Consider the following 144,179-nt stretch of genomic DNA (forward strand, 5'->3'; position numbering starts at 1 on the left):
GCATAATAGTTTGTTTTATGCTTGTGATGGCAAACAAGCAGTTGTTGGCTATAAAATGCATAATCTGAAAATATAAATTAAACCTCTTTCTGAAATTTGCTGGTACTTTCTAGAAAAGATAATTACATATTGACTCAAGGAATTATTCCCTTCTTTTTTTTAAAGGTGTGAAAAGAATAGAATTGAGTGGCAAAACCATAGAATTAGGCACAAAAGTACATGGACTGTTTTTAATTATTTATGATATTAATAATTGCAAACATTCAAGGGGTTTGTCCCAGGGACAACACGAATAACCTTCTAGAAATTATCGTATTACTTTTAATTTTACAGATATTAGTGGAGCACCTAATATGTTCCAGGCACCTACCAAAGCATGTGTGTGTGAAGTGGCCCAAAAAGTTACGAACCTTCATATGAGGATATAGAAGACGCATGCCATCCGGATGGCAAAACTGCTAGAGAAGTAGAGGTGAGATGGGAACCTTCTGGCTGGGATGGTTGTGAAGGCTTGTGGTGTTGATCTAAAAAAAAAAACCCAATTCAATAGGTAAAGTGTTTAGTTGGGACCTAAGAATTGCAACTCAGGAGCATAGATTCACTCAGAAAACTGAATAATGCCCAGGGTGAAAGCAAGGGGGTTTATGAGGAAAGAAGGCATAATTACATGAAAAGGAGAAAAAAATGCTGTCGGTGCTGACACACCGAGCTACTCGTGGGTAAGCCTGATCGGTCATTGATTCTGTCTTCCGGTAGAAGAAAGCTTCTTGTGATCAGGGTGTTCACTTTCCTGCTGGCTTTACAAACCACTGAAAAATAATGGAGGTTTAGCCCAGACTGTAAAGGTTCGGCCCAAAGACTCAAGAAACAAGATGAGCAATGCAGTTCCTCTGGAATGGCTGTTCCGCCTCCATTTTAAAAAGACGCCACTTAATGCCAACTTTCACGGCGGCGAGGGTGATGTTCAAATTAGACCATGGATAGTAGAGAGAACATTAAAAGGGGAATTTGGGGACGATCATAAGTGCATAAGTAGACAAAAGAACTCTAAGAGGAAATGTGGAGAGATTAAACGTCCCTCATCTGTGACATCAGTGTTGAATGATTATGGGTGTATTGCCTGCCTGATGAGAAATTGAAAATCTGTTGGAAAAAATATCTGTGCCCCATCTTAAAGATATAATTGCCCTTATTTGGACATTTAAATCTTATCTTGGATGTTGTTGCTTCTTTTTATCCTGATTTATTTTTCACAGTTTTTTTTTTTTAAAGGACTCTTTTCATTTAGTAAACCGTCAGAGACATCCTCAGCCAGGTTACCACATTGCTTTATGTCTCTGAGTTTGTGGGCAGATTTTGTGACCTACCTTTATGTCTATGTTAATAATTGTGCTGTCCCTCTAGAAAGTGTGAACAATGCAGTTTGTCTCTGGAAGGGACACTGGCTAAACAGCAACCCTGCAGTGGCCAAAGGTGACAGCCCGGAAGAGGTGTGGCCAGTGGGAGGACGAAGCAGGCTCCTCAGAATGGCCAGTCTGTCCAGAGCACAGCTCTGCTCAGATCAGGTGGAGGCAACAGTCAAAAGCTGGGCAGGAAACAGAGGTGAAGTTTACTGTGCAAGCGTCACAGCGGAAGAACAGAGCTTGCTCTAAAATGTAGGGAGGGATAAAAGGACTTGGATGCTCTTGTAGGAAACCCTACTTTTACATGTACATAAAAGGTAGCATGTCTGTTTCTGCTGAGATCTGCTGAATGCTTTCTTAGTACCTTAGGTCAGTAATGTGCCTTTTCAGTTTTCAAACTGCTTCTCTTTTGAAGAATTTTGTCACGTTATTTCAGTTTTATTCTCACCATAGTCCTGAGAGGTACGAAGACAGATATCATTACTATCTATATGTCAAGGGAGATGAATGTGAGGAACTGCTGGTCCAGCAGTGTGGTTTGTGGGTCAGTTATTAGAAGAAGAGGGACTAAAGCCTAGGACCCAACATTGCACTGACACCTGGACTAGCTCAGGCATTGTTTGGGTCATGGTCTGGGGACAGACTTCATGTTTTGGCTGGAGCCTGCACTCCTGCCCATCAGGGACCACCATTTTATCAGAAACTTTTCACAGTTGGCATTTTGGGACATGAGATTATGGTCTAGTATGGGGTGGGCAAACCTTGGCCCATGGGACAAATTTGGTTTGCTACCTGTTTTTCTAAATAAAATTTTACTGGAACACATAACCTTTATTTGTTTATTATTATTATTAATTTTATTTTATTTTTATCATCATTTATCCCCCATACCCTCTTCCACTTCCACCCAGCCCCCGCCCCCCCTGCAGTCCCCACACTGTTATCCCTGTCCATGATTTCTTGTTTCTGTTTTTCACATATTGTCCATTGCTATTTTTGTGATGCAACAGCCAAGTTGAATATTTGTAAAACAGACTGTATGTCCTGCAAAGCCTAAAATATTTCCTATCTGGCCCTTTACAAGAAAACTTTTAGTCATCCTTTTATATCTGCCAATGCTGTTTTGACTTTTTTCCATATTTTGTATGCCTTTTGTAATCCAATTATTAAATCATTTAAGTGATTGTTCTACGTGCTAAGATGTAGCCTTGCCCTTGAGGGTGCACATACTGATGGGAATAGCTAGCTAGCTATACAAACAGAAAAACTGCAATTTAGAGTGATAAGTGCATAACAAGCTTAATCAAGACTTAAGCAAAGTACTATGAGGACAAAAATGGGTGGGGAGTCAAATAATCCTGGGGGAGGGAAGGGGTGCTTTTATCAGCAGAAGGCATGGATATTTGAGCTGGCATTTGTGCCAGGTTAGGAGTGTGCCAGGCCAGAGCTATTATGAGAATCAGGGCCGCATTAGTGAGTCTTAGTGCATTTCCCAAGCTGTGACCACTCATTCTTCCTTTTCAGGCTCCTCTGTCTCTATGCCATTTGGGGCCCAGTCTAACAGTCTTTAAATATTATGTTCAATTTCCTTTTTTTCCCTTTTCAGCATTGCATCTCTGGCTAGACTAAGGAATCTAAATCCCAAAAAGATAAAGTCCTTCCTTAAATCTTAAACATTTGCTCTCTCATATCTTTGCAGTAGAATTTCCCTAGCGCGGTTCTGACAGAGTTTCTCCTTGATGCTTATGTGGCTGCTTCCACACAAGATGGAAATGGGTGTTTCTGCCATTTTCTCTGGCATGTGGCCTGAATCAGTGTGGCTGTTGGGGTGAATTATGACAAGTCCGTTGTCATTTCCTATTGGTGCAACATTGTTACCCTAGGAAGTGTGAGGAGGTGTGACAGAGGGAACGACAGCACTGTTATCTATGACCGACTTGGTATGACATACGCATGGGAGGGGTTGTGTACCTAAATCAGCTCAGTGCTGCCTCGAAAACGTAACCTTACCAGCTTTCTCAGAGCTGCTCCCAAAGAAGAAAGTTAACTCTTACGAGACTTCTTAAAAAATCGTTTTACCCTCCAAAGACTCCTGCCCATCTCTTCTTCCCACTATGGATATTTAAACATTTTTTAAAAGTAAACATTAAAAAGTGCCCAAGTCATCACTGCACTGCGTTTTGGGTTTTCACAGATGAACACACCTGTGAAGCCAGCTGTCAGGTCAAGAAAAGAACATTCGCTCTCATCAGACCCCCTTGCAGTCAGTCACTTCCCTTCTCCAGGATTACCTCTGTTTCGATGTTCGATAGCTTAGGTTGGCTTCTCTTGGTTTTATATGTTTATGCAAATAAAAATCTAACTGTACTTCCTTTTTTATAATTGGATTTCTCTTCAGTATTAAGTTGTTTTTTGTTTTTACAAAATTTCTTCTATAGTGTACTTGTGAATTATTTGAATGACTTAATTTGAGATTAATATGAATAGTGATTCTATAAATATTCTCATATGTTGGTGAACATGTGGACACATCTCTGACATAGTTGTCTGCAGACAACTATGTTCAGCTTTAGTAGATACTGCCAAATACTTTTCCAAAGTAATTGTAGCAATTTATACTCCCATCCGCAGTGAATGGGAGTTTTGGTTACTATACACTGACACAGTGTGTATACATACACTGACGCTTGATATTTTCTATCTTTTTATCTATCCTTTAATTATGAAATATTATCAGTTGCTGATTTTAATAAGTATTTCCCTGATAACTACTAAAGTCAGTTTTTCATTTGGATATCCACTTTTGTGAATTTTTGTTCAATTCTTTTGGGTTTTATTGTATTATGTTACCTACCTTTCTTTTACTGAGTATTGGAAGTTTTTGGTTTTTGTTATATTTGCTATTTGTTATATATCTAATCTGGCTGCATCATTTGTCACACATACATATTTATTCCTACTATGTGACATGACTTTTCAATATCTTGGTGGTGTCTTCTTATTATAATCTATCCCTATATAGCTATTGCTGTTTAAAACTTTTGAGTCAGTGAGAGGGTAACACAGAGACCAAACCTCAGAGAAATCTACCTGCCTTCTTGAGAAGGACATTACTTTTGTGAAAAGTGATTGTAGACATCAGGAAAATTATGTGAGGTAGAGTAAAACACTTCATTACAGTAGAGTCAGGTTCATCCTGTTTATGAGCTCGATTTAATCAATTATTAAAGGCTAAGACGTTTAGAAAAAATTTTAACAGGATTCTACTAAGTCAACATGGCTAAAATCCAAGTTTAATTGGTTTTATGTGTTGTGTTGTTTTGTGTGGAAAGAACTCTTTCATTTGAGGAGGTAAACTGAGGTGCGAGGTGGTGAGGGCTGAACTGAGAGAGGAGACCAGCTTCATATGGCTCCTCTGCTCACTGTCCCTGTGACCTCAGATATGGAGCTTATTCCCTGTAGATAAGGAGATAAAAACACCATTTGCCCTGTTGGCTGTGAGGACTCAGTAAACGATGAGAGCAGGTGACACGGTGAGGGCCTGACTCACTGGAGGTGTCAGAGAACAGCTGGTTCAATGTCTGTGTTGATCTTCTCTGAGAGATTTATTCGGGAAGTTTCTGGAAGCAAGGAGAATATTGGTCCAGAATATGTTTTTAGGCTGAGGGAAGATCATTAGGCTTGGTCTAGAAGGTTAGGGTTTGAGTTCTGATTCGTTCTTCAGGAGTTGTGTGACTTTGGGGAAGTCACATAACCTTTCCTGAGCGCTTAACTTCCTTGTCGCAGCTGTGAGCATCATGCTGCAGTCCCGTGTTGCCCGGGCTCTGGGTGAGACTGCTTGCGTCTGCATCTCAGCCCTGCTGTGCACTGGACGGCAACCTTGGCAGCCTACCCAGACGTCTCCGTGTTTATGTCTCCTTATCTACAAAGCCAGCCTATGGATAACAGCCAGTCGGTAAGTTGTCCCAGAGGCCGACATGAATCACCACGTGGAAAACGTTCTAGCAGAGCGCCCGTGCGTGATATGCGCTCCATAAATGCTAATTGGAATGATTTTTACTTTACCCTGGCTGTCCCTGGAGTGAAATCACCAGTCATTGGAATGGTGAGCACATTTCATCCCGTGTTAACACCACGAGAGCTCTCTGAAGAGAGAGAAAACCTGCCTAATGCTCGCAGTTTTATTTTACCTGAATATTTTCTCTCTCTTCCTTTGCCCTGATTTCTGTTTGTGGCAGAGCAGCAGCAGCGATGACAGTCACAACAGCTGCAGAGTCTGAGGCCACAGGACCAGACACGGGCTGAGAAAGACGGGCCTCTGCCCAGTCCTCCAGGGCGCCCTGGGCTCCCTCGGGCATCGGTGCTCACGTCTCCTCAGGGGACACAGTTTTCCTGCGACCCTGTGGCAGGCTCCTGTTCTCACTCAGGAATCAGCACATCTTCATCCCAGCGGAGGAGGTGCGGGCCTTTTCCTTCCTGAGTCAGCAGCTCCCGCCTCCAGCCTCGCACCCGCTCACCACAAGGGGTGGCTGCTCCTACAGGAGGAGTCTCCCTGAGACCCCTGAGGAGCTCCAAGTGCCTGTCCGACAACACGGCTTTGGATGGGACTGTGGCCTCAGCTGTGACTCTTTCCCAGCAAATGGTGGTGTTGGACAAAACAGTCACAAAGGCCAAGGTGGAGGGGAAGTTGTTGTTTTTAGGGGTCGGACTCCCTGAGTCTCATGACATGCTTATTAGATCCTGGTGTCTGAGCGCACGTACAATGCTCACAGCATTGGGCTGGAGTCGGTGGTTCTGCCGCTGTCTTGCTCTGAGACTTTGGCTATTTAGTTCATTTCTCTGAGCAGAACATGTCTCGCTTATGTGATGGGAGAAGTTGTGTCCATACTGTCTGCTTGGTCAAATAAAGTCTCCACTCTGGAAATCTGAGACCTTGGGGTCCCAGAGCTGGGTAGGATGCAGCAGGCGACTATCCCCTCACCAGCATCCTGGACAAAGGATCCTCCAGCCTCAGCCTGAGCTTGGTCCAGCTGCAGAGCTGCCCCCCTCAGGAGCTCTGGTTGTTAGGGGGTCCTTCCTTGTGCTGGGCTGAAATCTGAACCCTCTAGTAACTTTTATCTCTGGTTTCTGTTTCAGTTCTGGATCCAACAATACATTTAATCCCAAAGGTATCCTGCATATTGAAGACTACTGTAAAAAATACCATCACAATTTTTTTTGTCTGGCTATCAAGTCATCTTCTCAGCAACTTTGCCTGCTCTGCCTTTGGGGTTCCGATGTGGACTGCCTGCATGGAACGGGGCATGCTGCCTGGTGTTCTAGAACATTCTCAGGGGTCCGTGTAGCATCAGTCATGAAACTATCCCTGATTATTCCTGGAGTCCTAACTCCAAAAGCATGTTTCCTAAAATGCTTTAAATTATTTTATTTAACTTGGAAGTAATTTCTGCACCCCTGTCACCTTGAATTATTTTTATTCTGAATGATAATAGAGAGGTATCAAATTTTAGTAAGAAAAAAAAAAAGGCCTGGAAAAAATCTTTAAAAATATAAGCCATCTAACTTATCCATTTGTAAAAAAATAAAATTATTTTTTCTACCTTATACCTTGGTCATATTTTCATATAAATGATTGTGTGTTTATGAGTAATTGTTGAAATGCAACGTGTGGTTCCACATTTTGCATCTTGCCCTCTCACCGAACACTTCCTTGTCTTTTTCATGCATTGCCAATTGTTTATAAGTGTTATCATAGCGGTTGCAATGCAATATTATATTGAGTAAATACAGTATAATTTATTAATAAATCCCCTATTGTAACCCTTGAATCATAGCCAGTTCTCAGGAGCTTCAGGGCTTTTCTCTTTGATAAATGAAAATATGGGAAAAGGCAACACCTCGAGGTTCTCCCAGCAGGATTCTCCTTTCCAAGTGTTGGGGTAATTCTTTCACCCCTTTTTTCTTTTCCTAAGTAGCAGAGTTCACACCTCATATAAATTGGGTCTTACAAGGTCAAAACTGAAAAAAACAGGTGTGTGTGTGTCTGTCTGTACTTCATAAATTCATATTTAAAGTGCTGTACTGGTGAGTTTGGTGATCAAAAAGAAGTTTGGGCTTTTTCATTTTCTTTTGAATACTGGGCTCTCCAAGACTTTGAGTTGCCTCTTTCCTCGCATATCAAAGATTTTCCTTTACCAGGAAATTTCAAGTATCAGGAAATTGTTGTCCTCCAATTGGAAGAAAATATTTAATGCCCTTGAACCCAGAGCAGCAAGTTAAAACTTCCCCATTTATGTCTTTCAGTAACAGAATTTGGGGCTCTCTAGTTCAGCAGAACATATCTCTGCCAACATGAAGACTCCACTCTTGACCAGATCAGCCACCTGGGGTAATTGTTAAGGGCCCAAAATCTTCACTCTCTGAGGAGTTACAAAACCAATAAAAAAAATTAGAGGAATACAAATCTGTATTTTTTATAAACTCTTCAAATGAATTTTATCATGTAAATTTAAGAAATGCATAATGACCCATACACAATAAAAGATTTCTAGTCCCTCAACTTCACCTAAAAGACAATTGTTTTACCTGGTCCCCACACCAGTATTTCCAAGAAGTTTTAGTGTCTTCAACAACTGTTTCATCTTTGGAGATCAGGAAAATCACACAGTCAGAAAGGAGTCGCTTCATAAACCTGCAGCAAAGCTAATGGAAGGGATTTTTCCAACTCAGACATGATCGTTTTTGAAAGAAGCATCCAACATCGCCCCAAAGACACTGTTGCAAGTAGAGAACCATCTGCATTCCTCCGTCATGGGCCAATACCACCCTTGTGGAATGGATAAAATCTTTGTTGTCACCTATGGGGACTGGCTGATTGGAGGCAGTAGCATATGGTTGACTGTTCAAACAAATCAAAATAAAACCAAACAGAAACTTCTGGTTGTTTAGCTCCAGTAGAATTCTCAAAAGCCAATACAAAAGGCTAAGCCTAGACGCAGCCTCACTCCATCTGTGCCTCATCTGCAGCCCAGAGAAACATTAGCCTTATTGGGCCCGAAGTGATGGCATGCTGCCAACACACTGTTTGCTCACACTTCCTTCGTGGCGCAGGTTTTTGTTTGTGCCATGAGAAACTGCTAACTGTGTATCTCATGTTCCTACTAGGAAGGAAAAAAGTCACCCTCAAGATGCCACCCTGGATCCAGTAGCGAGGGGGCCCGTATCTGATGGGCAGGTTCTCACAGCGGTGGCCTGCAGTGAAAAGGGGTCAAAGCTCTATGTTCTTCCCTCCCCCTGGTATAACCCGACATCCCACAACAGTGTGGTGTTTGTTACAATCCATGTACCAACATTTACACATTAGCAACCAAAGCCCATAGTTTACATTAGGGGGTCACTCCTCGTGTTGTGCATTTTCTGGGTTTTGATAAATGCACAATAACTTGTGCTCGCCATTATAGAATGATATGAAGTAGTTTGCACTAAAGGTCCTCTGTGTTCCATCTTTTTATCCCTTCTACCCCAGAACTCCTGGTGGCCACTGATCTTTTTACTGTCTTCATAGTTTTGCCTTTTTCACAACATCGTATAGCTGGATTCATACAGTATGTAGCCTTTCTAGATTGGCCTCTTTCACTTTGCAATATGTATTTAAGGATCCACTATGTGTTAATGTGGCTGATCAGCTCAGTTCTATTTAGTGTTGAATACTATTCCATTGTATGGATGTACCACAGTTTGATCATCCCTTCACCTGTTGAAGGACATCTGGGTTGCTTCCAAGTTTTGACAGTTATGAGTAAGACTGCTATAAATATTCATTTTGAAGGTTTTTCATGTAAAACTAAGTTTTCCACTCATGTGGGTAAATACCAAGGAATGTGATTGCTGAATCATACAATAAGAATATGTTTAGTTTCAAAAAAATAATTAAAATAAAAAATTGCCAAGCTGTCTTTCAAAGTCGGTCATGCCTTTCATGGATCATTCCTTTGATGTAGTACCTACATTATCTTCTAGGAACTTTATAATTTTCTGTTTTACATTTAGGTCTTGGCCCATTTTGTGTTTATTTTTATGGAAGGAGTGAGGTCTAGATTAATTCCTTTGCAGGTGGAGGTCCAGTGTTTCCTACTCCACTTGCTGAAAAGACTACCCTTTCTCCACTGAGGTGCTGAAATTTCTTCTTTGTCAAAGCTCAGTGGGCTATGTTTATGTGGGTCTATTGCTGGCCCCTCTATTCTCTCTTCCATTGATTCACCTGTCCATTGTTTTTCCAGCATCACATTGCCTTGATTACAGTAGCTTCATGGTAAATTTTGCAGTCAAGTAGGGTCAGTTCTCCAGCTTTGTTCCTCTCCTTTGATACTGTGTCGGTTATTCTGGGTCTCTTGTCTCTCCATATAAACTTTAGAAGGAATCTATTGATAGCCACAAAGTAACTTACTTGGATTTTGACTAGGATTGCATTGAATCTATGGATCAAATTGGGTAGAAATAACATCTTCACACTATTGAGTCTTCCTATCAATAAACACGGATACCTATACATTTATTTAGTTCTCCTTTGATCCATTTCTTCAGACTTTTGTGGTTTTCTTCTTATAGTTCTTAGCATATTTTGTGAGATTTATTTCAAAGTATTTCATCTTTTTGATGCTAATGTTACCTCATCCTTTTTAATGGCCACAAAATATTCCATTATATGGATGTGTTTTAAAACCCTCATTAATTCTTAAATGCATCTTTAATTTGGATGACTTCAAAAAGTGAACAAGAAAAAGCACAGCTTTGGCCATCCACCAAAGCAGCGATGGTGACATATTACTTAGTCTAGCCCAGAAAATGAAACAAACCAATCTGTATTTATCACCTAGGACCACAGTTGTCAAATATATCAGCATAAATAGCAGCAAACTAGATTGTACAAATAGGATAAGCCTACATAAAAATAGGTACCAAAAATAATTTTACCCAGATAGGTAGGTAGATTTTTTTTCTTTTGTGTTTCCAAGGACTGCTGATTTGGAATAGCAGAATGGGACCTCAGGACCCTGCTGGTTCTCAGGATGTATATATAACTAAGCCATGGAAGCTTAAGTGTTGTTTCACAGTAACAGCCTAAGCTTTGATTCATTAGATATCTTTTGGGGGATATCTTTAACTTATAGTTGTTGACATCTCTGACTTACCCCATAAGATTAGATTTTAAAAGAGGCCTCTTTTAATTTATTATTTGTTTGACCCCCCTTTAGAAGTCTGGAAACCTTCTTTTATGACATAGGCAATTGTCTGTGATATCGTGAAGTCTCTCCATCCAAGCTGCTCGGGAAATGTGAGCCCTGAATTATAGCTCATTTGAAGTTTAACCAGACTATAACTCAACTATGACAGCAAGTCCACTGTCATTTCCAAGGCAGCTCACAGAGCAAAGTTTTATTTAATTGGACAAGCACAAGAAGTAAAAATATGCAGGTGCCCTGTTTGTCTGAAGCCATTTGTCTGGACCTTGCCATCAGGTAGCATTTAAGTCAAAGAGAAACAAACTAGGTGAGATGGCCCCCTGAAGGATGAAGGTCACAATGAAATTGTAATACACAGGATCTCAAAGAATGATTTGAGGATAAAAAATGTGGCATAAAAGAATGGTTCTTCCTCACTTTTATATAAATATTCCAAAAAATTTTGGAGAAAATTGTCATGAGGCTAAAGTCACAAAGTAAATTCAGATGAACAGACCCTACCTCTTGGACTCACTATCTTATTCTTTTCTTAACATTTTATGTTCAAGGCTAGCATTTAGTACAAGTCTAATACTAACAGTACTAGCTTCCAACAGTATCAGTCATCCCTCACAAGATTGATTCAGAGAGGGAAATTTTGCCAGGTGATTTATAAGAAATGGAGATCGTAATCACCAGTCTTGAGCAAGATTTTGGCCCTAGTGTTCCTCACAAACTGATGAGTGTTTGGTTCCTTGGGAGAGATGTAATGGGATTTCCACAAAGAGCTGATGTGAGGCACTTTGATACATTTTCAGTGATAGTTCCAACACTTTCAGCTTTAAGGATGGGTAGGCTTTAAAGGAAGGTGTGTTTGGCTTCTTTCAAGGGTATACTGTAGTTTTTAATTACAATGATTGTTAAAGCTGTGTTATTAAGAATTAAATAACAAATAGTCTCTAAAGCCACAGATATCAGGCAAGTAAGGCTCATTCAGGAGCTACGCTGGCAGGATTGAGAGGTATCTGATTGAAAAGTCATCTTCCACCCCGACGGGGGCAGCAGGTGTCTTTTCCAGCTACATCTTACAATATGCCAAAGAGGGCTTAGAGGAAGAGTGAAAATCAAGTTTGTTTTCAAAGCTCACTCTCAACATAGGCACCTGACTTGTTTTGGCCAGTAGAATGTTAGATGGTATTCCTACTGAAGCTTGAGAAACTGCTTGTGTGAGTCCATCTCCTGTTTTGGAATTCTGCTACCATGAATACAAACCAAAGCTAACTTGTCAATGGTAAAAGACCACAGGAGGGAGGGAATGCCCAGACAACCAGCACAGAACCATCCAAACATTCAGCAAATCAACCAAGACCAGCAGGAAGTCTTATCCAGCTGTAGCTGACTGCAGACACATGGTGAGCGCAGTGGAGACTGGCCTCCATCAGCAGAATTGCTCAATCACCCCATAGCCACCTGAGAAACAATAAATACTGAGTGTTGCATAACACCGAGGTTTCATGGTTGTTGGCTAGACAGTAATGATATGGCAACAGTTAGCTGGCACACCAGCCCATGGAAAGTGGTCAACAAATGTGAGCTATATACTCTCATAATTCATGGACTCTAAGGTGTTTTGATGATTGAGTCTTCTTAACTTTTCCTGAAGCTGTCTATAGGAGATTTTACACAATAGCTCTATAACTGCCATCTGGTTGACATTGACTATTTTATCCATTGATTTTAAGATAAATCCTGAATTAAAAAAAAACATTAAAATGCAAAAATTCTGCTTATTGTGGAAAATTTCACCAAAACTCAGGACAGTAGGGATTTATGAGTGTAGCTGAAGCCCAGCTCCTGGGGACAAGAGCATGTTGCAGAAACGAAGGTTGACAGCCGGCTACAATATGGAATCAGAATTTGAGGTTAGAACAGGAGGACCTAGAGAGTGGGTGGTAACTGCACCCCTCCATTTAATCAGCTTAGTGCTGTCCTTTTTGACCTCCTAAGTGACCAGAGGAGGAGAGGTTTGCATGATTCATGAGGGTTCTTTAAATTGCCTAAACATTACAACAGTAAAGGCTTCAGAAATAAAGCTTTCTTTCACACTTAAGAGTTTGAAGACATAAAATATGTCCCATAGGGTCTCCTTATTTTAAATTAGGATAGTGTTTGATTAAGCTGCCCACAAATGGTATTGGGACAGCCAGGGAGAGTTTAAATACTATGTTTAAAAGTGCTCACTGTATGTTTGCTTTTTATGTATCCTAAGGGTTTGTATTCTACCCAGAGGCAAGTTAATATTTTATTATGTTATCTCAATCTTTTACAGGTTTTAATACAATGGGGCAAACAGGGTTAATATTGGACATTTATACTTTTAATGGATATGAACACCACAAGAAAATCAATACTTTCATTTCATTGTTATACATCATTATGGACAAAAAAAAAAATTCCCCATGTTGAGTTCCTCCATTGGCTCCAAATAATCTTCTCCTGCTGTAAAGAAAAACATATTCTTCAAAAAAACAAGATTCTCTAAACCTCTGCTGTGAACTCTGAGGGTCACTGTAATGATGGGTATCTCCGAACCATTGAAAAACACGATGGCAGTTCAGGGGTCTTGATTTTCCCTTCCATGGTGAAATCCCTGAAGGAGGCAGGTTGTAGTCAAGAGGAATTAGCGTACTGGAGTGGAATACTAAGCTAATTAAGAATCCTTTTTCTACCAAGGGATTCTTGTTACTCCCTTGTGTCCGTCCATGTCTAAGGAAGTACCGTTGGCATTGTTAATTACTGGACTTGGAAATCAGGACATTGAATTATTGTCTTTGCCCATGATAGAGCTTTGGTCTTCTGCCTAGATCCCTGTGATTTTCAGGGAGGGGCAAAGGTACTGACTAGGTAGGGTATAGAGAGCACAAATTTAGGGATTAAAAAGACCTTGCTCCAAATTCCAGGTCCACCATGTACTGTCTGTGTGACCTTGGCTACATGCTCTGTATCACGTTCAATGGCAGGGAGGGTACTAAATTCCCACAGTCAAGTCTGTGGACACCAGTGGATGAAATATCTTGTGGATGTAAGGGGAGAGACAGTTCCACATGTTCTCCCCTCTCTTGGACTCCACCCTCTGCCCTATGGCACATGGAATTAGAGGACAAGTGTATCTGATGCTAATTAGAAGAAATGTTCCCTCATTGCTATGTAAAACAGTGTTCATTAATTAAAAGGGAATTCTCACAGTGACTGTAAAAATTAAAATAAGGTCATCAGGAATAGTATATCCTGAAGCAGAAACACAGCATATTTATTTCTATTCTTGCACTTTAAAATCAAAACTATATTATATGAAACCACAGTCATGCTAGGGGATTTTTTTTTTAATTCTCACACAAAGATATGTTTTCTTTCTTTTATAAAAACATAAACAGAGACATTGAAATAAAGAACAGACTGGCAGTAACCAGAGGGGAGATGGGAGAGGAATAATGGGGAAAGTAGGTGAAGGGTCCTCAAGGAACATGTATAAAGGACACATGGACAAATCCAAAGGGAGCAGGATCAAGGGTAGGGGGCAGGGATAGGTGGGGTCGGGGGGTGGTGAGGGGAGGGAAATGGAGACAACTGTACTTGAAAAACAACAAAATTGTAAAATAAATAAATAAATAAATATTGACCTTAGAGACAGAGGAGTGGGGAAAGGGAGAAAGAAACATCAGTCAGTTGCCTCCCACATGTGCCCTGATCTGGATCAAACCTGCAACCTAGAAATGTACCCTGACCAAGAATAGAACCCACGGCATTTTGGCGCATGGGGCCAATGCTCCAACCAAATGAGCCACCTGGCCAGGGCCACTCTAGGAGATTTTAAGATGCTTCTCTTTGCCTCTTTTCTGGAAACATCATAGCTTGGAGTCCTTGGGCTGTGAGGCCATTGAACAGTTTTCTCTGCCTTTTGGCAATGTTAGGAAGTGAAAACTAATTGTTTTGTCAAACACATGCCTTATTCCATAGATACAAGGCCAATGTATAAAAGAAAATGTGTTCTTTCCCTTTGAAAATGTAAATGTATTAGGGTGGTCACCAACTCATGTCTCAGAAGCTGTTCTTATTTGAAAGCCAAATAGAAATAAACTCTACTTTGTCAAAAATGAAAAATAAACTGCATACATAAATAAATATTTTTTTAAAGGTGGGAGAGAGATTTGATAGAAAGGAATCATTATCCCTGGAAATATGGCAACAAGAACCACAATTAAGATTCTGCCAAAGAGACGATATGAGTAATGAGTCTCTGAGCTTCAAACATTTCCTTACTTTGATTAAGAGTCAAAATATCATTTGATCAAGAGTCAAAGTTCTAAAAAAGAGGATCCAATTGACCAGTATTCAGTCACAAACCCACATCTGGGCTTTTCCAAGAAGTAGAAGAGGAACAGTGTGGCCTCCTTGGCTCTTATCAAGGGGAGGTGACAGAGGGAAGTTGGAATTAACTTTTTGCCAGTATCTCACATTTTGGAATATTCACCCAAATAGTAGATGGCAATGCTACAGAACAGAGAATGAGAAGAGTTGAATGCTAACCAGCCAGAAACAAAATGTTTCTCCTAGAAACAAATGTAAAGAATACATATATTATGTATGTTATATGTGTTTGTGTGTGTGTATGTATCTTGCCTTACATAACATACGGGTTTCTGAAAAAGCTGTATTTATAATGCCTTTTATTTAAGTTGTAGAAGAGTAACCATTTATTTGCAATAATTTGGGTGTTACATCTTTTCACAACTAGTAATAAAAAAAACAAAGCCTTAAATTGACTTTATTTAAAAATAGAATTGTCCCTTTATGACTCTCTTTAAGGGAAAGAGGCTGAATATGTAATTGAGTTGCCTTGGGGAAGGGAATTATGAATTCTGCCAGCGGGAAGTTCCTCTCTTGCTCTCTTGAGTAGATCTTGATGAAAATTCCATCACAGATCTCATTATTTTAACCAGACAATTACCTCTTAGAAAATGAAATGTTCTGGGATCCTTTCTCTTTTCTTCTTTTTTTCTTTTGTTGAATGTGCACGCATGTATGTGATTTTCCTTTGCAACAATGCATGCTATTTCAACTCTGACTAGAATGATTGATTGTTTCCAATGCATCATTTTTGTTAGTTTAGTGCCTGTTAGGGGCCTCTCCATCTTCTTTAAAGTCTACTTCTGGTGATGAGGCTTTCCTTGAGGACCACCAGGGCACATTTTCCCTTTTTCAGAAATCTCCCGGTGGCCCAGAATTCTCACACTTGCTATCCCTGTTCTAGTGTCCTTTGCTACATGTGGATCTCACATCCCCTCCTGGCCCACACTTCCTGGCACTTCTAGAGGGCTCCTGGTAAGACCCAATCTGACCTGCTACTCAGGGAAAGTGATATTGTTAATTGCTGTTTATACCTGTGGATTACAAGCATGACAAAATATTTCCTTCCCTGTATCTCTTTCAAGAAATATTGATAACTGGTAACTGTCATTTTTGTGGGCATCTCTCAGAACTTGTCCACTTGGATTGGCCATCGTGGGTGGCTGTGACCAAAGCCCAGAGCCTCCAGCTGGCCTGTAAGTCACAGAGCCGAGCAACATAAGGGGTTTCTGTACCCTCAGAACCCGAGCCTGAGAATGTGAAGGCCCGGCCAATTTTTCTAAGTGATAAAATTTGTCACTGAACTTGCTAAGTTAGCCCATTAAAATAAAAGTAGAGCATAAAATAAACAAACTACCAACAAACTTCCAGCAGTTAACAATAGATTTCAAAAAAGAAAGAACATTTTTATCACCAAAATGATAGTAGCACAGAATCTCAAATGAAAGGGTAATCATTTATTTTGGATAAATTTAGCTTTATGGAAAATATACTTTACTTTCTTATTTTTTATATTTAAAACTTGCTTCATCGAACCCTTCGACACAATACTGTACAATAAGGATGAATCTCACAAACTTAATGGTTTGTGAAAAAAGCCAGTCATAACATAGTTCATACCGTATGGCTCCATGTGCAGAAACAATATAAACAGGGGCAGCTAATCTCTGCTGACAGCAGTCAGGGCACTGGGCTATCATCAAGGGGTGGACGGGGAGTGTCCAGAAGGGAGTGCAGGAGGGGGCATTTCCAGGATACCAGTAACCTTTTGTTTCTTGATCCAGGTGATGTTACACACGTCAGCTTATTTTGTGAAAATTCAGCATGATGTACGCTATTTTATGTGTGCTTTGTGGTATATTATGCTGAATTAAGATAAGTACAAAATAAAGGATGTATCATTAGAGATTTGTATAGACCTACAGACACGTGGAAAGCACGGATCTGGTTTGATTTTCCTTTTGACAGGCTCAGAAACCAGGTACTGAGATGGAAATGTTATTGTTCAAAGTCATGAAGCAAATAATGATCCAAGTGGGAACTGAGCCCAGGCTTCCTCAGCTTAGTCCAGGGCCCTTGCCATACATGCTGCTGACTCCAGCGTCCTGCGAAAATCACTGTGCTTTCGGCATCTCTACTCAGAGGGGCCCAGCTTCCTTTAGGGTGCTTGTTCAGGTGTCAGGCATTTGGAGTGAGACCTGGAATGGATATTATTAACATCTTCTTAAGACAGCACTTCTTAATAGATAGCTGTCACTTTTGTGTATACATGTATGTTTTTTGGACATTTTATGATCTCTTTAAAAAAAGAAATTTCTTCCCCCTTTCTCCAACGCAAACTCCGCTCCTTCAACATTTGAAGCTCTCTGACCCTTCTTATCTCTCTCACATTTGCATAATCTAGTTCACTTAGCTCTTTTTTTCCACAGGTTCTCCCCCTGTGCCTACAGATATGTTCAATATTCCTCTCTCTTAGAAATAAACAAGATGAACAAAAGCAAAACCAAACAAACAAAAGTAGCTCCTTTCTTTGTCCCCTGATAATGAGAAATCAGATGTTTATCAAATGCCCCTGATGTGTCCATATGCCACCCCCACCCACAAACTTCTAGTATAACTTGGGTTACCTATGTTTTGCTATTTTTTTCTTTGCTTGCTTTAAAGTTATTTTTTATTAGGATAAATTTCTAGCACCGGAACTACTGAATCAGTGTGCATATCATTTTTATGGCTCTTGTTACATGTTTCCATTGCTCTTTTGAAGGATGGAAAAATTTTATTTTGCTGTCAATACTGCAATATCCCACAATCTTGTCTAATTCTTTTAAATCATAATTGATTTTATTACTTGTTTGATGGGAGCTTATAATTATATTAATATAACTTGCATATGTTTAATTACTAAGTAGTCAATTTGTTCCCTTCAGGTAGTATTACAAAGACACTTTTTTTTTAATGTCATAGTTTTGATCTTTTCCTTCTATAGTTCCCTTTAATATTTCATATAATAATGGCTTGGTGATGATGAACTCCTTTAGTTTCACCTTCTCTGGGAAGCACTTTACCCTTCGATTCTAAATGATAGCTTTGCTGGATAGAGTAATCTTGGTTGTAGGTGCTTGCTTTTCATCACTTTGAATACTCCATGCCAGTCACTTATAAACTACAAAGCTTCTTTTGAGAAATCAGCCAACAGTCATATGGGAACTCCTTTGTAGGTAACTTTCCTTTTCTCTTGCTGCTTTTAAGATTCTCTCTTTATCTTCAACATTTGGCATTTTAATTATTATGTGCTGTGGTGTGGTCCTCTTTGGGTGTAACTCGTTTGGGATTCTCTGTGCTTCCTGGACTTGTATGTCTATTTCCTTCACCAAATTAAGGAAGTTTTCTTTCGTTATTTTTTCAAATAAGTTTTCAATTTCTTGCTCTTCCTCTTCTCCTTCTGGCACCCCTGTGATTCAGATATTGGTATGTTTGGAGATGTCCCAAGGTTCCATAGTCTATCCTCATTTTTTTTAATTCTTTTTTCTTGTTGCTGTTCTGATTGAATGCTTTTGTGTCTTCCTTATGTTCCAAACTGTTGATTTGATTCTCAGCTTCAACCCTCAACTGTTGTTTCCCTGTAGATTTTTCTTTGCTTCACTTAATATAAGCTTCCTTTCTGCCTGCATCTTTTTTTTATGATGTTGCAGTGCCCATAGTGTTCTTTGAGTATCCTGATAACCAGTGTTTTGAACTCTGCATCTGATAGGTTGCTTATCTCCATTTAGATTAATTCTTTTTCTGGAGTTTTGTTTTGTTCTTTTATTTAGGCCATATTTCTTTGTTGCCTCAATTTGACAGACTCTCTGTGTTTGTTTCTGTGTGTTAGGTAGAGCTGCTTTGACTCCCTGTCTTAGTAGCGTGGCCTATTGTAAAAATGTGAAACTATAAATTATACATGGCAAAGCCTCAGGTAATCACTAGGGCGGGGCAACCCATTTCACTGCTTTGTGGCTGTGTGTGAGGGAGGGCTCAGAGAGGGGGTAATGCTCTCTGGTCTCTAGGGATTTTCCCAGGAGGGAGCTGTCTCCCAGCACTTGCCTTTCTCCCTGTATGCCACTTGTACCTTTCTACCTGTTGCCCTGGTGCTGAATCCCAGAGGGGGTGGATCTGCATAAGTCCTAAAACTTTGCAGGCCCTGTAAGAGGACGGTCCTGAGAATCCTGCAGTTGCTTCTGCTGCCCCAACCCCCACTGTTTTTTACAGCAATAAGTTATGGGGACTTATCTTCCTGGCACTGAAACCCTGGGCTGGGTGGTCTTATCTGGGTCTGGGATCCCTTGCTCCTGAGGTATCTCTCCTGATTTTTATCCACCACATGTGAATGTGAAACACTCCTAATATATGTTTCAGGTATCTGTCCCTGGCTCCACTCTTTCCATGTCATTTTCTCATTGGCTAGGTTTGAAGGATTCTGTCCATGCCACAGTAATTAAAGTTATTTAGCTAAAAATAACTTTAATTACTGTGGCATGGACAGTGGTACAAAAGGAATCCTAGTGGGACAAGTATGGAGAAGGTCTCTAAGGCAGGGCCCATTCCTGGGCTATGAGAAAGGGACCCTTTCGGCCTAGGGAGATGCACATACTGCCTGCTTCCTGTACTCCTTTCTCATAACCCAACCAACTATAAGATATATTAAAATCAACTAAGGGTAGGTCAAAAAGGTAAGAAGCCCCTTAGAAGTCTCTTCAGTACAAGGCTGCCAGATAGGAATAGGAATAGGAGTAGGAGTAGGAATAGGAATAGGAGTAGGAATAGGAAACAGAACATGACTGGTGGTTCATAGGCTAACTGTATGTACATGAGAATTAAGTTTATTATATTAAAAATGTATTGAGTTTAACATTTTACAAAAACATTACACATATTTTGAAATAAATTGAAATACTATCTAAGGGTATAAAGTTTAAAATGATGATTATTTTCCATTTTTATTTCTGAGAGGCACCCTGTGCTGAGGTTTTATGTACTTATATATATATTTTTGGTACTTATGTAATTTATAAGCATTCAAGAAAGAGGGAATAATGTAATGAAATTTACCCAATTTTATCAAATTTATCAAATTCTCAGTGAGTCTATTTTCCTGGCTTCCTTTTCCTAAAGGGTCTTAAAAAAAGACAAAAAACAAACAAACAAAAAAAACCCCAAAACTGGAGAGGTAAATTCTAATTCCTAGGAAACCTGTGGCAGCTTTTACATTAATAACTAGGGAGATCTTTCTTCTCTTGGGAATTTGAAATCCTACTCTTGCCCTCTGCCTTCCACTTCTCTAAGGGGAAATATTATTGTCAAGCAAATTCTTAGAGCTGCTTAAAAAACCATACCCAGCAACATGTCCTAAAAGAAATAAAGGCAAAAATAAGGATAGCCTATATCTAGGCAAAAATACAAGAAACATATGCATAGAAGATAAATCAAGCTCATATGAACTTCCTGCTTTTCCTATTGTCCCAGGGGCCATCAAAATCAAGAGTTTTGTTTCCCTTTTGTTTGTTTCAATATTTTAATTATGGAATATTTTTAATTTATCCAGAAGATAAAAGTACAATGAACTCCTATGCATCCTAACTCATCCTCAAAAATTATTAATGTATTTACATTTTATATATACTCTTAAATCATACCCAACCCCAACATACACAGTGGATGCAGACCATGGACTATTTTTTCTGCATTGCCAACGCAATATATCAATAGCCTAAAAGTGTGTATGTATGTGTGTGTGTGTGTGTGTATTTACAAAGAAATACATACTTTCCAATGGCATTTCTTATTTTCTGGGCTGAATCCATAGGTACTGAGGTAATATGACTTTGCTAGGTCTTCTGTTTGTTAAGCACCATCTTACTGAATCATTACAACAGTGCCATTTTTTAAAAAGATTTTATTTATTTATTTATTTTTAGAAAGTGGGAAAGGGAGGGAGAAAAAGAAGGAGAGAAACACCAATATGTGTTTGCCTCTCAAGTGCCCTCCAACTGGGGACCTAGCCTGCAACACAGGCATGTGCCCTGACTGGGAATCGAACTGCAACCCTTTGGTTCACAGGCCAGCACTCAATCCGCTGAGCTACACCACCCAGGGTAATGATACCATTATTATTAATTCCATTTTATAGTTGTAGAAACTGGTCTGATGAAACAAAAGCACTTGCTGAAGGTCCCAGAGCTGGTAAGTGGCCAGACCATCATTTGAACGGACATCTATCAGAAAACTGATTAGTACCCTTTAACCAATACTTACAGTTTCCTCCAAAGAGTTAAATTTCCCTCTTTCCTAAAATAGGTTTGTTGTCTGTTTTCCATGCAAGAGGAGGCAAGATGAGCCCTCATTTTTTGCTCTTTGCTGAGGCAGAAAATAAAATACCCAAGGGGCTGGCAGTGATTGTGCTGAAAGGATTTCATGACCAACAGCCATAGGTCAGCTCAGGACATCCATCTGGGATGACGGGGCATAAAAAGAGGGAAGGAGAACAGTTTATGTCAGCTCCGCTCAGAATAGGAGCAAATAGATCAATGTTTACCAAATGAAACTTGTCTAGAATAGCACTTATCTCCTAAGTCCCATTGGTATTACAAACTGAAACAGGAAATGAAAAGCCATTAAAATAAATGATCCAAAAGTGCTCTTTAAACAAGTATCAGCACTTTGACCAAAAGGAACCCCTTACCCACCCCTTTCTTCTATATTCCCTAAGTTCAAACTCATATATCTTTTGTGGTAGGTCAGCACTAAATTTGGGTAATTACTGACAAGTGTTAGACACTACTACTTAAGTTTAAACAATAAAAGAAAGGATTTGCAATATATGTGATTGTTATTCTTGCAGGTATTCCATTGCTGGGCCTGGAGGAATTTGAAAACATGGCAAATATATAATGTATAAATGAGTTAAGTGTTACTTTTAACTTAATGTGCTGGATAGAAATGATTAAGTGAGATATCCAGAATTCTTTTCCATTTTCCCATGAACTGAAAAGATTTTGCTGCTCTTAATCTCTCTTCTTTCCTCATCCTCTCAGAAGATATCTGGAGAAAGGGCAAGAGTAGAAAACAACAGGGTTGTTGTAATGGGTTCCTTTCCCTCTCATTTGTCATTGGTACCTAGAGTTATGATTGCCATGTAGTTTTATAGGGCTGAGGGGTTTTTTGAAGTGTTTTAAGGAGAGCAGAGTAAAGGTTAATCTAGTGGGTGTTGAAAAGGTTTATGAATACATTCTATTGCATGTATGTATCACAGTTGCTTTACTCAACCATTTGTTGATGGATTTCTCAGTTGTTTTCATATCTTGGTAATTATGAATAATGCTGCAATGAATATAGGAGTGCTAATGTATTTTTCAAGATCTTGATTTCAATTCTTTTTGGATAAATACCCAGAACTTGGGTTGATGGATCGTATGGTTGCTCTATTTTTAATTACTGAGGACTCTCCATGCTGTTTTCCATAACAGCTGCACCATTTTGTATTCCCACCAATAGTGTGTATGGGTACCAGTTTTGCTGCATCCTCACCAGCACTTGCCATATATCTATATTAATAATAGCTGTCCTAACAGGTTTGAAGTAATCTCTCATCAGGGTTTTGAAATATGTTTTCTAGAAGTGAGGAGTTACTGGTCAGCAAGTATAAAGTTTTACTTACATAAATGAATAAATTCTAGAGATCTGCTGTACAACATCTTACCTATAGTCAGCAATACTGTATTAGGCTCATAAAAGTTTGTTAAGAGACTAGACCTCAAATTAAATGTTCTTACCACATTAAAAAAATATATGAAGAGATCCAAGTCATTTTGTAATCACTTTTGTGTACCTGGATTATACATCGTCAGTGGTTCCTTTACAGCATTGCAGGCCTGAACCATATGTCACAACTTTTAGAAGCAACATGTCCAGTCTACAGGAATAGATAAGCTATGTTTTCCCTCCACATTCTTTCCTCCTGTGTTGACTTTCGCTGGCAGTAGAAAGTGTTGATTTGAATGCCCAGTCAGTGAAGTGGAACAGTCCAAAGTAAAGTTTTGGTAAATTAAATGTGTACAGAAGGGCTCACAGTTTTGAAGGACTCAAGCTTCAGTTTTTGAAGTTGTGTGTGTATTGTCTCCAATAAGACCCAAACTTAAAGTCCCCTTCCATTCTTTCAAATTTTGTCTTCCCAAGGATGTTCCAGGCAGGCATTCCCTTCAACTGTCTTGTCTGGGAGCCTCATTCACAGGAATTGGGATTTACCAGAGGTGCCTGGTATATTTGCAGAATAGTTGACATGCAACCTTTTTGTGTTTGGCAGAGATGATAGTAACCTTGGAGAAGTTCAGCAGGTGTGACTGAGGAAGAAGGCAGGGAATTCTGCTGCATATTGGCCATATTGACTGGGAGCAAAGAGTCCTGCTTTCACAGGGTCTTGCAACGCATCTGCCAACACATCATCTTCACTGATGTATGTGCATTAGCACACACTTGTGCCCTCATACCGGACTGAATTTAATTCCCTTCATGAATCTTGCACTCCTATATATTCTTTTAAGAATGAGTTAGGCTTAAGAATTAATATGTTGACTTTTCAGTGCAAACCATTTACTCAAATATGGCCAAAATGTAGTGTAAAAATAGATATAACAATGTAGTGAAAAGGCATTGTTAGGTTAAAAGCATTTGTTAAGTTAAAAACAAAATTCTTTCCTAAATCTTTTACCTAGCTGACCTGAAAACTTCCATTTAGGGACTTCATTCTAAGTAATTATTGATCATTCTCTTATTCTTTTATTTTGTAAAATTTGCTATAAGTCTGAATGAGCTTATAGTAAAATTTTCCCACTTAAAAAATAATACCCAAGTAGGTTTCTTTGAACAAATATATTCAAAGTATATCTGTGTGGTAATTGCAAGTTGTTACTCAGCTTTTAAACAATTGCACTTCAAATTTTGAGCTTTTCATTTTTGTAAGGAGTTTCAACTTGCTGAAGCTCAATTCATAAAAAATCTTGTTAATAACATAGCTAGCTTGTAAAACAGAGTAGGCGCACAACAGCGCCTAAAGCAGAATCTTAGTTGCAGAGGTTATCTCTAACCGTGAAGCTGCCTTTGTGTATTAAAAGAAAAAAAATAGAGCTTATGTTTTTCTGAAGATAATTTACTTCTCTTTGACAGAATATTGTGTTGATAAAATGATTTTTCAGAAAAAAAATAGACATCTTACTGCTGGCTATGTGAATGCTTTTTGTTTTTGTTTTTAATAAATACACAAATACCTAATGCTGATGATTGGCTGGTAGTCTTATTGTGTTACTCTGCAATACAACTTGCACAAATACATTCAATGGGTCTGTGGTTGGGTTGTTTGGAGAGCTAATGAGAAGGCCTTTCTGTTTTTACTCTCTTTAAGTCTTGCCTGCTGAGAGTTGAGTGATCCTGGACATTTGAGGTACATTGGGTAATGCTCAGGTATCTTTATCTGGCAGAGGTAGAAAGCCTGGGAGTTACAGTAATTTCTACAGAATACCTTGAAATATTGATACAAAGACAACACACTTCCTGCTGTATCAGATGTCATCTTATATTACATTCTAGCAAGTTGAATCAAGCTTTGAGGATTAAATACTTACAAAAAATGCTTAATTAGACTTAAAATTTTTAACCCAATAATTTAGTTTCTTCATGACAGTTGGGTACAGTGCCCCTTTTAAGTCTTATCAGCAGAATTTCTCCAAGGTTGTTCATGTGTGAAGGTTGGTAACCTCTTCCCTTCTCTGACACAAGGTCAAAATGTTTGCAGTTGTCTTAACCAGGGTCTCCCTTTCCACCATGGGAAGAAACCAAAAAGCTGAAAGCAGTTGTGGTTCTCATTGGGATGTCCATACAGAGGGTGGGGCAAGGAATGCTTACAGTTGTTTGTATGGAAAATAACATAATACTTATTAAATAATAACATAAGAATAAACTGTTTCATTTCTCACAGCTGTAAATCTACTTTTGCCCCACCTCGTATATTCTTTTTCTTCTTCTGGGTATATTACAGGACTGCAGTTGAAATCATGTGTGGCCATTGACATCAGGCAAGGCCTCTCCACTTGTCTCATCCAGTGAAATGTAAATGGAAGTAGCGGGCATGCTGGGAAAGACAATGATTCTTGGGCCTTCCATTGAGGTTGACTTGGAGCAGAGCCTCCAGCTAAGGGGTATGCACTATGGGAAAGAAATGAGCCTTTCAGCCACTGAGATTTGAGTGGCTTCTCAAATGTGAGTGTTTATGAGAATCACCTAGAGGGCTTTTTAACAGGTTGCTGGGTCTCTCTCCAGAATTTCTCATTTGGTTTGCTGGTATGGGATCTGAGGGTCTCCCACAAGCAGCTAGGAGATGCCAATGCTTCCTGGTCCAGAGACCACACTTTGAAAACAACTGAGAAATAACAAATTGAGAAATAGAGACGGGTGAGAGTGGCGGCAGAAAGGAGGCCCACGTGTATTTAACTCAATAAATAAAAATAATAAAAAATATAGGTTAGTCATTTCTTATAGGGTAGGCATTGTATTTCTTCACAACAACCCTAAGAACTATGTTACACTAATATCTCCCATTTTACAGAGGGGAAACCCAGGAGTTATAGAACTTAAACTATTGTCCATGGTCATGCAGAGTGTAACTCTCATAGATGGAATCTAAATCTAAGGAAGCCTGATTGTAAAGATTGTGCCTTTATTATTCTTTTTTAAAAATGATTCAGACTGTTTAGGATTTTTTGATCACCTAGCTGATAATGGCTATCACAGTACTGAGTTGTGAACATATTCTCATTTCACAGAAACATACTGAATTACTTCCACTCCAATATAATTAGGCTCTTTATAGGTATGGTGCAGGCCACAAAGAAAAGTGCGTTCCAATATGTTTTCATGGAATTTACAGTCTGTTAGAGTAAGTATCTCTAAAGCAAAGCAGATTATAAATGCCATAGGACATAAAGCAATCAGGACTATGGGGGTCTAGAGAAGGAAGGGAGTCCTTCCAAGAGGGTAGAAGAGAACCTGTGAGCTGGACCCTAATATTTATAAACTTCATAAATTGTGCTAATAAACACTGACTCACAATCCCTACTTCTATCACTATCTCATTAGGTTTGGGGCGTTAGGGATGCTTTTTTATGTAATAGTTTTTTGGTAAAAAGTTTACAGGCCTAAAAGAGTTTTCTCATTATTGGTTTTCATTCTGTTGAAAAGAGAGGCCCCTAGTTAACTTATTCAGATCTACCAGGTTGTTTAAACCAGACCTGCCATTATTTACTCCTCAAATACTTACTGATAACTGACTGTGTGTCACGTAAACTTCCAGTTGCAGTAGTGGACAATGAGAATATTAGGGATTCCAACTTTTCTCTAGCCTCAAAAGTGGAAGTTGGCTCCCCACCTGTATCCATCACTGTAGGAGTCATATTCAAATTTTCAGGACCTGAGATGGCTCTCCATGGGGTGTGGTTGTGGGGTGGGGTGAGGGGGATACCTTTGGAAAGATTCCACACTCAACATATTCTCTCACTGCAAAGGCCTTTCCCATCAGTACTGCATAAGGGGTCTGTAACCTGAAGGATGGGACTTTTTTCTTCTTCTAGTTTTCACATGGCTACTTTATAGTCCATGGATGTCCCTCTCTCAGGGTTTAAGTATCTGAGATTTTATTTCTCTCCTTGTCTTTTCCTGGATTCTCCATCCATCTTAACTTTATTTCTCTACTCTGCACTACTCTTTGCATTTTCTCTTTTTTCTTATCCTCTCATGGAGGGAATATTGCAAATCATGAAGTTTTTTAAAAGGAAAATGCTTTGTTTATTACACTAATAAATTCCCTTTGGGTTTGCCGTATATTCAGAGTGAGTCTGAAGAATTTATACAGAAATTAAGGTAGTGCCACATGTGCCTAATTACACAGATATTCTCATAAAGGGAGACAAGTGTTTGCTAGGATGGGAGGAGGGATGGGGTGGGGGAGGAATTCCTCCTCAGCTGTTTCTCTGGGTTAATTTAGGGGCTGGTGTATCACTGGCTCCCATCTCTTGGGCCAATTCCTTTCTTCACAGAAAGGGGGAGGATAAATTCTTTTTTACACCCAATAAGATACTCAAATTAACCTCCCTCCTCATTGTGACATACTTAATGTCAAATTTAAGTAAAGCAGTTGTCAGGTTTTCAGAAGAGTGGCAGAGACTTAGCCACTTTACTGGTATAGAGGCTCTACTCCCTAGTTGCACATTAGAATGTCCTGGAGAGCTGTATAAGTTTTTATGCCTTGAGACCAATCACTGTTCATTCAGTGCCCTTTCAAAATCAACTGGAGGAATAGGGCATGGGTCTCAATGTATCAAAAATAAAAATTTAAAATCATTGACCTGTGTTTTTCATCATGACTTTGAACAATTTAGTAACATTGATAGGCCAAATTAAAGTTGCTCAACCTTGCTTTTACTACAAAAATACTCACACAAGATATGGGCACTCACATGCACACACAACTAGACCAGGCACAGAGAGACAAACACTAACATGTTTAGAAACCTATACTGCACAATACAGACACATTTCAGGCACACAGATTCATTCCCAGAACCTCACAAATAGGCTCATAGACACAGAAATCCCATGAAAAAGGGAGCCTCACGTATTGATTGGTACCCACAGACACAAACACAAACACACACACACATTTGGATGCCTTCAGAAGGGCGTGTGTGCACACTTAGCCCATACACACTGAGAGACCATCAGAGATAGTCATAAAGTGATAAAGAAAAATCACAGAATGTAACCCATTCATGATAAATTGTATTTCAATAAAACTGTTGAAAAATAAAGAGAATTGCCAAGATAAACTTAGATGACCAGCAAAAAAGGTGTAAGATGTAAGAGGAGACATATACACTCAGAAATTCTTCTGTCATTGTTTTTTGGGTCTTTTGTGTGTGTGCGTGTGTGTGTGTGTGTCTGCAGGTCTCTGGTGCCAGTATGGGTTATTTTCTGTCTCTTGGTGGACGTGCATTTCCAAACTCACTTGTAGGCTTCTCTGGTCTCTTTTCTAGCCCAGGTAGGTCATGTTAAAGGCAGGATTGGAATTAGAGTCTCCAAATTGTACACATTTTTTTGAAAAGGAGATTGTACTTAAAATATTGCTTTTATGAAAAGCTGAAAATTTGAGGAGCAAGTAAAGAACAGTTCACTGTACTTTTGATGCTGACAGAGATCCAGATAGCAGAAAAAATAATCCTGTAATAATAATTAAGAAGTCATATCTCTGTGGCATTTTGAAGTACAATAAGTTCTCTTGTACCTATTCACTCAGTTAATCATGTCAAGAACTATTCAATGTGATCTCATTTGACCTTCAAAAGCAACCAAGTGAATAGAATTATTATAAAAAAACATTTTACATTTGCTGAAATTACTACCAAGAGAAGCGATGTAACACTTCTGGGATCCCCAGCCACTAAATGGAATGTTTGGCAGTCAAATTCATGTCTGATGGACTTAGAGTCAGAGCTCTTGGTAGCTGTGTGGCATGGCCTTGGCAAACACTGAGCTTGGGGCCGATCTTATGGCTAGTTTTATGTGGCATATGAGAAAACTGAAGACCAAGGAAGCTAACTACTTTACCTCAAGCTCCCAGGGGTAGGCACAAGATGTGAATCTAATATTCTGACTTCTGTCCCAGAGCTTATTTCACCAGAAAAAGGAGGCTTAGGAGAATTTCATGGACTATCTTCAACATGGACTTGGTGAAGAGACTGAAGCTTAGGAACCGAAACTGATCTAAAATGTAAATGGCTATCCTTTGAACATTTTTAGGAGATGGGTTTTCCCCTAGGAGGCAATGATGGGTCCTCTCTGGTTCTTTGTTGCTTCTCTGAGGACTATGAACTACTCTCTCTAGCATTTGGTTCAGTAACGTGTCAAATAACTCTTGCAGAGGACTGCATTCTAGCTGCCATGGGGGTTTGGCCTTGACCCCAGGAAGAGGTCTGTGTGTTTGCCATGTTCTCAGGATGTGGGTCTGGCTCGAATTAAAAATGCTTAGTAAATGGAAATCTATCTTGATCACATTGTAAAATGTCTCTAAATTCTCTGCTCAGAATCTGAATGTGATTATAAAATTTCTTGTATGGATAATTAGAAACGTTTAGATTATTCTGAATAAAGCAAGAGTTGGAAAGAAACATAAAATTACTGGTGTTACAATGATTTGTGACCCTTATCTGATACCTTGTCTGATAAAATCATACCATTTAGTATTTAATTCCATGGATTAGTGATTAGGAGGAAAATATGTGTTGCCTTAGGGTGGTGATAATGATAGAAAGATTGAGAAACAATGCACTAGACTACACACCACAGATCCTCATATTATTATTTTAAACATGGCAAATTGTAGGCAATTTAAAAATTAGGAGACTTTATATAAAATGTTAAATTTTTGGTTTATTAAAAAAAAACCCAAAAAACAAAAAAACAAGAAGACCTGGCAACGGTGGGCCTGTGATTTCCATGGCAGTATCTGACTGGACCTTTCTAGCAGCTTACCTGTTGGGTAGAACATGTGCTCTTTTGTCCCTCAAAATCTTCAACATTAATTATGTTTATTCTGACCCATTTCACTTATTGAGGTGACCTGCCTGGGCACACTGAAATACTCATTTACATTTCCAGTATTGGATAAAAATAACTGCAAATTTGGAGACAGATGTGTTAGCAGTTCAGGAGGGAAGAAGTGAGCAAAGACTGGAGAGCTAAGAGATGGCTTCCTAAGCTTCCCTATAACAAATGACAATTTAGTGAAGGAATAAGGAAGGAACTTTAATGGAGGTCGATAAGATGGTGAACAAGAGATACTTCAAAATGAAATTCTGGTGGACAACTGTGCAAAGTAAAACTTTAAACATTTAAAATAAAATATGAAACATTATATTTACAACCTTAGGTATGCAAAGATTTTCCTTTTTTAAAAAATTGATTTGAGAGATCAATTTGTTCTACTTATTGATACATTCTTTGGCTGATTCTCGTATGTGCCCTGACCAGGGATCAAACCTACAACCCTGATGCTCTAACCAACTGAGCTACCCATCCAGGATCAAAAGATTTTTCTTTTTTAAAAATTATATTTTATTGATTATGTTATTATTGTCCCAATTTTCCCCCTTTGCCCCCACTACCTAGCACCCCCGTTGTCCACGGGTCATGTGTCGGTTCTTTGGCTACTGCATTTCTTATCCTGTACTTTATTTACATCCCCATGGCTATTCTGTAACTGCCTATTTGTGCTCCTTAATCCCCACACCTCTTCATCCATTCCCCCACACCCTCTTCTGATCTGGCAGAACATCAAAATACTCTCTGTATCCATGATTCAGGAAGAACAGAGACAGAATCATAGATTTTCCTTTTTAAATGACCTAAAAAGGGGAATCACAAAGGAAAAAAATAAATAAATTTGATTCCATTCAGTGAAAAACAGCTATTCTTCCAAAGACTTCATAAACAAGGTAAAAAGACAAGGAACCAGTTTTGATAAGATATTTGCAATGCATAAATCTGACAAAGATCAGTATTTAGAATTTATAGAGAGCTTCTAGAAATCAAAATAAACAACCCAATGAAAAAATAGGTGAAATATTTGAAAATGTCATTCACAAAAGATAAAAGGCACATGGCCAACAAGTACATGAGAACATGCTCAATCTGACATGTTAGCAGAGAAGGGCAAACTAAACGAATAGTCAGCCATTACTTCCTACCCACTGCACTTGGACACATCTGAAGTCAAGTAAGTCCGAAGGGCTGGGCACTGATGTAGCAAATTTGGAAATTTCATAGAGCATGGCAGTGAGAATTGGTACATTCTTTCTATGAGGTATGGGGAGGAATTAATAACATTAACTAAGTTATATTATTTACAGGGATTTTAGGGCTATGTGTATATATATATGTAGCTTGAAATTTTCACACATGTGCAAAAGATGTATAATTAGTTCACTGTCCATTATATTATTGTATGTGGTTGGGAAAAATTAAAAATGTAAATGATCCTCAACAGAAAAATTGATATATAAATTGATGTAGTCACAAAATGAAAAGTTATATTAGTGAAAATAATGTTAATGCAATATATATCCACCTAACTTAATCTCCAAAACCTTAAAGGGGCAACATTCAGAGAAATACACACACCATTGAAAATATAAAATTATAAGAAACAGATGAGTGGATAACATGATTGATAAGGAATCTGTCAGAATATCTTCTTTGTTGAAAAATCTGTAAAGATATTTTGACCATTTTTAAATCAGGCTTTGTTGTTGTTGTTGAGTTTTAAGAATTTTTTTACATCATGGATACCAGTCTTTTTTCAGATATTTTTGCCTACAAAAGAGAAGATGGCTTGTCTTGTCATTTTCTTGACTTTTTTTCTCAGAACAGACATTTTAAATTTTAATTCAGTCTAGCTTGTCGGTTATTTCTTTAATAGATCTTACTTCTGGTGTTTTACAGCCTCTGACTTTTGACTCCAGCTTTACTTTCTACCCTTTTCCACCACTTATGTAACAAGATACTTACTCATTAACACAGAGAAATGAGAGGGAACAAGACAGACGAGGATGCTGTTCTCATGTGGCTCATATACTGGGGAAGACACGGGCTGTGGACACACTGACAAACAGGGGAATTTTAGTGCGTGTAAGTGCTATGAAATCTGTGTAACGGAATATGGTTGGATTTAACTGGGGCCCTTGTAGGCAATGTGATTGGGCAAGGTCGTTTTGGGGAGATGAAACCTGAGCTGACAGCAGTAGGTATGAGAGTCAGTCATTAATTGAAACATCCGTGGGAGGGATGGGTCAGTCTTGTCTCCTCTTCTCTGGCCCAACTGGCCTCCTTGCCTGAACATGTGATCTTCTTTCAGGTTGCTGTGTCTTTTGTCCACTCTCTTTTTTCTGCCTAGAGCACTTTGTCACCTTCTCTAGGACATGTTGCTGTCTGGGACATGCTGTCTGCTTGCTGATGATGATCCCTTCAGTAGTAAGGCAGCATATTCTTTTGGTTAGTCTGGGCCATTCTGATTACAAGTGATTGAACCTCTTAAATGAATAAGGAGGGATAGTAAGAGGGTTTATACTGGGTTAGTAAGAATGCCATTAAGAACTGATGACTAATAAGAGTGCCTAACTCCACCTTCTAATTTTGTTGCATGTTGTTACATCTGGCCCAATTTGGCCCTATATCTTACCTATATTAGATGCTTATAAAATGTATGTTGAGTAAGTCTGTACATCCATCATTATTGGCTACTATTTATCGAACTTATTATATGCCAAGCCCTGTTGTAAGAATTGCTTATGTATGGTCTTATTTAGTCCCTGTATGTAGCCTGTGAGTTAGACATTGTGATTATTTCCACTTTATAGATAATATTTTCAGTAGAAATATTTAACTACAACAATAAGAAGACAAGGTATTATTCTTTGACTATTTCTCTGGGCCAGAACAATTTGGTGAAGCACTTCTCTTTTAAAAACTTTCAACTACCATTTCTGGTTGTTCAAATGAAACAAATTGGTTGTGGCCCAAGCTGACATGTTGGGTTACATCAGTTGGGCCTAAAACCATTTCCCAGGTCAATGAAGCCCATAGGTTATGTGCAAGATTATTTTATTGACCCCATTCTTTTTCTTTCCTTGGTTCTTTTGTCTTTCTTTCTTTATGTTGTTCAGTGCATGCTTCCAGCTTTTTCTTGAAAACATGTAGAGTATACTTGCCCTCTGCCTGCCCTTGTGCTTGCCCTTGTGACCTACATTGGCCAGTGGAGCATGGGCACAGGTGACAGGGCTCCATTTCTAAGCCCAAGTCTTAAAGGTCCAAGTGTGTTTGCCCTCACCCTCTTGAACCTCAGGTATCTTCCTAAGAAGGGTTTTCCCTGGGTAGCTTCTGTACCCTCAGTCTGGACCCCAGAACAACCTCATGTGAATCAAGGGTGACCACTCACCATAGACAGCAGCACCCAGTACGGTGGCAGCAGCCCCAATAACTTAGACCTGAGTCATCCCATGAGAAATAATGTGTATTGTTGTTTATCACTGTTGGTGCTTGTTGTTTATACAGCAATAACATTCGAATACCTATCTAGTATTTTTCAATTAGGAAAATAGGAAGAAATGTTACAGGGAAGTGGACACCATAGAAATTAATATTCTTCATTTTCACAACCTGTTTGTCCTGAGACACAGTGCCATTTTCTTTTATTAGGTTTCTTATTTCTTCCGTTAGCCTTTTTCTTTTGTCTAAATCAGGTTTAATAGGGTTATTAACTCTATGATCATGGTAAAGCTATTGCAATAACAATGTCACATTGTGCTAAACTCAGCTCCAGAAGAAACAACAAAGGCAAAAGGACCACAGGGTATGAGCTGAGAGGAAGCTAGTATGGATTAGAATGGCTTGATTTGCTCTCTGGGAGTGGAGGAGGGGCAACTACAGGTTATGGCATTCATTCTCCACATTTTCTGGGTCTGTCTGCTGCCCAACTTTAGAGCTTCAGCCTCACAAAATATTTCTAGCAAAGAAAGAGGCATTCTGAGGTGCTGTCTACTATGTCTGGTAAGAGCATGGCAGGCTCTTACCAGAAATTGGCCAAGTAAATGAACAAGAGAATAAATGAATGAGTGAACAAGTAAACCAACCAATCGATGAATGCATGGGAAAGAAAATCAAGCAGAGGGAAAAACGTCAATGATAATAACAATACCACCGCACTTACAATGTGATAGGACCAGAGCTCAGTGCTCTGATTCCTTTTCCCAATAAACTTTCACAGTGCCCTGTTGATGTGGGTGAGATTGAGCCCACAAATGAGAACGTTGAGGGTTAAGCAATTTGCTGAAGATGAAATAAGTAGTGAATGTTACCTGTGAGATCCAAACAGGTCTTGGGCTTAACAGAAACCCACTCATTGAATTGTTTATTTACTGTTGGCCTTTTCTTACTTTACAGATAAGACAACTGGGTTTAAAAAGATATGGGAACTTTGCATCAGTTTCCTTTAGGGATTGGCAGTGGAGAGTGCAGAGATGGGGAGGGCTAGGACTTGCTCTAGAGAAAATAGCAAAATTAGGAGAAAGAGATGTGACTTCAAGGCCAAGAGTCCCAGGATTGAAAGCAATACCAGTGTCATACACTGAAAGCCAGACTTTGATATTGCAGAAGGATCAGCCATTGGTGATCTTGACCATGCTGATTCTCCCTTCTGAAGGCAGGGATCTGACTGTATTCTACTGCTCGCTTAGGCTGCCTCCCCAGGAGAATGTCATTGTCTTTATACACTGTGATTCTTGTAGAGAAGGGCTGTGATTTCATCTCAACAAATATTCTGCCTTACTCTCCTCACTGTCAATTATGCTGAGAATTATACTGCTCCTTGCTGTATTTCTCTTATCCAGGATTTCTTTACCTTATCAACTTCATCACTATTAACGTTTGGACTCAAATAATTCTTCTTTTCTAGGTGAGCGGGTTCTGCCCTGTGAATTGTAGAATGTTTAATGGCTTCTCTGACCTCTCCTCAGTAGTTGCAAGAACCTGCCCTCCATCACTCCCTATTTGTGGGTTGTGACAACCAAAAATGTGTCTAGGTTAGTTCAATTAATAAAATTCTTGTTCAGGTTCTAGGATTCTCATTAAGTTGACTCATCGGTCAATTACATCTCTCTGTGCATGAGTTTTAGATTCCTTCTTGAGAACAGGTAGTAATAGAATGGTTATTAGAGGGAGAAAAATAATGAAAGACCCATGAGTAATACAGGAAAGAGAGATTTCAGGCATAAAGATACTGACAGCTAACACTTGGTATGACAAAGACTAAAGTCCCTTTCTTTACTTTTTGCCTCTGCCCTTATTTTTATATCCTAACATTTCCTGTTGATTGACACATATGTTTCCATCAGAGAACCTCTCGCATTTGGGGGAATATCAAAGTAAGACCTAGTGCTGGGCTTTAAGAAGCTCACATCGTCTTTGACCCTTTCACAGCCCAGACCTTTCCTAGCTGACATGAGATGTGGTCATGCTTCACCCTACACCAGACTGACAGGTAGGAAACACCTCTATTCAAGAATTTGTAAGGACTCCATGTTGCAAGGTCACAATTTAGGTCAACGGTTAACAATACTCAACCTAAAGTTGAAATATTAATGATTTATTTTCCTTAAAAGATGGCACATTCAGCTATTGAATCTCCATTAAGAACTTAATTACAAGGTGCTATTAGTTTGGGAAAGGACAGTTTTGCATTAGTTTAATTTTAAAACGGAGATTGAAGTAAAAAAATAAACTGAAGTACTGCTTTGTTTGTGTATGTCAGGTTGTAAGTACCATGTTCATTCATTTATATAAAGCAAATGAATAAAGCAGAGGTCACTGGGTCTCAAACTGTCAAGAACCATTCAGGTGTTCTCCAGAATCCTGTCTCCCAGGGCAGTTCCTTCAATCCATCAGTCCCTTCAATCACCTTTGTCCACTGAAGAGAAGATGCCTGGTTAGCCCCATAGTCACTGCCAGTTACTTTTCAGGGTAGACTTTTTTACACGTCCCTGGTTATGTGGGAGAAAAATGCCATTTTGACCATAGAGATATCATTCATTGTCCACATCACATTTCAGTGATGTGCCCATTAGCAACTAGAAGTAATACCCAGAAGGGAGAATCTCCTTAGGAAAAGGATAGGCAATATTAATCTCATCACAACAAGAATTTGAGTATGCTTTTACCTTATCATCAAGATAAAAGTTCAATTAATTTTCAAATGATTGACCACTGCACTCTGCTATTATAAATCAGAAGTTAATTAATGCTCTTTACTTGCTCATTTATTTGGAATCTTTTTCCCCCTGTCAAACCCCATGAAAGTGTATAAATTTCATTAATTGTTTTTACTAGCAGTGGGTTGTAGAACAAAGTAGCAATTTTGAAAATTATAACTATTCAACACCTACATTTGAAAAAGATGCAATATTTTAAAGGATATTGTTAACTAGACAGTAATTAAAAACTGCAAGGAGAATGCTTCACAGTAAGATTTGTGATAATTTTAATGAATTTCTGAAATGAGATAAGCAGATTTTTTAAAGGACATGTCTAACCTTGAGATTTCATGAAATTATACAACTAGTGAAATGGTAGAAGAGAATATATCATTTACTGTGTTTTCTCATGAAGGTTATTAGAAGTTATCTAAACCTGTTGAACATAATTAGGGAAATTAAAATTTATTGTATGTATAATACTTGTATTTCATAGTTATGAGCTCTGATCTAAAGCTATTTTATTTCCATGTTATAAATGAGACAACTGAGTAATTTATCTTCCTTTAATGGGAGCATTCCAGGCAGGGGGTCACATGGAAGTGTGAAGCCAAAGGGACATGAGAGAGAGAGAAACTAATGGAAGGCTGACAAGCTAGGAGTGTAGGAGTTGGAGGAAGCAGCCTGAGCTGAGCCTCACGAGGTAGGAAGGATGGCATATGTGGGGTTTTCCTGAAAAATGTTAAGGATCTGGGGCTTTAGCTGTTTTGAAAAGATCACTGTTGCCACAGTGTTAAGAATGGCTTGGAGGGGACAAATGGGAGACAAGATGCAACATGATTAGTAAAGTCCTGGGGAGGTGATGGAAGTGGTGATGATGATGATGATGATGATGAAGAAGATGAATCAGGGGTGTCCAACCTGTGGCCCTCAGGCCACAGGCATCCTAGGATGACTATGAATGTGGCCCAACACAAAGTCATAGATTTACTTAAAATACTATGGGACTTTTTTGTGATTACATATCACAATGTATTTAACGTGTGGCCCAAGACAACACTTCTTCCAGTGTGGCCCAGAGATGCCAAAAGTTTGGACACCCCTGATTGCTGCTGCTGCTGCTGTTGCGGCTGCTGCTGATAATGATGATGAGGTTGATGATGAGGTCGATAATGATGTTGATGATGACAGAGCATGGACTGCGGAAGGGGAAGTTGGTGAATTTTAATAGGACTACTCGTTGATTGCAGGAAGGCTGATGATGAAGGAAAGAGAGAAGTGGGATGACTGCCAAGATTTTAAACTTTCCCAACTGTGTGGAGGGCAGCATGCAGCACTGGAGAAAGAGAAATTCAGAGAACTTGCTGGGTTTGTTCTACCTGAAGAGTTGAAAGAAGACATGTAGAAAAGATATTGGAATGTACAGGTACGGAGTTCAGAAGAGATGTTTTGACTGGGGAGGTAAGTTTGAAAACAAAAGTAAGGAGCACTTAAAATTTTTATTTCCATTTTTCTTAAAGTGTCCTTGAGACTGCTTATGTCAGAAGCCCTTGCATATCCAACTCTTTAATACAATGGTTTTGCGGCTTGAGCTTACATCAGGTGAAGAAGATGGAAGCTCTCAAGTACACCTGCTTTGGTTTGAACATGCTCAGACACTTCCTAGGATAAACTTGAACAATTTAGCTTCTGTGCCTCAGTTTGTTTGTTTTTTTCTCTCTGTAAAATGCAGATAACCCTATTTACTTCATTGGGTTTCTTGGAGATTAAGTAAGAAAATAATTGAATAAACGAAATAACTTGTTTATGTAAAGCCTTCAGAACACTTAGTGACACTTAGCAGTCCAAAAGGGGCTAGACTAGCCATTACTATTTTCTGATAATTTATTAAAATATAGATTTATGGACCCAAACTCAGGATTTTAATGTGAATGTCAAGTTACAGGATAGAGTGGGCATTTCAGTGTTGATTGGTTGTGCTTCTGACTGGACAAAAGGGATAAATTAGAATCCAGCGGTCCTCATGGGGACAATCCTGGACTCTAACACACTTATTACATAAGTTTCTTTGTTCAGAAGTCTGGAAATTTGTATTTTTAAATAGCTCACCAAGTCTTGGCGATGCTGATCTACAACCATGTCTGAAAGGGATTACATTACAAAAGATTGTGTGATTCCCACTATGTCAGGGCTGGATGTCCACCGACATGAGTAGCCCCCTTTCCACAGTAGACATTGCTGTGCAGGGAAGTCATGGGCCAGCCAGTAAGCACATTGCATGTCCCGCGTGAATAAATGACCAATAGAACGTAACCTGAAGTGATGTGTGTCACTCCTGGGCCAAGGTTTCGAAGAAGCTGTCATGTCCTTTTCACTTTCACTTTTCCCTTTGACCCACTCACCAGTGCAGGGGACAACCAGCCCTAGGTGATACCAGAGCCATAGATGAAAGGATCTAGGGCATTGAATTGATGACAGCGGGTTCATCTGTTGTTATATGAATGAGAAAAAACACAAATGAAGAAAAAAACCTCCTGATATGTTACATGAGGGAAATGTTAGCTATTCTTCTAATGGCAATTGGCGTTCCCCTAATAACCACTGTTAAAGATGAGGTTGCTCCTCTAAGGCAGCAATTTTCTACCAGTGTTGCCACAGGAGTTTTTAAAACATGCAGTCTGACTGTTTAGTCAGGGGTACTGACCTCTTTTCCCTTAGATTGTCAAATAAAAAAAATGACAACAGCTAACACAGCAATAGCCACCCAGTGTGAATGAATCAAAATTATACCTATTTTTTTTTTAGTCAGATGGGCAAAAAATATATTTTTTGAGATGCCACGACATTTTAGTAATTAGTTTACATGTGCTGTAGATGAAAAAGGTTGAAAATCACTGCTCTAAGGCAGCATTTATCAAAAGCTTCTTGATCAACAATGTTAGTCTTTTATAATCAGTGTGGTAGTCTCTTATGACACAAAGAATAAAAATAGCTCTTGTTTGATTCTTGCAACATAACTCTATGTCTGAACAATTTCAGTGTTTCTTTTGTTACTGGTTGTTTCTTGTTCTTGATTTGGGGGAACTGTGCATTCAGAGGAAACGTTTACAGTTTTCTTATTAAAACTTTAATATGGTGCTGAAAATTGGTAGTTTTCTGTTTAGTGTTACCACTGTTCTTTGTTAGCTAAAGAAACATCCCAGTAGGTTTGTTTAGCTAAAGTAGGAGATGGGTCTCTTCTGTATCTCTTCAGACAACCAAGTGCCTATTTTTATAAAATAAAAGCACATTGTTTGTTTTTAGATCATTACTTAAAATAATAAAAAAAAAAGGCCAAGCTGTGTAAACATCAATACTCATGAATTATTATTCTTTTAGGAATGTTGGTTAAATTTACATATAGATTAAACTTAGAATTTATGAAATTTGATTTTCTTTCAATCTGATGGCTTAATGTCACTAGTGTTTTATGGGAATGTTTCCTACACAGGATGCTCTGTGTTATTCCATGTGACTGATGACATGGAAGACCCCGTCATTGGCAGACTCCATGGCATTCAATTGTAAATTGAACTTGAGTAGCAGAGAATGGATATGTTGGAAAGTGACTGAAGTCTGGAAGTTAAAACTATGTGGAGCTAGCACATGTTCCTGAGAAACTTGCCAAGGAACTTCCTCCTCTTGAAAGGGGTTTTACAGAGGGCAGATTTCATTGTTGAAGGCTTATGCTTTATATCAGCTTTTGAGCAGCGCTGATTCAATCTGATCCCTTTATGGAGAAGACACCCGTCTGCTTTCCTACACGTACACACACATACATACACACACCCTTAAGCCAGTCCCCTCTGTCACACAGCCTGACTGCAGGTAGAAATGAAACCAGGTCCTCACGCTTCACCTTGATCTTCAGTGCTCCAAACACTAATGACTTTTACTTGCAAGTTGGGTGACAGAATGTAACTTTTGGGGCGGACTCTACAATATTAAATTGCAAATTGATTTTGAGAAGCAGTAAAGGGTGTGGCAGAAGGTGATTGAGGACTGGAAATTAAAATAACACAGAGTTAATACATGGAATCTGAGAAATAATCCTTCCTGCTTTCTAATGAGGGTTTACAAATGGCAGGTTCAATTCTGGAGGCCGTGTGTTTGATGTGAGCCCTTAATCAGCATTTATCTGGCTTATTCTCTGCATGTAGAAGACTGTGATCTCCTTATGTGAGAGTCTGTTACACACCACACATATACAAACACACACATACATACACACACACCATACACACATGCACCCGCACATATACATGCATACACACATACACATACCCCCCACTATATACACACACCTGCCCACATATACACGTACATGCATACACACAACCCACACATACACACCTGCACACACACCCATCTCTCCCATACAGCCTGACTGTGGGTACAAGAGAAATTAGATCCTTATATTTTCACTTCAATTCTCTTATGATTTGAATCCCATTGCTTTCCCATTGTGCTTTGGTGAATAAACCTAACATTTTGCTTCTTAATTATGTTATTTTTTCCCAAGAACGTGTGATTTAACAATTTCTTAGTGATAATGAACAGCTCCAGAAAGAACCATTGCAACAGGACCCACGCATGCTGTGCCTGTCCCGCCCCTCCTACTCCTCCTGACCTGGGCTCAGTCCCTTAGCCACTCCAAATAGTAGTGTCCTCAACTGTCAATTTTTAATGTGTTGTAATATGAGTCTTCTTATATCATTGAAATAATTAAACAATACCACACTATCTCTGTTTCTAGGTCTGTGTTACTTCTACACCTATCATTTAATTGCTGAGAGAAGCAGGGACAGATGTTTTTGGTCTTATAGGAAGACTTTCCCCCAGTGACCTCCTGAAATTCACCAAATGGATGGTGGGAATAGGAGTTAGTGTCAATGGGAGAAAGGAACAGGAATTGGTTAACAAGTCAACTGGTCAGTTGTGACTACTACATAATTTCTCAAAACATGGTTTCCAGCCCAGCAGACTCATCTTGGTGCTTGCTACATATTGAGACTCCCAGGCCTGACTCCAGACTGAGAGAAAAAGGTCTGGAGCTTGGGCCTGGGAAGCTGCTTTTAAAAGAAGGTGATCCTGGCAATCATACATGTGTGAGAAGCACTGGCCTAGTGTATATTTACTACAGGGGGAGTGTGAAACTGGGTCAAATAAATATAATTCTCAAAATAAATGGTTTGCTGTTTTGATATACTAAATGAAAACCCCTTTCCTTTTTCTCTCACCATACTCATACCCAAGCTGTCCTTCGTTGGAACTCAACAGAACCCACCCTCACTCCTCCCCAGTGCAGAGAGTGGGGTAAAGCACAGCCCTGGTGGGGACAGAAGCCAAGTGTACTTTAAACCACTGCAAATTCCTCTTGTAAGTAAAAAGGTATCCCTTATGAATAAATTAATTAGAAAACGAACGATGACCCAGTGAGCTCTAGAAGGAGCCTTGAGCCTCTAGTCCTCAGATCCTAGAGTAGCTATGAAGCCAGCAAAGTCAGTCCCAGTTCTTGCAACCTGCCTCAGAATTATCCCCAGCTCCACAATGTAGGTGTGAATTGAAAGCCTTTCCTTCTAGGAGAATATTATCTTTTATCAGTTCCATGCCAAAAAGCGACAGTTGAAACACTAATTATCTCCACTTTTATATGTGCTTTAACACCTGAATGATGTGATTCTTTTTCACCCCTGGGGTCCGTGTTGGTTGGTGCTGCATTCTTGATGATCGTTTCTCATTAAATTAGGGGGAAGCATCAATATAGTCTATAAGTTTATTTTCAATTTCTAGAGTAACAAGTAAAGTTTTTCAGGGGATGCAAAAAGTCTTCAAGTTTCTTGATTTTTATGGTAATTCTGGGACTCTATTTGGACTACAAGGGAACCATAGTTCGACTAGTATATTTACTTGGGTCATGTTGCTCATATTTACTCTACATGCATAATATTTATTCTATGTGTTTTGGTGCAGATATGTTTTTACATAACACAGAACACATAAACACATAACCATACCCTCATTCACCCCAGAGTGTGTGGGAATGGGTAGATCATTGAGAAAGCAAAATTCATAATTCGACTGACTGTCTGATACTTAGTACTATGATATAAAAGTCTAAACTTTAATTGTGTTTAGTGTCACCCTACTTCTTATTATTTCATGGTTTTCCCTGAAGGAGTCAAAAGTCTTAGATTTCTGATTTGTTTTGCTTTATTTTGTTGGTGAGAGATGAGTCTAAAACAGGGGAGGGACACTTACTAAAATAGAAATAATGGATGGATGGGTGTGTCTTGTTTCGTCTTCCTATAGTCAGCCCTCTTAGCCTTTTGCTTGATGTCTGTCTTCCTTTCTGTAAATTCCAGGTACTAATGCTTATTGGATATGCTGTATATTCCAGACCCAGTACTATGGCTTTATGTACATTTACATTAGCCACATAACTACACAGAATAAGTACTTGAATTTATAAAGGAAAATAAGTTATTCAAGGTCATTTTTCCCTGTTAAATACCTTATTCTAAGCATTTCTGAATTTCTCTGTGTTTTGTAGTGGGCTGTATACCCCCTAATTCAGAGTTTCTCCTATGCCAGTTCTTTTTTCTGATAGAATTCCCTTCACCCAGGTTCTGTCTGGCTATTCTGTGCTCCTGTGTCACAGAATTTGTGTCCTAGTAACACAATATTGAAAAGGTGCTATTTATCTGCTCTCTATTTCCTGTTAACGTGTAGGACTCATGAAGAAAGTGGGTATATCCCCCCAAAATTGAAAACAGGATTTCAAACAGATGCCTGGACACTGACAGTCATAGTAGCATTATTCACACTAGCCAGAAGATGGAAACAACTTGTGCCCATCAACAGGTGGATGGGTAAACAAAATATAGCATATGTGTGCATATATATAAATACATACAGTGGAATATTATTCAGCCACAAAGAGAAACAAAATGCTGATACATAGCTCAACATGAAGGAAACTTGAAGATTTAAAAGCCAAAATAACACTTCAAATTATACGTGGCATTCTAGCGAAGTGTTGCTTCCTGTAGGAAGCTCTGAGTTTGAGATTCTTGTTCATGTCATTTAAACAAGGAGGGGGGTGGGAGGAAGGAAAGAAGGAGGAGGGATGGAAGGAAGGAAACAGAGCAAGATTAACAAGTGTTGAAATAGAGAAACAATAATGAGACTTGTTCCTTGATAAATATTGGTAACGAAAAGATGTTATTTTTTCTTCCTTTTTTTAAATCTATGGGATCTTATTTACAGAACAGCTCCCCAACTCCCTCCCTTTCCTGTTCAACAATGGATGACAAAGTGGACTACAGGGGAATGAGAGGACTTTGGCATATCCAAAATCTGTTTCTACTTCCATGTCACTTTTCATCAAAAACTATCATGATAAAATTAATTAAAAAATATAAACTGTACGGTTTGTGCAATGGTGTAGAGATTCACAGAATCAAGATGGGGGCCAGATATATAGCACAAAAGGTAGAGAGAGAGAGAGAGAGAGAGAGAGAGAGAGATAATAAGTAAGCAAATCAGAGACACATTCTAAATTGATCTCCAAGAAGAAATTGTTCAAACGTCACTGCAGACAGCTCAAATGAAACAGGCTTTACCCTTAACCTCAGTCAAGACAATCAGAAAAGCCCTGGATGGAACAAATATACTCTCTTCTTCAGTAAGAGTGCTGTGATGAATGATGGGAGAGTGGTCCAGGCTTCCAGGTCTGCTCCTGCTGTTTACTTTACAGGTTATTCACCATCTGCATCCTTTTCCCTCTGGCCCTACTTCAGTGAGAGAAATCTATTCCTTGTCTCTGCTGTTCTGTACATCTCAGCATTACCACACTCACCTGACTTGTTATGGTCCACTAATCCCAGTATCTATTTGTATCAGGGATGATCAATGGAATGGCATATTTGTCACCCTGACACTGTTAGGACTGTGTCCCACTGATGTCTAATATCTCATAAGTTCTGTGGCTCAGTGGCTCACATATGCACTTATTTAAAAGAATCTTGATTTGCATTTCTCTAATGATTAGTAACACTGAGCATCTTTTCATATGTCTGCTGGCCATTTGCCTGTTCTCTTTAGAGAAATGTCTATTCAGGTCCTGTTTCTTAATTCACTGTTTGGATTTTGGGGGTGTTGAGTTTTATAAGTTCTTTACAAATTTTGGATATTAACCCCTTAGCAGATGTATCAGTGAACACAGATGTTCTTCCATTCAGTCAGTTGTCTTTTTATTTTGTTATTGTTCCCTTTGCTGTGCAAAATCTTGCTAGTTTCATGTAGCACCATTTGTCTATTTTTCTTTTGTTTTCCTTGCCTGAAAAGATATATTGAAAATAAATATTGCTAAGAGCAATGTCTAAGATTTCACTGTTTATGTTTTCTTCTAGGACTTCTATGGTTTTGAGTCTAACATTTAAGTCTTTAACCCATTTTGAATGTATTCTTGTGTATGGTATAAGAAGGTGGTCTAGTTTTACTTTTTTGCATGTACCTAATTTTCTCAACACCATTCACTGAATGAACTGTCTTAAGCACACACATGCTCACTCATGCACATTCCAGTCCACTCTCCATGGCCTCCAGGTTACATCGGTGTCACACAAACCATTCTCATTATATTAACAATGGCTGGACATTTTCTGGACAGACCTCATATTCTTAAAACTTTATGTGTTAATATGTTCAATTTAAACATTTGCCCTTTCTTTCTTTATTGATTTTAGAGAAAGAGCGGGGGGAGAGAGAGATCTTATTGGTTCTACTTACCTGGTTCTCTGATAAGCTCTGACTAATACAGATATTAAGAGCATCAACATTTTTTGCTTCTCCCTTTCTTCTACTATAGAGAACAAAACCTTAAAATACTAATATTGTAAGACTTCCTTAAAGTTAGAGGTGTCTATGTGACCCAGTTTCAGCCAATATGTTTTAAGTTAAAGGCTGTAGAGTTTCCAAGGAAATGTCTAAACTAAATAGAGTAGATGGTCTTATCTTTCAGCTTTTTGCCCATCTCCCTCTTGCCTGGAACACAGGTGCAATGACTGGAGGTGCAGCCCCCACAATGCAACCATGAGCATGCAAGCCACACCCTGGGCATGACAGATTGAAGCATGGAACGTACCTGGGCCCCAGATGGCACAGTAGATTGCCGTACAAACCTAGAATTGCCTTCCTCCTCGGGGCTTCTTTTCCCATGAGGAAAACATTTAAGCCAATATTACCTTTATTTCTTATTTTTTGAAGTCAGACGTATACCTACCTATGCAAGTCACAGGTTTGATAATGTATGAAAAATGTTTAGCAGGCCAGTGTGGCTTAATAAATCTAAAATACAGTGAAGATACTATCACCATAAATTATATTATCATCGAAGCATAGAGGGAGAAGCAACTCTTAATAAGATCCAAGACCCATGAAGCGATATCTACTAATGAAAATCTACAGTAACCATATACAGATGTTCTTTGTCCTGGACTTGACTCTCAGTCAGGGCAGAAGGTAGTTTCTCATTCCTAAGGTAATTACTCTTGATGCCCTGAGCTTCCTCCCCTGACCCAGGTTCCTTGACAGAAACAGGGGCCCTAAATCTTTCTGGATCAGAGGCGAAAAGCCTGGTCCTGGAGATCTGGAGCTCTTAGGGAAATGCTTGGTGTCAGTGCCATGCAGGGCCATCTAGGGGACAGAATTGTCTGGACAGCTTTCAGCGGAGTCTGTATAATATGCGGGGTAAGGAGGAGGGAGTGGTCTGTTAACTTAAAGCCAGAAGTTAGGGTCAAACCTCAATAAAAGGGGTACATTACCATGGTGCCTAAGTTCTGTGTCTTTGCTCATAAGCATCAGAAATCAACCCTAAAAAGTTTTAAAAGCATTATATTAGAAGATTTTTTAAAAAAAATCTAGGGTACATTTGGTTATTTTTTTTTTGAAATAAGAAGGCAAGATAGAAAATGAGTAGGAACAACTCAATAACATAATCTGCTATGAATTCGATGAATTTCAACCATTTTTTCCTCATCCCTTCTTCACTCCATTAGATTTAAAGTCCTGCATGAGAGTTCACTATTGGCAAATAGTGAAGATTCAGCAAACTTACCCTTGAGCAGACAAGCGTAATACAAACAAACAACAGGACCTTCGAGAGTTCGATATTATAAGGACTCCTAGGAACCTGACCCACTTCCTGTGGGAAGACTGGACTTCCTGACTGACAAACTCAAGGAGCCTGGACATCATGGGAAACAGCAACCAGGAAGGAAACCTGAGTGCTGTTTGGAAAGGGGAGCACTAGACGGCCACCAATACAGAGTTTGTCTTTGATAAGTACCAATAAAGATCGCTGTACATACTGCTTTATGAGATGTGCAACCTCCATCTCTAGAGTATATGCCAAGACGTAGAAATACTGAATCCTATAGTATATATATTTAAAATATACACTGGCCCTGCTGGACTGCCCCTCTCTGTAATTACTCCAAAAATACGTATAGTCAAACCTGTTTCCATTCATCCTTGTCAAGACTTGGCCTGTCAGATTGTTTATTTTCTCCAATCTGATGCCTTCAGGCTCTTTAACAGTAACTGACCCCAGGCAGACAAGGCCAAGGAGGTAAAAAGTGCATGTGGTGGGTGAGAGGAGGAGGTGCACATCTGACAAATGGGATATGAGGTCCGTCATCTCCCTCTCACTACTCACATCACCTGGAAAGTGTTTAAAGCTTCAAATAGTTTTCCCACAATGAAAACACAGGACATTTTAGGTAGGAATTCAATTCCATCTTCCTTTAATAATAGGAAGACGTGGCATCATTGAACTAGAGTTTCTGGTCCTTATAGAAGGTCATATACCCTCTGGTTTCCATTGTTTCCCTGTTTTATATTACACAAGAGGCCTCATTCTTTCTCATCACCTGTAGGGAGTTGATATTGCAACTGTTTGTCTTACACTGTTAGGTTGGATGATTTCAGGGAGGTGATATTAACCAGAAGAAAAGAACTGACAAGGTCACCAAATCACTAACAAATCAGAAACATGTTAATGACCCTTGTAAGTGTCTTGCTTTCTTGCACTAAACCAATGTGTGGAAATAATAGGCTTTCTGTAACAAGGCATCACAGTGGAAAAGGGCAAGGGTAAAAATCTTGTTTAAAAGTATTACCCAAAATAGAGATTTTTAAAATTGACTTATCTGTATACTTCTTGTTCGCTTATGTTGAATTTCCCTTTACTTCTTATTTGCCATTGAAATGATAGAAATGTTCTAGGAGTGAAAGAATGAAAGATTCCCTCAAAGGAATATGCCAGGCAGTAATGAAAATTAACATTAGGTTTCACCTACAGACTGAGATTACCACTTTGAAGAATGGATGGCCAGCATAGAAACATACATTATTATCAGTCACTTTTTCTTCTGTTGTGATAAATAAAGTTGTTTCATGATACATAGGAGAGTATCAATGTGCTCTCAGCATTCCTAGTGCCTTGTCTCCACCTCACGTGGAAGAAGGGACTACCTGTTACACATCCCTTTCGTATTTTACAGCAGATCACAATCTCTGGGTTAGTGATGGCTGGACACAACAGAAATCAGGAACAAGGCAGGCATAAACCCTTATAAACTCCTAGTACTACAACTATTTTTCTGGTCACTTTTGAGCTTTGCAAAACAATGGACGCTGTCTCTGATTATGTGTTGGGTTGGGTAACTGATTTTTTTCCCCTAAACATGAGCTCACTTGTGACTTCTATATTAAAGTCTCCTAAGCTGAACCCTGGTCACCTTCAACTCTTTGAGAAAGAAAGAACTGTCTTTTTAGCTAGAACTTTCGGCACAGTTATAAGAGCAAGGAATTAGATAATTTGGTATTCTTTGGTATTTTGTTCACAAGACTGAAAATCAGTAAAGAGAGTAGCCACTGAAGATCATTGACCATGTTTGATGAGAAAGGATTCACAGTGGGGACCTGAAGGATTGCTATGATAGAGGGAAACCTGGCTATAGAGGAAAAAAGGAAAGATAATTATCATGGCTCTACATTCAGGCATTCTCCCTGACCTGCCTAGACCAAGGTCACATGGATCCATACAGCAAGCTCCATCTCAACATGCTCAACCTCATTAGAGGTTCAGGATGTTGGCTTCTCCTCCACATAAACATTACTTTGAACTCCAAAAGAAATTGGGATGCTTAATGGCAGAGCTTCAGAGAAAAGTTACCTTTGTTCATTGCTGAGGACCTTGGAAATGCCCAGGTTCTGATGCATCTCAAGAATTCATTATTCACTTGTTAATGGGACCAAAAGCTACCTCTATATTTTCCTTATTTGCTTAGGAAGGTTTCTTTTGTGACAAAGGTATTTAATGTATAATCTGAAGTCCACACAGTTTTTGAGTAGCTGCTGGAGATTTGAACCCAGATGGATCTGACTCCAGGATTTAGAGCTATTTTTTTCTCCCATCCAAACAGTCTTAATGATAGTCATTCCTCAGTTAAGAATCATACTCTGTAGATTCTTGGTTGGAAGAATAATATTGACACTTAGCAACTCATTCTTTATTAATTTTTTTGTTGTTTAAATCAGTATACCAATTCATTTTCTTTGTATTTTATTTTATTTTTTAATTTTTATGTTCAGTTGGTAGGAAAGACTTTGTAATCATTTAAGAACTTTTTGCTCTCACTTTCTCCCACTCCCCAATTACCAATTATCACATAACCAAGTTCAAAGACTTTCTTGAGAGAAGACAGTAGGCTTCCCCTTTTCTTAGGTTTTCTGAGAAAGGTAAAATTATCTGAAGAGCACAAGTAGGTAAACACTGTGGTTCCTCTCCCCACATCCTTCAGATGGAGCTGACTCTCATGTGCAATTGTTATGCAGGGCGCAGGGATTTCACCAAAGTGAATGATAACACTAGGCTTTTATCCGTTTCAAAGATCATTTTACTCTCGAAATTAAAGTCACTGATTCTCATTCACCAGCAAACATCTGCTGTTGATTGATAGCACCTATCACGCACACCTCATGCTACTGTGAATGTGGCTGTGTAGAAACCTCCCAGAAGATGCTTATTCTGAAATGAAATGCTAGAAGAACCAGCCAAATGGTGTAGGTTTGCTGAAATCTGCAAACTAATTTGCTCTTTCCCTGTTCTCGAATGGATTCTCCCAATGCCTTTACCTGTTCATGGTCAAAGTAGATTGGTTTATTTTATTCGATTCACTTCTTCATGGTTGAAGTAGATTGGTTATTACATTTGAGAAAATACATATTAATATGCTTAGGGAGCAGCTTGAAAATAAATGTGCTTATCAGCATTTACCTAAAGCTAATGGGCATGTAATTTTTAATCTGAATAATTTATTTAGAAGGATGATTATGACAAGGTGGGTTGAGCTGCTGCTGTCACATGACCTTTGGTAGTGCCTCTCAGAGAACTGATACCTCTTAATGAATCCATAAACATTGCCCTGATTTAATTAGTAGTTCATTGAATTATTGATCAAACACTTAAACTTCTGAAGGGTCTTGATATCTCAGTCATGTTGGAGGAGCCAAATTAGTGTGCTGTAATCAGAAGGGCCCTGGATAGAATATTTAACAAGCTGTGTGACCTTCAGTAAGTCACTTGACTACACTGAGCCTCACTATTTTGTTAATAAATAACATACCTGTCTCATCCTGACTTCAGACACTGTGATTCTTAAATTTGATAAATAATATAAAAATATATGAAGAGCAACATGTATAATATGTGTGTTTGATATTATTTACTGTCTTTTTAATTCTAACCTCAAAATTTGATGAAATAAAATGGGACTCATTTTGTGAATTGGTGAGCAAATTGATTATATATTTTAGTTACTATATATTTAAATACTATATTTTATGGGTATTTTATATCTATAGATATGCAGATGTTATAGATAATCGTATCTATTTTTGTATGAATTGTTTCATTCCACTTGCTTTCAGTAAACTGCCACTGAAAGAGCCCTGTACCTTCTAAAAATGTAAGCCCTTATAATTTGAGCTACATAAATGTCATAGCATTTTATTGAGTGGGCATCATTATTTTGGGGATGTTGGTCTTGACTCCCACACTGGTTTATTATCTTAAGGGTAGAAACCATGATATGCTTTTCTTCTGCATCCCATGCAAGGAAATGGAACCTTGTATATGGAGGCATAACATGCATTTTAATTGGTTTGTTGTCAGGGAAAAAATGAAATTTCACACCACTTTTAGTTTTGTTGAATGTATTTATAACCAGCAAATTTGTAGGCATAGACTCATACTAGGCTTATATGGATACTAAGGATATTGCTCATAGGCCATGCTGACCTTTCTTCTTTTTTTACAAGCAGCTTATGGAGGCAAACAACTTTGATGTCTCATTTGAAAGATGAACGTATTTGAAACTGAGGCATTCCATTTGATTCAAGACTCCGAGAACAAAGCTGTGGTTCGATGACTGAGAGGCCTGAGCCTCGTTTCTGAAAAGATTAATGAAAAACCTCCAGACTAATAATGGTGCTTCATTAGAATGTGGGGGTGTGGGATATCACTGGAGAACTTGAGTGCGTGCATCCTGTGAGCAGAGTAGAAAAATCAGAGAGGATGGGCCTGGAAGACTTTGAACAATGTGAGGAATCAGAGGTCAATTATTTCAAAGTGAAAGCAACAGTGATAAGTGAGAGTGAGCAGAACAGAAGGTCAAAGTTTACCCCTGGGCCACATCCATGATCAGCTCCACAGGGAAATAACTTAACCTTAAGATTCATTGAACTAGATGAGAGGGGTAGGGAAAAAGCCGGGTTGTTCAAATATTTTTCTCCAACCCAATTTTGATATTAAAAAGGACAGGACTGGACTTCATACATGGGAAACAGTGGACCTGAAAGTGGTGAGCTGGAGAGAGACAAGTCAAGGGAACTAAAAGGAGAAGGATGGCGCTGTCACTTGACTCTTCATTTGGCCTGTCTGAAATGGAGTGGGCTGAGCGGGCTTCACTGAGTGGGCTTTGCAGTGAGGTGGGTGCAAGGTGTGCTTAAGAGCAGACTGGTAGTTTACAGAATACGTGCGATAGGGTTTAGGCTACTGAGCAGCTGGTACACACTCACTGGGTAAAATGATAAATAGAGAAAGCTGTATAGAATTAGGGACAAAAGACAGTATCATGATTCCCTGTAAGTCCTCGGCTTGTAGAGGGGCTGCCAATGTGCAGGACAAGACACTATGTGGCCTGGTAGACAGCTGGCTCTAAGTGACTGAGACTGAGAAACTTTCCAGAGATTGGGGAAATGCTGGAAGACCTTGCAATTGCAGCCAAACCAAAGTGAAGAGATCTCGCTAAGCACTTTAGGCATTTAGCTGAACCTCCAGACAGGCCAAATGAAGGGTCAAGAGTATGCTCAGACTTAATAAGGCAGTGGGGCAGGGGGAGAGATTTAGGACTAAGAACAAAGCAAAATAAAACCACAATAGCCAGATTTAAAAAAAAGTCTATCAGTGACAACAGGTCCACTAGTAATTGAAGTACTTGCTAAAACAAAATTTAAAATGCTATAAAACTTATTTCAGATCCCCTACAACATATAATATAGAATGTGTGATATGCAAAAAAAAAAAATACTATACACAGGAAGTGGCTTTTACTCAAGAAAAAAAAATAGCAACCAATTAGAAAAAGAACCCAAGATAGACCTCATGTTGGAATTAGAAGAAAGGGTCTTTAAAATATCTACTGAAATTAAGTTCAAAGACTTAGACAAAACGTGGTAATAATGAATGAACTAATAAGGAATCCCAGGAAAAATAAAGCTTGTATTTCTATTCTGGAAATAAAAGACACAATTTTTCATAGGGAAAAAATAATTGGATAGACTAACATCACATTAAGACTGCAGTGGAAAGGGTCTATTAATATGAAGATCAACAGAAATTATTCAATCTGCAGATCAAAGAGAATAATTATTTTTAAAAAGACAGAAAGTTATGCTACAATATTAAACAGTCTAGATAATTGGGTTCCCAATAAGTTTAAAAAGGAAGAAAAGGTCATCAAAATTATTTGAGGAAAATAGTCCAAATGTTCAAATTTGATGAAAAATATCAAACTGCATATCCAAATCATGTATCCAAATTCTTACAGTCAAAAAGATAAAAAAGAATAAATAAAAGAATCATTTTATATAGGCACTGCATTGTCAAACCGATAAAATCAAAGGTAAAAAAATCTTAAAAGCAATCAGATACTAGATATATTACAGAGAGAGAACAATATGAATAATAGTGGACTTTCCATATATATAAAGGTGAATTCAATCACATTTGTAAGGAAGAAATAATAGCCATCTTAAATGAAATCTCTTGGAAAATAGAGAAGGGAGTGCCTCCCAATTTGTTTTATGGAGCTATAATAGACTACTAACAAACCCTGGCAAAAGTGGTTATAGTAAAGAAAATTACAGACAAAAACTATGTGAATACAGTTGTAAAAAATTTTTACAAAACATTAGAAAAATAAATCCAGCAACATAAAAAGATAATATATGATTACCAAGTAGGGTTTATTCTAGGAATACAAAAATCAATCAGCATAATTCACCATACTAAAAGAAGTAAAAATAATCTATAGATTATCTCAACATATGCATCAAAATATAAAAGTGAATTGATAAATTGATGGATAGAGAAATCTGTGATAAAGGTCACATATAAAAGATTAAATACAGAAATGTAGTGATTAAATAAGTACTTACTGTAAATTTCTTTTAAATTTTCTGTAATTTAAAAGATTTTATTTAATTATTTAGAGAGAAGGGAAGGTAGGGAGAAAGAGAGGGAGAGAAACATAAGTGTGAGAGAGAAACAGTGATCGCTTGCCTCTTACACTCGCCCCAGCCATGGACCAGCCCTGTAACCCAGGCGTGTGCCCTGGACAGATTGAACCAGTGATGGCTTTGTGGGACGACACCCAACCAACTGAGCTACCCTGGCCAGTGCTGAATTTTCTGTAATTTTAAAAATGTTCAGAATATTTTGTTGAGGAAAAGTTATTTCAAGCATTTTGAAATACAGTTTCTTTCTTCTTTAGAATTATTTTCTGAGATTAAATTCCAAGGAATGGTTAAAAGATTTCAATAATAAACATGATTTCTAAGTTGATAGAATTTTTTCCATAAATATTAGTTTATAATTCATACTTATGCCTAATGAAATGAGCATGTGAAGTGTGACTTTCCACTTTATGGCTGTAGAAACCGAATGTCCTGAGGGAGAGTAACAGACTCACCCAAGGTCCAATAAACAGTAGGTACCAGGCAGAACTAAAATCTGGATTCAATTTTCTATGAGCTAGAATAGCAAGGGAGAGAATGTGTTTTTCCTTTTTTTGAAAATTGTTATTGATTACTTTCAATTTTTATAGTATTTTGTGGTTAATTATGACTTTGGGGAGATATGTCAAAAGAGGAGAGGAGAAATTTAGTGGCTTAGATATTACATCATGGAATTGTAATAAATATGGGGTGGGCATAGGTAGGTTTGCAGTTGTAAGTACAGAAAACACAGTTTATTTGTGTGTGATCATTTATTTATTGATTATTGTATCATTTGTATTACAACTGTAAAACTACTTTTGCCTATGCCTGTATCTAACGTAATAATATAATTTCACTTTTATTGAGTACTAAAGTACAATGTTAACTGTTTTCTGAATTATACCATTGAATTCCGTGTAAAACTATGTGATGTCTTCAGTATAAGATTTAAAGAGAAAGAATCCTGGAGAAATGGTATAGTATCTCAGTACCCTACAATTTGTAGGTTGTGGAATTAGGGTTTCAAATAGGAGAGTTGAGATACCAAAGCACTTCACTCTGTATTTAACATGACCCTATAACCATAAAATAGCACCAACAAAGAATATTCCAGAAGTATTAGTAACACATTCTGAGTTTTGGGTTTAAGTTTTGCTTTGTTATTTCAACTGCACATTTATAAAGAAGCTCAATATTAAATAACAGTCACACTATTTCATTTATCCACAGAATGGGTTAATAGCAAAATTTATCATTTTTATCAATGGCTTTAGTGTTCTGAGAGCTTGATTCACTTACCCAAGGTCACTAAATGTGTCCCCATTCATGCTGACACTGAGTTCTGCTGATTCCTATGATAAATGAGCTAAATGCCTCACACCTGCAGGCAGGTGAGAAATAGACATAGGTGCTCAAGCCATTCTCGGAGTGCATTGCCATGGCAAATGGAACTCCACTGTGACTGATAACAAACAATCAGTATTTTCTTTATGTAAAACGTCCCTCCCTTCCTTAGTGATAGTGGGGTTTGTAACATCACTGTTCTGTGACATACCATCTATTACAGTACTATCGATTACAGTTTTATTGGTATCTACCTCACCTTCTCTATTAAGTCATGAGCTTATTGGTCCCTGTGCCAGCATTGCTTAGTCTGCCCTGTGCCAGAAACATCTTTGATAATGGGGATTTCTGGAATGCAAGGACTGTGTCCACTTTGCCCATGTGTGATCTTGGACTAATCCTCTCAGCCCCCACCCCTTTATAGGTTTTTGATTGTAGTCTAATAATGGCCTAACACATATAATCTCACTAGAAACCTGGGTGACAAGGTGGATCAAGAGAAGAAGCGCTCTGAGAGATTGTGATTTGCCCAAGGTCACACTGTGAGTCAGCATTCTCTCTACACTGTGCTTCCCCCTTTAGGACTGAGTGATTGGGAGCAACATAAACGAAAGAATTCTGTGGCACACAGCACTAGATTTGTACATGCTGCATACTATTTCAGACTAAAGTGGAGGATGTTTGATCTATAATAGCGAGAGATAACACTCAGTGTGCACTTTCTGTATACCAGGTACTGTGCCAAGCTATTCATGCCTCGTCTGAGTTCCCTTTCCCAAACACTCCTATGAGAATAGGTGCTATTATTACTACTGTTTCCAGGGAAGGAGCCATTGAGAAACTTATCCAAGGACACCAGTGGCAGAGCCAAGTCTCAAACTCAGGTCTGTTTGACTGCCAGGTCCATACCCTTAACCATTACCCTTTAAGCCTTTTCTAGTAAAAACTATTTGCTAGTCCTAGGGTAGCAGGCAAAACCATGGGCAACAGAGGGACTCTGAGTTCACACTTTAACATGGTGATTTCAAAGTGAGCTAAACACTAAAGACAGAGATGTTGCATGCGTTAATGGGAGCAGTTTGGAGTTGTTCTCATTAACTTTCTTTTTTTTCATATTTTTTATTGACTTTAAAATTTTTTCTTATTGATGTTCGAATACAGTTGTCTCTATTTTCCCACCACCACTTTTCCCTGCCCTACCCACCCCCACTTCCCACCCCGAATCCTACCCCCCCCTTTGGCTTTGTCCATGGGTTCTTTATACATGTTCCTTTATGACACTTTCAGTTCTGTACCTTTGTTTCTTTTTTAATTTTTTAACTTTGTATTTTTGTATTTTTTATTGATTATGCTATTATAGTTTTCCCAATTTTTCCCCCTTTATCCCCCTCCACCCTGCCCCCCCAACCATCCAGCATTCTCCCCCCCACTTAGTTCATGTCTATGGGTTGTACATATAAGGTCTTTGAGTCCTCTGTTTCCTATGCCATTTTTTATCTCCCCCCATCTACCTTATGCCTACCAATTATGCTTCTTCTCCCCTGTACCTTTCCTCCCTCCCCCCATTCCTTCCTTTCCTCTCCCCACTGAACTCCCTCTGTGTGATGTCCATTTCTCTGATTCTGCTCCTGTTCTGGTGGTTTGCTCAGTTTTTGTTTTCGTTGTTTTTCTCTTCTTTTGGGTTCATTTGTTGGTAGTTGTGAGTTTGTTGTCATTTTATTGTTCATATTTTTTATCTTTTTCTTAGATAAGTCCCTTTAACATTTCATATAATAAGGGCTTGGTGATAATGAACTCCTTTAACTTGACCTTGTCTGGGAAGCACTTTATCTGCCCTGCCATTCTAAATGAAAGCTTTGCTGGATAGAGTAATCTTGGATGTAGGTCTTTGACTTCAAATACTTCTTTCCAGCCCCTTCTTGCCTGTAAGGTTTCTTTTGAGAAATCAGCTGATAGCCTTATGGGAACTCCTTTGTAGGTAATTGTCACCTTTTCTCTTGTAGTTTTTAGGATTTTCTCTTTGTCTTTAATCTTGGGTAACTTAATGTGTCTTGGTTTTTCCCTCTTTGGGTCCAATTTCTTTGGGGCTCTCTGGGCTTCCTGGACTTCCTGGAAGTCTGTTTCCTTTGCCAGATTGGGGAAGTTTTCCTTCATTATTTGTTCAAATAAGTTTTCAATTTCTTGCTGCTGTTCTTCTCCTTCTGGCACCCCTATAATTCAGATAGTGGAAGGTTTCAAGTTGTTCCAGAGAATCCTCAGCCTCTCTTCATTTTTTTGGATTCTTGTTTCTTCTGATCCAGTTGGATGTTTATTTCTTCCTTTTGTTCTAAATCGTTGCTTTGAATCCTGGTTTCCCTCTTGTCACTGTTGGTTCCCTGAATATTTTACTTTATTTCCTTTTGGATATCTTTCATGTGTTCTTTCATTTTTTGACCAAGCTCAATCAGTTCTGTGACCATTTTGATTACTAGAGCTTTAAAGTCTCCATCAGATAGGGTGGCAATCTCCTCATTGCTTATTTCTGAGGTTTTTCTCTGTTCTTTCATTTGGGCCATATTTCTTTATCTTGGTGCAGATGATAAATTGTAAGGGGTGGGGCCTTTGGTAATCACCTGGGCAGGGTCACTCTCTTTGCAGAGTTGCCTGTGGGGGAGAGGCCAGAGAGGGAACAATGCCACCTGCCTGCTCGTCTCTAGCACACTTTCTAACAGTCTCTCATGTCAGACTGGAAGTATCTCTCACTGCGGCAATCCCAACCTTGGCCCACAGTCAGGTCTGAGTCTCAGTTTTCCCCTTAAGTCAGTCCCTCCTGGCCCAGCCCCTGAGCTTGACAGTCAGCCCCGCCCCTTAGCCGCCTCAGCCTGCCTTACCAGTCTGGTTGTTCTGATTGATTTTCTTTAATTCCTTGGTTGCCGAAGTTCCATGCAGTTTTCTGGTACTTCTGGTGGTTTATTGATTTCAGATTGGTTGTTGTCCTCCTTTTGGTTGTGCGAGGAGGCGAAGGGTTTCTACCTACACCTCCATCCTGGCCAGAGTCCTCTCTGTACCTTTGTTTCTTACAGCACTCCATGACTTGCTGCTCTATCTCCCGCAGTGTATTTCCTTCCTGATACGGCTTCCAGAAGAAACATGTCCTGTTTGTAGTGGAATTTTTTAAGGCGCCCCCCTCCCCCGCCAACCACTGCTTTCTATTCTTTTTATATTTGCCTCCATATAAGCATTCCACTTTATTTTTATCTGCTGGTTTTGCCAGCAGTTTTAAAAATTAGTCTTCTAAATTTTAACAAATACTTATTCTGCAATTAGACACTTGGCTATCTGACTTTCTTGGCCTATGAGATATCCTAGTCAGAACTCAGAATCCATTTGTGTAATTTGCCTTTTATACTCTCATTTAATCACCTTGAGTTATTAAAATAGAGTTATACACTAACGTTAGGAGACATTTTTTTATGTGGAGTCCAGTGTCCTGCTTCAGGATTAACACTGTGAAGAATTGTAGGAAGGAAGGCTCTGAGGAAGTCCATATTGATTTACTGGTGAACTCTTCTGCCTCACTAAGTTGTGTAAATCGGGACAGACCACTGATTTCTAAAGATTAACTTTGTAATCCATCACACTGTTCTGACTCATTTTTAAAGTGTTTGTTAGAGTCATGCGACAACTATTCCTGACAGAATGCGATCTGATGTGTGAGGAAACACAGGACAATGATGTGCGTGCTCATGGTGAATATTTATTGAACGCTTCCTCGGTGCCAGGCTGCAGAAGCTACTCAGCATGCAGTCTCTGATTTCTCCTTGCTCTGAGACTTGGAGAGGTTTCGTTACTCGAAGTCACAGCTCTATTTAACTGAGAAAAGCTTCAGAAAATGTCTGCCTTAGTAGAGCACATTTTCTAAATAAAGATAAAAAATATATGTTTATGTGCCTTGATCACTGGGATTTATGATATCAAATGAGAAATGGACAAATTCACTCCACTCTCTGAGTCTCAGGTAATTTGTAGAATGAAAAATTATACTCGAAGAACCCTATAAGCTAAAGTGATCTACGTCAATAAAGTACCAAAATATTTTATGCCTCTTCTTCTTTTCTGTCACTAACTCCAGCCATAGTGTTGCTACCTTTCATAACTCTTGTGTGGCTCTTTGGGTTTTCTTTCACATTTTTAAAATTATGGCCACCAATGGCTGCTGAGAGGGTGACAAGGAGGCCAAGCTGCTACTTGCTGAGACATTCTCTGAAACTTCCCAGCAGAGTTTGATCAGCTCCACTCACCTCGCCCTTCTTACCCAACCTGTGCCAGACCGCGGATAGCGCGCCACCTTGCTGGTGGGCTATCGGCCATTTTCACACGCAGGCCCTATTGATAGAATCAGGAACCCACCTAAGGAGATCAAATGTAGTTATTAGAAATTATTACTGACAGCTGTTGATAGTCACCATGAAATTAACAGACACACCCACTTGGGGCCCAGAACAAATGGCGAGTCTAGGTGGTTGAGTCTTTATGCAACGCGTTATAATTTAGACATTTCACAGGTAGTGTTTTCAGCCACTTGAGATTTAGAGGATATAAGGACTGGAGTGAAAATACCTTTCTGCAAAAAGTATGTCAGTTCAAGCCATTCTAATTTTGGTCATGCTTCTTTTGCCTTAATCACTTATCCATACCCACAATTCATGTATACATGCACACAGACACACATTCTACTCTTTACTAGGCATCTTGATTTCTGAGAATACAGAAACTAAGGTTAAAAGAAAAACATTTATTCCCAAAAGCTCACATAATTTTTGGACTTACTGGTTTATAGAATATTAGTGTTATCCATTTAACATAATTGTTAACTGGATATAGTATCCAGTTATAGCTATAGTATTCTGACTCTACTATAACATTACACTATAGTATAATGTTATAGTATACTATTATAGTATATTATAATAATATTATAGTATACTATTATATATACTATAATAGTATACTATACTATACTATATAGTATATATAGTATACTATAATGCCTTAGTATTTCTATAATACTATGATATTATACTATAATATTCAGGACTGCATATAGAGAAAAATGGAAGTATACTCTTGAACTATGTCTTTTGGTAACTATGTTGGGTTCTGAACCTAACTCCAAAGTATGTGGAGAAGAAGAGTTCCCCCCATACCACCAAGCAATTCTCTGGACAGCAGCTGGGTATCCTATAATTCAACTCAATTTGGAGACTATTTACTTAGAGATTGTGTCAGATTCCACAGGTGAAGGGTCTTGTCATACAAGACACACCCCCTACACATACACACTCACTCACATACTTCAGAGGCCAACTGCAAGCCCAGGTTGTTACCTATGTTTCTGACTAAGCAGCTAAACACCAGAGGTCTCCATCACCCCCTCCTTAAGATTTGTTGATTTGCTAGCAGGGCTCACAGAAGTCAGAGGAACATTTGCTCACAGAATGACCAGTTGATTAGAAAAGGATGTAACTCATGCCAGATCAGGGTATGTGGGAAGGGGCACAAAACTTCTAGATCATGCAGATTTTCTATTCTTTCTATGGAGGATGAAGAAGGCCTATGTGACAGATTACCTTACGTGTGCTGGGCCATAAAATTCCATACTGGTTGATTAAGATTGTTTCTGGGAGAGATTGTGTTAAGGGTCCAAAATTTGTATGCCTGAGGCTTTGAAAAGCCAAAATTCAAAATGTCAGAGTTTGGTGTAAAGTAAGGAAAGGTTTGTTGATGACAAGGTGCCAACTGAGAAGATGGAGACCTAATCGTTCTTCAAACCCATCTAACTAAAGCACAGAGTTCAGGTTTCTTTTATGTCAAGGGAAAGGGACACGGGAGGGGCTGTTTTTGTAAAACTCAAGCCTCCAGCAGAATTCCTCTAATGATTAGCATGTCTCCCTGCAAGACTAAGCAGAAGCTATTAGTCTAAAGGCCGGGGTAACAAAGCAGGCTTGATCAAGATGGAGTCAGAGAGACTGAGCATTTTACAGTTGAAACTGCAAGTAAATCAGATATTAATCTAGGTTTGGTAGCATAGACTTCTAGCATGAGTGACACCATTTTGGACCCATGGTTTGTTCTTTAACAATATAAAAGTGGCTTATTTGCAAAGACAAGTGAATAACCTTCACATGTATGGGAGAGAGAGGGAGAGTATTGCAGACTCTGTTTAACAAATCTTGTTAAGCTCTATTATTTCAGGCTAATTTATAATAAATAAAGAAGATAATTATTCAGATAATCTGACCATTGTGAAGCATTGTCACACATGTAACATCTGTAATGAATGTATTTATTTTCTTACTCAAATAGAACAGACTCCCAGTGTCAAATTTGCTCTTATTTTGGACACACTAACTTTTTTAGTGTGCCATTGTCTCCATGAATTGCAAATAAGTAACTAGCTGAGGCAAGATAAGTCCCAGCCTTGCCCAAGAAATCCCCAAGAACTGGAAATTATTCAGATTCCTTTATTCTTCCTCGGGGATTGTGAGGGTTAATTTTATTTAGCAGCCTGAGGGGCTACGCATATGCTGAAATAGCTGGAAAACCATTATTTCTGGTTGTGTCTGTAAGGGTGTCTCAGGAAGAGATTAGCATTAGAATTGGACTAAGTAAAGATTTCCTGCACCAATCCTGCTGGGCCATCAACCATTACCCTGAGGACATGAATAGAAGGAAAAGATGGAGGAAGGGTGAATTTACTCTCTCAGCTACACCTGCAGAACCTGTCTTCCGCCCTAGGACATCAGTCCTCTTGGTTGTCTGGCTTTTGCACATAAGCTGGGGCTTACGCCATTGCCCCCACCCCAGCCCCCACCATCGTTCTCAGGCCTTTGGACTCAAACTGATGTACACCACCAGCTTTTCTGGATATCTAGCTTGCAGAGAGCAGATTGTAGGACTTCTTGGCCTCCATAATCACATGAGCCAATGTTTGTAATGTATCTTTTCTTATCTATCTATCTATCTATCCTCTCTGTCATCTTTATATTTGATCGGTTGTGTTTCCCTGGAGAACCTTGACTAACATCAGGTTAAAACCACAAATAAAGAGTCACCACAAGCCCTAGCTCACCCAGAACAGTCCTTATTTATGTCAACTATCCTGATATTCTTACTGAGTTGAGTCCTTTTTATTCTCTCAAAAGTGTCCTTATTTGGGAATACGTCAGGCAGTTAGGTGATTACCTTACCTGAGGCCAACCTTCTCTGCACTCCTCCACAGTTCTAACGGGGCCAAAGAAAGCATGGCACTCCAATACTTCCAGGAAGCCCGTTAGTTGATAAAAGAGACTGAGTCATAAGAGAAAATGTCTCCATTCCTATACAGCATAATTAGATTCATCTGCTAGCAGAGATATTTTCATATACTTTTAAGCTTAATATGATATTTTCCTTAATGCTATAGAGTACATACAGGTGGAGCTGCCAGCCAACAATAAAATTAAAATAAAGCTCAATTGCATATTTAAATGGATCCCCTACACCTAGGAAGGTGGTTTTTTTTTTTTTTTTAACAGGCCATGGCTAAAAGCCATATGTTCATATAGAGCAGGGGTGTCAAACTCATTTTCACCAGAGGACACATCAACCTTGTGGGTGCCTTCAAAGGGAGCAATAATAACAAAAAAAAGTGGTTTTCTGTAGAGGTGAGCGGAGTGGTTCAAAAGCACAGGCTTTGAGATAATGACGGTCTGGGTATAAATTCTGGTTATAGAAATAAGTAGCAGGGTTACCATGACCCTGTTACTTAAGACTTTGAAGCTCAACTTCTTCATCTTTATAATGAGAGTAATAATTCTTCTCTGATAAGGTTATGATGATTGAATAGTAGAAATTCTGCAGTGCCCAAGAGGGCCTGATACCTAATAGAACTGGTAAACAGAAGATACCTCTTCAGACTGATGCTGAGCCTCACTGTCAGCCTGTTTGTTCTCTTTCTTCTTCCACTGTATTTCTGGGACTGCCTGGGTCCAGACAACCTGGTGAATGTTAACTATTTTTCTGTTGTGTATAATTCCAAAGTTATTCTCTCACTGTTGAAAGGAGTCTGTGTTCACACTCTGTTCCAGGACAGTACCTCTGCATTCTTGTTCATCTGATGCTTCGCTCGACAGCTCGGTGGAGATGGGCACTCAGACAGTGTTTTGAACTCTTTTTCCCTAGAAATTGTTATTCAAACATTTATGTGTGTGTGCAAACAAACAGAACAGTGTTTCTTTATTTCCCCAGCTCTCTAGTTGTTCTACTTTCATGCTCTTAGTCCAGGGAAATGCTTCAGGCTCCTAGTTTACCTTTCTCTTGCTTGGATTCATGTGATCTGTACTATAACCACAGCAGCAATGAATAGCATTTTCTGAAGGCTTTGTTTTTTGATTTGTCTGTACTTAATTCAGAAACCAGAAGCTTTGTCACCTCACCTTGGGCGGACATGGAAGTGTCCCTCATTCTTTTGTTGTGAACACAGACATGTCTTCATGAATTGCAATGGATGGGAGGAAAGTGTCTGAAGGTCTGATAAAGAAGAAATAACAAAAGAATGAATCAGGGATGACACCTGAGGAAGAAATGACAGCTTGGGAAAAGGAAGATGAAGATAAAAGGGAAGAAGACTGTGAATATGTAAAGGTGTTAGGGAGTTAAGGGATATTTCTAGTTTCCAGTCTGACATATAAGGAGAGTAGAAGTTGTCACTCCTGTTGTTACAACAAGAAAAAGGCTGAACAAACAAAAAATCAGTAACTCTTCAGTTCATCAGCAAATTGAGGCCACAAGGCAAACAACTGCTTACAAAATTGGAGAGACAGATAGGCAGATACAGACATCACAGCTAACCGAAGCAGAATTCCAGGACCAGAGCCCACCACTTCAGCCAATAATGTGTACCAAAACTTAAAATTTAATTAATGAACTACTGGAGGATCAGTTTGAAAATTTTGATAGTTAAAAACTCCTAGTCTTAAGAGGACTTCACACTTCCCTGAGATTAACCTCTAGGAGTCCGGATTCTCAAAGTGAAAAAAGAGAAAAAAAAATTGCCATCTGCTGTAGGCACGGGGAGGGGCAAAAGCTGCCATTTAGAAATATACACAATGCATTGTTTGCCTTAACAAAGGCATGCCTTTGAGAGAAAGTATTTCGCTAGAGCCTGACCAGAGAAGCAGTGGTGAAGAATACAATCCAGGGGCACAAACTCAAGAAATGACTGAGATACAATTACAGGACTATTGAATGCTTTCCTTCTTTCCACATCTTACCACCATATTAACAGGTTTCCTGTATAAGGGGATTACAATGGAATGAACAGCACAGCTCAGAAATTATTTAAGTCTCTAGAGCAATGCAAAGACAACAGAGGAGACAAAGACAGGACGACAGAGGAGAATTTCACCTCTGAAACCTACAGCTACAGCAAACAGCAAACATGGCCTAACCCACAGCCAGACAAACATAAGACTTCACTCTAAAGGCATATTCATTTCAATTACTCTTACTCAGTACATCAGACCTCGCTTTCATCCAAAAGTTAAAAGGCATGCTACTTGACATCTTTTGAAGAGACAGAAAAAGCATCCAAACAAGACATAATTATGACAGAGATTTTGGAATTGTAGATCAAGAATTTAAAATAACTATAATTAATAAACTGAGGACTCTTAAGGGAAAAGTGGAAAACAGAAGAACAGATGGATAATGAAAATAAGTATTCAGAGTATTAAATAACTTGGTCAATGCTGAATAAAAAGCAGAACTTAAATTAAGTTTCATGTCTGTCTTATTCCAACATAGATTCATTCTCTCCCCTACTCCACTAATATATGTTCTTCTGCATGCAATTTAAAATAAATGTATCTATATTATCACACTTGTCTGCTTCCAAGTTAAAACACCCATTTGGGTTGGAAATGTGAGTCAAAACAGGAAGAACAAGGTAGAAATGTTAGGACTGGATTATTTAAATATGACTATCTTCAAATGCCATATGTAGAATACCTGCATCAAGATACGTTATAAACTCTCAAAAAGATTTGATTGGTAAAATATCTAATGTTTAACTCTTCTACAATCACTCTCTCTCTCTTAACCTCCATCCTGAAATCAGAAAGATCCTGAGATTTCTCTGGTTCAGTTTTTTCTGGTTCAGTAGATAAATGCCCATTGAAATCTCGTGGAGCAGTGGTCCCGTCCCTTCCTCAGGGACTGCCTCTGCCCAGAGCTGCGCCTTCTCACCTCTGATGCAAGGATCAGAATCCGGACTGTCATTCCTTGAGAACATGTGTGTTATTTTTCATTTTGGATTTCATCATTTAGAACAATGTCCAGCATTGAATATGCTAATTATATGCTAAATACATATATATGTCTTAACATTCTGCAGCCTCACACGAAGTTTTTACCTTTCATTTTTATAATCAGAATGATTCTTTCTCTCCTTTCTCTCTCTCCATACCTCCATCTCTTCCTTTCTCCATCTTTTTTTCCCTCTTTCTCTTTTTCCTCCTTCAGCTTTTAAAAAAGGCTACTAATATCTTGGCTGATACTAAAGAGGGTCCACTACTTCTTACTTCTAAAATTAATATCTGCTAACTAATTTGGAGGCTTTATGATCCCCCCTTGGAAAAATCATTTTAATATCTATTTACTCTGTATGTTGCTCTGTCTTTCTTACATCGGGCCTCAATTTACCCTTGTTCCACAATTCTATTGCTTTCCTTGGTTCTAGATATGGTTCTTTTAATTGACAACTGTTTTATAGTTACTTGTTTTATTATAGGATTTCTCTCCTTCCCTTCTCCTGCTTTCCCAAGATGAGAGGTTAATGCAGTATCTTTCCGGGGGCTTATGCTGGGTAGGCCTGTGTCATCATGGGAACCTGCTTCAAAGGTTGAGGATGGAAAAACAGGTTGAAATGTACAATATAGTTGATTTTGCAGGCTCCTGCCACATTTGTAGACTATTTCCTCTGTGCATCAAAATTCTCTCTCCTTAAAAAATAAGGTCTGTTTTTGCTCTCTATTTTGGAGAAAGATATCACATGAGGAAATTATATTTGAAGTTAGAAACAATGAATCAAATTATCTTTGCAAAATCCAATTTTTATTGTACTAAATCAGCTTTTTCAATATTTTATTAAAATGGAATATATTTTTAATACCATGTAATTCTTCCTCCTGCTTTCACCTCCTTTCTATCATCCATGGTAGTTCCTTAGAAGAAGCTTCTGTATGTTGGCATTTGCTGGGCCTGTCCTCCAAGTCGCCCATGGGTGGATAGCACACTCATAGGGAAGTGATTTTGAGAAGCATCTTTGCCATAAAGGACTACAAAAGAGTTCATCTGAATTGCAAAGATTTACTAAAGCTCATGAATTTCTGCTATGATGTTTGCCCAGTTTTAAAACATCAGAATATTTAAAGCTGAATAGAGGAAGACAAATATAAGGGTCTTGAAAGGCCATAAAGGTGAGCAGCCTTTGAGGGAAATGACAAATTGGGTTTGAGTTAATATCCAGGGGCAAGTGCATAATAATATGCAAAGATAACCCTTAATTTCACTCAAAGCTAGACTTTTGATGGAGGGTTATTAAAAAATGCAGGTCATGATTTATAATGAAAACTGCCATAAAAAGATTAGAGTTAGCAGATTGATATTGATTCATTTAATGGGTTGTAGCAAACATTTCTTTTCCTCAGCTTTGTATTTGCACATTTATCTATTTCAGAGGCTGATCCAATAAAGCCTCTTATTTAACTTTACCTAACTGTATCCTGCAGTATTTTCTTTTGTTGAATTAAATCTTGATTGTTGCTACAACTTCCTGAGGGCGTTGGTATACTTGCCATCTAAGAATGATTTTATTCACAAGAATTCTTTTTCTTTTTTAAATTGTTTATTTTCTATTATGTTTACATTTGATTTTTTATATATATACATATATATATATATATTTTGCAAGACTTCTTTTTCTTTGTCCCTTTTGAGACTGGTACCCTTCCCACTGTGAAATTATCTGGGTTTGCAAGAAGATAACCGTGGTATCTGACGGCAACATCACCTAATAACACCTGCTATGCTTAAATAACTTTCCAGTTATGTGACCTTATTCAATGTTATGATGAGGGGCCTGAATGACATTTTCTGTTATCATCCAAGTAGAAGTTCTAATCTTTGAATGAAGAGCATAATGAATCTTTTGGTGACACAAACACCGAAGCCCTAATTTTCAAAGAGAAGGTACTAGAAAAATCCGACTCTCAACTTCCAAATATATGTGATAAATAATTAAAAGTGCAGCCACGTTCCACAAGCATGTTTATAATCTCCCAGGCATTAGCGAATTTGCAGCCATAAATTTGCTTCTGATTCATAAAATGAGGGTTTGAGAACTTTTTGCGTAAGAAGAATGAAATGGGATAAAGAAATAGCTTAATGCATCCATGTTTTTTATTTTTCCTGCCTCCCTCTGCTCTGTTCTACCTGGTTTACTTCAACACCCTTGAACATACCGTGCATATTAGAGAGGCAGCATAACACAGCGTTTCATAATATAGACTCTTGAGACAAGTAATCTGTCTTCAGATCCCAAATCTACATCTCTAAGTGCTCTGTGCCTCATTAACCTTAAATGTAAAATAGGAATGAAGACGGCGCTTGCTTATAGGATTGTTGTCAGTTAAATGAGATAAAAAATAAAGGCTTCCTTGAACATAAGTGTCTGTTATTAATGTCCTGCCATTACCATATTTGGTAGTCATCTGTTGATTTGCCTGCACAACAACATCCTTACTCACTTTTTGGTAATATTTTTAAAAAATTTTTCTTGGGAAACTCCTTATTTTGAATGTGATTTTGTGAAACTCTTAATCAGGGTGCTCTAATCTGCCCAAGCTAAGGGGTGAGCATGACATCTTCCTTGGCCAGTATCATCACTCCGTGTAGCTTTATGCTAAGTGAAACGTCAGACAGAAAAAGTTAAGAACCATATGATTTCACTCATATGTGGGATATAAAACTGAAAGCAACACATGAGCAAACAAGAAAAACAAATAAACAAAATCTCATAGACACAGACAACTGTATGGTGTGGTTACCAGAAGAAAGGGGTGGGGGGATGGGGAGATAGTAAAGGGTAAAGAGAGTCAAATATATGGTGATGGAAGAGGATTTTCATTTGGGTGATGCACACACAATGCAATATACAGATGATGTATCATAGAACTGTACACTTGAACCCTATATAATTTTACTAACCAGCATCACCCCAAATAAAAATAACATTTTTATGGATGTACTATTCATATCCAATAGAGTATTAAAATATGAAGAGTCCAAAATAAAGAATTTTTACATCTATATAAACTCATGAAACCACCCAAAAATAAAAATAAAAATTATTTCCTATACCACAGAATTCTGCTTCATCCCTCTTTCTAGTCATTAACCCTAAGGTAACCAGTATTTTATCTTCTATTATTATAGGATAGTTTTGCATATTTTTTAAGTTGCTATGAATGTGATCCTAAAATATGTACTTATGTAATTTTTGGCATCACTGTATCTGAAATTCATTCATAGTATATATAATCTTTTACTTTCATTGTTATATATTATCTGATAGTAGGAACAAACCATATGTTATCTTGCTTGCTATTGATGAGCATTCAGATTTGCTAACTTTAAATAAATTTGTCTGAGCATGCTGGTACATGTCCTTTGATGAGCAAATGCATTCCGTTTCATTAGTATATAATTAGGAGTTGAATTACTGGGTTATAGACTATGATGTATAGAAAATTACCTGTAATAGACAATGCCAAAGAGTTTTTGAAAGAAGCTAAATTATATTTTACCATCTTTGAATGAGAATGAAAATTGTTCCACATCCCTCCCAGTATATGGTATTGTTAGTCTTTTAAATATGAGTGGAAATTAGTGGTAGCTCGTGATTTTACTTTATTGTATCCCTAAAGATTGCTTATTCTGAGTTACTTTTTATACAATTTTTTAGCTCTTTGGATATCTCCTTTTCTAAGGTATCTGTTCAAGTATTTTCTTTAGTTTTTATCACATTATCAATTTTTAAAAAGCATTTCTAGGAATTCTTTATATACTCTAAAAATAAATCCATTTCTGAAACATTCACTGCAACTTTCTCTCCTATCATTGTTACATTTTACTTTTTAATGTTATCTTTTGAGGAACAGAAGTTCTCAATTTTAATAAAGTACATTTCATCATTTTTCTTTCTTTCTTTTTTACTAAGATTTTTTTGTTCTGCATAAGAAATTCTTACCTATCCTCAAAGTCATAAAGGAAGTTTCTATGTTTACTTCGGGAAGATCTATTGTTTTACATTTCATATTTCTGTCTGTGATCAACCTCAAATTAAATGTTGTGTATATTACTTTGGCTGGTGTGGCTCAGTTGATTGAGTGCTGGACTGCAAACCAAAGGGTCACCAGTTCGATTCCCAGTAAAGGCATATACCTGCGCTGTGGACCAGGTCCCCACTAGGGTGTGTGGGACAGGCAAACACACGTTGATATTTCTCTCCCTCTCTTTCTCCCTTCTTTCCCCTCTCTCTAAAAATAAACACATCTTAAAAAAATAAATGTTGTGTACATTGTGGAACCCGGCATCACTTATTAAGTAGATTATATTTTTCCTATTAAATTGCAGTGGCGTCTCCATCACAAATGAAGTGATATCATATATTTGTTCTGTTAATAGACTTTTTAAAATTATATTAAATTAAGCTATATTTTTATTCCAAGTTGTACATTTATACTGTCTTCATTACTGTAACTTTGTAATTTATCTTATTATCTGGTAGCTTAAAATGAGCGGTATTGATTTCTCCTTTAGGAATGTCTTGGCTATTCTAGTTCTTTTGTATTTTTATATAGAATTTAGATTCAGCCTCTCAATTTCCATAACAATAAAATACTGGGACTTTGGAACATTTGTTTCACTCTATAGACAGATAAAGAGAAACTTACATAACAAAATACTGATTCTCGCACAAATTATAAACATGGCATCTCTCTCTTTTTATCTATATCTTCTTTATTTTCCCTCAATACTTTGTAGGTTTCAGTAGGAAGTCTTGCATATATTTTTCTAGATTTATAATAGTTGTATGGTAGTATTTTTAATGGTGTTTTATATTTAATTTTCTCTTGTTTATTGCCACTATATAAACCATTTATTTTTGTATAATGACTTCATGGCAAACAAACCTTTCAGATTTTTTATGTGCACTTTCACAAGGCTTTTTGTTAATTTATAATCTTTATATCACTTCCCACCATGTCATATGACAGTGGCTACAACATCTAGAAAAGTGTTAATTAGAACTGGTGAGAGTGAATACGACTGCTGAGTTCCTAATCTCGAAGAGAAAGTAAAAAGTTCTTTTCTATTCCTAATTTGTTTATATTTTTACCATAAAAAGTGTTAACTCTTAATGAATGTTTTTCTGCAGCTATGCGGATGGTCATTTTTCTTTTTTATTTATGTAATAGGTTTTTCGATGAATTTATCTAGTTTACCTAAATATTCAACATTTTTTGAATAAAATATTTAACAATACAGTTTTATTTTATATTTTGATGGACGTAGATTTGAGGCATATTCTCTTTTCTCTTCCTAATATTAATAATTTTTTTCTCTTTTAAAATCATTCTTACTAGGGTTTAATAATAATTTAATAAGAAAACAAGAGCAAATTTTGGCTTTGTTGATTTTATTTATTTTATGTTTGCTTTCTATTTCAATATATTTCTTCCCTCTATTGTCATTTAATATCTCTGTCCCCTGAGTTTATTGTTTTATAGCTTCTTTAGATGGAATATTAGATAATTAATTTTCAACTTTATATGATTCTAAACATGTCCCTCTAAACACACCTTTAGCTGTATCCAGTGGATTTGATGTCATACTTTTGTTTTATTTTGTTCAGAATTATTTCTAATTTTTATTATGGTATTTTCTTTGACCCATGCAATATTTAGAAGCCTGTTTATTAATTTGCAATTTTTTAAGGAATTTTATTCTTGAGAAGGTTACCACAGGGCTGTAGTCAAAAGTGATCACGCTAAGTGCTGTGGTCCACTGAGGATCTTTTTGAGTCTCCGCCACTAACATCTCTGCAGCTAGCATGTCCCCATCCTGTTCCCTCTTGATTTAATGAATTACTGCATATCCATCCAGTCAATTCTTTTTTTTTTCTTATGATACCAGAGTTGCTTTCTTTTTTATGTAACAAGAGCCCTCATTGACACTTTTGTTCACAAAATACCCTGCTCTGTAATTCCTTGTTATCTCTTTGTTCAAATTTTGCCCCATAGACATGGTCCAATTTAAGTCATACTTCCTTTAAAAAATGCGTACAATCTGTTACATTTTGCAAACTAATAACAATCTTTTTTCATGATTTATTCATTATATTATTCTATATTTAATTATTATTGACCATTCTTTCAATACTCAGACTCTTAGAGATGGGAGGGAGTTAGGAAGCTTTAAATTTATATAGGAGGTAAGTTCCTGGGTAGGTAGTTTCCCAGATTCCATTTGAGCCCTACTAGAGGCAGCTGTTCAATAGTTCAGCAGTTCTGATCATCAAACACATTTTAATTAAAGATAAATAGTACTTTATTTTTTAAGATTTTCTTTATTAATTTTTAGGGAGAGAGGGAACAAAGGGAGAGAGGGAGAGAAACATCGCTGTGAGAGAGAAACATTGATCAGTTGCCCCTCACATGTGCTCCCACTGGGACAGAACCTGCAACGCAGGCACGTGCCCTGGCCTGGAATCGAACTGGTGACCTTTTGCTTTGAGGGCCAATACCCAACCAACTGAACCACACTGGTTAAGGTGATAGTGCCTTCTGGAATTCACATCTGTGGATCTTAGCTCAGTTCTCATAGCTATTACAATGCCTATACTCTTTTTCCTCAGAAAAAAATCTGCAGATATTTGAAAAGTATTATCCTGTCTGCGGTAAATCTTCACTCGGACACTGCTCCGTTAACTCTTCCTGCGAGGAGACGGCCTCCGGCCTCCTGTCAGCCTGCACGTAGGCTCCGGATGGCATTACACTTACCTTGTCAATGGCTTTCGGCTGATAGAAGGAAGCGTGTCACTCACGATGTGATCCGATGACTATGGGTTAGAGTAGAACTCCTACTTGGTATCGATAAGCTATTTCAACTTTGCACTTACTCAGAAACAAAACATGTTAGTACGTTCAAGTCAAAGGGATTGCTGCTAAATTATGATCAGAAGTAACTTTCTATTAAGGCATTTAAAATAAACCCTCAATACAATCCCTTAATCACTGAAAATAAGACTGTGGCATAAGAATAATTGTCCATTTGACAAAATGTTTTATGGGTTGGGTTCAATTTTTTAAAATTTATACGTTACAAAAGTAATTTATGAACTAAGTATGTTTCAAAGAGATTATTTATTTCCTAAAGGGTATGCCACAGTATTCTTCAGATTCACTAAATTATATATATGCTTATATAAAAATTTAATTTATGTATAGCTTTCAGGAATATGTCAACTTTTCACTCCATGAAGTACTTACTATTGTTTCAAATAGAAAGTCAGTATTTCAAACTGATGGAATAATGTACCAAATATTAAAGATACATAATTTTAATTCAACAAAATTTAATAAAACATAATATTAGTGCATCGTGTGTGTGTGTGAAAATTCAAGAAAGGCAGCTACATTGTGGTGTGTACATGTCAGTGTACCTTTGTCAAAATGCATAGAACACCTATTTAATAACGAGAGCTAACTCTAATGAAAACCACAGACATTAGTTAATAATAACATATCAATAGTGGCTCGCCAATTGTAACACATTTACCACACTAATATAAAATGTTGATAATAGAGGAGATTGGGGGAGGGATGAGAAGGGTTATAAAAGAATTCTGTATAATTTCTGCTCGTTTTTTTTTAAATGTAAAACTTCTCTAAGAAATCTATTAATTTTAAAAGGCAACATCTAACTATATGTTAATTATAACAAATGTAGATTGAATATAAAAGAATAGATAAATTAAAAGTAAAAAGGATGAAAATAGATAGAGATGCTGTGCAAACCCAAATCAAACACTAATCAAAGCCAATGTGTACATACTAAAACATATTACCAGAGATTAGAGGCAGGACATCATATAATAATAAAATGTTGAATTCAACAAAACAACATAAAAGCCCTAAATGGGTATGTACCTAAAAAGAGAATTTCAAAATATATGAAAAAATAGATAAAACTGAAGAAAAAGAGGCAGATACAAAATTATGGTAGGAAACCTCAAGCTCTACTACTATTCTACTATTATTTAGTAATAATAGAACAAGTAACTAGAAAATTGGTAAGGAAATAGACCTGAACATTACAGTCAATGAATGTGAACTAATTAACATTTATAAAACATGTCATCCAATAACAGCAAAATATTTTTTTTTCAAGTGCACATGAAACATTCACCAAGATAGACCATACTCTGGGCCAAGGATCAGCATTTCTTAAAGTAGAAATTTTAGTTGGTGTGAGCCCTATGATGTCCCTCATCCCAACCCATCTTTGTTAGTACATGAAAGCACCTCTGAACAATACAGAAACGGTTTAATTTCTCTATAAACTTACCCATCCTACTCAATAATCTTACTTCTCTCTAAATACTTACTCATGAGATCTAAAAATTTACGTTCATAGAAAAATCTGTATTCAAATGGTTATATGAGCTTTATTTATAACTACCAAAACATGAAAACATTGAAAGGCCCCGCAGCTAGGGAAGGATTAACAAACTGCCATACAGTCACACGCTAAGAGCACTCGGTGACAAAAAGGAACGGAGAACGGTGACCTGCAGCTGCAGGGCACATCCCAAATGCACGATGCTTAAGTGGAAGACAGTTTTTTGAAGTGCTGTATATTGCATGAGCCCGTTTATATAACACCTGGGAGAGACAGCATTTTAAGAACAGACGTCACACAATGAGTGCCAAGGGCTGGGGTTGGCAGAGAGCTGGATGACAAGGGGCCAGGAGCAACTTTGGGCAGTGATGGACTGTCTTATATCTTTGTTGTGGCAGTGAATATATTAATTACTGTGCTGCTTAAAACTCATAAAAACCACACATTGTTTACCAGTAAACTACATTGTATGTAAATGCTATGTTGGATTCTAGAGAGTCCCTGAAAAAGACCTATCGGCTGACACTGTGGGTGGGGAAATTGTAACGAGTTCTCTGTCTACTCCAATTGCAACTTAATTCTATGATAAACTGCCTTTGCACCTGTGTTAGAAACCAGAGTTCTTAAAATATAGCTGATTCGAATGGGAGACTTCACATTATTATGTACTAGGTGCTGGTTTATAAGAACATTAGCTCAGCTCAGTACATAATTCCTGGATCTCATTGCCGTCAATGACCTTGGAGGATTTTCTCTAAGTTGCTACAACTAGGTCTTTGTCACTTCCTGTAGGGACTGTTACATGACCTCCTCTTGTTTCCCCGCATTTGCCAATGATATTTTCTTTAAATCCATCCTGCATAAATGATAATACAATATAGGAAGTCAAAACTTGGTCATGTCATTGAAAATGCCTCATTAGTTCCCTGTAGTCATGTGCTGCATAATGATGTCTCAGTCAAGGACAGGCCTCATATACAATGATGGACCCTTAAGATTACAATGGAGCCCAAAAATTCTCATCACTTAGTCACATTGTAACTGTTGCAACCTAGTACAACACATTACTTACATGTTTGTGGTGATGCTGGTGTAAACTAACCTACTGCCCTGTCCGTCATAAAAAAGTATAGCACATACAGTTACGTACAGTGTGCAATACTTAATAATGATAAGAAAAGACTATGTCACTAATTTTTGTATTTACTGTACTATGCATTTTACCATTATTTTAGAGTGGATTCTTCCCACTTACTTAAAAAAAAAAGTGCTGTAAAACAGTATGCTATGTTAGGTTGGCAGCAGCCTCAGACATCCCACATTTACTGCCTTTCTTGATTGCATCATTTTCTCTCGGTCTTGACTTATTCTTGTTTTGTACAGTAATGGGGCACATGCAAGAAGCTGGACCGTATATCCTAGATGTGTAGGAGGCTATGCCGTCTAATTTGGTGTGAGTAGGCTATACTCTCTAATTTGGTGTGAGTAGGCTATACTCTCTAATTTGGTGTGAGTACACTCAGTGATGATGAAATCATCTAACAACACATTTCTCAGAATATCTCCTTCTCCTTGAACAGAGCATGACTATACTCCAAAGTCTGAATTATGCAGATTTTCTCAAGGTGTCTGAGGGCCTGCCACCTAGAGTGAGCAGAATAAGAATGGTGGCCCCTCTCCTTCCTTAAAGCACCAGTTTCAAAAGAGAAATTCCCCTTTGGTTTGTTTTGTGAATTCATATTCTTTCTCAGGTTACTCAAATAAAATATTCTACCTTCAGAAATAGTTTAAAACCACAAACTCTCCTGATAAAAGATATTTTCTTGTCATGACAAATAAGTCTGTTACGGTTTCTTCTATACTCTCTTCCCCAACACAGCGGTGACCCCCTGTGCCTTGCTCCTCCTCTGGAACTACTGAGCTGTAGTTATGCTGCTGAGTCTGTCTTTGCTCATTAGAGTCTTATCACCTGGGAATGCCCTCTGTGCCTTCCTTTCCTTGGTTGACTTTTACACACACACACACACACTTAGACTCATTTTAAGGGTTATCTATCGTACGCAAGTGCCCTGACACCCCAAACTGTGCTAGTTATTCTGCCCCATAATTCCTTTTGTACACAGTGCTTCGGGCACATTTTCACATTTTATTATATTGCTTGTTAAGTGAGTCAGGTTTATCCTCTAGGTCTCTTTTGGTCTCTTTCCTATTTACACCCACTTCCTCGATGATCTCATCCAGCTCCCTGCCTTTTTATATTACCTATCTGTAGATGATTCACAAATGTATTTCCAGTTTTGAAATCTCCCCTGAAATAAGACTTGTATCATACATTTCTTATTTAACATTTTAATTGGGTGTGTAATAGAATAGTAGTCAACTTGTGCAAACCGAACTTCTTGACACCTCCACCCCAAACCATTCCTTCTAAAATAGTCCGCTTTTTAATCCAATGGAAAGAGTATTAGACCTGTTGTCAGGACAAAATCCATGAACTCACTCTTGAATCCTTTCTCTTTAAAAATTACTATCGAATACATAATATAATCCCTTTACCTTCATTATCAAAATATACTCAAGTAGTTTCGTCAGTGTAATCCTCTTAAAGACCAGCCCTCCAGCTAATTCTCCAACTCGGTACAAAATTCAAAAGAAAAGGTGACTACCTGAAAAATACAGAGAGTGAATAAAACTAAGCGCATTGGTGGAGGGAAGTTAAAATGTGGAGAAGTAATCATCAGCATGTTAAATCAAATATGTTACTTTGCCTCCCCTGTGGCTTATCAAGTCTATTCCCCAATCATGGAGCAAAGCAGCAAGCCTAACACTGTAGTATCCAAGTCACCTTTGTAGCTAAAGAACTACAGAAAGGAGACAGTGTAAGCCAGAGAGTGAGGGGAAACCAGGGAGGGTAGAAAACTGGTGAAGATGATTCTTAACTCTGTGAGTGGATCTGTCCATTTTCAGTCTGAATTCTGAAACTCACATGTACAAGATCATCCCAAAACAGCACATTTAGGGCTTTGAGAACTGAAGTAAGATTTCTACCACGCTGCCCAGTATGAATCAAACTAACTTGATTATCTTTGAGGACAAATTGTATATAAACCTTTTCCAGAGCACTTTAATAGAACCCAGAGTTTGTACAATAGATCATTTACAATGTCTGACATATTTTACTTAGCTTAATGCACCAAGGTCCATTTATGTTGTCACAAATGGCAAGATTTCTTTATTCTTAGGGCTGAATAACAATCTTCCATTGTGTTTATTTATCCATTCAGTCACTGATGGACACTCAGGTTGTTTCCATATCCTCACTATTGTGAATAATGCTGCAACGAACATGAGGGTGCTTCATGTCATTTCTGCTTTCGAAAGTCTTCATAGGAATGCTCTGCTTTCACATAGTGGGTGACGCGTGTAATATGTGTTCTACCTCTCTTCCCTATGACAATTTCAGCTCTGTGAGTGTGGATATTTTTTCTTCTGTTAGAACGGTTGCTAACACATAGGGCTCAATATAATGAAAATCTGTTGTGGACTAAGCTGCCTACTGTTTTGGTGGGCGGCACTGCTGAGGTCTGCCCAAGATCCCCTATGATTCCACCGAAGGCCTACGGGCTGGTGTCCTTTGTGGATGATTAATGCCCACACTCTTTGGCTCTTAGATATTGCAACTCTAGCTTCTGATTATTTTCTCTGGAATTTGAAGAATAAAGTTTTTAAGATCCTGAAAATAAATCACAAATACTAATTACCATTTGGTACATTTTCTTAGTGCTAATTAATTCATTTTTTAAAAAGATGCTGCTGCTACCTCATCATCAGAATGATTCACTTTTCTGAGCCATGCTTTAAATAGAATTAAAACCCTTCATCGCTTGGTAAAACCATCTGCAACCTTTCAACTTCAAACAGCTCCTTTCCCTTATACCTGCCACCACCCCCACCCTCAACACACACACACACACACAAAGTGTTCTGCTGAAAAACTCCATCCGCCACTCTTGCTTATGTAGAATAGCTTCTGCTACCCTATCCTCCTAAGATGATTCCTTCAGCAAATACAATAATAACAGATTACCAATAAATATTTTCTACATTTATCATTATTCTTTCATTGATTGCCTTGGGAACGAAGGGAATACCAAGATTTAATTCAATTGAGGAGGGAAGGAGGAGGCAAGGAAGCAATCCTGAGCCAAGGATGGGCAGCTTATTTTTACTTAGTATGCTTCAAATGACAGCCATACATCACAAATCACCCTTGAGTATTTGATTAAGGCTGTAAGTCTATTAAAATTTGCGAGTGGGTGCCATCAATTTATTTAGCCTCATCCATCTAGCTATCCTTTATGTACCTCTAGGCAGAGGAGAACTGAAATAGATGGATCAGCAATTTGTGATTTCTTCATATATATTTGTAACTTATGGAGAGAGACTGAGTACTATGAGGGCAGACAGTGGAAGGAGGCTCTGATCTCAGGATTGGCAACCCCTGCATCCTCTGTCCCAAGTGTGCATTTCCTTCTCAGATAAAAACAAACAAACAAACAGGCCTGTGGACATCCCTTCTATAGACGGCAGCTAAATCCCCTCCGTTGTTACGTGGGTATGCCTCTTAGGAATGTCAAGCCTCACCCGAAAACATTTAAAACAATACAAAATGTCTATACATTATATCCTTTTAAACTAGTCCCAGTCTTTGCCTTGAGCTAATTTATAAGAAACTCAGTTTTATTCATCTACTTATCTTTTAATGACAAATTTTAATGCCCATGTTACATGATAAGGGCCCTTATATACAAATATCTGGGGAAACTGTCTGGCTTTGCTTGTAGGACTGACTTCAACCCCAAGATATAGTTACTGATGACAAATCCCATTTATGGAATTATTCACTTATTATTCTCCCCTTTGATTTAAAGAGTTTCACCTCTTTTGTTCTTTGAGATGTTTATTTTTAGCCTGAATTTAATAAATATTAATGAGTTGGTGATTTTTGCCCAAATAGCTGTTTAGCTGAATAGAAGGAACACACTGTTACAAATGGAAACAAATACTCTATGTAGTTTCTATGGTTGAACCTCATTGTAGTGAGGAAGGCACATCTGATATACATTTAACATTTAATCTTTCATTCACTCACGAATACACCTAACATAGAATTCTGACCTCCTACTAATTACGGTGCCTAGTGTGAGGAAATGAGGGAAAATGGCAGAGTCTTTGCTGTTTAAAGGCTTATTTTCCAGTAATAGAGATGTGTATTGGGTATGCTGCCCATATGCCAGAATTTGAAGACAAGCACCATCAAATTAATATTTAATCTTGAAAGCACAGTGATGGCCAGGCCCCCACATTTCTAGCCATAGACTCTCTTGACTTAAAAATCACCCTGAATAATTTTGGACGCCATTACAGGAGTTTAGGAGTTCATCACACACGCCATCAAAACATTTATATGTTTCTATATCCATGCTCCACTGAATTCTAGCATGATTGAAACAGTGTAAAGGATGCATTCAAAAGATCTTAGACTTAGAATTTTGAAATGCAAGTCTTGTCAATGGTGATGTCTGTTCGTGGTGGATGTCCTCTATAATGCGTGTGAGAGGTCAGTGATTCCTGATACCTCTGCACAGATCTCTCCGGTCCCTTTGTGCCTCCCGTCTTCCTGTGTCCCTCCCAGCACAGTGGACGCCAGAGATCTCTCAGCTTATACAGCGGTGGTCACTGGAGCGGTCAGAAAGTGGGGCTTTAAAACCAGCTGAAATTGATGGATGTGAATGAGCTAAGTTATTCTTTTCTGGAATTAGCACCAGCAAGTACTAAATGAGGTAAGAAAATGCCTTGGCCATGACCAGCATTTAAAAATTCCTTCTGGAAGACACTGCACAAAGCCGTGGTATTCTTCCATAGTGCTTTCTAGGATTTTACTTTCCCAATAACTTCTAGTGTAGGGTAATTAGGATTAATTTATGACAGTGAGTAAGTCCTGTCTTTGTCATATGCAGAAGTCATGGCGGAGAACTCAATAGCAACTCCACTTTTTGCCCTAAATGAAGGGGTCTTTTCCATACGTCAGCCCCACAGTCAGGTGTACCTCATCATACTTCCACTGTATCTTCAGGATCCTTCACACAGACCGTACAAGCCACGTTTCAGGCTCCTCAGATCCCCTCTTACTATCTCAATGCCACTTTCGAGCCATGCTTATTCCCCCAGAGCGCACTGAGTTGGGAGGACAAAAGCACTGTTGCTCCCTCCAGGATTGCTTCACTGTAGCTATGACCTCTGTGCCAATTTTCCCTCTTGCTTCCTTTCCTAAAGTACTGTGTGCTTTCACTCTTCAGTGAGAGAGAACAGGTTTGGTAGGATAGCCATTACTGTGATTAGGAAAGAGGTTTTCAAGTTAAAAATAATAAGGCCTTCAGATCTGGGAGTCTTCCCCGTCTAGACAAAGCCTTACAGACATTACCGTAGAGCAGGATTCCACATTGTGTCAAAGGCTGAATCAGCCCTTTTTCTCCTGTGCTCACATCTAAGATCCTATTATTATGAAATGGGCTGCAAATGAGCTCCAATTGCATCCAAACTTCAAAAGCTATTTCATAACTGCCTTTAGTCTGTCTATTTAAAAGTATAACCTCCAGATAAGACTCCCCATCTATCTCCGTTATAGAAATAGAAATTGTTAATAAGAAAAGAGCAGTTATTCCCACATTCCTCTTAGCACACGATTTTATGAAATTATGCTTCTCTTGGGTGTTTAAGATAGAGGGTTCGTGTCACTGTAATTAAAAATACACCCCAAACTGTCTTATTCATACTGCAGAAAAATCAATCCTGAAGTTGCTTATTGATGGCTTAGAATCAAATGTGCAAATAATATGCTTAGAGAATATTAAAACAGGTCTAATCGGGTGGCAATTCATTTCTTTTTCAATATGTATGAAAAGAAACTTTAATAGTGGCTACCTTTAATGTATTCATCACGAAGAATGAATGTCCACACTGGCATAATTTAAAAAGCTAGTGTTGCCTGCAAATTTGAGAGGAAGGATTAAAAAGAACAAAAGCTTAGGAGCAGGGACCCCAGACAGGCGTTTTTCCAAATATACTGACTACATCAAAACCTCTTGCTAAACATTTTCTTCCCTTAACAGTAACTCATGCTTCTTCCTCTCTGCTGAAGTCACTATGAGTTGTTACTATAAAACCAGTAACAGTTTTGGTATTTTTTTTTTATGTGCTAGTTGAGACAACTGATGGGGTTGTAGGACTCAATTTTGAAGACAACCTTGGCTTTTGGCCTTTATAAGTGACTATTTCAAAGTCCCAGTGGCTAAACATGACCTTCCTAAAACATGCTCTTCCTAAACACGATCTTCCACAGTTTGAGGCATCCAAGATACCCCTAGTACTAAGAAACAGAGTTATTTAGTTGCTTCTCTCTGATTGGGAAGAAATAAAGGGTGGATATTTTATAACATAATAAGGACAGGGCAAGTTTGTGAGGACTCATTTATTGGGTACCAAGAAACATAAAAGTCAGCCTTGAAGAGGTCTACTCTTGGAAATGGAACTTAAACACCTTCATTCCTGATTTTTGTTTTTTCAGGTCTTGTTACATTTTGGAGTATTGTTGGTATAATGGAAAAATGAGATTTTATTTACTTTTTAAAATATTTTCTAGGTTTTTATTATTTATATTTTAAAAAAGAAAAACTGTATATATTAAAGTACACAACATGGTCTTTTGATATACATACACATAATAAAATAATTACTGTAGTCAAGATAATTAACACATACATCACATACTTTTATATTTTTTGTGGGCTAATGAAGTTTTATGATGAAAAATGCTAAATTAGGATTCACCCCACCTTTCATTAAAAAATCAATATTCAGTCTCCTGTCCTGTTAATTAAAACCTTATATGGAATATTCATGATACTCTCTTCATTACTTTTGCCATTGTGTGTGTGAGTAGCTACTGATATCCAAAGGTTGGCTTCCACTTGATTATGATGATCTTCCTATTAATCTTACAATTTTAATCCCAGCGGCTTGAGCCCTGTAACAATTTATGAGTCATTTCTCCCGTATGTACGATAGGGCCCAAGATGAATTGCCTTGAGTTTCATTTTATCAAGGGCTTAATTTTAAATGATCACCTGCTGCACAAATAAAGAGAAGCAATGAAGCTCTTATTATTGATATGTCACATGTGTTTTTGATACAAAATTATATTTAGTCACTCTCTTTGCTTTTTTTGGAAATTTTGAATGAGCTAGCTAGCAAGGGATAGAAGAAAATCGCAAAGACTGCATTAAGGTAATTCACAGCACACTGACGTATTTGAATTGGTATGTCTTGTTTTAAGTTGTTGACAGCGGTTTCATCATTGCCCTTCTGTTGAGTGTTCATGTAGCTACCTAGTTGTATAACCAGGTAGGAGGATTCTTGAAGGCAGCTTCTAGGCTGTATGTCTCAGTATGTTGAATTCCTCTGAGTGTCTAAAATATAGTATGAACTCAAAACCAGCTTCTTCCTAACTAAGTTTGGAGGAATGGCAAATAAAATGGGTTAGGACAGGTAGGCCGTGACAAAAGATATTGCAAGAAAAGAGAATGCCTAGGAGTGTTTAAAAGGTTAGAGGAATTAAACATGAGGACTTGCTGGGATATCCACTGAAGCAACTGTGGATTTCTGGATAAACGTGAAAGGGCATAGAGGGCCACTTCCCTTGCAGCCGAAGAAATAATGCATTTCCAAGTTAAGTACGCTGGTATTTTTCACCTCATATTTTCTGGCTGCCAGAAGTTCCAAAATCTACAGTAGTGGTGGTAAGTATAATAAATGATGTTTACTGGATAAACTGCCAGATGTTGGTTGGTAGCAAAAAGGGGACATTTTTCCATTGCATCCAAAAATGTTTTTTTTTTTAAACAGAGGTAATAATGGGTCCTAAAGGATCATATACAATTATTCTAACAATATGAGAATCAAGGATCTTTGGGGGCCCAAGCCCACTGTGCATGATGGATGAAGGTGATGTTCTAAAGATCTGATTCTGTGTCATTTCTTATTTCACAAGTATTTTATGGCCCCTGAAATTTCATGGCAGTAAGAATTAAGCACCTCGCTTGGACTTCCTGGAATTGGTGACCTGGGAACATATATGTCTGTCAGATAGAGATAAGAATTGGATTAAGGAAAATAAGCATAGACTTTCCGATTCTCTAAGACTGTAGTATCTGCCTTACAGTCTCTTCCTAGGGTTGGAATGAAATTTCCCTGATGATGCACAAGATGATGCGAGGAGAGAGTTACGTTACTTTTGTGTTTCTTATCGACTGTGATAACCCTGAGGCAGGTAATTAGCACAGAGAAATTGGAGAGCATGAAATGCCCCATTAATTACTAATAGAGTGTATAGATCTAGTTTTAGGACACACGGAGTAGATGGGGTACCCCTCCTTTGGCTATTGGGAACATCGTTCCAGGGCTTTCCTGCTGAGGCACACCCAGGACTTCTTATCTGGATTTCAGTCTTCAAAAGTAGCTAAGGAAAGGGGTAGGGTAAGAGAAGAAAGGCTGTTGTAATAGTGGCACAAGAACAGAAAATGTTTCTTTTCTGCCGTCACCACTTCTCAAACATCCAGGAAGATGAATAGTAGTATCAGCTGGTATCTGATGGTGTATGCCCGGCTATGCTTGCTTTCTCTGATATCTGTTCTATACTTACTTGGCCAATCTCAAAAAAAGAAAATATTGAGACCTGATTATGCTCCAGGAGCTGTGCTAGCTGGAATTACAGGAGAAAAACAAATCAGTTTAGTGTTTACGAGGTCTCGAGTCAGACAAACCACTTAAACATCTCAGTCCCTAACTAGTGGGTGAATATAAGCCCATTCATGCATTTTCTGTACCTCATTTTTATTACTTAAAATGTAACACTAGCATCTACATTCGCAGAATTCAGTGAATAATAAATAATGAACATAAAGCATTTAGAAAAGTGTAATTAATGTATACATATTGTCAGATGTTAACCTGATTGTTTTAAAGAGGGTTAACGCTATGTCAGGTACTACACAAAATGCTGGATTATATAAATGCAGGCATTCTCATCTTTGGGTGCTTAGCAGGGGTGGAATCCAGAATCAAAAATGCTTCTTTGTAGAGTGAGTTTCTTCCTGCTGGGTCTCACCTGTTGGACATCTGGTGAGCAGCTTCTCCAGGGCCTCATTGGTGACACCAATACTGGGCATCTGAGTGGAGAGACACTCCTGGCTGGCTAGGATCCTTCAGTATGTCTATCTTTGTGAATAAAGAATTCTGCCATGTACTCAGCAACCCCATCGACCAGATTATAAGGAGGGTTCTATATTCATTGGGATTCCTTTCCTCTAAAGATGTGGCACCTGATATTAGGAAGCTTAAAGTGGGATAGGTAGACACTTACGTAAGTTAAAATTTTACAGTGAAGAATGAGGGAAAAACTGGATAAAGAGAAATGCATAGTATGCAGTTATTTAACCTCCTCATGAATGTGATTAGTGGTAAGAGGTAGGGTGTTAAGATGCCTCTCTTTTCTTAGATCCTTGATCTACCATGTATAAGCAGTTTGAAATGGGCCATTTACTGCTCTTAACCCTGACTTCCTCATCAGGGCACTTAAGATGATCACAGCACCTTCACCTAAGGTTACTACGAGGTGATGTGCTCTATCTAGTACCATGCCTGACTCATAATAGGCTCTCAAAAAAATGAAAGCAATTAGAACAACCCAAGGTGAATAGGTTAAGAACTTCTAAGTATGTTTTTCCCCTACTCAGAGAAGTAGTTAAAATCATACAACTTATCTTCCAAGTGCATGTAGAATGATTCTTATTAATTGTACAGACTTGTTTGACGGCTCCCTATTTTACCAATTTCTTAAAGCATGGGTCTCTATTAAGGATCACAAGGCATTTACAGCCCAAATCTGTTTTCTTCCCTTCTGTTCCCCTCTGATTCTTAATAGAAACAAATTCTAAAGATAACAGCTTTCTGTTTTTCAGTGATTTTAACTATTTCTGTCACCCACAGTGCTGTCTTAAAATAAATGAAACTAACATGAATAAAACTCTAGATAAATAGATGGATGTGACTGCACCCTGGGAGGCTAATTCTCCATGCTGCATGCCATTTCATCAATGTGGCAAAATAGTGAGCAGGCAAAACGGGATGAGCAATAAGACAGAAAAATTACACTACAGTTGTATTAAACTCACAATGATATACTGTACTTATTCATAAGAAAGCCTTGTTTATGTTGTTTACCAAAAATTATAAAAGTGAAGATAAAGTTTTACAAAATCTGTGTCTTCATAGAAAATCTCTTCTAGGTCTTGAAACGTTTAATTCTCTCAAGCCTCATAAAGGGACTGTTCCATGATAAAGAAGCCAGAGGTACACCCAGCTAATTATACTCTTGGTGTCAGTCCAACCATGACTTACTCTTGTAAGTTATCAGTGAGTTTATTGAACTGCTAAATCACAAATTTATTAAAATAAACAGTTTTTCTTAGTTTTGCTGAAGCATCAGGGTTATAAAGGAAAGTACATAAAGGCATAAAACATTAAAAAAATTTAAGCTTGAGTTTCTTGTTCAAGTTATTTTGATTTAAAATTAGTGAAGCTTTAGCCTTGGCTGGGTTGCTCAGTTGGTTGGAGCATTGTCTCAACACACCAACGTTGTGAATTTGATTCCCAGTCAGGGCATATAAAAGAATCCACCACTGACTGCATAAATAAGTGGAAAACCCAAGCAATGGTTGTCCCTCTCCCTTCCTCCTTTTCTAAAATCAATTAATTAAAAATTTAAAACTGGCAAAGTTTTAGTGTCATTCTTGGAATTCTTAGCAAAATGATGCACCTTATGTAGAAAAGTCCCATTCTGATAAGAAAATTTTGTATTAAATTGGGGTGAAAAGATGGGGAGTATGGGGGAAAATCACCTCCTGCCAAAATGGCGTAGGAAGAGATGGCTTTCTTTTTTACAGTCCTGCTTCTAAATGGTGAATAGTTGCAGCATTATTTGCCTGGGAACCATCGTCTTAATTCTCATTGTATTTCCATTGAAGCTGCTCTTTTTATTATATGCAATTCATCACTGTTGATTAGAATCTACCATTAGAATCTGAATCAATAACAAAATATTTGCAATATGACTGTTACTTCTTCACTTGGAATGAGCACCTCTTCTGCTAACCAAATTCTATTCATATTTTAAGATTCACCTCTAGCGCTTAGCCTGTGTGAATTTTTCCATGGATCTTTTCATTCCCAATAAATTCCTATTGCAGACTCTGTTCAAAACAAACTCAGTTCTTGAGTTTGTGTTACCTGAGGTCCTCACTTTAAATTTCATGGGTAACAATTTGTCCTCCCAAATAAACTAAATAAACTATCTGCTACTCAGTAGCAGATAGAGGAGTTGTCACATGATAAGAAAAAGTGGCTCCAATGAAAAATCAGGCACTGTTGCCATAGCAACATGCAGGGCAAACATAAAGCACTGAAGTTGAATTTTACAAATCCACCATTCAAATTTACAGCAAGGTTTACTCTGATTCCAATCCTCTAGGAGTTCAAAACCCACACATATATGGATCACCAGCTGTATATTGTTCAATGAAATAGTCCTCAACAATAAAAGAGAACAAAGTACTGATGTCCGCAATCACACTGATGAATCTCCAAAAATGCTGAGCAGACACCAGACAAAAGAGAACACACTGCTTGATGCGATCTACATGAAATTCTAAAGTATGCAAAACTAATCTATGGTGATCAAAATCAGAACTGTTGTCTGTGGAGGGATTGGGTAAGAATGGCACAAAAGAACTTTCTGGGGTGATGGAGTGTTCCACATCTTGTTAGAGCTATGATATATAAGGGTGGTATGCATTTCTTGACTCAGGCAAATGTATACTGATGATCTGTGCATTTCACTATAATACTTCATTTTAAAAAACCAGAAAAATAACAATAAAAATTTTGAGTATATTATTTACTCTCACTGGGGAAAAAAACAGGCTTTTTGGAACTGTCTGTCTGAAGAACACTCCTGTTTCCACAAAAGGTATCTGAGTAAGGAGTATGACCTAATCCATGGGTCATGGTCAGACTAGGCGAAAACTGAACTCAAGATACTTGCTTCATTGGTGCCTCCTAGTAACCAAGTAACCAAGTTAACTAGCCTTAGATTTAAAAAAGAAAAGGTAAGGTCTACATAAGGAAACATTAGCAAGAAAAACAGCACTTGGTAATGCAGTAATTGAGCTGGCAGGTGGGAAGGGGGAGCTATCAGAGGGGGGAACAAGTGAGGATTACACCTGAGTGAGAAGCACAGCACAATCTCTGGCAGGGACTATGGGCATCTGCTCCCAGGAAGGCTCTGGACGTCCCTGGAGAAATCCTGTTCGGCGTGAGAGGAGTGTTAATTCTGTGTACCCCGAGAGTCCATCACTTGGCTGTGTTCCCAGTCCATTCCTGCACACTCCACCTCTAAATTTCACGTGAAACAAAGGTTTTCAAATTAATAACAACAATAATGAATCAAAACAAGAGAAATTATTGTACCGGAATCTCTGAAACATTTTGGGACATAAGCAGCATTTCTCATGAGTCCCTCTCACTTACTAGAAGTGCAACCCAAGGGGAGAGAGAAAATACTTCTCCTCTCAGGGTATGACACCCTACAGCTGCTATGGCAGGGGGAAGCGTGGGGTGTTCTTAGGGGAAACAGCAGCACCTGGTGGGCAAGTGATTACTCATCAGGGTCCTATAGACACTTAGCAATTCCATAGAGCAGTAGCAGTGAAAGCCAGCAGGAAATTGGCTTGTTTGAGAGAATGTTGTTCACCTCCTTGGGGACCCCAGCTATGTTTGGCTGTGTGTGGGGGGGAAGACTTTCTAGAGAACTGGGGATCAGAGTTGATGAAAATCACTTTATTATTATTACTGTAAGTCTGCTACAGCATAAATACTCTTTGATTTCAGGCAAATCTTTTAACCTTTAGGAAAAAATCAGAATAAAGGATACAACTCTTCTCTGAACTATAGTTAGTTACATAACTTTTGAGTATGAAATAAGAACTAGGTTCACTCAGGCTCATATATTAGAAAATAACAGTTAAGTTTTTAGATATACCAGAAATCATTCAAAAGGATAATAATTCCCTCAACAATTATTTTAAATATTGACAATACTCAGACAACCATTATGATGTGGGTAATAAATACAATAGAACTTTTTTTCACATTTAGATAAGGAAAACATATTTTGGACGAGAAGTGGGAGCGAGGAACATAAAGGAAAGAATAAACAAATGGGACTTCATCAAAATGAAAAGCTTCTGCATGGCTAAAGAAAACATCAGTAAAATGAAAAGTGAACCAATTGTTTGGGAAAACATATTTGCCAATGATATCTCAGACAAGGGTTTGATCTTCAAAATATATAAAGAACTCACGCAACTCCACACCAGGAAGAAAAAACCACCCCATTAAAAAATGGACAAAGGACCTGAACAGACACTTCTCCAAGGAGGACGTACAGAGGGCCCAGAGACAGAAGACTGGATAAGCTGCCTCCAACGCTCTTGGCTGTAAGTGTGGAATCATTTATGGGTGTTAGAGAGAGCCGCCTCATTGGAGCTGACACGGATTTGTTTCCCAGGGTCTTAAACTTTTACTCCTTGACTTCCCCATTCTGCTCATGTTTGTTATAAATACATCATAAGTTTCCTAGTTCAAACAGAAAAATATATTCCTAGGCTGAACGACAAAACATGCATGATAGGTGGAGGGATAATAGATAAGATATGGATATAAATTTAGATATATATTTCCAAAGGGCAAAATAATTACAAGCACACCTACACTATATCACTACATACAATTTTTTAAAAATCTTTTTTGATATTTGCTTATAAGTTCATATCAGTTCACTTTATTTGGTCTCTCCTTGCGGCTCTACCATCCTTCTATTCACCCCTTCTTAACTTCCTGTTTCTTTATAATCGCTGTTACAATGGTTTCCACTGTCCTGCGGTCATGTTCCACTTTTTTGCCATTCATCTTTGCAAAATAACCTCAATTCCTTCTCTTCTGGGATCAAGTTCAAAATGTAATAAGCGCTTCTTTTTTGGTGCCTCAAAATGCTGCTTCTGGGTCTTCATCTACCTGATGCATGTTTTCGTGGGTGCTTCTCGTCTTGTTTATTCCTGACTTCTCTGAAGGGTTGTTCCAGCATTTGTCAGTATGTTCTCCTGCATTTCATCACTCCATGTTTATTAGCTGTGTCCCCACACCTACAAGCAAACTTGACCTTTTTCTCCTATGAGAGATCTTCTCCCATTGGATATATTCTCAAGGTGTACTTTTAACTTTCTTCTTTCCTGCACTGTGTGCTTCTCAAGAGAGTTTTCTAAACTATTTCTCTTTCTCACTTTAACATTAGTTCCTCAGTTCTATTAACTCTAGCTTTTAGCCCCACTTCTCTGTGATAATTTATTTCCTGAAGGTCACACTGTGTGCCTAAAGAGGAACTCCTGAGACTATTAGCCAAGTATATGTTAATTGGCTTCTTTGAACCTGGTCATCTTGAAATGTGTTCTCTGCTATCATTTCTCTGTCCTCTTATTTCTCCGACTACTTTTTCTGTCTCATGTTATAGCTTCTTCCGACTCCATAAGCATTTCTTCCTTTGGCTTCTTTCTATGGCAACTTTATCAGCTCTCTGATTCCAACTAAGATAGTTAGATGCTCTACATCCTTCTGAATATTTACAGTTAGGCATTTATCTTTAGTTACTCTGGGCATGCAATGGAATCACATTGTTTCCACTGATGGCTACTGATGCCGAGTACTTTTTCATGCACTTCTTTGCAATTTTATGTAGGAATATATAAATATTCTTCTCTGAATTGTTTTTTTCAAGTCTCTTGCCCATCTTTTATTGCATGGTTTGTCCTTTACTGATGCATGGGAGTATTTGATGTATTTTCTGAATGACTGTCTTTTGACAGATGCATATCTTACTTTCTGGTATGTTGTCTATTCAGTCTTAATGGTAACTTTTAAAAAGCGGATGTTTTAATTTTTATGAAGTCTAATTTTTTAATTTAAATTTATTATAGTTCTGTCAGTGTCCTATTAAATAAGTATGTCTCAATGTTATAAAGGTAGCTTCCTATATTATTAAATTTAGCTTATTTCCTGGAATTTGAAAATACTTGCATTTATATTTATGTCGTTGATGCATCCCATGTTAATTTCTGTATATAATGTGAGGTGGTGGTTGAAGGTTACTTTTCATCCACATGGAACTGAATTATTCTGCCACCATATGTTTAAAAATACTTCTCTCTTTAAATTTTTTGTTGGAGGAGGTCATTGAGAAGTATGTGGCTGCTGGTTGACCCATGAACTGGACCCATTAGGGTATCAGAGGCTCCACACCCTCTGCCCTGTCTTTAGAATATATGTTTTACCCACTGTCCCCACAGTGGGAGGTGTTCTAAGGATGCAGTCTTGAGAAACTAAGATGTTGTTGAGACCATCTTGATGGTACCTGTGACTGAACCCAGTTAAAACCTATATATACATTTTCAAGATTCTCGTGGGCTAGTGACATAATCTCTTTATCTTGATGTCACCAAAGGCAAGACTCATAATTCTAAGTTCCCTTGCTCATTAAACTTGCCACATACCAGTCTGGAGTGGCCCGTCTCCTTCTTTGGTCTGTCCTTGCCCTCTGTATGCGAGGGCCAGTTTGAGAACCAACAGTGGCTCTGCGTCCTTCTTAAATAAATTCCCAGTGTTCCTTTGATCTATTGTTTATCCTTACATTACTAACAAATTATTTTGACTACTGAAGCATTACAGGAATCGTGAGATTAGATGGTGTAAGTCCTCCAATTCTGTACTTCTTTTTCAAGGTTAATTTGGGAGTTCTAGGTCCTTTTCATGTCCACATAGATTTTAAAGTAAACTTGTCAACTTCTGAAAAGAAGAAAATGCCTGCTGGGATTTTGAATGAGATTGAGTTAAATCTTCAGATCAAGTGGGAGAGAATTGTCACCATAATAATGAGTCTTCTATTGAATTAACATGGATTATCTCTCCAGTTATTCCTACCTATTTTAGTTTCTTTCAGCAATGTCTTCTTTTTTCTCCAATGTAAAATTCCTGCACATCTTTTATTATAATTATCCCTAAGTAGTTTGTTTTCTATGTAAATATGAATCTGCATTTCAATACATCACAGTCCTTATTACTTGTCTACAGAGATAAATTTATATTGATGAATGATTTTGTGTCTTATGATTTTACTAAATTTACTTAAGTTGTGAAAATTTTTTGTTCATTTCTTAAGGTTTTACACATACATAACTTTATCTGAAAAATACATTTTGTGTGTTTCTTCCTAATCTGTATGCTTTATATTTATCTTGCTGTAAACTTTTTGTATTGTACAATGTTTAAAAGACATGATAACATTGAATCTCTATGCCATGTCCCCAGTCATAGCAGAACACATTCAATTTTGCCATTAAATTATGTTGACTGTAAGTGCTTTATAAGATTGAGGAATTTTTTTTATTCCATGTTTGCTGAGATTTTTTTTATCATTAATGTTTGTTGATATAGCCAAGTGCTTTTTCTACATCTACTGAGCTGGTAATATTTTATATAACCTTTATTCTGTTAATGTGATAAATATACGTTTCTGCTTATAAACATTAACTCAACTAATTTTGCATTTCTGGTGTAAACTTTTCTTGTTTTAATGTTTATTTGATTTGCTACTATTTTGTTAATGATTTTGAGTTTGAAATTCATGATAAATATTGTTTTATAATTTTATTTTCTTGAAATGTTCTTGCCTGGTTTTGGTATCAGAATTATTTTGAATATTCTGGCCTCATAAAATGAGGTGGAAATGCTTCCTCCTCTTCTATTCTCTGAGATAGTTTGTGTAGAGTTGGTATTATTTTGTTTCTAAATATTTAATACAAAATTCTGGTGAAGCCATCTGGGCTGGGAATTATAATTGTGGGAAGCTTTTTGAATACAAACTCGGGTTTCTTTGAGAAATATTATGCTCTTCAGATTATGTATTTTGTGTGCCAATTTTGAAATTAAGGCTTAGAGAGTGTAAACTTTACAGTTAGCAAAGCACAACTCAATTTTAAGATGAACGATATTTGAACATTTTGCAAATGAAGACAATTTTAAGGTGTATTTACCCAGGGAGGCTTTATTGTGGCAGATAGAGGTAAACACAGATAATGCCAACTTTCCTAAGGAGAGAGGAAATGCAGGCATACCTCATTTTATTGTGCTTCACAGTATTACGCTCCACAGATGTTGCAGTAATTCAACAAGTTGAAGGCAAGACCCTCCACCAGCCAAAAGACTACAGCTCGCTTTATTGTGATACTCGCATTGTTGCAGAGGTCTGGAACTGAACCTGTGATATCTTCGAAGTATGCCTGTAGGTAAAATGTAAAACTCCCCAGGGTTCCCACAGGTAATCAATCACTGAGGGACTGCCAACTGCACCCTGACCTTGATATGAATGTCAAGAAGCATGGAAGCTGCCTACCGAGACTTTGGCTAAGTCTGACAAATGCACACCAAGCTAACGGGTGGTGAGCACATCCATATGTTTCAGACCCTGTCAAGTATCAGCCCAGTGAAACAGAGTTGTGGAAAGAAGACTGATGTTACCTGATGCTCTTTCAATAACCAAATCACTCAATGAAATAATTGTGTCCTACTCATGACTATTCACCTCCTTTAATATGAACTCTTTCTTCCACTACTAAGCTCAGCTGACAAGAGCATCTAAGTATTTGTTTAAGTTTATTGACACTTAAAAAAAATCAAGCATAATACAAACATGATTATTGAAAATATTTTGGAGAATACAAAAAATGTAACAAAGAAACCCCAGAAGCCTACTTTCAGAATTAACCCCAGAATATTTAGTTAATAAAAGTGTGTTTATAACAGGTAATAAAACAGAAGCTAACAGGTAATTAAGTTTCTCAGTGTATCTTGTATTTATCCTTTCATTACTCCAAAAATATTAGTCATGTTTTTTATATGTTACAAGGATGTACCTTTCCAGCTTTTAAAGAGCATACTATAGCTAGTGACTCTGCATATTTCTGAGTACAAGATAAAGAGAGCTCTCCACAGGGCAGGCTGAAGAATAATCATAGAAAATGGAGATAGAGAAAGAGAGTACAGCATTTGAACTAATGAGGGAATAATAGAAAAGTTATTTTCAGAAGCAGACTTTGAGCCCTGAGCTGTTCTCACAGAATGTTTGGAGCATTCCCCAGGCATGCACCATATGTGCTCTGAGTCTCGTCACTACGAAATTGTCAGCAAATCAAGAATTTGGAATATTTTTAGGACAACTGACCTGTAGTCATCAAAGGATTCAATATTTTGAGAAATATAGGATGCTGAGGGTTTACTCTAGAATGTGAAGACTAAAAGGACATCACAGCCAAGTTAAATGTGTGAATTTTTACAGGAAACCTTAAATAGGTATTTTTAGTTAATTGGAAATGGAAAATGGACAGAATACTATAGAATAGTTGAATTACTGTTGATCATGGTTGTACACTTGTGGTTTTGAAGGGGAATATCCTTGAGGTTGAGAGAGAGAGTCTTTAGCATTCTTATTTTTGAGATGCACATTTGCAAGTGTTGCTATGGAAGCAGTTGGTGAATATGGGGGTGTTTATTGTAATTATTTTCTATTTTTATTGGTCTGAACAGTTTCTGAATACATACATATGTGCATATGCATACTCATACTACATGCATGGATACACATGTGCATACATACATAGGATACTAGCACTTCCCACCTCATGGCCCTGTTATGACCACTAACTGTGCTGGTCCATGCAGAGAGTTTACTATTACATTTGATAAATTATTACCATTCAATATGTTAGTTAATAACAAGTCACAGAGAACCTTGGTAAGAAAAGACCGAGACTAAATTTTCTAATGGATCATCATCATAATGAAGATAATGATGATCACAATAATAATAATTTAGTCTAATTCTTCATGTAATGCCTTATCTTTCTAAAGCAATCCTGCCATATGGTTTTCCACATATGCTTGAATGTCTCCAATAAGAGTACATCTTTATTTTTAATACTTACCCTTGCACAAACCCATTCTTTATGTCATTTTATATCCCTCTTCTTTCATGAGGTTTCTCAAGAGCATTCTTCTCAACTGAGGTGATCTTTTTTCTCTGGATCTCTACAAACTAACTTACAGTACTGACCTGGGCATTTAGACACGCACCTGCTGGTGCACCCACCTCAGTATCCTCTGAAATACTCACGGCATTCAGTATAGCGCCCATTTGTAGAATGAAGTCAAATACAATGTTAGAGCACAGAGGAAAAAATGCAGCTGAAGAAAAGAGGAATAATATATACTATTGCAGGAATTACCCTTTAAGATTGTGCCCAATTGTGAAAAGAAAGTTTTCCTAAAAAGTATGAAATTTAAAGTGAGGAGAATCATATGCCTTTAAAGATCTCTCTGATTGCAGCCCAGAGTACAAAGAAGAACTGGATTTCTCTGTGCACTTAAAATTCTAAAATTTCCTGCCTACTTTCTATGTACACATATATTTTCTGTAATAAAAATTGGCCCCAGAATAGGATTAATGTAGATGAGATTCCCTCAATCACAATACCAACCAAGATCCCTTCAATTGAAATTTCTACTTTCATGGGATTTGCAAGGAAAGAAATTTAATTTTTTTGGAAGATAAATGTATTAATATTTAATAAAACAAAGGCAGATGACAGTGCTAGTAAAAAATGAGAAATATACATAAAGCCTTTCTGTATTTAAATAAGATGACTGAATTGAGCAGCATGAAATAAGATGTGGATGAGAAAAAAATTTTCAGAAATAAAATAATGTTTGAGTATTGAGCTCAAATGTTGAATGGATTTATGTTATGGAAATAGATCACAGATTTATTCTGAAAAAGATTGTCCTTTCAGATATTGGTGAAAATAGATATGATTATCAATGTTTTAGGAAATTGGTAACTATATTTAGTATGAGTTACCCAAGATAAGATAAAGGCTGTAGAACATGTAGTAGACATTTAATTCATTTTTCACCCCTGTTCCTTTGCATGCTGACTCCTCTGATATCCTATATGGTTTACTTTTGGGAGATATCAAGTTGTGTATGACCACTCAGATTATTCTAAACCCTTGAAATAGCACATAATGCAGAGAGTGGCATGCAAGACAAGTCAGTCCATCAAGTCCTATCTCTGAGACTTGCATTAATTGGGTAGTTGTATCAGTCAGGACAGGCTAGGATATGCTGTAGCAATAAATAAATCCTGGCATATCAGTAGCTTAACAACATAAACATATATTTATAGGTCAAGAGAAAAAGTAATCTGGGTTGGACCACACCCCTCCTTGTGACTTCATCACATAAAGCATGTGGTCTCCAAGGTCATTGCATCAAGGGGAAATAGGCTTAGAAGACAGAAAAACATATTTCTAAGGGTCAGGCATAAATGAAATCAGACCACTTCCTCCCACAACTCATTGGCTAGAGCCCAGTCACATGGCTCCAGCAATATGAAAGAGGCCAACCAATGTCTTCCTGTGTGCCTGAGGGAAGAACTGGGGGGGAGGGGTGAAAATATCTTCACCCCAATGCTCTTTCTATAGAGGTCAAATGACCCATAAAATATGAGCCTCAAGTAACTGATGTCCTTTTTTTTTTCTTTTTTTTTTTACTCCATATGAAGAAAAAGGAAAAAAAAAACACCTTCATAAGAATGAATGCACACAGGGAAGCAGCATCCTAATTATACCATTTGAGCCTTTCACATGACTTCATAAGGGCACCCTTCTTTTTTTCTAAGTACAGTTTAAGCTGGATTTCTCTTTCTTACAACCAACAGTCATCACTAATTTAGAGCTTCTAGACTACCTAGTCCAATGCTTCCTAGAATTAGTTTCATTAATCAGTCAATCAATCAGTCAATACATCTATGGGAAAGAACTTATTAATTAAAAATTATACCCTTAACACTGTAGTACACTGGGTGAACTTCTACTCCTCTGTCAAAATTTGTTCTAGTGTCATCTGCTCAGTGAAGTGTCTTCATCTGACTCTGCCCGCAGCTCCATCAGTTCACCCGATTCTCATGGGCAGCACGGCATGGGAGATAAGAAGAAGAGGCACTGAAGCTGGACTCCCTAGACGGACACGCTGCTCCTTCCAACAGTCAGTTTGCAGCACTGATGTTGTGTTGACTCTCTCCGTGCCTCAGTTTCTCCAATTGCACAATGGATATAATATAAAGTTATTTTCAGAACAAAGGAGTTAATATATAGAAGGATCTACAACAGTGACACCCTTCAGCAAAACGTCAACAAACATTCTGTATTTTATTGCTGCTATCATTTTATTTGTATTAATGAACTCCTCAAGAACAAAGGCAATGGTTATTAACTAAATTTTTCTATAGTGCTCAGAATATGGTTTGTACCTAGTGAGTACTCACTGAAGTTTAGTTGACAGAGTTGCTCTAGTAGTAGCTCCATTAGTAGTGGTAGTTACAACTACAGCCAGCATTATTAACTCTTACTATGTGCCAAGCACAGTTCCAAGTACTGTTCAGGTGTTAATTCATATAATGAATAAACACAGTGAGTAGTATACCATTCAATGTAATTAACTTGCTACTGTGACTTTTAAAAACCCTCTAATGGTTTAAAAATATAATTTCTATGTGTTATTGGCACAAAATCTAACTTTAATATTGTTGGTTGAAGGGGTCTCCCCAGCAGCACTCATGACAGTACTGACTCAGGGCTCCGGGCTTTGACCTTGGTCCTACACATCCTTAATGAGGGGATTCAAGATCACCATGGAAGGGAAAAGATAAAGAATTATAAAGAGGATATTGTTGTATTTTTCATACTAGAACCAGGCCTAGAAATGAGCCTATTACTTCAATGCCCATTCTATCATTCTATTGGCCACAACTTTATGCCATAGTACAAATCACCCACCCACACCTCCTCCCCCAAAAAGTGACACAGGCCTCTTTGGTGATCATTTGTAAAATTAAATAGGCTGATCCATTGTGCTTTTTGTCTTCATTGCATCACGACTCAGAGTTGTAGAATTAAGCCAATGAATAAGTCAGGAAAAGAGCAGGATTAGAATGAAGACCTTTCAGAGAACAAAAGAAAATGAGGTAGGAGGCTGCTGAAGCTGCGCTTCTCTCCCTCTCTCTGGATTTCCTTCCAGTACAGCATCCTTCAGCTTTCAACTGATGGGCATTTCTGGGTCAAGTCATTTGTGAACAGAATAGCAGGGTTAGTTGCATTCACTCAATACATGAGGAAATAATGTCAGAAGAAACATGTCAAGGATGCGTTTCAGAGGCCACAAGTTCTCCAATTTTATACATCAACTGTATAAAACAAAGATTTCAAGGATCAGGATCAGTGATGAGAATGCTGATCAATTGATTAATCCATCAATAGATAGTGCTGCTGCTGCTGATGACTATTATGGTAATCAGCATGATAGTGATAAGGGAGTAATTATTAACACACAACTTTTACTTTTTCTCACTCAAGCTCTGTTATAAGTAAATGTCAAATAACTCATGTAATCTTCACAATAATACTTTAAAATAAATACTATTACTATCCCATATTTTAGAGAAAGGAAACTAAGTCAAAGAAAAGTTAAATAATTTGTCTTAGTCCACAGAGTTGATAGATATCAAGGAAAACATTGTAGTGGAAAAAAGAACCCCTGTAAATTGGAACAGCTGAGACTTGGAGGAAGAAAAGAACACCAACAAGCCTGGTGAATTTCTGGAGATTTTTCCCCCCAAAATAGCACAGATCTTCCCAGGGAATATTTCATAGAAGACAGACCATTGCAAACACATGTTTAACAGAGAGGAAGGGAGTTCTTAGGCATTCCAGTGCCTAAGGTTAATTCTGACTCTTTCTTGATGTTATTTACCATTTGGTATAGAATGTAACTTGCACTATTAAGGCTGTAGGGAGTTAAGGATTCTGTTCTCCTTCAACTGCATTTGGTGTGTATCTAAACCCCAGTAAATATGGATGGACGGCTTAGACACTCTGCCCAACTACCTCGTTTCACTGTGTCAACCCTCCTTTAGGGACCCTGCAGTGAACACAGTCTGCAGGCATTCGGGTAGGTTACCTTTTCTCCCTTATACGTGGGTGCCGTTCCTCCGAGGACAAACTACCAAGAAGCAGTGCTCGTCAGGTAACTGATTCTTCCAAATGTGATTCCAAAATCATATGCAAATTATTTTTTCCAACACATCTCCATTTCTGCTATTTTCTTGCTCGCATAGATTGGCATGTGAAAGGTTAGGCTTTATCTCACAGGTATAAATATAACACCTCAACATTAATATAGATTACATGTTAATATGGGATCTGGCAAGAAGGGTGCTATCAATAAATCTGAAATAGTTAAAATTCTCTCCATGTACCAGCATTGGCAATTAGGTTTGATTGAAAAATGAGTTGTTCTCACTGGCACGAGAAGCACCAGATCTCCAGGATTCATATATCACTAAATAGCTAATAACAGGCATTGTATATATCATTAAATAATCATAACAATTATTCTTCCTCAATAGGACTGGAGCACCTTGTGTGCTGCAGCTGAGTAAATCATGCTTGATGGCTTCCTGTTTTACTCTAAAAAGCAAAGACTGTAAATAACGTTAGCTGTTAGCTGTCACACAACTCATATCATTAGTAGAAAGAATATTTATAGGACCCTAAGCAAACCTAATATTACAGAAAAAAGGATGAAGGGAAGACAGCAGAGGCATGGGTAGAAATATTAGTAGGAGAAACAGCTAGTAATACAGGAAATGAAATGTAATTACAGAATGTAATCCACCTGATTTTGTACAAGCATACTTCCAATCAACTTATAAGTGAATACCTAGGAGTTGACTTACTCTTGGTTAGATATTTGGGTGGAAAAACACGTCCTGAGTTCTAGTGTTATCAGTTGCTAGGCTGATGTCCAAGACTCTGTATATTTCAGGATAAGAATAAAATATTTAAGTATTAACCATTCTGTGAAATTGTATTTAGATACAATTTGCACTTTTTCCATTTTTCTTTCCTGCCATTCATATTACATACCATGCATCTTCAAATGTGTCTTATATTTCAAAATGAGTTTTGAAACTACGGAACTTACGCCTGTATTCTAGACAGCACAAAGGAGTAGGGACAAAGGGGCTGGCTTGGTCCTTGTCAGAAACTCTCCTGGAAGTTGTACAAAATAACTTCTACGTACATGTAAATGTTTCAAAAACCCAACTTAAGGGTGGAAAACTTTAAACAGCTTTCTCAGTATGCGATAGATCAAATGAATTCAATAAAATATGTAAAATCTGAAAGACAAATGAACAAATATGATATACATAGAGCCAGGGGTGTCCAACCTTTTGGCATCTCTGGGCCGCACTGGAAGAAGAGTTGTCTTGGGTCACATATTAAATACATTGTGACATGTAATCACAAAAAACATCTCATGTTTTAAGTAAATGTATGATTTTGTGTTGGGCCGTGTTCCTGGTCGTCCTGGGCTGTACATAGCCCATGGTCACAGGTTGGACACCCCTGATCCTAGACAAACTTGATCATCCCTGAATGTAGGAATTTAAAAATTACACATTGTTTTTAAGTGTACTCTGGATTTTTAACAAAATGTATTATATATTGAACCATTTCCCACCATTTAAAAATGTAACAATTGAAATACAAAAGAGTAGGTTCTCTATTTTAAAATTAAGGAATGTACTAAGAAATAACGGGCAAAAGTTTGGAAATTAAGTAATGTGTGTCTAAATAACTGATAGGTCACAATCAAATTAAAAGTTACTTTCTATTAAAGACAATGACTATTATCATTACGATACAAATACAGCATTCGAAGAATATAGATAAAGCTGTGAATAGATGAACTTTATAGTCTTGAACATATACATAAGAAGGTCAATTTACCTGGTAAATAATTATTTAAGAATTCATTCAAAGAATTTTAGAAACAAGCACCCCTAAGAATAGAGGAAAGAAGATAATAATGATTCAAGTAGAAACTGACGAATAGAAGAAAATCAAATACTGAAGGGGGAGAGTCAAAATCCCACAGTGTGTTCCGGAAGAAGACTAACAACCTGGGTGAGTCTCTGAGAGGAGGGCGGAAAGAGGCTACGAGGGGTTCAGGGAGCCAGGTGGTTCAGTGGGCAGGGCCAGGATCAGCTCTGAGGTGCTCTTGCTAGAAGTTTTCCTTCAACATCAAGTTGATTGCTTGCCTCTGCAGGTAGCTGGCATTTGCTTGCTGTTACTGTCTCCAAAAGTCAATAATGTCGGCCTAGGCTCTTAATTTTTAATATTGAGATTTTTTCTAAAAAGCACAAGTATCCAGTGCAAAGACAATCTGAATGAAAAGGACACTGCTTCCGGATCTGAATGAGCCCACTTCAGTAGCAGAGTCTTTCCTCTGGCACACGGGCTTGTCAGAAGCGGAAAGGATAAAAGGTTTATGAGAGATTTATGGGACTAAATATACTAAGTATGGGGCCAGAGGGAAGCAAATGGATGGGCAGAAGGAGAAGTCATTGGGATAATGGCTGCTGGGAATCCACTCAAACCTGGTCAGGTTTCCAGGTCAAACTTAAACCACTGCCGTATGCATAGATCCCAGGCTTTCACTCTTTCTCTCTCAGAACTTTCCTAAGTTTCCCTGGCCAAGCTCTTCTAACCAGAACATGAGATGACATTTTGGTTTCATGATAAATATTGGGGAATGTCACTGGAAGGGTTTTCATTCAAAAGCTCCCTCCAGCTGTTGTATGGAGAATGGAGTATTTTCAACATGAATGGACCCGGGGAACCATTCATGTTGAATGGTTCAGCGCTCAGTCTGAATGAGGCTAGTCAGCCACCAGAGGAAGTGAGGCTAGGTGACTCTGACCCCAGGGCTTCATCACATGTGGGGTTACTCCCTTAGGCTGTGTTAACCAAGCACCCCCTCTCCTAATTATTTTTGGGCAATCAGTTTCCCTCTGAAAATCACTTCTGGAAGAATACTTCTTTTTTTTTTTTATGCAGAGAGGAATCTAAAAGTCAAAAGTTATATTTATGGCCAAAAGTAATACAAAAGGCATGAAAAGTCTGTCAGCTATAAAAAAACAATTACTCAAAATCAAAGTGATGAAAACACCATTGGACCCTTATTAATGTGTTTTAGGTCATGCAAATCACATGAAAATTGCAATTAGAGGTGGAGTCTTTGTTTCCCTAGGAAGGCTATATGTAATTTTCAGCGGCAGAAATTTCCTTTCTCTCTTGCACCCTAGGCAATCGTCTCTGCAAACTCTAATCTGTTCTCCTACACTGCATGTAAGAATTGTTGCCGAGGTCAATGGCTTAGAGATATAAAATGTGGGAAGAATCATCTTCTGTGCCCGATATGTGTCTTCTGCTAGGGATATTAGGCTGGAAAAGTTTAATATTTGATATTATAGAACTGTGCGCCTCCTTCCTGATTGCTAGAAAATTGATAACTCATTCATTGAAAATTATTTCTATCATAAATTTTTCTCCAACCCTCCTGCAAGGCTTTTAAGATTATTCTAAGAAGCATCTTTGCTGCTCCATTCATCATGGATGGGAAAGAACTAAGTTTTAACTTTTTTTTGGTCTGAAGTTCTTAGACATCCTTTATTATAAGCCTTTGAGTTATGTTTTATTTGGGATATAAACTCAAAAGCAACTTGGAACAATTTCTAAGAACCATTAAATTTTAGGATGGAGAAAGGCCTTTTCCATATTATTTTTAAAGCTTCTGGTGTGTCTGTCTGAAAGGCCTTGTGCAGTAATTTGTAAGAATAACTTTGTCTAGTCATTTAAAATGCTGAACATCATGCATGTACCCGAAACTTTATTACGTTCTAGGCATACAATAGCCAAGAAAACCGATGGATTCTTGGTGACAAGGAGTCTTCAGTCTATTGTGAGCAAAAGTCTACCCACCTAAGCTTCCTCCCTCTGCTGAGAGCTCCTGAATAGATGTAAAGAAGATGTCAGGCTCTGCATTTAAGTATTTATTTTCATTTTGAAGGTAAAAGTGTGATATTTCCTTGATGGCGCTTGACTTGCATGTGTATTGCCTTTGGGCCTGGTGTCAAATTCATAACTGTGAGACACTGGCATCTAAACAATTTTTAAAGTTTTCTCTACGTGTGGCCCACATGCTTTGAGTTTGTACTCTATTTGTGTCACCCACTGTAACGTGTGTGTGCACAAGCATGTGTGTGCGTGCATTTGTCTGGACACTGGGTGCCTTTGCAGTTTCCCTTAAAAACAGGTTAGTATGACTCATTGACACATGAGGGAATTGAGACAGAAAATAACTTGATCCTGCTCTGACAACTGAGAGGTGGGAATCCAGAATTCAAGCTCAGGACTGGCTGCTTCAACAATCTGCACCGTCCCCACCACACCATACCACTTGCCTCCAGTTTCCTCCTCCTGCATCCCCTCCCCCTACCCTTGTGGAACAGGGCTGCTTCCACCCATTTCTCATCATCAAAAATTATACTTTTGGTGCCTCCAGTTATTTTCTGGCTTTGTCTTTCTCTTTAAGAAAAAAAAATCAAATGGGAAATTAAGTTAAAGCTAACTATTAAGTTTCAAAGTGGAGATTTTTAAAATGTATTTAATGCTTCAAGCTATAGAACTAAAGTATGCAAGCCCCAAAATTGAGAATCTAAACAAAGTGTTATGGACTAAATTATGTTCCCTCATAATTCATATGCTGAAACCCCAATTTCCAATGGGAGTGCATATGGAAACATAGGGTCTTTAAAGAGGTAAGATTAAATAAAATCATAAGGGAGATGGGCCTAACTCAGTGGGACAAGAAGTAGAAGGAGGAGGAGGAGGAGAGGGAGGAGGAGAAGGGGAAGGGACACCAGAAGTTCACATGCACAGGAAGGTCATGTGAAGATGCACATTGATTGAGTAGTTGGCCATTTGCAAGCCAAGAAGAAAGACCACAGGAATAACAGCCCTGCTGACACCTGACCTTAGGTTCCCAGCCTCCAGAATTGTGAGAAAATAACTTCCTCTGTGTAAGCCACCCAACCGAGGTATTTTTAATGGCAGCCCTTGCAGACCAATTCACACAATAACACTATAAAAAGAAAAAAGAAAGAATGACAATTGTCCACTGTAAGGATCTTGGAGAGAAGGAAGAATACATATATATACATATATATACATATATATATATGTATATATATTCACACACACATATTAAGTATGAAAAAGTGAACAAAATAAGGAAGATAAAACGTCATGAAAGAAAGCCCAGTAGCTTTATAGTTATGAATGGTAATTAAACACCCTCCCTCGCAACATAAAACTAATGTCCTAGCCTATAGGTAACTCAGAGAGTCAAGTTTCCTCTCTTGGCTCGAGCTCTCTACATGGGGTTCAGAACCACCGTCATCCTGGTGTGACCACAAAGAGATGATCATATCCTAGATATCTGCCTCAAGCTTCCTTGCCAGGCCATGTGAGTGAACCCATTCCTGGCTCAACAGAGGAGTTGATAGCTGAGCCCCTCTGTGATGAGCAGAAGGGACCAATGGGCTACTCACTCAGGTCTTTTTCTGGTGCTCAGTGAACACTCTACCTACCACACAGAAGAGGGATCTCTCTTTCACTTAAACAGTCTTCAGCCAAATTTTCTGGTCAATCTTTTTGAGGACTGGGGATGCTTCTCTGATAAGTCCAGTCTCCACTAGATGCCATGGAGTCAATGGCTGAAAACTGAAAGGCTACTCCACCAGGGTGAGTGGCGGGGAAGTCTGATATCTCGCTGAACATCCAAACTCTGTTTTAGTGCCTGTGGCCTGCCTCCCAGATCAGTCCCCATTTATTGGTCAGTTTAGACCCTATTTTATCCACTGCCAACATCCCTATTGAAATATTTCTGGTGGCTTTCATCATATACCCCAGCAAATTAATTATACCACCTTACTCACACACAAAATGTGTGTGATAAAACATTGATGGGGCAATCTATAAAGCACTCATAACCTTCACCTCCTTCAGCCTCAGTCTCTTTACTTGTAAAATCAGGATCATAATAGCTACTTTTCAGGACTGTTTAAGGATTATGTGAGTCAATATGCTAAGGTGCTTACAAGTAAGTCATCCAGTAAACAGAGGTTAATGACATTGCAATTATTTAAAGAGGGCATCAAATTCAGGCTTGTTGGTAGAATAAAAATGTTAACAAGATGCTCTACCCTGGGACGGGCTACAGCCACCTGCAGTATTACCAAAGGCAGACTGCTGCTCCGAGTTAGAATGTCTAATCTCTCACCCGGCTCACCAGGTAATGCCGGCTAGTATCCTGGCAGAGGGAGAGTCTGCTTCTTCTTCCTTATCTGCCTCTCCCACCATAACTAAGGGCTAGAGCTAAATGTGGGCAACCCTTTTTCTGATTTGCAATTTGAAGGGTGTAATGGCTCCCCAACAAAATTCCACAGGTTTAGTTTCTAAGTAAATGTACTGCCTACCAGGAAATTCCATTATCTTTCCCATACAATGCTGTTAATATAAAAAAATTAAATAGAAAACGTCCAGGGGAGATATTTTGAGTATACAAGATGTAACCTCAGGAAGAATTCATTCTTTCTTAAAACAGAACTCTCCGCTCATTTTCTTCCTCTGGGGACATAGTGACTAATGTGCAAGAGTTCAGTAGTAATTAAGAATAATGGCAGTGCCAACCTTAGGACAAGAAATAAATCTTTGTTTATGACTTAGCAATATTATGAATGCCTAGTCCAAAGACCACTTCTGAGTTGTAACTAAAATATGCCAGAGTAATTCTTTGGCTTCAGAAATGGAGAGACAGATTTGAAAATATGTTCAGAAATTTCCTTCCATGAGGCATAAAGTAAACTTTGATATTCCACTGATTATTTTAAAAGCATGTACAATTATAAGGCTTTTCTACTGTAAATAAAAGTAAATATTTCATTTACTTTTAAATACGCATATGTCTTAGGCACCTAATGTTTGTGCTGATGACACAAGCCCCACTCCAGGTACCCATGGGGAGGTGGGTTGAAAACAGGATCACAAAGTGTGTGAGTACAGAAGTTATAATGCTTGAGTCGGTTGTCCTAAGAAAGGAAATAGTATGTACTCAGCCCTAGAGATTTTGATTTGACCGTTTTATTGTGGAGCCTAGCTTGGGTGTTTGCTTTTTAAGTTTCAGTGATAAAGTCTATGTACAACCAAGATGGAGAACCTCTACCTAACAGGCGTCAGTCCTGCCGAACTTCCTATTCCTGGCAGTAGCAGCTTCATGATGTCTCCACGGGAGAGGGCGATGGAGAATTTTCCCATCCAGGCTTCAGGATGTTGTCATGATAGAGCAGCACCCTCCTGCGCCCTGCATCTGCACAGAGCTGCCCATCTGGCAGAGGGAGGGAGGGGATGGATACTATCCAGGTATATTCAGGGACCAGGACTTTATATTATTCACAATGTCAATTCCTCCATCTAAGTAGAGAGAATTGGGCACTGCTGATCTATAAAATTAACAAGTACAGAGAATACTGAAGAAAATAGTTGCGGGCAGTGGTTTTCAAACTTACGTAGATATAGGAATCACCTGAAGTGCTTGTTTAAATGCATACTCCAGGGCCCCATCCCCAGGGATCTTTCTTCAATATGTCTGCAGTGGGGGAGAGAAATGCATATTTTTTAATAAGCTATTTGGGTGATTTTTGAGTAAGGAATCTGTGACTCTTTGAAAAAAACCCACTGCACTGGGGCTTGAGAAATTTCAATTAGTGCCAAGCAAAGGATCTGCTGGATTTTAGATATTTCTAAGAAGATAATGACATGATGGGCAGAAGAGCAGAGGAAGGCTTAGGCATCTGCTCTCAGAAAGAGACTTTGTACATATGTCAAAAAGTACTTGTTATTTTAAAAAGTGCTTTAGTGGTGGAAAGGGCCACCAAGGTGATCTGGCTCAATAAAATACATCAGTATCAGTTATGACATCACAAAAGAATGGCCATGAATCCTTGGGCGAATTCTCACAGAGAAATTTCCTTCCTCCCTGTGCGTTTCTGCGTGACTCTAGCTGTCTCCCTGAGCTGACCATGTCCTAACAATCTGCACCTTCTCAGCTTTGACTTACAGCAATATCGAACATGCCAACTTGTTCCTCCCTTGGCGCCCAGCATGCATATTTGGTAATGACTCGTGGTCAGAGTACTTTGAAATCTGTAAGCCTCAGAAAGGAGAGCAGTGAAATCATTTCTTATTACTTAACTTGGTGTATTTACAGAGTCCTAATAAATGAAACTGAAGTGGAGCTTTAAGAAATGAACCGTTTTCTGTGGGTTCCTTCAAATCACTGGACAGCATGGGAAGGAGTCAACTTATTGCAACAGGAAAGAAATGGAATGATCCAGAATCAGATAAGCAATTCTAACCTGCCTGAGGGCCCTCTCAGAACTAGTTTCTAATTATCCCTCAACTGGATGTGACGGGGGATCCTGCAGGTGCCCAGAGGGAGGGAGCAGGGAAACTACAATGGCCATTTGCTGATATCAGGGCTCTCACTTACTCCACACCCAAAGTCATGCATTCCAGAGGACTTGGCTTGTCACCACAGTTGATAAAATTGCTATTTCATGTCAGATACTATCTACTGGGTTGGCAAAAACAGAAAGCATAATCTCGGTGAATCACTGATTTGCAAAGTTGTTTCTTACCACAGCTATGGCAGGACTTTTATATCCTGCCAAAGAAGGCTGAAAATTCTGTTTTTTTTTAAGAGGCCACGGGATATGGGATAGGAAAAGAGAGAATGTCGGCTCCCACCCACCCATGGTTTACACAGTAAGAAAAGTTGTTGTGGAAGAAAAACTGGAAACCATCTAAAATCTTCTAAGGAAAAACAAATGAAATATTCTATGTATTCCTGGTGAAATTTTTATTATGTTGTTCAACCTGCTAAGGTGGCTGGCAGTGGAGTGGGACGTGAGTTACGGGCAGAGAATCATGGAACTGGATCCCTCTTTTCTATATCATGTATTTTATCAAACAAGTCTGACCTTGGGTGGTAAGACGTTCAAGTGCACATTGCTGCCGAGGTATCCATAGTGATGCCTAATCCACTTAGCACACATCTGCAATGCAGGCTATCTGCCTAATTCATGATTTACTACCTTCTCTTGGCACCCCAAGCCCTGCACGGTGATGCTCCAAAGCATCTTCTTCCAGAGCTGTGCCTCAGGGGAACCTCAGGTACCAGAGCCTCGGCAACGTTAACTCTGTGGTGCCCTGAACGTGATTGTCTCTCCTTCACTCTCCCGGCTGCAGTTCTTGCCGATTCTTTCCCAGGCAGATATCCTTCCACTGAGTGTTGACTTGTTTTTTAAAGTCAGCCCCAATGATACGATGTCCATTAAGCTTTTCTTAAGGTTTTAATAATTGCATGATAAGCAGCTTCTGTTAGGGAGTAGGCAATGTCCTGTGTTAAACATATTTTCTGTCTCAGTCCTCACGTCCGTCCCATCAAGTAAAGTATTCGTTTTCTTATTTTAGGACTGTGACTGGAAGCTTAGACAAGTCTTATTTGTTTACCCCTAAAGTTTGTAAGGGTTGACTTGGACTTTGGTCTTAAATCTTCAGACACAAGAATCAACACTCATCATCACTCTCCTCTATCACTTGTCATTATTATTCTTCCTTCTATTTATAATTCTCCAAAGGATTAGTGTCTCTGTTTTGTACTTATTCCAAGTTTGAATTTAATTAGTCGGTTGTAGGTCTATTTTTCTTGCTCTGATATAAGCAGTTGTCTTGTATCTCCTATCTTTCTTTTCATCTGGAGAAAGCGGAGTATCAAATAAATATTTTCTGAACTTAAAATGAAGGAACAGTGGCTAAGACTATTGCTTATGGCTATGACATAGTAGCCTGTATCAGAGTAAATTGTACTAACAGAAATATAAAAGGAAGTTCCTTAGATAGAAGAAAAATAATCCCAGATAAAATATGAAGCAAGGTAAAAAAAAAAGCATATGGTAAGTAGATATAAAGATTGTTTTAAACAATAGTAATAATGGTCCTTGAGTTTTAATGTATGTTGTAAGTAAAGGTTGTAAAACTTTTTTCTTTGGGGCAAATTGGTAAAAATAGTAATTTATTATATACTCTAAAAAGGTAAAGATAATTGTGAAGGTGAACTAAAGAAATGTATAACAGGCAAGCTTTTAGAGAGGAAATGGAATAATTTTTAAAGTTCATAATTATTTCAAAAGAAGGCAAGACTATGAAAAATACAGAACAAAGATTAAGGTGGTAAATTTATCCCCAAATATATTATGAATTAAATTAAAATACATTAAGTTCTTCAATTAAAATAAGAATGATAGAAAAAATTTTAAAAGAAGAAACTAAACTAGCTAAATTCTAATTATAAAAATACCTTTAAATAGAAGGATAGAGAAAACATAAAAATGCAATGATGTAGCAAGATAAAAGATACATTAAGCACCTAGTAATCAAAAAGAAAGCTAATATTGCCTTACTAGTATTTAAAAAGGGATTACAGTCAAGTATTTCTATAGTTAAAGAGAACATTTAATGATGATAAAAGGGTCAACCCAACACACATATATATTCATCCTGAACTTGTATGCCCTTGTTAATAAGTCCTGAGACAATATATGAAATGAATGATGGTGATTAAGTTACAGTATCCGGTTTCTCCTTCTCCTGACTCTTTCAATGATATAATCATTGTTTTTATCGAGCCCATATAAAGAGCCTAATTGTGAATGCTTTGCATTCAAGGTGGCTTCTGTAACATTATTATTGCTAATGAAATGAATATTTTATTACATATTCATACACATATAAGTACGCATGTGCACACACCTATATGGAAGTATGTGTATTTGTGTGTGTAATACAACTGAATAAGGTGCTAAGGTTCATATACCAACAAAATAATCCCTCCCTGCAAGAGAGCTAAACAATTTGCCCAACCTTAAACATCCTACCTGGGACCAGATGACACCCAGGATACGCAGTCCTTAGCTTTACAGAAGTATCTTTGGAATGATGACACTAAATTAAGTCCTAAATTAGTAAGGTAAGGTAATATACTTTACCTTAATATTACTTTGCTTATTAATTATAAAACAGGCTTTACCTTCATAGCAGTGAACAATTACTAGCTTTTTCTGCCTTTTAGAAAATGCTTTCCAGTCTGCAAGTCTACTGAGCACCGCCTCGAAGCCCAGAAAATGTCCCATGGAGAAAACCGGTTGTTTATTCAAGTCTTTACAAGTTTTCTATCTGTAATCTCATGCCTGTTTGTCTACCAATATCTTACTGAATTTTTTTCTCCCGTTTTATTAAATCTATGTGAACCAAACAGTACTCCGTCCATGACCACACTGTGCAGGTCCTAGTAATGACCAACTCAAATTGAATAGGCCCCCTTTTTCTACAATTTTAATTCATTTACTCCTCATTGCTAGCATGGTACTGTGATTCCTTTAAAATAAACTTGTATAATGTATACAGTTTGTCTTAGTTGTTGCAGGGTAAACTTGTGGCTGCTACAATCAGTTAGGTCCTGCATGGAAGTAGAAGATACTCCCAGGACCCTGAAGCTTGGGGCTTCTTAGGACTTACAATTATAGGTGCTTTTTTGCTTCTGCATATTTTAGGTGATCTCATTTTTATGAGACTTTTACATTTACTTTGTCAGACTAGACCCACCTGAGCTTCACACTGTTATATATAATGGCCTCTGTAGACCTCCCATGTTGATGTTACAAGGCACCTCAATCTCTGCAAATCTAGAACTAAATACGTTTATACACCTAACTGGGCCTCTTGTATATTTCTGGTGAATACAATTCCCTTGAACAGTAACATCATCCTGTTTGTAGTGGCCAGAAACCTGTGAGTCTTTGACTTCTCTCTCTTTTCTACCCCCTATCTAGGGCACCACCAAGTCCTCATTATTTTACCACTTACATGTTCCTTGACTGCACCCAGTTCTCTCTATGTGGACTGCCCTCCTCCTGGTCCTCACCACCATCAGTGCTCCCTTCAAATTTGCAGCGGTCACATGATCCTTCCTGCCTCCATGCTTGCTCTCACCACTTCATTCTTCAAGTATGACATAGATTTGTCTTGTTTATTCAGGGTGCTATAGCCATACTACAGACTGGGTGGCTTATAAGCAACAGAAGTTTAATTCTCACCGTTCTGAAGACTGGAAAGTCCAAGATCAAGTTGCCAGCAGAATCGGTGTCTGGTGAGAGCCCACTTCCTGGTTCTGACCTTGATCTCACAAGGCTGAGGGGTGGAGGTGCTCCCTGGGGTCCCTTTTATAAGGGCAATAATATGCCAGTGAGGTTTTGAACAAATGCTTTCAATCAACCATTTAATTTCACATGCTGTAGAGAACTTTCCGGTGATGCAGGATCTCGAGGTAGATAATCATTTGCAGCTTGGTGACCCTAAATCTGAAAGTGGTGGCCAGGAAAGTAACTCCATACACTTTTCAGTTATAGCATTTTGCCTGTAAACGGCTTCTACTGTCTTATTACTCCACACCAGCATTATCGTGGCCTCTAAGTCGAAACTGACTACAACTCCTTGGAACTAAGTTTATGATACGAGAAGTCACATTGTCATTTACAGTTTAATATGCTCAGTTAACTCTAAGGCACTTTTTTTCTTTCTTCACCAAACAAAAAATTCTGTGATTGAAAATAAAAGTAAACTCTGTGTGTCTTTATTGCTTTTGCTTTATTTTCTGTTGTTTGACTCCTATGCCGTCAACTTAACACACGTGGTACATTTCCAACCTCTTCTTGGATATATTTTATTTTCTGCTTTTCTCCTTTTGGTGTGCAAAGACAGGGCCGAGTGCAAAAGGGGCTGACCACTCTGCTGCTTAGGCCCATTCCACGTTAAGCTGACAAATCATATAAGCAGAAGTTATTTGTCAAAATGCATTTATTAGAATAAGAATTACTTCACGTGCAGTGATAGCTGGATTGGCTTGCCAGCCCTTACTAAATGTATAATCAAATCCTGATTGCAAGAAATACAATAAAAAGGAACACAGAACACTGTTAAACAAAGTGCTTAAGTCTTGTAATAGTACTTCGCAAGAAATGTAATTACATCACACTGCTACATCACAAATATCATTGTGTTGAACTCAGCAGTCAAATATGCACTGACATATTTCACAGTAGACATAGTAATCAGTGGTTACATTTTATCACCACTCTTGATTCAAAATAGTGAAAATCATACCCAGGTCTTTCTCCTGATAATGAAGAAAATCTTTCACAAAGACAAAATTCTTGTTTGTGTCCTGAGTTTATAATTAAACTCCAAGTACTTACCACTGAAATGCTCTATTAAATAATATTTTACTATGTATTTCTGAAAAAACTTAGGAAATTTCCCTGGAACCAATCTTGAAATTAAAATTCATTATTCTACCTGAAAATTAAAGAAAAAATGCAAAGCCTTTTCAAAAAGTATTGTAATGCTTGCACTGAAGAGCATGATAGCAAACCTCCCCTTTACCAATCTGATATGTTAATTTAAGGAAGGATGATGAGAGCTCGCTTTTTGTAAAAACTCACATGGAAAGTTCCTTTCAGCTTCCCTTATGAGACCTGCTTCTGAATCTCTTAAGTGTTGTTTTTCTTTACATCTTGTAAACCCCATAATTCACGGGCTGATCACATTTTCTCCTTGCTTTAGCTCTCAGGCTCTTATAAAGCAAGCTCCAGCCCACTTAGCATTTGAACATTATTTTCACCTGTCTTTTGATTATATGCCACCCTTAAATTGGGCTTGAATTTATTTTTCTATTTTTGTTTGCTTGCTTTTCTTCCCATCAAATGTCCATTAGTGCTGTTTTGACAATTAGAAATGTAAATACCATTATTTTATTGTACACAACCACTATCTTGAAACTAGTAAGAGTATTATATTTTTATCCTATGTTCCATTTCAATTTATTTTAGTGTCTTTTGATTAGAAATGTATTTTTCTGTTTATTGAATTCAGTGTTTCTGTTTCATAATTTATATTCTTCTCTTTGCTTGGTAATTGTGTTTTTTGCTTGTTTGTTCATTTGTTCTATTTTTAAAATCACGTCCAGACTCGTCCTCTGCATATTTTCTTTAGTTCTTTTTCTGTGGATCTCATTTCTTATGCTATTCAACTTTCAGAATTGCATTAATTTTTTGTATGTTGATGGCAGCTTTCTTGTCGTTTGCATAACATGTTTCCTATAATTTCCTGTCTTCGCAGATGAGAGGGACATAGGCTCTGTTTGCCATCTTGACTCACTCTCCCTAGATCACCACATTTTATTTGGCTGGAGAAGGGAGTCCACCACTTGAGGATGTGTGTAAAGCTGTCTATGAATTGTCTATTCTGTTTCATTAACCTATGTATGTATTAACAACTATGGGAAACTTACACAGTGGAATACTACTCGGCTATAATTTTTTTTTTAATTTACCATTTGCAGTATTATGGCTGGGCCTGGAGAACATTATGCTAAGTGAAATTATGTTATGGAATGTAACTATTGATTCCTACTCTTAAATTCAGCCTAATTCTACAAAACATATACTCTTTATTTACTGTGAGCAAGGCACTCTGTCTGACTCTGAATGGCATACAAAATAGTTAAGGTCATCTCTTGCCTTCAAGGAACTAACCTAGAGATAAAACAGTAGGTCAATATTTACAATAAATTCAGGAAAAAGTATTTTTCTCAGGCATATACATAGTGCTAATATTATGAGAATACAAAAGAGAGAACAGGTCCTCACTGATGTGGCCCAGTTGGTTGGGTACCGTCCTTCAAAGAGAAAGGTTGACAGTTGTATTCCTGGTCAGGGCCATGCCGGGGTTGTGTGTTCAGTCCTCATTGGGGCGCATATGAGAGGCAGCTGATCGATGTTTCTCACATCACTGTTTCTCTCCCTGTCTCTCTTCCTCCCTTCCCCTCTCTCTAAAAAATAAATAAATAAAATCTAAAGAGAGAGAGAGAGGGATCTCATATGGCTGTGAGGGAGTTAGGCAGGAAAGGATTCAAGAGAGGATAGTATTTGAGAATGTTCGTACTCCGTTGAGATGGGCTATGCAAAGGTCAATTTAGGAATGGAAATCTGAAAACAAAACAAAACAAAAAAACCACTTGGCATTGTCAGAAAACTATTACCATGCAAAAAGAAGTCTAGTTTAACTGGGACGTAGGATACTTACCGAGGAGCAAGGAGAAGTAAATTTGAAAGGTAAATTGGTATCATATCAAGAATTTGTTCAAAACATTTGTTCAAAATTTTTAGAGAGTGGAGAACCATTAAAAGTTTTAAAAAGTGAAAGGTAACATAATCTTTCATTCAAAAACATTAACCCACTAACCAAATAAGGGTTGACAGTAGTTTTACTTTATTCATGAGTTGTTTAAGAAGCAGTCCTTATTTCTGCTATTTCTGCTATTAAGAAGCAGTCCTTATTTCTGCTATTTCTGCTATTAAGAAGCAGTCTTTATTTAGTCCTTTTTAGTCCAACCCACCGCCCTCAGGAGCGTCTGTCCTAGGATGCGTGTACTGGATGTGTGTGGTGGGTGGAAGTGGGAGGTGATACCTAATGTAGGGGTCCCTTGTAGAACCTGGGTGGTACTAGAATTAAAACAACCATTACTTGGTGGCTTTGGATTTTTCTCCTTGGGTTTCTACCTCATGAAATGGGGAATTAGCATGCAAATGGCCTTGAAGTTTCTGTTACTGTACAGGGAAGTTTTGGCAAGTGAAGCGACTTGAGGTGAAAGTCTCCATCGGTTCTGTCCCCTTGAACTTTCTTGGGGGACTGGTAAGAAATAATGTCTTCAGGTGGGACAGGAAGGGTATGTGAGGATACTTAGTATGTTTGCCTCACTTTTTTCTGAAACTTCCTGGAAGATTGTAGCCACTAATGCATTAAAATAAAACCTGTCATGTAAATTTAATTTGCTAAAAAGCTTATAAATAAATAACCAAAACCACACTCTAATAAGTATTTTAAGCTGGCATAATTATGTGATGCTAGCGTGGAGGACAGGGTAGAGAGCTGGACCTCAATGCCTTTGACATCCTGCCCTGTATCCACCTCTACACTTTCCTCCCTTCGTTCTAAGGCTTCAATTTATAAAACATGTTTCCTTTACATAGGAGGGCTGAGAGACGATTGATCATGGCTGTCTCTGAAGGCTCTGACCTCCAAAGTTCAGGGTTGACATTTTAATTTAGCACCTGGATATCCATATTCATTTATTTTTATCTGATATCACCAGAATGGCCTTCCTGGGAAAAGCAGGACTTCTAATAGCTAAGCCCTTTAAAAGACAAATCACATCTAGGGTTCTTTTACAGTGATGAAGCTGAGGCTCCCATCTCTACCCCAGCTTATGAAGGATAAAGCCACATTTTACATTTTACCATGCCTGAGCTTACAATACACAAATGACCGGATAGATAGCTATGTAGATAGATATAGACAGAAGAAGAAGGAGCAGCAGGAGGAGAGAGGTTGATATTCACAGGATACAGAAATGTGAGAGGGAATATATATGATTTAAAAGCAATCAGGCGAGGAAGCCAGGTACATCTCTAGTCACAAAAGTGTAAATATCTGTGTATAAGGATTTCTAGATGGATCAATAATAAATAAATTGAGATTAGAATCAAGTCACAGAAGCAGAGAAATTAGTCATCATTAAACTTAGTGATGTAGTTGATTGAAATCCAGAGTAAGTTGTCTCTGCAAGAGCTTTTCAAAGGTAATAATGACTCACCCCAGGCTTCTGAGATATACTCTTCAGGAGGGTTATTTTTGGAGTAGGTTGGAAACTGTCACAGGTGGAGAGAGGGGGTTGTGTTAACTAACCTCTCCAAGCTGCCCAATGACTAAGTTCTAGTTCTGGGGTCTGTGACCCTTTCTCCCACACTCTAAATATTGAGACTGTCTTTAATGCTGAGAATGATGGCGTTATGTCATTTCTAGAAAAATGTCTTGGGACAAAGAGTATCAGGTATATTCAGTGGGTGACAGATTGGTATTTCTAATTGTGCAACTCCCAAAACATATTTGTATGGGGCCACAATTATAGCAACTGTAATGAGAGCTGTTTAGTCTCCTATTGGCAGCAGCTCTACAAAATACGGACACTTAGTGGAGAAAGGCTGTTTTGAATGAACCATGAATTTGGAAGAAAGAGGTAGAAGAAGACCTCTGCATAACAGAAAGGAAAGAAGGGGAATTAGAAAGCAAATGCAGGACGCCCCTGGCTGGAGTTGTGAGAAGAAGGCATACCAGGAATAGAACAAGTCTGCTTATAAGCTGGGCTGGAAAAGAAAGGGGGATGGTGCCCATAATAATCAGGAGCTCTGATCGCGTCTCAGACTGCAGAATTTTCTGTCATTGGTCTGGTTACTGTCTTCAGCCAAAGACACACTTCCTCGTTCAGTAATAGTCAGTACAACAAGAATACAGATATCAGCCACAGCCGTTTACTAAGTACATGGTACGTGCCAGGATCCCTATGAATGTCTTCATAAGCACGTTATTCACCTCTCACCATGATCCCATGAGGAAGCACTGTTATCAGTTATGTTGATGGCAGGAAAAATGGAGCCTTAGAGAAGGTAATAACTGACCTAAAAGTTCACCCCTAATGTCTGTGAGTGGTGCTGTTTGCATCCACATCTCTATTGCCAGAAATGTCTTACTTCTTGGGCGATATAATTAGGGTATTGTTGTTATTATCGGTTACTTTTGAGACAATTGGAAGCAAAGAAGCACTTCCCCCTGCTTAGGGGAGTGCTCTCTGAGGAAGGAGGGGAGGCGGCCGCCATCCCAGGGCTATATTTTTACGCCGTCAAGGAGGGCCTCCGGCAGTTTGCCATCAATTCTGAGAGCCCGTACAATTAACGGAGCATTAGTGAAGTCAACTCCAGCTTTGAAACTTAGAAACATGCTTTTGAAAGCAATTGAAAGAGAATCAGAGCTAAAAAAAAAAAAGTCAGCAGTTTTGAAGCAGAAAGAAAAAGCTTTATTAAAAAAAAAACTGTATTAAAGTCATCAACTTTCCCTTGCTTAAGGTCAAAAACAGTGTCCCGGAATACTATTATGTTACAAATGAGTTCAAACCATTATCTCTTTTGTGGCTCTTGTCAGCTCTCTGCCTGGGGTCTTTCTATTTGCTCATTGTTATGTTAATGACCGTGAACCAATGAATCACCTATGGTACCTAGGTTTAAAAGGGGGTTGAAGGTGAAGAAAAAATTTTGGTTGGATATTGTTTTACATCATGGAAGTCACAGAAAGTACTGATTTTTAGCGGAAGGCAAGGAAATGTGTCAGGAAAGTAAACACAAGCATATGAACTCCTCTTCAAAGGCAGAAGACGCAGAGAAAGAATTATGGGCAGCAAGTCCCTCTCAAGTGTGTGGTGTCCTACCTCACTGAGATCAAAGTTCTAATTCCCAGAAATAATGCTCCAAGGTGAATTAGCCTCTGTCCTTTATATAATGCACCTAGGTCAGAAAACCACTTTTTAAGCCACTTAATGAAACAAACATATGACTAGTATTTGAATCTCATCAGAGATAGAGACTTCAGCCACAATATGGGTGCCTAACTCAAGGAAGGTATGTTAAGATATTTTTTAATTCCCAGGGCAAGTACATATAGAGCAATCACTTAATAACTATATGAACAAATGGAAGAACGGAAGGAAAGGAAGGGAAGGATAATGGGAAATGGACGGTCTTAAGCGTCAGGATTTATATGTAACTCTAGATCAATCATTGTGTACCGGAATTTTGACCTATGAAATGATAATACCTTGAGGGAGAGCATATCATCCTTAGATCCTATAAGGGTAGTTCTATAAGGCACTTTAGTAATCATCTACTCTCTAATACTTACAATAAAATTTTGAGGATTAGGGAAATTTAAAAATTAACTAAGGTTACAACTAGTCAATGACAACACTAGGATTAGAATCCACATTTCCTGGCATCCTCTTAAGTGAAGACGTGTGCTGTCCACTATCTTGAGCCCAAGGCCAAAGTCAATCAAATTTTAGTTTTATTTGTCTTTCTTTCTTTTCTATCCATATTATATATTCTCTAATTTTATTCATTTTTGTCTAATATGTAGTGAGCAGCTTTTGAATGCCAAGTACTATGGCAGAGACTAGGGTTCAGCAATGGATGAAGCGAGTGTCATCTTCTGCTCTCGTTGAATTTACAGTCTAATGAAAGGCAGATATTAAAGTATTAATAAGTATAAACAGTGTTTGGAAACACTCAGTTCAACAGGACCCTTGTCAGAGCAGACTTTATCACTTCTACTTTTTAGGTGAAACAAAACACGCTAGGAGATTGTTAGGCAAGTGTTGCAGCAAGAATCTGGGACTTCAGTGGTTCAAGGATCTTTTCATCTTATGACTTACATGTGAATGTCGAGGATCTTAGGCTTATATCAGGTTTTAACCATTTTAAAGTTAGATGACAATGAAAAGTTACATCTTGTGATTACATTGAGTCCACCTGGATAATCTGACATAATCTCCCCATCTCAAGTTTCCCTGCTTAGCAATTTTAATTCTGTTTGCAACCTTAATTTTTGGGGGGGCCATGTAACTTAACACATTCACAAGTTCAAGGAACCACCACATAGACACGTTTGACAGACTCTTATTCTGTCTATCTCTGTCGTGATCAGGTCTCACCTCCTGGGGAACCCTTAGTTCTGAAGACACAGAACAGAAAATAGCTCCCTGATTTCCTTAAAGCACATGTCCCCTAAACACAATGAGGTAGCATTCCTCTCTCTCTCACCTGCCCCCACCCCCTGTTCAGTTAAGCCTAGACAGTGTAGAGAGAGAATTCACAACCTTTGCTGAGAATTCTGACAGGGCTCATTGCTCTTCAAGAGGGCAAGCTTAGCCAGAAACATCAGCAACCCCTGACCTATGTCCGTTCTCCCGTCCTTCCTAGGCATGCTTTAATCTTGCTGTTCCCAAGTAAATGGTGGCAGAATCATAGTGTTCCTCTGTGTCTTTCACCGAGGTGTGAAAGTGTGATCTGTGGACCATCTGCATACAAGTCACTTGGAGAATTATTTTCAACATGAATTCCCTCTCCTTTTCTTCCACCCGAGACTGGTTTCAGTTAAACCCCCAGAATCTTTTTTTAAAAATTATCACCGCAGATTATTTTTATTCCACAATCCCAGAGCCACACATCACAAAACCCTGGCAAATGTAGATAAAATGGCCAAAGAACACAGACTGTGTCCTCTGCTGTGCTTTGCGTTAGTGTGCGTGGTGTGTGTGGTGTGTGGTGTGTATGTGGAGAGATGGAAACAAGGAGAGAGAGAGAGCAGCTATCAGTTGAAACATGCCTAAATTATAAAAATAATTTGCATTTAATCATGTAATGATTTTTCTAAATCTTGCCATTTTACTTCATATTGTAGTAATATACTTTATATTTTGAGTCCATTCCAGTCACTTCATGTCTTGTTTTTAATGTGTTTTGAGAGTAGCATATATTACTATGTTTGTTGCCTTTCTGAGTAAGAACCTCATTAAAAGTAAAAACCTTAACTACCATTTTCCTCACCACCATTCAATGGGGAGGGCTGGGGAAACATATCATCTTTCCTTCAGACTATACATGGAAGTGAAATAGTTCAAGGATTGGAGAAGCCTGCTTGATGTAAAAATAAAGAAAGAAAAAGGAATAAAATGTGGCAGAGCAGTGTTTTTCCTTTCCTTTTCATCCCTGAGGTCTGAACCAGCTGAACTGAGAATTTAATACAAAAAGGAATGATTTACAGCCGCATGTACAACACCGATACCCTTCACGCAGCAGAGTCCCTGCCCCGGGAACTGTTTGCTGCATATTCATGGAGCAAATCAAGTCCCAGGGCTGTAGGTTTTCTATAAATTTTGTAGATTATATTCCCCTGGAAGAGGATGGCAAACAGATAGTGAGCCCTGGAGAAATCCATCTTCCTGCCTTTTGGAGAGACGGATGTTTCCGGGTGGGAGATCCCACACTTAGAACACTTGTTCCAAGGCAGGATAGAGCTTGAGATGCGCAAGCACGGCCTGCACCACAAAGTCCTACAGAGTCGCTACCCCCGCTGAACAGTGAGAGCTGTGAGGGTCAGGACCCCCACACCCCCAAGAGGGGCGTCCTATCCTCTTAGAGCTGCCCGATTCACTCAGCACTGTCCATGCCAGGGAGTGCCCAGCCTAGTGCTTTCCATGCTCCCTTCCTCTAATCTGGAACATTACCATTGTGTGTACGTGTACAGAGAGAGAGTGTGTGTGTTCTTTGATATGTCAGAAGACTCTGTGCAAAAAATCTTTTTATAGGCAGTTTCATTTACTATTTTAATATTCATAATAACCCTACACAGTAGGTTACACTAGTATCCCCATTTTAAATATATGGATTGTTCTTTTTTCCTACTACTTAATTTTAGAAAAAATTCCTCAAAACAAACAATGACTTAGTGATAGAGTCACTATAATTTATTACTTGTGGAAGTTAAATAGAAGAGTTGTAATAACTATGCTGGGGCAAGAAGAATAAACTGGGACCGTCCCAGGCAAAACAGGACACGTCATTTCACAGGCTACTCTTTTAACCATACTCTGCATTAATGCCAGAACTTGTGAGCTGACGAGCTTTCCTTTGTAGACTCTTCTTTGCTCTTCACAGCAACCCTCTGAGGAAGACAGAGCACTAGGCTCAAAATGCTTAAGAGACATTCGGGCTATTGCTGGCCTGCACGAAGACCAAGTTCACTCTGAGTCAAGTGCTCTGCTGGCTGCATCATACCACCTTTCCCAAGCAACAGGTTTGGAGGGACATTTCCCTAAACAGTGACCAAAGGTGGACATTAAAGACTTCACGGTAGGTTTGTAGAGGAGACACGTGGGCAGAGGAGCATCTTTGGTGTTCTTCCAGTCATAGCACCAAAGCCACCTCCTCCTCTAGCTAAGGCAGACCTTCTCTTTAACCCAAGTCACACTCAATGAACTGGAGTCATTTCACAAGGGGATTGGTATACCGTGTTGTAAGGTCCTGGAGATTTGGAAAAGAGAAACTCATTCTTCTGCGGTAAAGAAATATTTAAATGCAAAATTTTCTTTACTTTCACATTAGTTTTCTTTTATTGCTAATTAAAGCCATATGTATACACATTGTATATAAATATTGTCATGTTTTACTATATAAACATGTGTTTCTATGTCATTAATATAATTTAAAATAACTAGATTATGTGATCTTATTCTCACAAAGTTATTCCATCTGTATATACATACACTCATTCATGTATCCATTTATTTCCTATAAACAAAATGATGACTAGAATAACTTTTACCAAGTAAAAGTACTCCCTTGAGTATTTTCCCTTGATTGGGAAAGCAGTTTTGGATACTTCTTTTTTTGTTCTCTTTTATTTATTACTTTTCTACATGGCTTAAAATTTCCTAATGAACATGTTAACTTATTTAAAGGTAGAAAAAAAATTAAAGACAAGGTTACTTTCAAAGGAAACAGGTTAATTCATGAAGACTCCATACCTGCTTCCTGTACGGGTGTCCACAGTAAGAAACACTAACCAAAGTCACTCCCTGCTTCAGTGATGATAACGTGACCATAACTTCCTGTTTGCCAGGAACAGTGTTAGTTTAAATCTCTTGTCCCAATAAAATTATTAACAGCATCTCTTTCCTCTTTAGAGTATCCTTATTTGGAAGATAAATATAAGGACCTTACAGCAGGTGGGGTTTTTAGGAGATAAACCTGATTAAGAGTTCAGTGTGCATGATATTTACATGGAATTGTCCTTCTAATCATCATAAGAGAGGAAAGAAGCAGGATTAGGCAGAAAGTGAGCTGGAATGCAAGGCCAACAACAGCACTGGCTGATCCTGTGGGGAGCTCTGGAGACAGAATGGCCCTTAACCCAAGTCACAGTTGTCCATGTTGGGTTGAAATGCACAGATCCGTCACTGGATATGGGCCACCTGCATAGAGGTATGACTTGTGTGAGGAGGCTCTCTCCTGCGTAAGCAATTACTAGAAGGTCCTTCTGCTGACACCACTCGTCGTTGGACAAGATCTTCATTAAGGGGAGATTTGGGTGGCATCTTAGTGTTTCTCTACTATCCATGAAGTGTAGTTTCATTGGATCCGAGCACCTCTCTAGGGACCAAATTGGTTGTCCCATTTCACCACACTGGACAGAAGAGTTGCCTCTAAAAGCAGCTACCCAATAATGCTAAGGAGGGATCCCAGCAGACTTAGGTTGGAACGAAAGGCTTTCTCTCATAATTCAGAGGATATTTGTGGTCATAGTGCTTAACAAAAGTCACTTCAGTTGCATTAGACCCCTTTTTTGTAACTTCCCCTGCAATTATGCCTTGTGATTGCACAAAAAAGAAACAAGGCTTTCTCTGAAGTCTTACCAGCAGAAGACTCTCCCTGCTGGAGAGGACAGGAAAGGTTCCTATTCCCCAGGTTTTTTTCCTCTGGGGAGGTTAACATTTTTTACACTCACCCATACACACACATGCAAGACCACCATCACCAGCACCGACTTACCAACATCAATACAAAGAAGTGAATTGTTACCCTGATGGCATTAGGGACCCAGGATCCTTAGAAGGAGGTTCTACCTCTATTAAATTCACATTTTTCTTGTTTGAGACATTTTCAATTAATTAGTAGAAGGAGACCTCAAATTATGGGCAACATTCTTCTAAACTATTCTATCACAGGTCTTTTATTAGAAGATGTGTCTAGACTTTTATTTTATTACATTCTACTTTTTTCCCTTCTCATTCTGAATTGATCCTGTTGTTAATAAAAATAAATACTCTTGCCAATAACTCTAAAAGTAGGTACTATTATTACACCCCATTTTAAATAGGCTCAAAGGTATTAAGTAACTTGGCCAAAGATTGTTCAGGCTGGGATGAAGCTGGGGTTCACACCAGGTCTGTCTGGCTCTAGAATCATTCCATTCACCATTAAGATACAACTGGCTCCCCTGATGAAAAGGTCACAGTTTTGAAATGGGCAACACTGCGGAGCGGGAGCTTTCCCTCCCTATCCTGTTTCACTGACATCTAGAGAACAACTGAGCCAGTACGGACTGATTGAAATGCAAATGCTCTAGAAGAGGCCTTTCTTTGAAGGGTCCAGATTCATCCTAGGTCTTGGAGATGTGCAGGTCCTGGTGATGTGTGTGTTATCCAACTCAGAATAAATAAAGTTGTGGTAATAATCAGTTCTTTTCAGGGTGGATTGTGCAATGTTTTAAAAAGGATTCAGGAAAATGTGTGTTATTTAGTGAAGCATCATTACAGCTCTAGAGAAAAATGACCCATCGCTTGTCTTTAATTCCAGTTTTTTTCTTCTGGTCCTTAATTTGGACCCAGGGTTTTCTCATTGATTCTATAAATGAGATTAATGATTTCATGCCAGCAGTGAACATAAAGTACTAAAGTCCAGCCATATGACACATTATTGTAGTAGCAAATGGTGAGGGATTTAGCATTTATATAGGACTTTGTTTGCAGTGTGCCTATTCTGATTGCATATTCACACATGCATTATAACTCTAATGATCACTTTGTGCTTTTCTATTTGTTATGCTTGCATGTATTTGCAGCATTTAAAATTCCTAATATTAAGTAAAATTAATGCTCATGAAAGCCTGCAGCTGCCTGCCCTGTGTGGTTTGGTGCTTCATTTATTCATAGAGCTTTTGCCTTCCCTACTGAGAATGCTAAAACCAAATGGGTGGGCTGTTGGGAATCAGGAACTCTGGGCTGGTTGTCTTCTGTTGGAGATCAGAACAATGCCCTACGGTTATTTGATGGAGGTGTGTCCTCCGTTTAGGGCGGCTCTCCATTGAGAAGTCTCTATTTCTGGCTGCAAATTCTATAGCCTTCAATACGCTTAAAGTGTCTTAGACTTTTCTTGAGGTGTCCTGAGTTCTAAATGAGCAATTCTAAGACAGTGATCTAGGAAAATGCACATGTTTTCACTGAAGGGCCTTGATCACCCTTCAAGTTTCTGTGTATTAAGTGGTGATGATGATGACATAATATTTTAATAACAGTAAGAATGATAGAATCATAAATATTACCCGAGCAGTTGGGGAAGTATACTGTCTTGTTTACTCCTCAGGAAATCTTTTGAATTCATTACTAACATTGCTCCCATTTTAAAGAGGAGGAAGCTGAAACTTGAAATGTTCAAATGATTTGCCTACTGGCTCATATCTAGAAAGTCCTATTTTAGTATTCATACCCAGGAAGAATGGACTCCAGTCAACAACCATGAACCTTAAATTTTATCTCAAATCTCACAATCGGGGAGAGAATGTCATGCTGGTCATTGAAAACATGCAGTGTCATCTGCAATCTGTGTTGTGCATGCAAATTGTTCTGATGGTTACAGATAAGGGTGAAAGAGTTACCCTGGGCATCCATTCCTCTCTGTATTCTCATTTCTTTTTTTCCCCTAATTTTCTTCCATTCAAGAATAATTACCACTTTCTCATCACTGGGCTCTTCCTGTTCAGGTAGAATTCATAGTTTATACTTCAGCTCTTTCTACCCCATATTTTCACAGGATTTGTGTCTTTGAAGTGTTGCTGTTTAATGACATATTGGTGATAATGTGATGATATATGACAAGTGGTGTTCATATTTTTCTATAAAGAAGATAAACTTCATTGAGACTTGGGAAATTGCAACCTCTTATTTATTCGCTCCCTTCTCTACCCTCTTCTCTCTAGTTCCCCGAATCACTTTTCTCGTGTAGGACAGTGACCTGGGACATAGATTCCTACCTTGTGTGGTAACAAAAGGAAGTGCTTCTGTACCCATTGAGGTAGGTATTTTCCTGGCATCTTGAGGTGAGGTGATAGAGGTGAGGTTCATCTCTAAACCCTAGCTATGGTGAAGGAACAGTCTTCTGTCGTTCACTCTGAGAATCTGCAAGTGTAGCTCCTCTTTGAGCAGAACTGACTGCCCTTTTCCACAACTAGCAGGAGAAGCCAAGGTATCTTTTGTGAGGGAGGCGGGAAGACCTCTTTTTGAGCACCTACTGTGAGATAGGAACTTTTAAAGTTACCTAATGGAAAATCCATCCCTTTTTTTTTTCTTCTTATTTACAGTTTGGTCCTTAGACACTGTATTATGAGGCAGACAGTTGGAAACAAACCCTAGAAAGCTCAGTTTGAAGAAGCATTGCCATTCTTGGAATTCTCATGGTCTTCATTGACCAAGTGAAGGTTTTAGACTGAAGCCTTCCTGAAGCTCTCTGATCTAGAATGCTTCAACACACACAGCTAAGAGTTCTACTCTGGAATAAAGATATCGCTCCTGTCCTTTTCTCCCAAATGGTATTTCTAAAGATCCCAGCATGGATTGAAACCTCTCTTTTTGTTTATTACTGTCCCCTTGGACTCGGAGATGACAGGATCATATGATTCTGAGTTCTTTTTCCTTTTCCCCCCTCTACCCCCAGAAGTCAAAACAGAACACGAAGTGGCTGAACAATGTCTTCAGTGGTCTGGGGTTGTCTGTAACAAGGCTGTTTTACAGTGTCATTTCTGTAAATGCCACTTGGGAAGGTCTGTCACTTTTAGAACTGCTGCAACTCAGGGCCTCAGACTGCTACCATTTTTAACATCGAGTCAGATTGAATAAGTTCCTCTATGACAGATATAAAGTCTCTTGAGACCCAGGGAAAGATCATCCAAAGGACCTGAAGATTAACTGGTCTTCCTCTCCTCCACAGGAAGTGAGTAAAAATGTCAGTGTGTAAAAAGTATTTGATCTCATAAACCTATCAGCAACCTGAACTCCACATGTACATGGCATTAAGCAAACCATTTTTTCTCTATCTTTAATTTGAATTATGTACTCTGAATTATAGAGAGATTAATTACTTCCCAGCTGGTAGCCACACTTGTGGTATATACGGATGTGTTTTAATTTTAACCTGCTTCAGTGTCAGTTGTTAGGGTAACAAGTGACCAAGCATCAGATTAGAAAAACAATCTGTAATTCTTGGGTGCAAACCACTTTTGACTATACCCAGTGAGATATAATTGGTTATATTGACAACACCTTGAATTTCATTGATTCTTCTATCCAGCAGAAAATATTAATAACACTTTTATTTTCACTTGTACTATGCCACTCTTTTATGAAATGATTTTTACAATAAAAAATACCATGAAAAAATATTGGTTAAGTTCCATGCATGTATCTGAGCTGCTTACCTGGAGGAAATGCACGGGATATGTTATCTTCAAAGGCATTGGAATAATGGTCAGTTAGTGACTGCTGGCTATGCACGGCTTCCGTATGCTGCTATGTGGGTTTTACATCATGCAAGTGCACCAGCCAAGGAGAAAATTGGTGTCTGGAATCCTCCCCTACCCTACAAAGAAAGGGGTTCCTTTCTTTAATTTATACAAAAACACTGTATGAGCAAACAGAAGTCAGCTACCATGTGCCAGGAACAGACTAGAAGCTCTATTATGACTGTGTTATATTTAATGTGTACAAACACATAGAAAAATATTTATTCATTCACCCATGCCACAAAAATAGGAACCGAAGCTTAGAGGAGTGGAATTAGCCAGAGCCACATGAAGAGTAGGCAAACATGCTGCATTTGAAACCCTGGTCTCGGCCAGTAGAGAGCTCTGTGTTTATTCCACTGGATTCTGAAGCCAACACTGGATTCTAGAAACCCTCAGAAATGGTTTTCTAGGGCAAGGTGCCAGGTCATACCTCAGATGAAGAAGAAAAAAGGTAGCTTTTCTGTGACTGCCTCATCCAGTTTAGAATCTTTGGGAGGGTGGAGAGGCACTTATTTCCCTAAATTCTTCTCACAGCATCAACTACTGTGCATTTGGCCCATACTCTGCTTTCAGAATGAACACAGGGCTACACTTCTAGTCAGGGCTCATTTTGTGCCAAGAAACACATGCAAGCTCAAGTGCAAAGGGTGGACTAAGACTTGAACTTCTCTTAGCGTGATCACTTCTCATGGCTTCTATGGGTGTCTTTCCTCATGTTATATTCTATTTTTCTCACCTGCTTCCTTTGGGACTCTAACTCTTCCTAATTGTGTGTGCACAAGCTTGGATACCGGGAGCCCCAATCTTGACTTTGTAGCACCTCTCATATCCACCACTTGGAATTTAAAGCTGTATCTTCTGACTTGAATCCCCAATATTGGGATCCATTGACTTACTCTTCTTTCTATGCTCGATATCCTACCCAGGTATCTTCTCCCATTATATTTTCTGTTACGGATCTGGTTTCTGCAGAGATTTTGTTGTGGGAAGGGATTTAGGATTAGGGCATATGGTATATCATGCATTTCAATGAGCCAGGAATTGGGAAGCCCATATTAGTGGTCATTGGTTGGCAGTTTCCTAAAATAGATTTAATGTACTTTCCAAATTCTCTAGCTGATATTACACTTAGGAAGGGCCATCCACAGATCCAATCCATGGGAAAGGCTACAATAGCCAAAGTCTTATTCCAAGAATGAAGTTTGACCAGATAGAAGAATAAACAAGTCTTATATTAAGGATGAAAAGAATAGAATGGCTATTAGATTTTCATTTGAAAATGATCTGGCTTTCTCTGTTTACTTTTCGGTGCCCAACCTAATATCACCTCTCTAAAAGCTCTAGCCCAACTGTGATCATTGGCCAGGGGATCTATATTGCCTTCAGCCATCAGATCTGCAGTCAGATCTGATATAATGTGAGGCTCCAATTCCCACCCTCTACTTAAAACCTCTCTTGTCACCTGGTCACCTCAGCTGCAGGCGTCTCCAGCTTCACTGGAGCAGCCCTTTGGAGTTCTTGGGTAACCCTTTGATTGGCAATCAAGTTTCAGATGATATTCTCTGCTCTGGCAGGGAACACCCTTAAGATGTGGCTTCTCCTTTGGACCCTTGAGCTCATCTGGTCATATCCAGGTTCACCATTTTATTTCTTATCTAATATGTTTGGGACATTTACTTAAGACAGGAACTATGTTTACTTCTTCCCCTGCACTAACTCACTTAATTTTCAAACAGATCCTATGTGGTAGCCAATATCATAATCCCTATTTCACAGAGCATCGACTATAAAGTTTTCGAAAGATAAAATGTAGTATCCAAGATGACGGAGAAACTAGGAGGCTGAGATGAGATTTAAACGCAGACTCTGGAGCTGGCACTTCGATGCGCTGCTACACTGTACTGGTCTGGGGCAAAATGCCGGATGAGGACACCTAACACTGAATCTCCTATACACGAGCAGCAGCCTGCTTGTTTCTCCAGCGGTTATATGTCTAAAAGCTGTTCTGGATTAAATGGCATATATATCACTTAGCGCCGTGCATGGCACAAAGGAAGTACCCTCTGAATAATAGTTAATACAGTAGTATCACTGTATTTAGCAGCTATAAGGAGTGATAATAATGTTTCTAAGTAATGGTTAAAGATCTTAATCCGAGACACCTGCCTACCTTCCATCTTCCATTCACCTCCACATGAGCTTTGTCCTATTTAGTTTCTCTCACCCAATCTCCCCAGGGGCTTCCTGTAGGTCAGGGCCTGCCTTGTAGGGGGCTGTCTTCCCTGGTGAGTCAGGCTGAGCCCAGGAGATTGTGATTGCATCTGATGGGCGCCTGGACCAGCAAGGCCAAATCTGATCATTGGCTGACTCAGAATGCTGTGTCTCCAGAGACACAGCCTGGCTGATCTCTGCCAAGACAAGACCCATCTTGTTTTCTTCAAACAATAACCTATCCATAATTAATACGATTCAAGGGCATCTGTACCATCCACTGCCCTAATTTAATGAAATACATTCTTAACTAAAACAGTGGTGCTCAAAATGGCTATTGATTCTGACTTTCATCTGAGGACAAACTAATTTCCTCTGAATGAGGATTTCAGTGACAAAATGGGATGAATCTCCAAGCATTTTTCATTCTGGTTCATCTGAAGCACAGTGTCATACACAATTGCTCAAAGCAACTGGACATTGAGAACTTAAGAACCAGGAAACCAAATATATATATTCCTTATGAAACTTCTATGTAGGAGAAAATGGGCAGATACCAAGTCCTGTGGCTCCTAGTTGGAACCAACACCCTTCTACCACTGGCCCACCTAGTGTGTTGTTGAACCAGAGAATAGAGAGGCAGAGTGTACCTAATTGCTGCTCAACTATCATTTGAAAAACCACTTGCTAGACCTGGGAAGAAGCAAAGTGTTACTGCTTAAGTGGGTCCTTAGTCAAGAAACCCAGTCTGTTAAACTATTGCTGCATAACAAATTACCACAAATGTATCAACTTAAAATAATGCTCATTCGTTAGGTCCCAGTTCTGAAGGTCAGAAATTCAGACACCATGTAACTGGGTTCTTTGCTCAGAGGCAGAAATCAAGGTGTCAGGCTGTATTCCGATTGGGGGGCCCTTCCCATTTACACAGGTAGTTGGCAGAATTTAATTGCAAGTGTAGGACTGGGGTCCTCCTTTCCTTGGTGGCTGTCAGCAGGGAGCCACTGTTCACTCCTAGAGGCCACCAGTATTTTTTAACCCAGGACACTCTCCACTTTCCAAACTACCAGGAGAATTTCTCATTTGTTAAATCTGTCTCAGACTTTTTAAAAAGTCTGACTTAAGCTCTGACTTTATTTTTGTCTCTGACCTGTAGACTCAGATTTAAAGGTCTCATGGGATTTTTGTCAGGCTCACCTGGCTAAGCCTCTTTGCTATCTTAAGGGCAACTGATTGAGGAGCGTAATCATATCCGCGAAGCCCTTTCTGTCATCACCTGCATTAGCGTTTGGGTAGCTGGGAGAAAATGCGTGCACACACGGTGTTAGAATCAGACTCTGCCTACCGCGGCGGGGGAAACGTGAGACGGGTGTGCCTAGGTCATCTCAGCTGGGGCAAACGACTGTTGCCGCAGTATTAGCTGCAGTTTCCGTGAATGTTTCCAGCAACTACTGTTTCACAAATTAAAGAAAAGCTAATGGCAAAAGAATTTCCTTCAAAAACAAAATTAACTTATGGTCTAGAATGTAAGGAGCATCACAATTCAATAAACTAATAACAACACTAGTTATAATAAATAACTATGTAATTACATATTTCACCTCCATTATCTTATTGAATCTTCCTTTAAAAAAAAAAAGAATATGATATATACCGGTAAGCGACATGGGGAGTTTTATGGTTTTTAGAACTCTGGTCCAAAAGTCAATGCCTCAGGGCTAGTGAGGGAGGAAGGGGATGTAAAAAATGCAAGTTCATGAGCTGGATCCCGGAGTTGACCAATGAGAATCAGAATGGCTGGTATTTCTTTCCTTGTGATAAAAGCTCAATTAGTGTCATTTCTGACCTCTGCAGCTGGGATATGGAAAAATACGGCTTTTGGTAAAGTTCTAAAGTTGCAAAGAATAAAATAGGCATGCTTGGCTTAACTCATTTTCTTTTCTTTGAGGGACCACCTGTGGGGTGGGAGGAGGTCCCCCTGCCCTTCTCCTGGGCCAGGCTCCTTCTCAGCCCCCTACATGCCTGGGGCTGCCCTGGTCCACAGCGACTGGATTATAAGTCACCCTTATTGCTTGTCATAATCATTAGGTTCCCATAGAAACTATGTCCTCCAGTTTAGCCTGATGTATGTATAATGAAGATAATATTGTGAGCTTTTTTCATCCTTATTATTTTACTTTATCATTCAATTCTTTCAGAACCCAGGTGGGGTAGATAGGGCCTCTCCAAATCCCTAACTCCTTTCTCTAGTCTTTCCTCCACTTTCTGCTAAGGTCACTCATCATAAACGAGCATTCCTCCCAAACCAGCATGTTTTCTTTGGTCTATTTACCTCCACCCTTCACTCTGGTGGAGAAGTACCTATTGTACATGATGCTGACAACCTGTTTTTTCCCCCAGAAAAAGTGAAAAGCGGCATCTTTTCCTATAAGGTACACACTCTTTTTCATCTGCCAGGGGAAAATTAATATTTTGCGCTTAATCACTGAACTGTAAGTTCCTTAAAGGCAAGAAGCATATCATGTTATTTCCTTTAATCTTTTGAGAATCTACCATAATGCTGGGGAAAAAATAGTTGTTCAACAAGTGTATGTTTAATCTGAAATTCCTTGGAATATCTTACTATTATTTGTAACCATATAAGTAATACATACAATTGTAGAAAATCATGGAACTATAAACATAAGAAAAATCATATAGTGTGTTTTTGCTATTGTATTTTCACACATTAAAAAATACATTTGATAAATACAATGTTATAGTTAAAATTATCAGAATATAATGTTTCCAAATGTTTAAATGTAAAAAGTAAAAACTGTGATGTATTTGAATTATATTCCAATGGCTTTACTAATAAACATTTTAGCACCTCTAAATTTACTATAGACTACCATGAAAATCTTTATGCATAACAGCTTTTTGAATTTAGAGTAAACATTTCCTTATTGTTTACTCTCATGCTGTAGTTACTGGGTTAAAATTACTACTAATTAAATGATCATTTTTTATAAATTTTTTGCACAGTGTTTGCAGCAACTTCCTTTTCTTGCTCTTGGATGAGTGTTCATTAAGTTTTAGTATGCATATCTATAAATGATCTTTGTAAATATATAAAATTATATAAATCTTTGAAAATTTGTAGGACTTGTTTCTAAGCTTTTCTTTGAGATCAGTGCTCTTCTATGCAATTTTACAAAGGTTTTTCACCACACAAAGGCTCCTGGGTGAGGGAATAGTAGAAGTTAACAAATACAACTAGAGTTGCACTTGCCAAGCTACTCATGTCGGGCTGCCTCTGTTCAGTGTGTTCCCTTATCTTACTTGTACAGGGGCGGCTCATATCCTCACCAAGCCATTTGCCCATTTGTGCTAATTTTTTCTAACTCGCACAAATACTTTTTAGAGGGCAGAAGGGCCCTAGCTCAGGTTATCAAGGCTAGTGAATCCAATTTGTACAAGGGTCAGCAAACGTAGGTTTACAGTTTTTTGTATGGATAAAGTTATGATTATTACAATAACTTTATTAACTCACAAGAATGTCACAATGGAACAGTAAATCTACCTTTGCCCACCCCTGTATATTGAGTTTCTGCATTGACGTTACTTTCTGGAAAAAAGGATGAGACAATTCTCCAAACTTCTCTTATGTTTCTGCATGTCTTGTAAGCAGTTACTGACTGTATATTTTACTAGACTCTCTTTCCAAAGAGGCTTATTCATGAACAATTTTGGGATATAGAAATAGCAAACAGCAGGTTCAGTTGCAGCCTTGGAAGATAAAGCTGCCATCTCCCACTGAACTAGAAGTCGTCCTTTGTCTACTCCCATTATAAAAGATTCACATTCCCCAGACTCAGGGCATCCTTCTGGAGTGTGCTCTTGTAAACATCAGGCATTCAGAGCCCACTGGAAATGTTGATTGCCATAAGTAATAAAGTGTCCCTTATCTCTGACCCATGATTTCATATACCACAATCCATGAAACCCTGGCTGTCCAACTTGTGAGCTTGCAAGTAGGGTAAAAATGTCAGACCCTTCACAGTTTTTGACATTTCTGTGAAATTTTCTCTAGTCACTACAATTCACAATTAGCAGTGACTTCTTCTTTATTTGAATGTGTAATATCTGTTTATGACAATTATGTAGCAGAGCTCCTGGTTTAGAACTCTTTATATTCAGTTTCTCATCATCTATAAAGTGGTAATGACCATAGTACCTATAGCCTAGGCCTCTAGTGAGAAGAAACAAACTAATATGATTATTGCTGCGGTGCTTGGCAAGTATTTTGTTATTTGTTTGTTGTGTGGGTACCCTTGCTCTGTTGAATCAACTCTAAGTTATTGGGAACAGGATATTCTTCTTCCCTGCTTCCTGTGTGTATGTGTGTGTTTACTCCTCTCTTTCAATTTGTACAGATTTCTGCACAAGGCACTCACATTTGGTTTTCAAAAATAAATCACAATAAAAATGGACATGTAATGATTTGACTGAATTACAGGTATATCCCTCTTCTTCCCTCCCTCCTTCCCTTCCTTCTTTCCTTCCTTCCTTCCTTCCTTCCTTCCTTCCTTCCTTCCTTCCTTCCTCCTTCCTTCCCCTCTTCCTTAATCGATTAATGCCTATTGAATACCCAGTGTATTTTGACGTCTGGGTAGTCAGTGGATCGTGATCCAGACCACAGAAGCCCACACAGCAGACCTGTGAACAGATGACTGGAATGTGGTGAGAACGGTGCTGCCGATCGACACAGGAAGTCCTGAGTGCATAGAAGGGCGACGACTGATCGGGATGAAACCGGGAGAGGTGTGCTCATAGCTGCAACAGTGGGCCCCTTGTTATGTTACACCTGACTAGAGGGACACTTATACTGCATTAAAAAAAATAGATGATAGGTTTAAATGAATGACTTGTAAACACTCCTTTCTTGGAAAGAATGCCAAGTCAGCATTGACAGTGTTTCTTGCATGTAAGAGGGCCCAGCTTTACCAATAGAATAATGATTTTTCTATGCAGATGCCTATGTTAAATGAGAAAAAAGAACAAAAGAATCCTTTTACCTATTATTAATATTCCCATCAACATCCACCTTAATGAAAGCAAAACTGTGGACATATACTCACAAACATTTTAGCTGAGTCAAATACTTTTGTTTGATGCCAGTTCAGGCACCGAGCCACTTGTGGCTTAATTACTAGATCCTATTAAAACATGGCAATTTAATTGCAATTAGTGTTAGAATAATTTATTCATAAAATGCCAGTATATGTAATTTATTTCCTATAATCCATTCCTTCCAGCCTGGTACTATGTGTGCTCTATTAAATTATAAAGTACAAGGTCATTACCCTATAATTCTGCTTGCGATCATGTTTTTAGATTGTATTCTATTTGCTCTTTGGTTAGGATTAAATTGTTAGCCCTCTTAGGTCATTTATCTTTAGCTATTTAATTTCTCTGCGATCATCTAAAGGCTCTTATTATTGCTAATTAAACAGGTGTGACTTGCTCAGAAAACACTTGGCTTTCCTTGAACATCTGGTAGGGATCCAAAATCAAGGCAGTTCTCTTTAACTTTCATTGTTCTTCATAATTGACTCCTGTCATTAGTGTTTCTGAAATTGCAATGCATGCCTGCATGCCCTGGGTTATGAAGGTTTTGGTGGCCTCTGCAGAGAGCATTTGGCACATGAAAAGTGCACATGTATAGGCACCCTTCTTCTTCTTCTTCTTCTTCTTCTTTTGCCCCTGAATCCAGGCTAAGACTTCCCTTTCGCTGGGCAGGAATGACCAGTTGAGCACACACATAATGAATTTAGAATGAGGTTTCCCAGGCAGGTAGCTTCCATAGGAAAACCAAAAACTAAACCCAAACATGTGTCACCAGTACAGAATGCATGCACCCCATCAAGGCCAGCCTTCTGCATATCTCAGGATGCTTGTTTGAGAGGGAGTAGACGGTCCAGTTCAAACCCACCCACAGTGTTGTCAGGTTGCCTGCTTGTTGGCAGAAGAGAGAAATCCCATTTATTAAGTTCCTCCTGCTAAAATAGCAGGGAGTGTAGAGATAGGGATTTTAAGATCCATGGTCCCTGGCAAAGTTCCCAAGTCTTCCAGAGAGGTACCACTACACACATCATTTTATACAGAGGGAGAAATTGAGACCTACAGATAAAGTTACTTTGCCCAAGAGAGCTGGTATGGAATTCAAACCTAGGCTTCCAGGATTTTAAAGCTCAATAAATACAACACACTATAATTATCCCTTTAGCATTACCATATGAGAACAATCAATATTCTAGGAACTAAACTGTTTGAAAATTAACCACATTTTATCTTTTTTTCTCTTTCATATTCCTGCTATCCTTTGCCAAGCAGGAGAGACACGGAGAAAAAACATAAGGCCGTTCATATTGTGTATCACGGCGTGTTGTCATGGAACCCTTTTAGGGTGAAGGCATTCAGTAACCCAACTTCAGGAAATGTCCCTGCTGACAGACCTCAGCTGAGTCTCTCCCCAGAAAATGCTCTTGGCCAGAGGGAGCTGTTTCCCTCAAGTTCACTACCCCTTCCGCTGCACCCTCCATCTAACGGCAAGGCTGATATAGGAAATAAATCTCTGGCCCTTGCCTCAGGTAGGGGTATCTCTGGCTCCCAAATTTAGAGCTCCCTATGTGATTAGCTGAGGCCTCTGGCTAATAGTTCAACTTCTTCCTCTGTCTGCCTCAGCATCCCTCACTCCCAAATATCTGTTCTTATTAAACACACTGCCAAGGAAAAACACCAGTAGGCCAATGTGCATCTCAGAGTCTATTTTCTGACGTTGACACTTATAATTGAAGGAGTCAGAAATGGGCCTACAGAACATTCTAAAATAGTATTTTGGAACAGGATCAAGCAGCAGCTGGCAGGGAAAACCCCATCATCAATGGAAGGTGGAATATTGACAGCCTCTTTGATATCTCTGCAGGGCGTGTGTTGAACTTTCATAGCGGTGAAATGGGATGAGATCATTCTGAGAGGGAATGCATTGGCAGGTTAAACATCTTGGGCATTTGAGAAGCACAGAGAAAGTAGTTATTATAGGAACAATGGGGCAGAATTGTGGCTAGGGTTGCTCAATGTACTGTAGAAAGACAGTGAAATGCTGAGGGCGATTAATCACTAGTTTAAAGACAAGGGCGATTGGTTTTTCAATCAGAAGTGAGAAAATACCTAAGGATCAAGTCTGCTACTCACTTATAAGAGGAGCAGAAGCCCAGGGAAAGTTGAATTCTCAAAAATATCAAGTCTGCTCTGCTAGGGCAGAGCCCTCAATCTTGGGACCCTGAGATGGGATTGTAGAGAATGTAGGAGTGGCCCAATTATACACCCGTCCCAATGACCCCTGGGGTTTCTATAGATCCAGAGATCCCTATGAATCCCACTTACTTTGCATTGTTGCTGTGAACATACAATTGAATGAGGTAATTTCTGAAAAGTGATTTTGTATAGTGTTCGACACATAGTGATTGAATATAATGTGATTTATTGTTTGAATATTTAATTAGGCCAGGATGAAATCTCTCTTTTCACAATCTGAGGTTTATCTTGACATGCCAATTACCTTTTAAAAGGTAAAATAGTTCATTCACTTAAATTTATATTTCAGTACTTAAATCTATTTGACTAGAATTCACACTAAGATGAAATGACTAACAACTGTATTTGTTGATGTCCTCACACTTTGTAAAAGATCCAATGTGAAAGAAGGAAGCTATGAGCTTAATTGTGTCCCCGGCACACACACAAAAATGTTGAAGTCCTAACTCCCAGGCCTTCAGAATGTGACTTTATCTGGACGGCATTTATAGGGATCTTAACTTAAAATCAAATTATTAGGATGGTTCCCAATGTGAGAGAAAATTTGGACACAGACACATACAGAAGGAAGATGATGTTAGAAAGAAGACAGTATCTACTTAGAGGCCAAGGAGAGAAGCCGAGAGCAGATCTCTCCCTCAGGCCCTCCTAACCAACCCTGCCTCCTCGATGGTGGGCTTCAAGCCTCCAGGACTGTGAGATAAGTTTCTGTTGTGTAAGTGACCCAGTCTGTGGCATTTTGTAAGGCAGCTCCTGTGATCTTAGACAGTTAGGAAGGCATTCCTAATTTTCCAATGAGGACCATTTTATTTTCCTTTAGTTCCACTTGGGGAACTTGATTCCTGTTACATGCATTTGAAGGAATTAAAGCCAGACTTGCAAAAGTTATGCTTTTCGGGTTTTTTTAAAAAAATATTTTCATAGTACCGTTTATTGTGAAAGCAATTTGTTGATTTTACTTTGAGCAGAATTTTCTTCTTACCGAATTAGAATAAAGAAAAATATATTTCCAGCATGGATGGAACTGGAGAGAATTATGCTAAGTGAAATAAGCCAGGCGGTGAGGGACAAATACCATATGATCTCACCTTTAACTGGAACATAATCAACAAAAGAAAAAAGCAAACAAAATATAACCAGAGACATTGAAGTTAAGAACAATCTAACAATAGCCAGAGGGGAGGGGGGAAGGGATAGTGAGGAGAAGGGTTTTCAGGAACTACTATAAAGGAGACATGGACAAAACCAAGGGGGAGGGTGGAAGCAGGGAAGGAAGGTGGATTTGGCTGGGGTGGGGTAGAGGGGTGGGGAGAAAATGCAGACAACTGTAATTGAACAACAATAAAATAATTGAAAAATAGAAAAAAAGATAAGAAACAGAATTTCAAAAATGCATGGGAACCATTGCTAACTCATTATACAGGAGCCAGAATAATTATAAAGAGACAGTTAATTGTTCTGCATGGAATGTAAGAGGAAGACAAATATAAGATAACAGCATTGCTTAAGGCATGTGAAGAAGAAATAAAGGAAAAGTTATGCTTTTTGATATACCACAAAGTTTTCTTTTGGATGATCAGAGTTAAATATTGGTCGACACTAGAAAATTAAAAGGAAAGAAATGTTTCCTCAGCGGGGACACTTTGCCTTTTATCGAAGGACAGATTTGCTGATCTCTTGGTTTATTTAGGTTGATGTTTACAAACATTAAATTAATCTCTTCTTTTAGTGTAAATTCTGGCTTTAAATGTTTTTTCTTGGTATTCGCTTGATATAACGTATTTAACTATGTCTTAGGAACTTCAGTAGAATTTCTATTAAGCAACACAATCACAGGACACAGACGAACGGATCTGTTGTGTTGTGTTTTGTTTTGTTTTCCAAATTGACTTTGATCTCTTCTGACTTAGAAGAGTAGGAAAAAAATCAAAAGATTTATCTGCCTCCTGTGTTGAATTACTGTGGTAATGCCTCTTACAATTTGGACGACTAAAGGCAGATGCTGTTTTAATCGTTTTAATGATGAGAAAATTGTAGCTCAGAGATATTTAAAATGCTCCAGGGGCCTAGAGCAGGTAAACGGTGGAGACCGACTGGCCTCCAAGGCACGCCCTCCTTCCTGTCTGCGCTCTGTGGAATCGGGCGCTGCTGCCTCTTTTGTAAGAGCAGGAGGGTTGCCAGCCCCCAGCCTAAGTCGTTTTCTCTATTCAGACAGGTCAGCAAATACCATGCTTTGGGCATGTCGAGAGAGACCCATTTGCTGAGAGATTTTCCTTTCTTCCAAAAGAGGAAGAAATAGTTTCTAATAAATTAAAAGTATGAACTACTTTCAGTTTCTGGACGGGAACTTTTCCTTCTCATGAGGAATAAGCAGATATATTTTTCTCTTAGACGTGAGTGATCTAATTCTGTGTTTTGCTTTTACCATTAACATTGCATAATCCATGTTTATTCTTTCACTTGTTCCACCCCAGCTCCACCCTAGTCCCTGCAGATACAGAGAAAGTCGACCCTTACAAGTCTCTTTGCCCTTACGAGTCTCACATTCTATGGAGTAAACAGATAGGGAGACCAAAATAACAAGAGTTATAATTGATACCTCTGCCTGTTCAAGTCAAAGACACTGAGGACACACGAAGGAAGGTCTGCTTGGCAGAAGGGGGAAGACTATGGGAAGGCAATTGTAAACAGCTGGAATCTGTATGGAGGAGAGATACCAGGGGGTACAATTGGAGGGAAGAGCAAAGATCCATCCGTAAGCTGACCGTAAACAATAAACAAGAACTTTCACCTCGTTGCTTGCTTTATAGTCTCTGTAGCTGGCAGTCAGTGAAAGTAGCCATCTTTCTACAGTACCCTCTTCTGCCATCTGAAGCAAAGTTATTCCACCACGGGGGCAGCAGAGTGATTTACTAGAAGCACAAAAATTTGATGACCATGTTTTCAGAGTAATTTTAAATGTGTGTCTTACCACAAGCCAGCATATATTAAATTAAAATGATTAGAGGGAATCTAGAGTAATTTACTGCCTTTTAGTGTTTTCTAGGGGTAGTGAAATCGGATTGCTGTTTTCTTGCCATTCTGTCCCACTGGTCCTGTCCAGTTCAGGTAATTTGAATATGCATCTGTCTGGCTCCAGGGTCTGCGCGCTGCAACTCTGGCATGGCTTTTAGGTCTAATATTACATAACCTACAGGGTCGTTGTTGGTTTCCTCTCGCATCTCCACTCACAGAGTATGTGTTTCCATCACCACAGGGCTTGACGAATGACCTTCCTGGGGCTTGTCCACGATCTTGGCTGGATACCAGAATCAACAAGAGGTGTTTAAAAGCCCCGAGGTGATTAAAAAGTACAAATTGCCAGCTATAAAAATAGTCATGGGAATGTAAAGTACAGCACGGGGAATATAGTCAATAGTATTGTAACAATTGTGTCTGGGGCCAGGTGGGCGTTAAACTTACCAGGGTAACCGCTTCATAAGGTTTATAAAGATCTCACCACTAGGCTGTACACCTGAAACGAATGTAATACAGCACATCAACTCTAATTTAAAAATCCATTTAAAAAATAATAAATACATAAAAGCCCTGACACCCAAGCCAAGTCAATGACAAATTAAATCGGAATATCTGACACCTAGAGATGGAACAAAGGGGTGTGTGTGTGTGTGTGTTTATATATATAAACACACACACTATATGTATATTTATATTTATATTCTATTTCTTAGATTACTCTAACATACAGTTAATGTTAAGAATGACATCTATGTGGTCATCAGCCATGAACCATTTATTTTGTTTTAAATTCGCACACTAGGTGTTCACTGTGAGCTACTATGCACCTGTTAGCAGAGTGCAGAGCAGTGATTAAAATAACAAAAGGGAAACTACATGGTCTCTTTTCTCTGGGAGGTAACATTTGAGATTCAGGTCCAAGTTAAACATATAAAATAGAGAAAAAATCAACAGATCATAGTAATTGGTTGCCACATATATATGCCTATATGTATCTACCCTTCTTGATGTAAAGGGTAACTATACATTACGTTTGCCCACAGACAATAATGACAATTATGAAATAATTATTACCACTCCATGCACTCTCAAGTGTCCAAGTCTAGCGTGTATGTTCATCCTAAGTAATAAATAATGAAGCAGTACGACATCATGGAATGGACCCAGAGAAGAGGCAGACTATATGGGTAACTGTGGAGGAACTGACCAGGAGAGAATGAGAAATAGAGAGGACTCACATAAATAAGTGAGTTAGGAATGATCACGGCCAATGAAAAGACAGCAAGTAGATTTGTTCCAGCCAGCACAAAGGAGGTTTAGAGAAATGAATCCATCACCAGATACAGTAGGTTGAACACACCAGAAGCCAAAGGAAATTTGTAACGAGTTTTCCTTATGTGGAGAAAGCTATTGAGAGAGGTCTGTTCTCCCTGTGTCCACTGTACCTGAATGTGGAGTTCCCGCAGTTAACTTCTCGTTCTTTGGTTTTACTCAATGCAGTTCAAATGGCATTCTGCTCCCTCCACCCAGGCTTATGTTCCATTTCCCTTCCCTTCTCTTTTCTTAGCCCCTTTATCTAGTCCATCTTTAAATATTAACTTAAATGTCACATTTTCAGGTGGACATTCATAAACTCTGAGAATGGGTCACCTCTGTGAGGGGTCAGGACTGAAACCAAACTTTGTCCTGGGTGTTGGCCTGGATCAGTGAGGGGGGGAAATGCAGATCAAGATTCACAGAGTTAATCTTCATTCTCATTTCTTTCATGCCTAACATGGTTTAAAGTTATAGATAAGCCCTTTTTGATTCTGTAGAGCTTAAATTACTACTGTTTTAAAGAACCAACCATTAGGATCACCTTTTATATTCAGAGCAATAAAAATTCATTTTGCACAAATGAAGTGGCAACTTTGGCTCTGCTTTGATATTTTTCTTTTCTTGCAGTAACTATGGTATGATTAGCCTATCATTTCCTGGATGTCCACAGCCTATGCTGGACTCCTATTTTGGTTTGCTCAGCGTGGATTGTCCTGCCATGGCTTTTAGAGGATTTTCGTATAATATGATTGTCAACCCCAAAATACTGATTGGTTGAGAAACTTTCAGCTCTGTCACTGACAATAAAATCACCACATTTGTAATATGTTTGCATCAAGCAATACTTTGAATGAAGGTGGTATTCAGTAGGCTGAAGAAGAAGCAGGAAGGTAGGAGAGTAACCAGGTATCTATTACACATGACATTTTTCAGAGCCAATATCTCTCCGTTAAAGAGTCAAGACCAGCACAGGAAGTCCATTAATTCAGCTTATAGTTATTAAAGACCAATTGAGTGCCAAGCCATGAGCTCAATCTTAAGCACTCAGCATGGAACACTAGTCCCTGTAAGATTTCATGGTCTAGCTGCCTCATGTCCTGCACGTAGGTCTACAAGGAGTTGTTAAATAAATTATGAAATTAAGATAACTATTTCCTACAGCTCTGCCACAATCAGCAGCCCACATGATGCGAAGCAGCTAAGAGCTGCTACATCCATAGCACTGGAGCTCTATTATATTTATACAGAGAAACCCATTTCTCAGCAATTTCTGCAGCCATAACTATGTACAGTTATTTGGTCAAGGATGATTCCTATATTGACATGTCCAGAGAAGCTTAATAAAATCATTGACTTCAATCTGAAATTCCCCCAGGTGCGAGGAGCTGGCAAGCTAGAAAACTGTGACCAGGTGAAACCAAGGAATACCCAGTGTCTCTCTTGTCACAGGACATCTTCCTCAGAGGAAGACTGTCCTTCGGGCGAGCTAGTAGGGTGTCTGTAGAAGATAATTTAACTGAATTACTCCATGTCAGGGAATAAATCATTTACCATAAAAATATGCTTGCTGTGATGCTATATTTGGATGATAGGGTCAGCTCAATTTTTTACCTTGTCTTTCTCTCTCTCTCTCTCTCTCTCTCTCTCCTTTTCTTTTTCATCATCTCTCTGGTTTTGGTTTTGTTTTCATTTTTAACCAAACTATTAGCTGAACAAATGATTGGCAGTCAAGCAATTATTGTGCATTGAAAATATAGGTTCACTTAAAACCTATGATACACAAAAGCCTATACAATATTAAGCAAAGCATGTGAAAATAATGGGTTTACTTCCTGGAAATTCTTCACTAGAGTTGACCGTCCTTAAATCTTATTGGCATGGAGCTAGGTTTAAGGGCCAGGCTTAGACTATAAGTACCAATTGCATCAATAGCAATTCTTTTTCTATTAACACCTATTAAAAGAAATAGCGCTGTGGGGTACAGAGTGTGAAGAGCTCTAGTCAATCAGAAAGTACAAGAGCAATAAAGTGTGTAAAAGCCCTAATTTACTTATCCAGCCCATATCCATCACACCTTCTACATCCTGGACAGTAGCCTAAACTAGGGCATACAAGGATGTGTGATGCAGCACCCTCTCTCCTCAAGGAGGTCACAGACCATGTGTGAATACGAACACGCAAGTGCAAAAGATATAGATGCTATACGGCAAAACAAGTGAGAATGGGAATGTAACCTCACTTAAGGAAACTGGAGAAGTTTTCTGGGAAGAAGGGACCTGGGAGCTCAGATAAAAAGAAGAATGATGAAGATTGAGAGGCAACCAAGGGGCAGGGTGGGGAGAGTGTTTTAGGCAGAGGTATAAACCAGAGAGATGAAAGAGATCAGGAAACAATGGGAGGTACTGAGCAACTCATTATGGCAGGAGCATAGAGTTCAAGGAGAGGAATGGGAGAGATCTGGCTGGAGAGGCTGGCAGGACCAGATGGTCCTGGCAGTACTTTTGCAATCTGCTTATACTAAATATTTTGTAAAATATTGAAGAGTAAGGCAAGATCCTACTTGATAACCATGTGGCAAAGTTTAGCACAAATAAAATCTGTGGGCAGAAAGGGTGGTCAGGCACTCAAGCAACTTCCTCAGCAGTGAAGGACAAGATGGAAGACACGGGGGGGCCCATGCTGGGGTTTCTAGACATAAGTGGATAGAACTCTGAGGGGGACTGACATTGTTTCTTTATCTGTGGGTGGGGACAAAATCCAGATAAATCTTGTTGATTGCTGTGTCTATCTCATGTTTACCCCCATCTTTGTAATATTCTAGAGAAACACAGTTTGCATTATCAAAAGTATTAAATCCCTAAGATAATCACAGAAATAAAAAAAGAAGAAGAAGAAGAAGAAGAACCTCATTCAAGTTGTCCAGGTAGAATTTAAATTAGAAAAAAATGTTTCTGATTCTCTGTATTTATTTTAAAAGAATAACCTTGTTTGTGAAAACTGTCTTTGAGGCTCACATACGAGGTCTATCCAGAAAGTATCCAGCCATGCACTCTGAAATAGAGAGGCCTTTATTGAAGAAGATACAAGAAACATTGTACATAGGACAATCATGTCTTGGTCCCCTTCAAAGTAGGCACTTTGGGACCTCACAGTTCTCCCAACTGCAGCACAATGTTCTTTCTGCTCTAGTAGCAGAAGCCACAGAATGAATTTTGCCTCAACATGTTTCCCACCAAGATCCTGTGTCAAAATCTTGGACACAGTAGTTTTGAGAATCCCCAGATCAGCTTCCAGTTCTAGCACAGTCAGTCACTGATCTTTGTTGATTGCAGCCCGTACGTGTCCAACATTCTCAGGTGTTCTGCTTCTTGCAGGACTTCTAGAACATGGATCACTTTCAACAGGTACTTGACCATCTTTGAAGTGTTTGTGCCACACTTTTATTTGCACTGTACTCATTGCATCATCCTCGAAAGCCTTCTGAATCATCTGAATAGTTTCTGAGGAGGAATGTCAACCTTAAAGCAAAATTTGATGCAGATTTGTTGTTCTACTCACTAGGTCATTTTGAATGTGATAGTCACACAGTACACGTGCTCACTCAATGACATCTATCCAACTAGTACAGTGAAGTCATCATTGTTCGTGCATGCGCATTCCAGTCCACTCTCCTGGGCTGCCAGATTACATTGATGTCGTACAAACTGTTCTCGTTATATTAACAATGGCTGGACTTCTACCAGACAGACCTCATGTAAGCACATTCACTTATAAAAACACAAAATGTGGGTTAGATATGAAGCGTGATCTTGAGCATGGAGGTATAATCTTGGTTTGAGTATTCCATAACCCCTTAGAGATAGCCCTAGTTTATGAAAAAATCAAATGTTCATCCCTAAATATCCAGTATCTCAAGTTAGGGTGAACAGTTCACTCAAAATTACAAGTAATATCAAAGTCATCTTCAAATTTTGGGAAGACAACTGTGTTTGTGATGGGGGGCAGTATTGGCTATGGCACAATCCAGCGTCAAAATGCTTCTCCTTTCCTTCTTTTTGCTCATTTTCCTTTTATATCATATATTTGATGGTGTTCTCCAGCTAAAATGTCTTGAAGATCTCTATGGGTCCTTCTTGAATGTCAAGTGGTCTGTACTGCATATTTTACTGCATTTTTATGATACATTCAGAAATGGTTTATGGACTTAAAATTCTAAGAGGTCTATTGGTGTCCAGAGACATGAAGGGAGGCAACCCTATGAAGTTGTAAAGATTGTGTATTCATTCATTAGGGAAGTACTATTGAGAGAGCATTAGAGTTCAGCATAGGGCAGGTACAGGGGGTACAAATGAGAGTAAGTTTGGGTTGTATTCCTAATGTCCTAAAATATAAAGGGAGTATGAGGAGAATTGTTAAAATGGTAATGAGGATCAACTAAACTCTTACAATGTAAAGTTAGTGTCTTGATGAGTTAAATAGACTCAATTCTTTATTGACAATGTATTGGGTAGGGGAAATCTCACATTGTAGTGTGAGGACAATCATTTTAGATACTGACTGCTCAGGTTTTAATACTGACTTGGCCACTTCTTAGCTTGAAACTGTGGACACGTAACGTGGTAAGTTGGGCTACCGCCTCCAGGGACAATGGGCAGGTCATGAAGTGATACACATGTATAGAACAACGCACTTTCTCAGTGGGTCCTTTTATAAACATTCTTCATGAACCCGTAAGCCACACATTAGGGTGTCCTGGCTCTCATTAATATATAACCTTTTATGATTAATATAGATAAACCAATTTCCTGTCAAAGGCCATGTAACCACCATTTGTACTAATAGCATAGTAAACAAATTGGAAAAAAAAACAAAACCCTTTCACAGCTAAAAGCTTTTCTCAAAGAAAGGGTTATTGAATCAAATGCTAGCCAGGAAAAGACCAGGTCCTGGGGCATAAAGTCTAAACCAACAGCAGCAGAGCTACCCAGAGAAGGCAACACATCTGCCATCCTTGATGGGCCCTTTTAAAACATTCTGGTTTTGGGGGGGAAAAGATGTAAGATGTTTTGAAAAACTTACATTAGCTATAGATGAAAAGGTGAGGGGCAGTTCTAGGATAGTTATGTAATCTGTAAGGAAGACATACTCACTACTTTTCACTAAGGGCAGGTGTCCTGAAAGTTCATATGCAGGATGCAGGAGCATCTGGGAGTCACTACAGAGGTTGATTCAAAGATCCGATATACATCAGGAATGTGAACACTATTGTTAGTTGACCCACAGCTATTGGTCCACAGGTCTCTTTCTCTCAGTCTCAGGCCCACTGTAATTTAATTTATGACATCTCAGAATTTATCTCTTGTCAAGAACAGTGAGTACATACATATATACATACATATATATACATACATTTATGAGGTCATTCCAGAAAAAAGTCCAACCTTTGTTTATATAATGAGAATGGTTTGTGCAACGTGAGTGTAACCTGGCAACCAAGGAGAGTGGACTGGAATGCGCATGCACGAACAATGATGACTTTACTGTACTAGTCAGTGGGGGCGGTAGATGCCATTGAGTGAGCATGTGTATGGTGTGGCCATATCATTC

The sequence above is a fragment of the Desmodus rotundus genome, chromosome 4, assembly GCF_022682495.2.
Source record: "Desmodus rotundus isolate HL8 chromosome 4, HLdesRot8A.1, whole genome shotgun sequence".
NCBI classification, from domain to species: domain Eukaryota; kingdom Metazoa; phylum Chordata; class Mammalia; order Chiroptera; family Phyllostomidae; genus Desmodus; species Desmodus rotundus.